At 39.0% G+C, this 144,179-nt stretch overlaps 2 protein-coding genes across 12 annotated transcripts; one reads left to right on the top strand and one right to left on the bottom strand.

Moving 5' to 3' along the window:
- Positions 1-33,919: 33,919 nt before the first annotated feature.
- Positions 33,920-34,451, bottom strand: LOC118711409 (prefoldin subunit 4). The gene has a single exon (XM_036424497.2). It carries the CDS (start codon positions 34,417-34,419, stop codon positions 34,063-34,065), a length of 357 nt encoding a protein of 118 aa, XP_036280390.1. The 5' UTR covers positions 34,420-34,451; the 3' UTR covers positions 33,920-34,062.
- A 3,061-nt stretch (positions 34,452-37,512) lies between these two features.
- On the top strand, positions 37,513-111,785 carry N4BP2 (NEDD4 binding protein 2). 11 transcript variants are annotated; one of them, XM_045573224.1, is made up of 18 exons: positions 37,522-37,647; positions 50,156-50,250; positions 59,136-59,474; positions 63,256-64,330; positions 66,174-66,298; positions 68,250-68,338; positions 69,703-69,779; positions 73,797-73,952; positions 76,859-79,221; positions 79,983-80,068; positions 81,535-81,580; positions 83,004-83,200; positions 87,173-87,291; positions 90,422-90,560; positions 98,044-98,232; positions 99,593-99,761; positions 107,804-107,927; positions 109,941-111,785. In XM_045573224.1, the coding sequence occupies exons 3-18, from the start codon at positions 59,249-59,251 to the stop codon at positions 109,984-109,986; spliced, it is 5,226 nt and encodes a 1,741-aa protein (XP_045429180.1). In that variant the 5' UTR covers positions 37,522-37,647; positions 50,156-50,250; positions 59,136-59,248; the 3' UTR covers positions 109,987-111,785. The 11 variants fall into 11 exon arrangements, with proteins under 11 accessions (XP_036273965.1, XP_045429180.1, XP_036273957.1 ...); XM_036418064.2 differs by having other exon boundaries at positions 63,229-64,330; XM_045573221.1 differs by lacking the exon at positions 37,522-37,647 and adding an exon at positions 48,461-48,539 and having other exon boundaries at positions 63,229-64,330.
- The last annotated feature ends 32,394 nt before the right edge of the window (positions 111,786-144,179 follow it).

Genomic DNA, 144,179 nt, shown 5'->3' with positions numbered 1-144,179 from the left:
GGGTGAGACCAGCGGAGGAAACCCTTGTTCAACCCACAAACCTGTGAGACATAAAAAATTTTTTTTTTTTAAATCATTGCTGCACAAAACCACTAAGTCTTGTGTTGTTTGTGATGCAATAAACAATAAATAACTGATACTCGGGAGCCAAAAGAGAAGGTAAAATCGGAGCAGGAAGCAAGTGAGCTTTCACTCAGGTACCCTTGGGTCAAGGTCAAATGGGGTTTTCCTATCTTGATAACCAGACTTGAATTTTTTAAAAGCCTTGATAACTCATAAGGTAGAGAGCTGGGATTAAGTCCCCTTAATAAAGTTGAGACTGCCAAAGGTTCAGAGACAGGTGGACTGAAAAACTGCTTCCTGGTATAAGGAAAGGACAAAAAGCCTGTCTGTCTTGGCCTGCATTCTAACTGGTAAAAATCAAGTAATTAAAAAAATTTTTTTTTCTAACTACTGCCCTGACTTGTTTGGCTCGGCCTGTGGACTCAAGAATCCCAGGTTCGGTTCCAGTCAAGGGCATGTAACTTGGTTACGGGCACATCCCCAGTCGGGAGTGTGCAGGAGGCAGCTGATTGATGTTTCTAACTCTCTGTCCCTCTCCCTTCTTCTCTGTAAAAAATCAATAAAATATATTAAAAAAAAATTTGTTTGAAACTACTAACCCTATCTGACCTCACTTAGATTTAGAGTTTGAAAGTTTATCACCAGTTTGTTAGTATCAGTCTTGGGAACTCCCAGTTAGAATTTAACATAAAAAGTGGCCTGTGAAAACCGAAACTGGTTTGGCTCAGTGTATAAAGTGTCGGCCTGTGGACTGAGGGTCCCAGATTTGATTCCGGTCAAGGGCAAGTACCTTGGTTACGGGCACATCCCCAGTAAGGGTGTGCAGGAGGCAGCTGATTGATGTTTCTCTCTCATCGATGTTTCTAACTCTCTATCCTTCTTCCTTCCTCTCTGTAAAAAAATCAATAAAATATATATTTTTTAAAAAGTGGCCTGTGAGTAACATGATCATCTGTTTAGAAAATCCTAAGAAATCTCTACAAAAAGTACTAATTCTACATGTGATTTCAGCAAGTTCTCAGGGTATAAGGTCAACATGCAAAAGTCAGATGTATTTCTTATTAGAAACAAACATTTGGAAATTAAAATTTAAAGATATTATTTACAATAGAATAAAAATCATACAATACTTAAGGATACATTTAACAACTATGTATAAGACCTGTACACTGAAAATTGTAAAACTGTTTTGAGAGAAATTTAAGAATACTTAGCGCCGAAACCGGTTTGGCTCAGTTGATAGAGCATTGGCCTGCGGACTGAAAAGTCCCAGGTTTGATTTTGGTCAAGGGCATGTACCTTGGTTGTGGGCACATCCCCAGTAGGGGGTGTGAAAGAGGCAGCTGATCGATGTTTCTCTCTCATCAATGTTTCTAACTCTCTATCCTCTCTCTTCCTCTCTGTAAAAAATCAATAAAATATATTTTTAAAAAAAGAATACCTAAGCAAATAGATATATTATGTTCATGCATCAGAAACTCAATATTGTTAAAATGTTAATTCTAGCTAAATTGATCCATAGATTCAATGTAATACTAAATACAAATTTGGCAGAGTTAAAAAAAATTTTTTTTAAATTATTATCTGTGTACATATACCATTGCCCCCCCCCCTCATATATGCCTCCCCCCCCCTGAGTTTTGTGTCCATTGGTTATGCTTATTTGCATGTATACCAGTCCTTCGGTTGATCTCTTATCTCCCCCAGATCTCCCTACCCTCCCCACTGTAATTTGACAGTCTGCTTATTGCTTTACTGGTTCTGTATCTATCTTTTGGTTTGTCAGTTTATAATGTTCTTTATTATCCACAAATGAGTGAGGTCATGTGGTGTTTCTCTTTCATTGATTGGCTTATTTCACTCAGCATGATATTCTCCAATTCCATCCAGGTTGCTTCAAATGATGAGAATTCCACCTTTTTTATGGCAGCATAATACCCTGTTTCCCCGAAAATAAGACAGTGATATATATATATATATATATATATATATATATATATATATATATATAAATATATTTTATTGATTTTGTACAGAGAGGAAGGGAGAGAGATAGAGAGTTAGAAACATCGATGAGAGAGAGTCATCGATCAACTGCCTCTTGCACACCCCCTACTGGGGATATGCCCGCAACCAAGGTACATGCCCTTGACCAGAATCGAACTCAGGACTCTTCAGTCCCCAAGCCGACGCTCTATCCATTGAGCCAAACCGGTTTCGGTGACAGTGTCTTATATTAATTTTTTCTCCCAAAGTTGCTCTAGGTCTTATTTTCAGGGGATGTCTTATCTTTCCATGCGCTAGGTCTTATTTTTGGAGGATGTCTTATTTTCAGGGAAACACGGGTATTCCATTATGTAGATGTACCATAGTTTTTTGATCCAATCATCTGCTGATGGGCACCTAGGCTGATTCCAAATCTTAGCTATTGTAAATTGTGCTGCTATAAACATAGGGATGCATATATCCTTTCTGATTGGTGTTTCTAGTTTCTTGGGATATATTCCTAGGAGTGGGATTACTGGGTCAAATGGGAGTTCCATTTTCAGTTTTTTGAGGAAGCTCCATACTGTTCTCCACAGTGGTTGCACCAGTCTGCATTCCCACCAGCAGTGCACGAGGGTTCCTTTTTCTCTGCAACCTCGCCAACACTTGTCGTTTGTTGATTTGTTGATGTTTGCCATTCTGACGGGTGTGAGATGGTACCACATTGTTGTTTTGATTTGCATCTCTCGTATAATTAGTGACTTTGAGCATGTTTTCATGTGCCTTTTGGCCTTCCTTCTGTCTTTTGAGAATATTCTATTTAGGTCCATTGCCCATTTTTTAATTAGGTCATTTATCTTCCTTTTATTTAGTTGTATAAGCTGTCTGTAGATGTTGGAGATTAAACCTTTATCAGTGTTAACATTTGCAAATATGTTTTCCCATACAGTGAGCTTTCTTGTTGTATTGTTGATGGTGTCTTTTGCTGTAAAAAAGCTTTTTATTTTGATGTAGTCCCATTTGTTTATTTTTTTCTTTTGGCAGAATTTTTTGGAGAAACAGATAAATCGGTTCTAAAATTTATATAGACATACAAAGGACCTAGAATAGCCAAAACAGTCTTGTAAAGGAAGAACAAAGTTGAAAGAACTTATGTGACTTGATTTTGAGATTTACTATAAAGCTATAGTAATCAAGAGATTATGATATTGGCATAAGGATAGATGTACAGATCAAAAGAACAGACTAAAGAGCCAAGAATAGAACCACAGATTTGTAGGCAATGTTTCACAGTAATTCAATGGAAAAAAGAATAGTCTTTTTAAAAAATGGTGTTGGAACAGTTGGGTATCCACAAGCTCATACCAAATAAAAAATTAATTTGAAATGGAGAATAGACCTAAACCTACATTTTTCCAAAAGAAAAGTTAGGTTGAGAAAAGATTTCTTTCTTTTAAAAAAATATATATATATTTTATTGATTTTTTACAGAGAGGAAGGGAGAGAGATAGAGAGCTAGAAATGTCGATGAGAGAGAAACATCGACCAGCTGCCTCATGCACACCCCCGACTGGGAATGTGCCTGCAACTCAGGTACATGCCCTTGACCGGAATCGAACCTGGGACCCTTCAGTCCGCAGACTGAAGCTCTACCACTGAGCCAAACCGGTTTCAGCGAGAAAAGATTTCTTACATAGAACACAAAAAGCACAACCCATAAGAGAAAAGTAATTATGAAATTAAAATTCATAAAAATTAAGTGATGCTTTTTGAAAAACACTAAGGAAATGAAAGATAAGCCACATACTAAGAGAAAAATATTTGAAAAATGTATATCTGCTAAAGAACTCATATGTACTGGGGAGGGAGGGCATGTATAGGAGGGAGGGATTGGTAAGATATGTACACATACAATACCTTAATAAAACAAATGAAAGGGGAAAAAAGGAATTCATATGTAGAATATATATAGTAACATATATATAGTAACGTATATATAGTAACATATATAGTAACATATATAGTAACACACACACATACACACACACACACACACACATACACACATACATATATATATATGGAATATATATATAGTAACACTCCACTCTTTAGATTTTATTTTTTGTTAATGCTCACTCAAGAATATTTTTTTACATTGCTTTCTTTTGCCGAAACTGGTTTGGCTCAATGGATAGAGCATCGCCCTGTGGATTGAAGGGTCCCGGGTTCGATTCTGGTCAAGGGCATGTACCTTGGTTGCAGACACAACCCCAGTGGAAGTGGGGGGTGGGAGTGCAGGAGTCAGCTGGTTGATGTTTCTCTCTCATCGATGTTTCTAATTCTCTATCCTTCTCCCTTCCTCTCTATGAAAAATCAATAAAATATATTTTTTTTAAAAAAAGAAGAATGGAAAGGAGGAAAGAAGGAGGAGAGACAGAGAGAGAGAAACTTCTATGTGAGACAGGCATCAATTGGTTGGCTTCCGCACACACCCTGACTGGATCAAACCTGCAACCAAGGTATGTGCACTTGGCCAGAATCGAACCCGGGATCCTTCAGTCTACAGGCCAACATTCTATCTACTTGGCCAAACCAGGGCTAGACTATATTTTTTAATAACCTCTTATTACTCAATTAAAAAAAGACAGAAAGTATAATAAAAAAGATAGGCAAAAGGTTTGAACTGACAGGATACAAAATAAATATAAGGGACAATCATGAAAATATGCTTAACATCATTAGTCATTAGGGAAAAGCAAATTAAAATTACAATGACATCATAAATAAATCAACAAATGACATGTGCTGGTGAGGATGAGGAGAAAAAGGAACCCTTGTGCACTGCTGGTGGGAATGCAGACTGGTGCAGCCATTATTGAAAACAGTATGTTTTCTCAAAAAGTTAAAAATGGAATTCCCATTTGACCCAGTGATCCCATTTTTAGAAATATATCCCAAAAAAACAGAAATACCAATCAGAAAGGATATACACACACTCCTGTGTTCATAGCAGCACAATTTATAAGAGCTAAGATTTGGAAACAGCCTAAGTGCCCATCAGCAGATGAGTGGATTAAAAATGGTGGTACATCTACACAATGGAGTACTTTGCTGCTATAAAAAAAGAAGGAACTTTTACCACTAGCAACAGCATGGACGGAAATGTAGAGCATTATGTTAAGAGAAATAAGCCAGTTGGAGAAATAAGCCAGTTGGAGAAATATCACATGATTTCACTCATATAATGAACAACATAAACTGATTAATAAAAATAGATCCAGAGACAAGGTAACACTGAACTGACTGTCCAACCTCAGAGAGAAGACAGGGATGGGGGGTGGTTAGAGATCAACCAAAGAACTTGTATGCATGCATATTGGTATAATCAATGGACACAGACACTGGGGCGGTGGGGGCTTGTTCTGAAGGGTAAGAAGGGTGAAAACGAGACATATGTAATATTTTAAACAATAAAAAAAATTATAATGACACACTATTACACTAGAATGGCTAAAATTAAAGACTGATAATATCAAGTGATAGTAAAAATGTTGACCACTGAACTCTCATATTGCTGGTGAGAGTGCAAAATGTTCATTTTGGAAAAGCTTGGCAAGTTTCCAAGTAGCCACTTCGGAAAAGTTTGGCAATTTCATACAAAGGTAAATATGTATCTATCATACAACCCAGAAATTTCACTTTTAGATATTTACCCAAGAGAAATGACAAATATTTACACAAAGACTTTCATATACATGTTCATATCAGCTCTATTCACAGTCTAGTAATAATTAATGTCGTTTTCTAATACTTTTTAAAATCGAATTTATTTAAACAATACAACAAAATTTAATCAACAATATAGTTGCCGTTGTTTTCTACTACTTCTGCCCAACGCTCAGGAAGCATTTTAATCCCTCTGTTGTAAAATTCTTGTGATTTTGATGCAAAAAATTCGGTCAATGCATTTTTGAGGCATTCTTCATTATTAAATTTTTTTCCAAGAAGAAAGTTTTGCAAAGAACGAAACAAATGGTAATCGGAAGGGGCAATATCAGGAGAATATGCAGGTTGAGGGAGAACTTCCCATTCCAACTGGCACAGTTTTTCAGCAGTGATTCTTGCAGTATGCGGTCGTGCGTTATTGTGGTGAAGAATTATGCCCTTCCGATTAATCAGCGCGGGTTCTTTTTCTCTTAAAGCTTGGGCTAACCTTTCCAATTGGGCACTATACACTGCACTTGTAATGGTTTGGTTAGATGGTAAAAGTTCATAATGAAGAATTCCTTTAAAATTCCACCAAACACACAACATCACTTTTTTCGCATGCAAGTCAGGTTTTGGCGTGGGCTGCGGAGCCTCATTTTTGTCCAACCATTGAGGCCACCTTTTCAAATTAACATACAGCACCCATTCTTCATCTCCGGTAACAATTTGCTCTAAAAACGGCAAACGGTTTTGACGAGAGAGGAGTGAACTGCAAATTGTGACTCTTTGATTACGGTTGTTGTCGCTCAACTCATGAGGATCCCATTTTCCAAACTTTTGGACTTTGCCAAGTGCACGCAATTGATTGGAAATTGTTTTTTGTGAACAATTTAAAGTTATCGCAAGCTCTTGTTGGGTAATTTGAGGATTTTTCACCAAAAGAGCTTGAAGAGCTTCTTGATCAAAATTGGACACACGGCCTCGACCACTCTTGTCATCTAACGAAAAATTTCCCTCGCGAAATTTCTCAAACCAACGCTGGCATTTTCTGGCGCTAACTGCATCTTGACCAAGAGCACTACAGATGTTTTTTGCAGCCTCACTTGCTTTTCTTCCTAATTGGAACTCGTAAAGCATGCAGTGCCGAATATGCTCTTCATCCGCCATCTTCTTAGCCCTAGTTTTGCAACAAAAACCAAACCAAACACAAACTTTTTCAAGCAGAACTTGTTAATTGCACTTCACACGTTCTGTAGATACCACGTGTTTGAAGGTTATGTCAATACAAGTCAACGCCAAGCAAGATTTTAAACGAATGTTTAAAAACGACATTAATTATTACTAGACCCGATAAAAAACTGGAAAGAGCCTAAATGTCTTATCAGTTGATGAATAGTCCAACTAATTGTGGAATATCAATAAAATGCATGCTACTGGTATACTTATCAATATAGAAGAATATAAAAAAGTTTATGCTTAAATAAAATTGTTAGAAACAAAGGACTATATATTATATTATTCCATTCATATAAAATTCTAGAAGAAGCAAAGTACAGTGACATAATGCAAATTAGTGGTTGCCTGGGACCAGGTGAGTAAAGATTGCAAGGAGGCACAAAGGAACTTTTGGAAGTGATGGAACATTTTATATGTCAATTATGGTGATGGTTACATGATTGCTTACATTTATCAAAACTCATTGAATTGTGCTCTTTAAGTTCGTGAATTTTATTATATGTAAATTATACCTCAATAAAACTGATTTTAAAAAAAATGGTCTGGCCCTAGCCAGTTTGGCTCAGTGGATAGAGCATCAGCCTGTGGATTGGAGGGTCCCAGGTTCCATTCTAGTCAAGGGCACATGCCTGGGTTGTGGGCTCTATCTCTAGTTGGGGGTGTGCAGGAGACAGCTGATCAATGATTCTCTCTCATCATTGATGTTTCTATCTCTCCTTCTGTCTTCCTCTCTGAAATAAATAAATAAATATATGTATTAAATATAAATATACATTCAAATATATATATATTTATTAAGTATAATATTCTATATAATAAAGTGGTAAAATGCAAGTATATATTTTAAAAAGTGGTCTGTTGTTAGTGTGTTCCTGGCAAACACAAAAACTTTCCTGGAGGGAGATGTCTTTAACTCAGGCTTCACAGGATTTCTAAAAATAAAGCCCAGCTGAACATGAGGTTATCACACAAAAATTCCAAAAACACAGAGGGAAATGATTAGTTTCCATCAATAAAAAGAGAAAGCCTGGCTAGTGTTGCCTGGTGGTTGACCATCGACCCATGAACCAGGAGAGCTCACTTTGATTCTCGGTTAGGGCATACGCCTGGAGTATAATGTGCCACTACACTGGTCACATTTTTTACTTCTAATATTCCAATTTAGTAACTGAAGCCTTCGTTTGTGATTAAGGACAGTTTATTTTCTTTCAAGAGTTTCTCTACTCTTGAAACATCCAATAGTCCCAAGAGTTTATTCAGACCTGAGAACAATGGCCTCAAAGAAACCAGAGAACCTGTTTCATTTGCTGTTTATGGGTTGTTGGGTCAGCCATAGAGAGACCTTGACCACTGAGTTTCCCAAGGAACCTTAGGGGCTAAAGCTCAAATATCCACCCTTGAAGCTGAGGGTCTGCTACCACTGTCATAGCTACCTCGCTAACCACTACCATGGGTCAGCAGAAAGACATTGGGGCTCACTGCAGTGTTTGTCTGGGCCTGTGCCCAAGGATGTATTGTATCCTGCCTACCCCTCCTCCCATAATCTCGATAGCTGTTTCCTACAGCCGCCCTGTGCATTTTCCCATATTACCCTATATGTAGGAGGATCAGCAACAAAATGAAAAGACTCTTTTGCTTCTCACTAGAGTTGGCCCACATCACCACAGACCCAGACTCCCAACCCTTGGTTCTTTACACACACACACACACACACACACACACACTACACACACACACACACACACACACACACACACACACACACACACCACACACACCACACACACTACACACACACACACTACACACACACACACACACACACACACACACACACACACACACACACACACCACAGAGCCAGCCTCCTCTCTATGGTGTTACCTGTAAAGAATTTTTGTGAGTTTATTTGAGCCAAACTGTCGACATATCCCAGGAAGCAGAATCTCAACGAATTGAGATAATGCCCCCTGAGAATGGTGGGTTACATCTGTGTTTATACATTGACATCAAAGAAAATAGACTTAGGTGGGTTCCATGAAATTCATTGGAGATAGACTAGAGAGGCAGGAGAAAGCAAAGCAGGGATTGGGGGAAGAACCCCTGTGATTGGATAAAAAGTAAAATGATGGACACATACTTAGGTGGGTTCAGGAACAATTATCATAACAATGAAGGAATCTGCGGTATCTGTCCTGGCCTCCCAGGCACATTAGGTTGTGCTCCAAGGGTTCCATAAAAAGAGAAGTTACAAGTTACTCAGACATTTCTAGGGTACCGGTATGTTATTATAGCTACAAAAAGACTCTTGAAACATCCAATAACCCCAGGAGCTATTTGATAGGCTCAGTTAAGGTAAAAAAGGTTGACCTTGTCAGTGAAGATACCGGCCTAGGATGTAACTACTGACCATAACTGCTTTTAGTTCAATTTTAATTTCAGACCATCCTTTATGGTTACTTTAGGTCTCTGAGTTTGTAGGACCGCCATGCAGGCTTTCCCTGAGCTTGTCAGGTGAGCATGTGGCCCCTTTAGTCCACACTAGCATGGCCGAGGGCCAGGATTTAGGTCACTAAATCCTCATAATTTCCCTTTTTTCCTTTTTCTAATTTAAAAAAATATATTTTATTGATTTTTTACAGAGAGGAAGAGAGAGGGATAGAGAGTTAGAAACATCGATAAGAGAGAATCATCGATCAGATGCCTCTTGCTGGGGATGTGCCTGCAACCAAGGTACATGCCCTTGACTGGAATTGAACCCAGGACCTTTCAGTCTGCAGGCCGGCACTCTATCCATTGAGCCAAACCAGTTTTGGCTCCTTTTTCTAATTTGCACTCCATTTTTCATCCCTTCTGCCCATACCCTGGCTCAGATCCTAAACATCTGTTACCCAAACTACCACTAGTCTCCTAATTAGCCTCCCTGCTTTCACTCTTCAATTATACTGCTCTGCTCACCTCATTGCCACAGCCATATTCTTATTCTCCTGAATTCCTTCCATGCTATATCACTAGAGGGATCTAAATTTAAAAAACAATTATGTTCTTCTCATAAAGTCACATCATAGTGAGTTAGAAAGAGCCCATGTTTTAGAGCTAGCAAACCATGATTCCATAGCTTACTAGCTACTTAACATTTCTTTTAATTTTCCTCATCCATAAAAGAGACAAATAACCTGGCTGGTGTGGCTCAGTGATTGAACGATGTCTGAACCAGAAGGTCAAGGTTCAATTCCAGTCAAGGCACATGCCCAAGTTGTGGGCTCAATCTCGAGTAGGGGGCATGCCAGAAGCAGCTGATCAATGATTCTCTCTCATCATTGATATTTCTATCTTTTTCTCCCTCTCCCTTTCTCTCTAAAATCAATCAATATATATATGAAAAAATAAAATAAAGAGATAAATAATGGTACCAATCCCATAAGATTGTTTCAAGCATTAAATTACACAATGTGTGTAAAGCTCCTAACATTGTGATAGGAACACAATAGCTAGTGAATACTCAAAATAATGGTGTCTCCATTTCCCCTGCTTCTTCCTAGTTACCTATGATTAAGTCTAAATGTTTCATGATATAAAAGATGTCTGCCACATCCTTACCTCTGAAATGGAGCTGACTCACTCATACATCTTAACAAACCTGTGAACATTAAACTCTTATCTCTGGTGCTCACCCAGAACGTTCTTGTTCTTATTGCCCGAGTATTTTGATTCTTTGACTTCTTAGTCACTAAATGTATATCAGACTTCTGGATCTTTCTGACCTATTTGGAATTATTTCACCACCCAACTAGTCTCAGGCCAACTTCACTTGATTTTAATTTTGGATTCGTATGAAGGCATTCTCATCAGTCAACACTATCTGAGTACAATTTAGACTGAGTTTCTTTCCTTTCTCCCGATCCCCAATCTCCACACCCCTCAGAATTCCCTTTCAGTTTTTGAGATTGGACATAAAGCCCTCCAGTATCTTTCTCTGCCTTTCTCACCACTTTCCCTTCCCCTATATGCCAGCTATCCTTTTCAACATTTTTTTTGTATACTTATCCATACTATTTTCTCCCCATTCCAACATAAAGACCTGCTTCCAGCATTTCTTCTGTAATAAAGGCTTGCTTGACTCTCCCCCTTTCCTTCCCCTGAAGGACAAGTTCGTGTTTGTATTGGGCCCAGGGTGGTACCAGACTTGCATTGGGAGCTCAGTGAGTATCTGTTGAGAGACAGCTCCTGAAAAGGTTGGTCATTAGTCCCAGTTCCTGGGTCTGTCTTTGCTGCTATCTTTTCAGATACCCATGTCTTCAATTTTTCCTTTGATTCTGTGAAAAATTGAAGACCTTTTGAAAAATTATTTTTTAAATTTTTGCTTAAGTTAGCCAAATTTATGCTATATTGCTTACAATTTTATAGACTCCTAATTGATGCAAAAATATATTGCTCTTATAATGAGAAAATATTTTTTTACAATGGAAATATAAAGACTTCAATTTAATCAATTGTTCTTTGGGCAGCTGTTTTTGAGGAAAGTAAGAGTTTTCATATTCCCCTACTATGGGAGAGGGTTTTCAATAATGAAGTGAGAACATGAGAGATGGGAGGCACACGACTTCTTTTTAGCAAGGACACTGTGGTGAAATTCCCACAAGAAATTGGGGGCCTCTCTGGAAAGAAAGGACATCCAACATAGGTGGAATTCAATCCCTCAATTGGCATCCATCGGGAGGTACCGCTCCCTGAATTAGTGGGAAGCAGGCGCATCATCTTTAAAAATAATTTGTGCTCTGCACAAAACAGCTTGTCAAAATGTTCGTTGAAAATTAGATTTTAAAAATGAAATTGTGTGCAGTGAGGTATCCTTCCCTTGACGACTTTAAAAAGAACATAAGAGAGGAGAACAAAGATAATAGATAATGAGAGATGTGGGAGGGAGACTAGGTGATTCAGTGAGGCACAGCTCTTTAATGTGTGAGACAGATATATATTCCTGGTTGTGCCTTCAGCAACACCCATTACTAAATTATAAACATCTTAGCTTTATTGCAGCTAGACCTAACTACCATTGATGCTTGATTTGGGGTCAAATACTGCTATTTCTGCTCTTGTAAAAATATATCAACTTCACCTTTACTATAACAAATATAGGGAGGTCTGGCTGGTGTAGATCAGTGGTTGAGCATGCACCAAGAGGTCGCTGGTTTGATTTCTGGTCATGGCACATGCCCAGATTGTGGGCTTGATCTCCAGAAGGGTAAGTGTAGGAGGCAGCCAATTGATGTTTCTATCTCTCTCCCTTCTTCCTCTCTAAAAATCAATAAAAACATTTGGGGGGAGGGGGGAAAGTATAGGGAGGACAGAGAATGTCATGAGTAGTTTTTTAGGTCTTTGATAGGTGACTTTTCTTCCTAATTCCTGACCCATTTTATATCATTCTAGGTCAGTTGTCCTCTTAGAATTATCTCTAGCCAAAACCAGTTTGGCTCAGTGGTGAATTGTGGGTCTGCGGACTGAAAGGTCCCAGGTTTGATTCCGGTCAGGGGCATGTACATTGGTTGCGGGCACATCCCCCTTGGGGGGTGTGCAGGAGGCGGCTGGTTGGTGTTTCTCTCATCGACGTTTCTAGCTCTCTATCTTTCTCCCTTCCTCTCTGTAAAAAATAAATAAAAATATATTTAAAAAAAAAAAAAAAGAATTATCTCTAGAACTTTGTAAAAAAAACAAAAACAAAACAAAAAATCCTGGTTCCCACCGCAGACCTACAGAATTAGAGTCTCTGAAACTAGAGGTCTTTTTTATTTTATTTTATTGTTTTTGCTTATTTTTAATAATTTCATGGAGATAAAGTCTGCTTACAATAAAATGCATAGATCTTAAGTGTTCAGTTCAATGAATTTTGACAATATACATTTAGTAACCACCATCCAAAGCAAGATATAGAACATTTCTATCATCCTCAAATTCCCTTGTGTCCAGTCCAATCTACTCCAGCCTATCAGAGGCATCTATTCTGATTTCTATCACTATATCTGAGTTTGGGGATGCTAGGATCTTTAATAATACAGGTAAAAAGCAGCCGGGTTGGGTGTGGCCAGGCCCGGAGCAGCAGCAGCCAACCCCGGAGCAACTAGGTCAGGAGCGGCAGTGGCCAGACCCCGAGCAGCTGGTTGTGGAACTGACCAGAGCAACAGAGGCCAGGCCTGGAGCAGCCAGGCCCGGAACAGCTCACTCCTCGCCTGCCCCCGCCCCAAGGCTGCCTCTCAGACATGGCTGGAAACTTTTGCGGGAACTTGAGGGTCTACTGAATCAAGTGATGAGGGCTTAGATCTGGATATGTTGAGTTAGTATAGCGCTGGGGTGTTGATCTGTGAGTGCCTTGTGCGGGGCCTGGATGAGGTTGGTTGACCTATTTGGAAATGTCTTTTGTGTGAAGTGTATCTTTGGGCATGTGGAGGTATTATTGATATGAGAAAATGCTAAGTAACTGATTTACTATCTGAAAAGGAATTTACTATCGGGGAAAGGGAGGGAGGAAGAGACTGAACATAAACTGTGCACCTATGGATGAGGACAAAGGGGGAGGGAGGGGAAGGGGAACGAGGGTGGGGTGGGAACCTGGTGGAGGGGGAAAGAAATGAGGAACCTTTGTAATAATATGAACAATAAAGATTGATTAAAAAAATAAATAAATAAAAATAAAAATACAGGTAAGTGGGATGAATCAACATGAACAAATCTCAAAAGAATAATTGCAAAAAAACAAGTTGCAGAAAAATACAAAAAAATTATTTCATTTCTATAAGCCATATACAACTTAAAACAATGGCAATTATTCTTTGGAGACATATATGCATGTAGTAAAAATACAAAGATGTACATGAAAATGATAATCATTAATTTCAGAATAGAGGCTGCCTTTGATAGAGTAGAAAGACTAAGAATAAGGAGGAGCATCAGAAAGTTTTAACATTGTAATATCTTATTTCTTAAGGTGAGTGGGGGTACGTGAGTGCTCTTTGTATATGTGCTTTTATTTTTTTAAAAAAATATATTTTATTGATTTTTTACAGAAAGGAAGGGAGAGGGATAGAAAGCCAGAAACATCGATGAGAGAGAAACATCGATCAGCTGCCTCCTGCACACCCTCCACCGGGGATGTGCCTGCAACCAAGGTACATGCCCTTGACCGGAATTGAACCCAAGAATCTTCAGTCCACAGGCCGACTCTCTATCCACTGAGCCAAACCGATTTCGGCTATATGTGTGCCTTTATTTATGTCTACAATAATAAAATAATTAAAACTATACAGGGGATTTTATAGCTTTAATAAATATATAATTAAATATATTTTAAAAATCAGAATTAATGTGCCATTATCTGTTGAAGGAGAACTTTAATATATATATATATATATATATATATATATATATATATATATATATTTTAAAGTTGTTATTTATTCAAAGATAAAAATTATGAACAACAAATATGTAACTATCAACAAGTGAATCTAATAACCAAGGAAATTAAAAAAATCTGATGAACAATATTAATTGTTGAATATAATAGAATCAGAGGTATGGAAGGGGAGTGAACTGATGATTCTTGGGGAAAAGGGGAGAGGGGGGCGTGGGAAGAGACTGAACATAAACTGTGCACCTATGAATGAGGACAATGGGGAGAGGGGAAAGGGCAGAGGGTGGGGTGGGAACCTGGTGGAGGAGAGCAATGGTGGGGGGGGGGGGAAAGGAACATTTGTAATAATATGAATAATAAAAACTTATTAAAAAAAGAGGATCACACTGGGGATCTAGCCTGCAACGCAGGCATGTCCCCTGACCGGGAATTGAACTGTGACCTCATGGTTCATAGGTTTGATGCTCAACCACTGAGCCACGCCGGCTGGGCTCAAGGGGCACTTTTAACCTCTATTTCGGCCTTTACCCTCTAGTCTACTATAATCTATTAAGTATATTTACTTCATGAAGGCACAGATAGTGTTCTATTTAATCTCTTAGTCCTCTGAGTACCTGATGTTATGTGCATTGCACACACAGACAAGAAGCAATTGAAAAAATAGAGGAATCTAAACACACTAATTGGCCTGCATTTTCACAACTCACATTTGCAACTTTTCTATCACCCTGCAGTATTTTAAGGCCTCTTGATGATACTTTCAAAGATCAGTTTCACACCTACCTTTTTTTTTTTCTACCTCCTTTTAAAGATCTTTGGATTCAGAAGGAAAAGAACATGTCTAGTAATATTCATTTCATGTTAGACAAAAGATTCTTGTTTGAAATATACAGACTTAGTTCCAGGAAAATTCTGGAGAATTAGTCAGTATGGTAATTACTAAGGAGTACAGAAAACTTAATCATGTCAGGGAAGGCTTTCAAGGAGTTTACATATGAGTTCTGAGTCTTGAAGATTTCTCCATGACTTTTGTACATGTCTCTTTATAGTATTTTTTTTTTGCATTGTATTGTACCTGCTACAGTCACCCCTTCATTAGATTATGAAAGCCTAAATAGTAGTGTTAGAATCTTTCACAATTTTGTTTCTCCTGAGTCTAGTACAGGCATACCTTTTTTTTTTTTATTATTGCACTTTGTTGTGTTTCACAGATGTTGCATTTTAAAATATATATATTTAGAGAGAGGAAGGGAGGGAGAAAAAGAGAGAGAGAGAGAGATGGATCAGTGGGGATCAAGCCCACAACCTGGGTATGTGCCACTGAACCAAATCAGCTAGGGCTTTTTTTTTTTTTTTTTTTTTTTTTTTTTAACTATAAAGCTTTACTGCTTGCCTTTGAGTCTTTGACAAAACCAAACAATGATGACTGACTCCTTTGCTATAGTAAGCTCTGAATAAATAGCCGCTCTTTTTTTTTCTCACTGGAGTAATCTTCATTTATTTCCATGGGTGAAAGATTGAATTTGTGATTATTATTATTATTTTTTGTGATTTTTGAAGGTAGACATCTGACCTTCTGAATGAGAAGCAGAGATAAAGTGAAGAAGTCTGTTGGAAGATGAGGATGTTAAAAAACTGCAAAAAACCCTACCCGGTTTGGCTCAGTGGACAGAGCATCAGCCTGTGGACTGATGGGTCCCAGGATCAATTCTGATCAAGAGCATGTACCTTGATTGTGGGCATATCTCCAGTAGGAAGTGTACAGGAGGCAGCTGATCAGTGTTTATCTCTCATCGATGTTTCTAAATTCTCTATCCCTCTTCCTTCCTCTCTGTAAAAAAAAAAAAAAAAAAAAAAAGAATAAAATATACTTTAAAAAAAAAAAACTGCAAATAAATTTTGTATGTGTTGTCTTTGTAGATGTTAAAACCCCAAAAGTTGGCTGGCTTTAGGAGAATGTGACTATGGTCAAAAGTGCTAAAGTCTTCAATAAATGAAGGCAAGTGAAAGGAAGTCATAGTAGCAAGAAATGGGCCAGGGTCGGATAGGGATCTAATGTCTCAGACAACCTTCATGGTGGTACTTAAAGTCTTCCCTTAAAGGAATGCCAGTAGACTGAGAGGATCAGCACTGAAAAAGAGTAATTATCTCTGTCCCAATAGTTAGTGGGGGAGGTAGGAGCGGAGTAGATGTGCTAAGGTCTGTATTGGGGAATAAAAGAGCTATGGAAGCACCACAAGGTGGAACCAACCTAGTCAAGATTCTAAGGGGGAGGGGGCAGGGAGGCGCGTGGTCCAATATTTCTTGGAGGCAGAGATAATCATGTTATGTCCTGGAGGATGAGTAGGAGAGCGCACGCACAGAGGGGATTTCATTGCTTTAATTTTGTTTCTGTACCAAGACCATACTGTCTTAATTACTATAGTTCTAGAAAGGTTCTGATAAGACAAGTTCCTCCATTTTCTTTCCCCTCACATTATTTTGGCTCTTCTTAACCTTATTCTTTTCCATATCAATTTCAAAATCAGCTTGTCAAGTTTCATGAGAGTTCTGATCAGATTTTGGTTGGGATGGCATAGAATTTATACCTCTTGCTTCTTATTAAATTCTTATACATGACTTAAGTGGCAGCTTTAAATTTTACCTTCCTTCTAAAGACCTTAATGACTTTCCAGATAATTTCCTTGGCCATGTATTTCCACAGCAACCTGCACTTCCCACTAAGTAACAGATCAGACTTGTAGTTCTTTACTCAAAGGCTGTCTTCTGGACTGGAAAGTTTACAGAAACCATGTCAGTCTGGTTTGCCACAATATTCTCCAGAACACAGTCTAAAACAGTTTTTGCTTAAGGCACACTTTTAAAAAGTTAAATTAAAAATTAAAAGGAGTGTTAGCTGGTAGGGGTTGAAAGGCTGCCGGTGTGAATCTTTATACAAGAGGAATAATCCTTGGGGTGAGATACCTGAGGCGATTGAAAGAGCCCTGCAAAGGGATTGGCCTCATGTAAAAAGAGTAATGCCTTGTCTATTAAACAGGAAAAAGGTCAAAGTAGGTGAGAGTTAATAGAGATTGTTTTGTTTTGTTTTGTTTTGTTTTGTTTTGTTTTTGTTTTGAGAGTTAAGAGTTCTATTATTATCTATTACTCCTGTTTTTTTTTATTTCTAGTAATCTTCCGTTCTTACTATTTTTTTTTTCTTCTAAAGTTAAAAGTGAGAGAATTTGGTACTAGTGAGAGAAGGCAGTAGGATTGGGGATGTCAGAAGAGTAAGGAAGATCTATGATCTATGAAGAACGGGTGTGTGAACAGAATAGGGGAACCACATGTTGAGGGCACTGTGGAGATTAGAGACCATAGAACTGGAATTCATGGTGGTCCCTATCACACTAGTATGGTTTTCTTCTAGTGTCCACAGCAGTACCGGCACACATACAGATATTAAAAACCATTGGATTGATCCAAGGCTGGGATTTTTGCCAGACTGGTTGGTATGCCAGAGAAGTTCAATTGAGTCAGTGAGTTCAAAATATTGGCCAAAAGTGGTCAAGATGATAAACCACAGAAAAGTTTATTCAGCAAAATTGGGGGAGGGAGTGTGGACAGAGTACAATTTTCTTAAGTAAAAGCATGCTGAGCAGGAAACAACCTCTCAGGGTTGCCAATGGGTGGGAGAAGGGAAAAAATGAGGCAGACCCAAGGAGAGAACGAAGGACGAGTCTAAGAGAGGGAGGGAGGCAGAGAGATGGAGGAAGGAAGGGAAGGATAAAAAAAAAAAAAAAAAAAAAAAAAAAAAAAAAAAAAAAAAAAAAAAAAGAAGGGAGAGAAGGAGGGAGGAGAGGAGAGAGGGAGAGAAAAAAGGAGACTTTAAGAGGGCATTTTAGGCTATAATTACAACCCATAGGTTCAAGAGAATCCTCTGTATCCTTAAAGTGAATTTTCTTTTTTTGGCTGAAGGGAGTTGGAGCAATTTTTGTTTCAAAGTAGTCTTAAGGCAAGAAAATGTAATATAGACTCTTGTACTCCTCACATATGCTTTTGTCTTGTTTTGGGGGTTGGAGAGTAATACAGAGCCACAGCTCATCAGATTCTCAGGCACTTAGGGCGCTTCTGTGGAAACCATTTATCGGCCTCTGGCATAAGGTCCAGAGTTCTGGCAGAGGACTTTGGGCCTCTGGGGCTTGGAGTCATCAGTAGGTTTTCCAAGGATCCCTGGCTCCTTGCCTCACTGACCTTGTTCAGAAGCAGCCAGGACTTCATGCCTGGAGCTGCTGGGGTAGAAAAGTAGCATCTTTGATTGGCTGAGGACCTTGTCTTGGGTAGAGGGGAATGTGAGCCATCTCCAAGATCTTTCCCCACTTGTTTCCTATTGCACAACGAATCAGGTCACTCTTGAGGTAGGTCAACATTGCCCCAGTTGCCGGTCTCTTCCCAGGCTGTGCAAGTTTGAGATCATGGAATTACCAACCCTTGTGTCCTTCTTCCCAAAGCCATCCAGACACAAGTTTACCAAAACATTTACCTTTGTTTCCTACTTCGTACTGACTCTACTAAATACTAACAACGTGGGGCTCCTAGGCTGCCTGTTTTTAAATTTATTTTATTGAATTCTGCAAGGAATTCAGCTTTAGTTTCCCACAACAAGCTTTCATTCTTTCCTCAATTCCTCCTTTCAAGGTAACAAACTGTTCTTAAAGCAGGTTCTGTAATGAGTCCTTAATGTGTGGAAAAAAACTGTAATGTTACTAGTATAAATTCCAAGTAATCAAGTGATGTGTCATAATTTATTTAGCTATGTCCCTGTTATTAGACATTTAGATTGTTTGCAAAATTTGAGTTTATAATTAATTACTGGGAAGGATATCTTTATGTATAAAAGTTTTTCTTATTAAGGAAAATATGGGATTCCTCCTTAATTTTCCAGAGTTTTCAATACCACTAACATGCAAATATTATTTGCTGCTGAGCCTAAAAATGTAAAATAATTATATGTATCTCTCTTATCTCCCTTTTTATCCCTCTGCTTAATTTTCTTTGAACCTTTGACCAGGTTAAAAAAAAAACCTCCTTTCTCATCTTCCCTCGGACATTTCTGTGATTTTTATTTTTCACACTATCATAGCCATTCCTCCCCATGTAGACTTCCTTCCTGGAGGTGACTGTCCTCCTACTCTGATCTGTACTGAATTCTTTCTAGAACTACTGCTCAGCAGTCATCCTTGGACTACCCAGTTTACTAGATCTGAAGACTTACTCTTACTTTGTTTACTCTCTTATTTTGCTGGAGTGCATCTCCAAAAAATCCCAACAAAGGGTATAAAGAAGATAAACATTTTGATAATATGCATTTCTAAAATTGTTTTTGAATTTTGAGGCTAATGATCCATTGTCTTCTAGCACCCAATGCTGTGAAGAAATTCAATACCAGTCTAACACCCAGTCTTATGTATGTGGTTTTTCTATTTTTCTTTAAAAACTTCTAGAGCCCTGCAGGTTTGGCTCAGTGGATAGAGGGTAAGCCTGCCGACTGAAGGGTCCCAGGTTCCATTCCAGTCAGGAGTACGTGGGGGCATGTAGGAGGCAGCTGATTAATGGTTCTCTCTCATCATTGATGTTCCTATCTCTCCCACTCTCTCTTTCTCTCTGAAATCAATAAACTTATATTAAAAAAAAAACACACAAAAAAAAAACACAAAAAAAACTTCTAGAGGGGATCCAGATGCTGCCTGGTCTGTCAACTCCAGGTGGGGCATCTCTGGGGGCCCATTGGCAACGATGAAAGGTTTCATTTCTTTCCCGCTCTCCCTTTCTTTCCTTCCTTCCTTTCTGGTAGAATTTTAGTCTTATTTTCATGGGTGTAAAAATCTTATCTCACTGAGAATATTAATTTACCTTTTGAAAAATTATTCTGTCTGTATTATCTGTTTCCTTTGAGTGTTTTTTTTTTTCTTCTCTCCTTCTACTTTATTTATTTTGCTGTCTTTACTCTTGGAATCTCCTAAAAAAAATCTGGTGATCCTTGAATGCTTGTTCAGATTTAAAATGAATCACTGCAAAGCTGATGGGAAACTGTGGGAGTGGCAGGTCTTATCAGTTTTGGGGCTTATTGTTAGATGGAGGCAGGAGTCAGCCAGTTCATGAGTGTGGCTGTGGCTGTGGCTGTGGCTGTGGCTGTGGCTGTGGTCCTCCAATGTAGATACCTGTAGGTAGTTTCTCTGCAGCAACTTTGTGTCTGGAGAGCAAAAGCCTCCAATCTGCTGCCTGGGAAGGGAGCCTGGCTGTTGGCGCCATAGCCCAGGGGACAGAAGCATTTCACAGCTAGGCAGGCTTTCTTCTGTCCTCACCCTGCCCTCTTCCTACCTGGGAGAGTTTCTCCCAAAAAAAAGTACTTCTGGGAGTGAGGAAGGCTTGCAGGGCTAACGGCTTCCTTTTCAGTGATTTCACACACCTGCCATTGCTTTCAGTGCCTATTCCTCCCCCTGTCTTCCAGGCTCCAGGCTCCAGGCTTCAATTCCTAGGCCTTCCTGGGATGGGTGTCTTGCCTTTTTTTTCCTTTTTTCCTTTTTCTTCATTTTAATATATATTTTTATTGACTTCAGAGAGGAAGGGCGAGGGAGAGATAGAAACATCAATAATGAGAGAGAATCATCTTCCTGCAAGCTGGACACTGGGATTAGCCCGAAATGGGGGCAGGTGCCCTGATGGGCATCAAACTATGACCTTCTGGGTCATAGGCCAATGGTTAGGCACTGAGCCACACTGGCCGGGCTGTCTTGCTTCTTGAAGGGTATTCTCCAACAAAATTTGGCTTCCTTTGCTCTGTCAACTTAGCTGCCATTCTTCCACCTGCTCTTTGTCTTTCTACGTTGTAGATTTCTGGGTGCAGCTATTTCCTGGTTTGTTGGAAGATGGGGTTTGTGTTTCTGTTTCTCATTCTGATTGTATTGGGAGGAGATTTTCAAAAGAAGAGGTTAGAAAGGTCAATGCTCAGCCATCTCAATCCTGGAAATTGTGGAGGTGACATCCTAGCAGTTGCTGTGATCCTGGCTATCCAAACTTACTTGGGGGAAAAAATTACAGAAGTAATCCGAAAGCCATTCTGTCCATAGGTTCTCTTTGGGCAGTGGCAGTGTCAAGCAGCGCTGTGCCTAGCTGTATGGAGCCTGAGGCAAAAATGTAAAATTGGTAGTACTGACTCTATCTTTATTTAAAATGTTGATATTTTGTTCATTATGGAGGGGAGGGGGTTTGCACAGATTTGATTTAAAAAAAAATCATCTGAGGATATTTTTCCATTGATTTTTAGAGAGAGTGGATGACAGAGGGAAAGACAGAGAGAAACATCGATATGAGAGAGACACTTCTATTTGTTGCCTCCTGCATGCACCCCGACCAGGGTCCTGGCTGGGGAGAAGCCTGCAGCCACTGCACGGGAATGGGTACATACGTGCCCTTGACCTAAATGGAATCTGGGACCCTTCAATTTGCAGGCCGATGCTCTATCCACAGAATCAAACTTGATGAGACAATTTAAATTTTTTAAATAAAAAATATTGCAGGTCCTTTCCCCACCTCTTCGCTTCCCACCCCGGCATGGCTAAGTGGTTGAGCATCGACCTATGAGCCAGGAGGTCACCGTTCAATTCTGGGTCAGGAAGCAGCCGGTCAATGATTCTTTCTCATCATTGATGTTTCTATCTCTCCCTCTCCCTTCCTTTCCAAAATCAATATATATATATATATATATATATATATATATATATATATATATATATATAGATTAAAACAATATTGCATCATCAAAATACAATTTGTCTTGATTACTGAGTTTTTTTTAACACCCCTTAAATTTTACATCCTAAAAAAGTTTTTTTTACACCCTAATTGAGTGACTTACTTGCTTCACCATAATCCTAGCCCTGGGGATGGTATTACATTTTGTATCCGCTACACCCCTTACCCCCATGAATGATGACAAACATACAATCTAAGTAAAAGCAGCTTGCTTGGTATGTAAGCTTTCAGCTTCAAGACAAATCCCACAGTCAGTTTGCCCTTGTAAGAGCTCCTGAGTTCTCTCCTCTGTTTGTGGCAAGAGTTGGTCTCTTCTAGGATAATATGGGCTTGGGTTCTATTGTTCCTCCCAATATAGTAGAGATGCCCAAGCTTTATTGATTTGTGTAAAACATAAAAGGAGAGGTGTGACACGGCCATAATCCTTAGTTCCAACTTTTCTTACTAAGAATATGTGGCATCTGCAGAATCAGAAGCCTGTCCTCTAAATTCTCTGGTGTTGATTTTTCTTCTAAAAACCTTGAGACAAAGTAAAAGAAGTAAAAATTCTTCAGGTGTTTTTACATCCACTCTTATACAGGGGAAGAATCAGAAAAGGATCCTCCCTGATTATAAGATATTTGTTGGCTGGGAAGGGGACAGAGGAGGAAGGTGTTTCTGGCTTCTTCAGGGCACTCTGATGAAATGAGAGTGAATTTCTTTTAAAAATATATATATTTTATTGATTTTTTTTACAGAGAGGAAGAGAGAGGAATAGCGAGTTAGAAATGTCAATGAGAGAGAAACATTGACCAGCTGCCTCTTGCACACCCCCCACTGGGGATGTGCCCGCAACCAAGGTACGTGCCCTTGACCGGAATTGAACTCGGGACCTTTCAGTCCGCAGGCCAATGCTCTACCCTCTGAGCCAAACCGGTTTCGGCGAGAATGAATATTTTTTAATAAATATATTTCTTTATTGATTTCAGAGAGGGAGAGAGATAGAAACATCAATGGTTAGAGAGAATCATTAATTAGTTGCCTCCTGCATGCCCCCTACTGGGGATTGAGCCCACAACCAGGGCATGTGCCCTTGGCCTGAATCGAACCTGGGACCCTTCAGTCTGCAGGACAATGCTCTATCCACCAAGCCAAATCAGCCAGGGCTAGAGAGTGAGTTATAAAAAAATATTTTGAGTTCTTGTTTTAACTAACTATGGTGATACAAAGGAGTCTTTCAGACCACTGGGCACTTCCACAGTGAAGAACAGTCACGTGAAGGCATTCTCAGTCTTGGTATGTTTACAGGAAGTCTTTTAACTATTTTGGAATGCTCTGCCTACAGGCGGCAGACACACCACTGAATAAGACACAGCGGTGACCTCACCTTACTTGCCATTACACACACTTGAGGAAGATCTAGACTAGAGGAGAGTGCTAGTCAAAGTATCCATGAGCACTGTGGATTAGATTAGAGTTAGTTATTAAACCAGTATTGCCTGTTTATATCCAGTTAATTACGGGAATTCAGAACAAGCATTTAGAAACAGTTATAGCATAATTATATATAGACAGAAAAAATTATGTCTGTCGAGTTTAATAATAAAAACAGCCCTACCTGTTTTGGCTCAGTGGATAAGGCATTGGCCTGCGGACCATGGATCCCAGGTTCGATTCCAGTAAAGGCACATACCTTTTGGTTGCAGGCTCCTCCTCAGCCCAGGCCCTGGGCAGGGCTCATGCAAGAGGCAAACAGTCGATGTATTTCTCTTTGTCTTTTCCTCTTTCATCCACTCTCCCTAAAAATCAATAGGAAAATATCCTCAAGTGAAGATTAACAACAACAAAAAGACATAGCCTGTAGCCCTGGTGGGGTAGCTCAGTTGGATAGAGCATCGTTCTGATATACCAAGGTTGTGGGTTCAGTCCCCAATCAGGGCCTACAAGAAGCAACTAATGAATACATAAATAAGTGGAATAACATATCAATGTCTCTCTCCTGGCCTGCGTTCCCCCCCCCCCCATCCCCGCCCCATAAAATCAGTAAATAAAAATGAATTAAAAAAATAACCTTAGCCAGTTTGGTTCATTGGATGGAGTGTTGGCCTATGGACTGAAAGGTCCTGGGCTTGATTCTGGTAAAGGGCACACACCTTGGTTTTAGGCTCAATCCTCAGCCCTGGGGGTGCATGCAGGAAGCAATCAATGATGCTTCTCTCTGTCTCTCCACCTCCCTTCCATTCTCTCTAAAAACAATGCAAAAATATTGTTGGATGAGGATTAACAACAAAAAGTTAAACACACACACACACACACACACACACACACAACAACAACAACAACAACAACAATAACACACGAGCTTAGCCCTAACCAGTTTGGCTCAGTGGATAGGGCGCTGTTGGTCTGTGGACTGATGGGTTGCAGGTTTGATTCCGGTCATCAAGGGCACAAGACTAGGGGCTCAAACCCTCATGGGGGGTGTGTAGGAGGTAGCCGATCAATGATTCTCTCTCATCATTGATGTTTCTATCTCTCTCCCTTCCTCTTTGAAATCAATAAAAATATATTTTAACAAAACATAAGTTTATATTTTTGATGTCTTGTTTATTTAAAATCATTTTGTTATGCCCAGATTTTGTGATCACCAAAGACCACCAGGGAGCTGAGTCCGATGCAATAGCAGAAAACTTGAATTCCATGCTAGCATGGGCTCTGTCCCACTCACACCGACAGCGGCGTGGCAGTCATCAGATCAAGGGGTTTTATAGGGGTGGTGATATCACTGCTTTGGCTGACCCTGATTGGTTGGGTGAGGGCTAGGGTCCAGTTACAAAATGGAGGATCAGGAGTTCTGCCCTGCTCTCTCATTCCGAGGAGGTAGCCCCTCCCTGCCCTTTCAATTTCTAGTAGTTAATTTTTATTATATTTTACAAAAGTTGTCACATCTTTGCCCTGGCTGGGTAGCTCAGTTGGTTGTGTTATATGAGAGAAGCTAGGAAAATTCAAAGACAAGAGGAATAGGGAAACTAAGATAGATAGTTAAACAGCAGTTTGTAGCCACCTAGTAAATCCTATCTTCCCTAAACCAAGGACACTTAGGAGAAATGGTTTGCACTTCTCTCAATCAGAGTGTAAATAGCTAAACTCACCCTACTCAGGGAGGCAGATAATAGAAATCCAATAAGTGCTCTTTGCCAACCACACTCAAGGACAGACAAATTTAGAGAATACTGGTAAATCTCATTTTGTCACATCAGCATAAACCTGATGAATATTCTATTGATCCTCCCCTAAGACTTCCTTTAAACACCCAGCCTTTAAAAACCTTGAAAGTGAAGGTCCCATCATGCCCCTCCCATTCCCCTCCCTCTCTCCTTCCCTCACAGGCAAGTATCTCCTATACTTCAAGGGACTCCATGAGACTTGCAACCAGGAGAGCAAAGAGCAACAGCAGCTTGTTCCAGGCCAACCTCCTGAACCTGTCTTCAAGGCCCCCTTTACTTTGACTTCCCATTAAGCTAAAGCAGCCCAGCCTAGGGCTCTCCTGTTGCTTTTTGTATGCCCTTCCTACTTTCACTGTCCTAAGGGTGTTTTTGCTGTGGTCAATAAAGTCTTCCTTCCTTTTCTCCTTTCTCCCTTTCTTTCTCCCTTTCTCTCCCTTTCTTTCTCCCTTTCTCTCTTTCTCTCTCTCTCTCTCTCTCTCTCTCTCTCTCTCTCTCTCTCTCTCTCTCTCTCTCTTTCATAAATTTCTATTGATTTCAGACAAGAAGCGAGAGGGAGAGAGATATAGAAACACCAGTGATGAGAGATAATCTTTGATCAGCTTCCTCTTGCACTCCCCCAACCAGGGATCGAGCCCACTACCTGGGCTTTTGCCCTTGACTGGAATCGAACCTGAGAACCTTCAGTCCACAAGCCGACTATCTACTGAGCCAAACTGGCTAGGGCTACACTTTGTTTCTTGATTGAAATCTTTCCTTCTGTCTCTTGATTGAAATATTTCCTTCAAGAAGATAAGAACTGAGGTTTCTTTGTCTCGCTGGTAACACTATGGCATTATGTCACATATATTTAAGAGAAACCTGAAAAAGAATAATAATAGAAATAACCATGCAACACAGTAGTCTATTGGAAAGAGTATTAGTTTTGTAAGGAAAAATATTTTTTGAGATATTAACATAACATAAAATTCACCCATTTCAAGTGTGCAGTGATTTTAGTATATTCACAGAATTGTGCAACCATCACCATAATCTAAGTTTGGAATCTTATCATGTTTTAAAAATGAAACTCTATACCCATTAGCACTCACTCTCTATTCCACCCTGCCCTAGCTCTAGGCAATTTACTAATCTATAGTCTGTCTCTACAGATTTGCCTATTATAGACTACATAAAAATGGAATAATATGTGGCCTTCTTTCACTTATGGTCAAATTTTGTGGTTCCCTTTTACAGCTATACCATATTTTATCTTCCTATTGGGTTGTTTCCACTTTTTGTCTATTATGAATAATGTTGCTATGAATGTTCGTGCACACATTTTTAAGAGGACAAATGATGTTTTCAATTCTCTAGGGTATGTATCTGGGAATGGAATTGCTGGCTTATATTGTAACTCTACTTTAAATTTTCGAAGAGCTGCCAGACTCTCTTTCCAAAGCAGCTGCATTATTTTACATCCCCAACAGCAATGTATGAGGGCTCTAATTTCTCTACATTCTTGCCAATATTCATTGTCCATCTTCTAAAAATTTTCCGACAACACATCATCTGTACACTGTTCACCACCCAAATCAAGTCTACATCCATCACCATTTATTCCCCCTGTACCCTCCTCCCACCATGCCCCAGCTATTACCACACTGTTGTCCTTGACCATGAGGTTTTTTCTATTTTTTGCTCAATTCCTCCACCTGCCAAGATGGATTCCCCTCAATAGCTTTGTTCATCTTTTTGACGACAGCCAACTTTGTGGATATGCAGATTATTGACTTTTATTTTAAAAAATATATAGATTTATTGATTTCAGAGAGGAAGGGAGAAGGAGAGGGAGGTAGAAACATCAATGATGAAGGAATCATTAATTGGCTGCCTGCTGCATGACCTCCACTGGGGATTGAGCCCAGTGCGGATCAAGCCCGCAGTCCAGGCATGTGCTCTTGGCCAGAATCAAACCTGGGACTTCTGAGTCAGCAGGCTGACATTCTATCCACTGAGCCAAGCCAGCTAGAGCATGATTATCAACTTTTAAGTAAATCAGAATATGTTCAAAATGCAAATATGACCAACTCACTTCCATTCATTGATTCCAATGTTTTTTTTTTTCAGAACCAATGCCAAAGGTGTAAGCCTTCCATGTAACCATCCTTACCTCCCAGTCTCTCTAGCTTCATGTTGGATCACTCCTCTTCTTTGCACTTTACACTTAGCCATACTAAACTGCATGAAGTTTCCTGCATGTACTTTGCTATCTGTATCCTCTGAACCTTTGATTCTGCTTTTCTCTCTGCCTAGATTTCTCCTCCCCATTTTTTTGTCTAATTTTTACTGATGCTTTGAGATTTTACCCAAGCATTCATTTCTCATAGAATTCTCTAAATTTCAAGTTTTATTTTCTTTTAACTAGGTATTAGCTTATTAACACAATCCTATGAGGGAGAAACTGTTACTATCCCAATTTTATGCATAAGGAAATTGTCCTTTAGAAAGAGCCAAAGACGGAGAGAGAAATTAAGTAACTTGCCAAAAGTCACACAGTAAGGGAGTAACACAGATTGAATTAAATGCCATTCCTCTGTGTGTTCACAGCAGCCTCTGCACACATGGGTTCTTTCTTTCTTTCTTTCTTCTTCTTCTTTTTTTTAACTTCTCTTTCCTTTTCTTTTTTTAAAATGCATTCTATTGATTTTTTACAGAGAGGAAGGAAAAGCGGTAGAGAGTTAGAAACATGATCAGCCATCTCTAGCACACCCCCCACTAGGGATGTGCCCACAACCATGGTATATTCCCTTGACAGAAACCCTTGACCAGAATCAAACCTGGGACCCTTCAGTCTGTAGACCGACCTTTTTTTTTTTTTTTTAATATATTTTTTATTGATTTTTTACAGAGAGGAAGGGAGAGAGATAGAGAGCTAGAAACGTCAATGAGAGAGAAACATTGACCAGCTGCCTCTTGCACACCCCCTACTGGGGATGTGCCCGCAACCAATGTACATGCCCTTGACTGGAATCGAACCTGGGACCTTTTAGTCTGCAGACTGATGCTCTACCACTGAGCCAAACCGGTTTCGGCCGTAGACCGACCTTCTATCCACTGAGCCAAACCAGTTAGGGCACAAGTGGGTTCTTTGTCCCATTACATTTATATCTCCCAATTCAATCATTCATTCATTTAACTATTCATTCCCCAAATATTTTTTAAAATATATTTTTATTGATTTCAGAGAGGAAGCGAGAGGGAGAGATAGAAACATCAATGATAAGAATTGCCTCCTGCATGCCCCTTGCTGGGGATTGAGCCTGCAACCCGGGCATGTACCTTTGACCAGAATTGAACCTGGGTCCCTTTAGTCTGCAGGCCAACATTCTATCCACTTAGTTAAACCAGCTAGGCTCCCCAAATATTTATTTTTAATTTACCATATGTCAGGCACTGTGGCAGAAGCTAGGGACACAGTATCAACAAGTCAGATGGGTCCCATATGAGATCCACTGAAATTAAAGTCTCGGGGATTATGCAAACGATTCAATTACATAAATATATGCTATAGTGGCAAGTAACAGGGAGGACATAACTAATAGTTAAGAAAGCCTGGAAAAGCCGAAACCGGTTTGGCTCAGTGGATAGAGTGTCGGCCTGAGGACTGAAAGGTCCCGGGTTCGATTCTGGTCAAGGGCATGTACCTTGGTTGCTGGCACATCCCCAGTGATTCTCTCTCATCAATGTTTCTAACTCTCTATCCCTCTCTCTTCCTCTCTGTGAAAAATCAATAAAATATATTAAAAAAAAAAGAAAGCCTGGAAAAAATGATTTTGAAACTGATAAGGATAAGGTAAGGATAAGGATAAGGATAACTAGGAATCAGTGAGCTAGATAAAATCTTATAATGTTTGCCTTGGAGATTATAGGTAGCATGTCATATTGTATTAGTTCTCTGTTGTTAAGTCCACAAATGTGATGACTTAAAAAACAAATTTTTATTATTTCACAGTTTCTGTGGTCAGGAATTTGGAAGTGACTTAACTGAGTAGCTGTGATTCAGGATCTCTCATGCAGTTGCCATCAAGTTACTGGCTGGGGCTGCAGGCTCCTGGAAGCTTGACAAATTTGACTGGAGGATCTGCTTTCAAGATGACTCACTCACATGGCTGTTGGCGGGAGGCCTCATTTCCTCACCACACGAGTCTCCCAGCGGGGTGAGGATCTATGAAAGGTGGCAGCTTCCCCTGGAGCACGTGATCCGAGATAGAGCAAGGAAGCCACAATGCCTTTTATGATCTAGTCTTAGAAGTCATGCATCCTCACTTTTACCACATTCTATTCATTAAAACTGAGTCACCACGTATACCCCATACTTAAGGGGAGGAGAATCAGGCTTTACATTTTTTAAAAGAAGTAGCAAAGACTTTGTTAACATGAAGTAAAACCACCACATATGCTCAGAAAAATGACAAAAAAAAAAAAAAAAGGTGAGCATGGGTAAAATTAGAGTGAGAGGAGGAGAGTGAGGACTGATTAAGAGAAGACTGGTGAGTGATGACACTGGAAAAATTAGCTGGAGCCAAATTCCTTAGTGTTCTGTTAATCTTAGTGACTTAGTTTTTATTTTAAGGGCGATGGGAAGCCATTGAAGAGTTGTTTTTAAAAAACTTTTAACTAGTTTATTGAAGAGACTCCATAAACTATACAGTGTACTCATTTAAAGCATTAAATTCAGTGGCTTTTAGTATATCCACAGAATTGTGTGACTATCATATTATATAATCAATTTATTTTTATATAGTATTTTATTGATTTTATTTTAGAGAGGAATGGAGAGGGATAGATAGAAACGTAGATGACATTGATCGTCTGCCTCTTGCACGCCCCCTACTGGTGATTGAGCCTGAAACTGGGCATGTGCCCTTACCAGAAAAGTTTATGGGCCGATGCTCAACCGCTGAGCACACCAGCTGGGCTCGCACAATCAATTTTAAAGCATTTTTATTACCTGCCACCCCAAACAAACAAACAAACAAACAAAACCCTATACCTCTTTTTAAAAATACATTTTATTGATTTTTTACAGAGAAGAAGGGAGAAGAATAGAGTTAGAAACATTGATGAGAGAGAAACATGGATCAGCTGCCTCCTGCACACCCCCTTACTGGAGATGTGCCTGCAACAAAGGTACATGTCTTTGACTGGAATCGAACCTGGGACCCTTCAGTCCGCAGGCCGATGTTCTATCCACTAAGACAAACCAGTTAGGGCAACCCTATACATCTTCATTATTATCCTAAATTGCACCTGTCCGTAGGCAACTACTAATCTACTTTTTGTTTCCATAGATTTGCCATTCTAGGCTTTTCATATAAATTAAATTATATAATTATGACTGGATTATTTCACTTATGATATTTTCAAATTTTATTCATGTTGCAGCATATAGCAATACTTCATTTTTTTTAATGGTCCATGACATTGGATATACCACATTTTATGTATCAGTTGATAGACATTTGGGTTGTTTCTACTTTTTGGCTATTATGAATATTATTTTTTATTGTTGACAGTATTACAGATACCTCCTATTTTCTCCCTTTTTACCCTGCTCTACCCAATCCCGCCCACCCCAGGCTTTCCCCATATTATTTTATGTGTCCATGGATTATACATATATGCATGCATGTTCTTTGGTTAATATCTTCCTGTCCTCTTTGTACCCCGCCCTCCCCATCCCCCACTGAAGCCTGTTATTTTATTCTACACATACATACTTTTTTGGTTCTATTTTGTATGTCAGTTTATTTTGTTCATTACACCCCACATATAAGTGAGATCATGCAATATTTGTCTTTCTCTAACTGGCTGATTTTACCCAGCATAATAGTCTCCAGGTCCGTCCATGCTGTCTCCAAGGGTAAGGGCCCCCCCCCCCCTTTTTTTTAAATATATATTTTATTGATTTTTTACAGAGAGGAAGAGAGAGGGATAGAGAGTTACAAACATCTATGAGAGAGAATCATCAATCAGCTGCCTCTTGCACACCCCTACTGGGGATGTGCCTGTGACCCTTGACCGGAATCGAACCTGGGACCTTTTAGTCTGCAAGCCAATGCTCTATCCACTGAGCCAAATCAGTTTTGGCTAAGGGCTCCTTTTAAAAATATATATATATATGTATATATATATATTTTTATTGATTTCAGGGAGGAAAGGGGAGTGAGAGAAATATCAATGATGAGAACCATTGATCAGCTGCCTCTTGCATACCCCACACTGGGGATGCTAAATCAGTGGTTGGCAAACATTAGTCAACTGAGCCAAATATCAATAGTATAACGATTGAAATTTCTTTTGAGAGTCAAATTTTTTAAACTCAAACTTTTTCTAATGCCACTTCTTCAAAATAGACTTGCCCAGGCCGTGGTATTTTGTAGAAGATCCACACTCAAGAGGCCAAAGAGCTGCATGTGACTCGTGAGCCTCAGTTTGCTGACCGCACTGTTTTATACATTAAAAAGTCATTTATGTTACCCAGTTGGCATGGCTTAATAGTTGAGCATGACCTATGAACTAGGAGGTCATAGTTCGAATCCTGGTCAGGGCACATGCCCTAGTGTGGGATGTGCAGGAGGCAGCTGATCAACGATTTTTCTCTCATCATTGATGTTTTTCTCTCTCTCTGCCTTTCTGTACCTTTCTGAAATCAATAAAATATATTTTAAAAAGGAAATTTATGATCAGATCACCCTGTGAGGTTATTTGCCATAGAACTCCTCTCTTTTCTTTTGTCCACAAAAATTTTTGCACAATGCTAGTGTAAGTTTAATTGGGAATGAAAACAAGTATTTAACAGCTATTACGTAGAAGAGGAAAAATTCCTGAGACAGACTTTCCTTGATTTGCCATATGCTGTGTCAGTGTCATAGATTAATGCTTAATTATTCTTTCACTCAGAAAATATCCAGTGTTTATTTTGTACAAGGCTCTGGGATTGGTAGTGAGGAATATAAGGCTAAATGGGAGACAGAACCTATCTTTAAGGAATTGATGATCTTATAAGAGATATTATAAATATATATTTAAAATTAAGCAGAATGGCCGAGACCGGTTTGGCTCAATGGATAGAGCATCGGCTTGGGGACTGAAGGGTCCCGGGTTCGATTCCGGTCAAGGGCATGTACCTTGGTTGTGGGCATATCCCCAGTAGGGGTTGTGCAAGAGGCAGCTGATCGATGACTCTCTCTCATCGATATTTCTAACTCTCTATCTCTCTCCCTTCCTCTCTGTATAAAATCAATAAAATATATTTTAAAAAAATAAAATTAAATAAAATTAAGCAGAATGCTTCAAATCAAAATAAAAGTATAGGTTATTTTTGGAGGAAATCATCCTTATGTTCTCAACATAAACATGCATGTTTAGAAGTTAGCCATTTAGTAGACCAAAGATGAGTTTGGGCAAAGATATATTTATTTATAATGCATTAACCATTTTATTTATAAAAATCCAAGATGTTTTCTAAAATATAACTTTATTATTTCCTTAAAGGCTCACTCTTTCACCTAAGGAAATGCCAGCATTCATCTTATTCAGAGTGTTAAGTAGTAAGCATTTTGCCATTCTTCAGATTTATCTGGTATTTTATTTTTTCATTTTTTTATTTTTTAAAATATATTTTATTGATTTTTGTACAGAGAGGAAGGGAGAGAGATAGAGAGTTAGAAACATTGAGCCAAACCGGTTTCGGCTTATCTGGTATTTTAGAGAATTATATATTTTAACAAAATCAACTGTAACATAACCACTTGGGTTACAGAGAGCAGAGTGGGATCAGTAGACCTTGGTATTCAAGTTCATAAAGATACTCAATAATTCAGATTCTTAAATTTCTTCTTTGAAATAGAAAGATATATGAACTTGAATAAGAATAAGCATGATAGCCCTAACTGGTTTGGTTCAATAGCTAGAGCATTAGCTTGCGGACTGAAAGGTCCCAGGTTCAATTTTGGTCAAGGGCATGTATCTTGGTTGCAGGCACATCCCCAGTAGGAGGTGTGCAGGAGGCAATTGATGGATGTTTCTCTCTCATCAATGTTTCTAACTATTCTTCTCTCTTCCTCTCTGTAAAAAAAATCAGTAAAATAAATTAAAAAATTTTTTTTGTACTTTTCCCATTGCCTTACAATTTAAACCAATAAGGAAGGAGGAAGTGTTGTTAAATATTCACAAAGGCAGGCTGGCATTGTGAATGTTGAGTAAAAAGATTGCTTTGTTCTTCATTGGAATTGGACTTTCAAGACTTTATAATATTGATGTTTTCCTTCTATTGATGTAGGAAGCACTACTTAAAAAATATTCAGCTTGGGTGATGTCTTGGTGGCTTGAAATACATTTTCCAGTGTTAAGTACACTTCAGTTCTTATTGGTCAGACTTAAGATGTAATAGTGAAATGTTCAAAGGAATATCAAGAATTTATTTATTTATTTATTTATTTATTTATTTACAGCCTAAATGTACTCTTTAAGAAAAAAGCCTTATTTTTAAATACATAGCTGCTTAACTTCTATATCATCATCAATATAAACCCCAATTAATTACAAAGCAGTAAAATAAAGTCTGAAAGATAATTTTTAAAACACACTAAACATTTCTATTGATACATCTCTTGGTTTCTAGAATATTCTTATGTGGTTCTGCTCTACTTTTGTACGAAGCTTCTCAGCATGAGCTGGCGCTTTTCCAAAGATCCATGATATCTTTGCTTCTTCTAACATTTCTTGTGTTTCTTCTTGAGAATGGCTAATGAAAACATCACCAATTTGATATGTTATCATTAAGCAATCGTCATCTGCGAGCATGATGTCCTCGCAAGCATCTTCTAAGTTTTGGAGTTGTTTCTTTTTTACATCTATTTCTTCCTTCAGCTCTGTGATTCTACTAGTAATCCGTGCAAATTTGTTTATCTTTTGTTGATCTTCAAAAGTAACATTGACGTCTTCTGCAGCGGCCTTCTTCATGGTGGCCGCCATCTTGGGACTGGACCACGGCCGAGGAGGGGGGGCTGAGCCCGCGGGCTCCTCCCCGGCCCCGCGCACTCCCTGGGGGCCCACAGACCCGGCAAAACACACCGCCGCCTCCGCCTCCCCTCCCTTTGGGTCTTGCACGGAGGATATCGGAATATCAAGAATTTAAATGCAAGTTTTATAGCCCTGGTGAACATATTTCTCATGAACAAAATTAATCTTAATTTGATAGACTTGTTTGAAGTTCATAATTACTAGGATTTGTTAAAATAAAACACAAATGGAGATTATCCTTAAAGGTTCCCTGAGCAGAGAGAACCAATTTAGTCATCGATATAAAGCTTAATTTAGCTTATTTTTAAGACTTACTTGACCTAGGCCATTTCTTGCTGATCAATTTCCCAACATTTCTTGCTGAACTGTTTCCCAAGTTTGATAGGTGGTAACCACTGAAAATTCTAATATTTTAACCAATCACAGTGAAGAATAAAGTCACCACTTTCTCACTACAAAGCTGATTTATCCTATATAATAAAATGGTAATATGCAAATTGACTGTCACACTCTTGCACAAGATGGTTGCCTCCATATGGTCAAAAGATGGCTGCCTTCATGTGGTCCAAGATGGCTGCCACAAGATGGCCGGCAGGGGAGGACAGTTGTGGGGGGACCAGGCCTGCAAGGGAGGGCAGATGGTGGCAACCAAGTCGGAAGGGAGGCAGTTAGGTGTCCATCAGGCTGGCAGGGGAGTGTTTAGGGGGTGATCATGATGGCAGGCAGGTGAGTGGTTGGGAGCCAGCAGTCCTGGATTGTGAGAGAGATGTCGGACTGCAGGTTTAGGCTCAGTCCCACAGGGATCGGCAGTTGGACATCCTCCAAGGGGTCCCAGATTGGAGAGGGTGCAGGCAGGGCTGAGGGACACTCCACATCCCTCCCCCCCCCCCAAGAATTTTGTGCACCGGCCTCTGCGCATGCGCCCTGTGGCCCTCAGGCTTCCGGGCACGTGCGGCCCCTCGGCTCCGAGCACACGGAGCCTGGCCGCCTCCGAACCGGAGGACAAAGGGGTCTGAGGAGGTCAGGTGAGTAATGATATACCCCTGAGCTGCATTCCAAGTTTTGGCTTGAGCACTCCCAGCTTGCAAACTGTCTTTCTGGTGTGTGCACCATAACTTTTTACTATTAATACTACTCCTCCAATTCATTGGTCTTACTTTGGCTATTTCTGAACCTTCGACAGGTTTCTTCATTTGTAAAATGTCATATGTAATTGTTATTAGTCTCATTTAGTGGCTGTCCAGAGGAAGAATTATTAGGTTCTCAGCAATAGCTATTTGCATCTTGCGATGTGGGGTACTTAAAAACGTTTGCTGTTTTAAAATTAACAAAAGCACTAGTAAAAGTGGTTGCATCATAATGTCTTAACATTGGGACTCAGGGGATCTTTAAAAAAAATCACACAAAAGAAAAAACAAAAACTCTTTTCCTTTAAATTTCTCTGTGTGGTTGGTTTCATGAGAAAAATTTACCATCTCGAGGTCTCTGCTTACATTTTCCCGTTTCCTAAATCAAAACGAAACACGCTAGAGACTTAAGACTGTTTCCGTTGTGTGTGAGTGGACGTTCCAATTAGACCTAAATGAAGATAAAAATCCACTCGCAATTTCCCCAAATTTCTACTCGAATTTAAAGCAATTACTATGACAACACTGAAAACTAGTCTTGTTTCTTAGATGCAAAGGAATCCTGTCAGGAGGGGCTATCCATTTCTCTAAGACAAACACTGAAAACAGAAGAAAAAGTAATTGCAGGGGAGTGGGGGGTGGGGGAGAAGAGAAAGAGAAAAAAAAAACGGTTAAGAAAACCACCACCCACCACCACCAGGAAGTCAGAGTGAATCATTCCTGAACCTGAAAACCCTGACTGTTTGACGTCAGAACCCAGATGAAGTAAACCAGGAAAGCCGAGCAGGCTCGGGGGCGGGGGAGAAACAGGGCACCAGCACGGTGACCTCCGCAGGAAGCGAACACCTTTGCTTTCCCTCGGCCCCTGGAAACCGAAGCTCCCAGTGGAGCAAAGGTCAGGGCCGGCGGCTCCGTAAACAAAGGCGCGCACATTCGGGTGCTTCCGCCGAGGGGGTTCGGGCTGCACTTCGGAGGAGCCGCCGCCGGGAGGAACCTGACCTCCTCAGACCCCATTATCCTCCTGTTCGGAGGCGGCCGCGCGGAGCCCGCCGCCCGAGCGCGCCGAGGGGCCGCGGGCCGCGCGCCCGGAAGCCCGCGGGCCACAGGGCGCACGCGCAGAGGCCGGTTCGCGCGCCCCGCGCCGCGGTCCCGCGAGGCCACGCCGAGGCCGAGGCTGAGGCAGCGCCAGTTCGGCCCGCGGTCACTCCCTACGTGTGGCCTGCGGGAGTCCGGCCGCGGCTCCCGCGTCCTCCCCGCCTCCACAGCGGGTACGACCTTGGGCCTCCGCGTTGCCTTTGGGGCTTGGGAGAGGGTGAAGGGCTGGAAACGAACGGCGCCGCCGATTTCCACACACACATTTTGGGCTCCTTTATTGTCGTTCATCGGCGCGAAGCCCGACACGTTGAAAAGGGCTTGCTCCTCCATGTGACACCCCCCACCCCCCCCCCCCAACCCCGGCCCCCTAAGGAAGAGGGGAAACGAGTCAGGCTTTCGGGCGAGGTTTTCGGAAGGAGGAGGAGGGACGGGTCTCACGAGGCAGGGGCCGCCGGGCCGGACTCGCTGTCCAGCGCGGGCGGAGGGGGCGGGAGTGCCCGGGGGCCCGGGTCCGCGAGGCCTGCCCCGGGGGCGGGCCCAGGCGTTTGGCGGAGCCCGGGACGAACCAGAGGTCGCGGCGGGGGGAACGGGAGGCCGAGAGGGAGGGAGGGAGGGGGAGGACGGCGATCCACCTGGGCGACGTGGCAGCCATTCCCTGCTCCCGGAGACCCCTCCCCACTCGGACGCCCACCAGCCCGCCCGCCCGCCCGCCCTCTCGCGGCGCCGCTACGGCGGCGAGGCTGCTCTTCCCCGGCCGGGCGGAGAGCGGCAGTGTGTCCCCGCCGGCGCCCGCCGCTCGGCTCCCCTCAGCGCCCGCCGCTCGCTCGGCAGCCCCGCGCCGCGCCGGAGAGCGCAGTGGCGGCGGGAAAAGGGGCTGCGGACCCGTTGGCCGCCGCCGCGTTGCGCACCCGACGACGCGGCCCCGGTCTCGACGCCGCTCCGCGGGCTCCCGGAGCAGGTAACGTGGCGGGTTGGGAGGTGGGGCGGCGGCGGCGGGTCCCAGGCGAGGGGTCCCGCCGGGAAGGCGTCCGCGGGGCGCCGGAGGGCGGGAGGCGGGGGCGTGCGGTGCCGCCGCGACCGGAGCCCAGAGAGTTGGCGATGCGGGAGTCCGGTGCCGGCCGCCTCCAGCCCGGCCCGCGCGGGCCCCGGGGCCGGCGGGCGGGCGGGCGAGCGCCCGGACGGAAGGGAAGTGCGGCGTCGGCGGGAGGCGGGCCCTGGCGCACCGCCCGAGGCCGGGCGCAGGCGGGGGCTGCGGCGCGTCCCCCTGGCGGGCCTCCAGGCCCCAGCGCGGCCCCGGACCGGCCGCCTCTGCGGGTGTCTCGGCCGTTTCGGGCGGAGAGCGTTCTTGAGAACTTGGGTCCACCCGAGTGCGTAGTCGTAGCAGAGGTGTTGGTGGACTCACTTCACACGTTTTGACTCTGAATACTGCGGGGAGACCTTCGCTTCCCTCACCGGGTCCCTTCCCCCCAACTTCCCACCGCGAGCTAGATCCTCGCCGGGACCCTGCTTGACCCCTCCGGTCTCCCCGGACCCTCTCTCCGAGGTGTCCGTGTGGAAATGGGTTGTCCATAGAAGAGTCAACTTATTCTCGTTAGGGTAACACACTTTCTTCCCCGCAGAAGTGACGCTAAAGTAAGGGGGGGAAAAAAGTGCTGGTGCCAGATCACGATCTGTACGGCCCGTAACGAACCTCCCCTTAGGCCGCGGCGTTTGGGGCCGGGACGGGGCGAGTGCGGCTGGCGGGTTTGTGTACATCCCCGCGGGCGGTGGTGGCGGGGCCTCCATAGCGCAGTTCGGGCCGGGAGGCGCGATTGGCTGGTTTTCCTCCTCGCCGCGGTTCAGCCAATCAGGGCGCGCCTCTGGCCTGGAGACGGGCGAACTCCGAGGAGGTGGGGATTGGTGGAGCCGGGAGCTCTACCTGGCCTTTCCCCAAACTGTGTGTGTGTGTGCGGTGCCTTTTTGTGTGTGTGTGTGTGTGTGTGTGTGTGTGTTTAGCCTTTTCGTTCTGCTTTTTATTCACTGCTTGTGTGTGTGTGTGTGTGTGTGTGTGTGTGTGTGTGTGTTTAGCCTTTTCGTTCTGCTTTTTATTCACTGCTTTTCCACCCGAACACCAGCCTTTTTGCAACTCGTTTTAAACCCTCATCCTTCACTTGTCAATGAAGTCTTACTCACTTGAAATGTAAACATCATGTGTTTTGTGTTTTGGTCATCCGTGTGGTTCGGTTTTTTTCTTACGTTCTTATTTTTATTTTATTTTTCATTTTTTAAATTAAGGTATTGTATGTGTACATATCTTACCATTGCCCCCACCCTCCCGCCCCACTCCCATACATGCCCTCACTCCCCAGTGTTTTGAGCCCACTGGTTATGTTTATATGCTTGCATACAAGTCCTTTGGTTGATCTCATCTCCCCCACCTCTCCCTAATCTTCCCGCTGTAATTGGACAGTCTGTGTGATGCTTTACTATCTCTGTATCTTTTTGTTCATCAGTTTATATTTTCTTAGGTTTTCAAAGATAAGAAATGACAACAGTTTTTATTTTTATGCCAGAACCTTTTGTTTTAAATGGTTGTGCTAGGATGAGGCCTGCAGGGGTGGAGATGGTTCGAATAGGAAAGGAATGGCTGCTTTTTTTTCTACGAGGAGGCTACAAATGAGTTCATGAAAAAATACTAACGTATGAAAACAGAAAAACCCAACCTCCAGTACAAGTTAGCATACTCATACTGTATGTGTACCTGTTGTTGCCATTAGTTGCTTTGAGAACAGTAAAAAGGATGGGAGGATTGTACTGTGTGGAAAAAGTTGATTTAAGTTACAGTACAGAATGCTTTTTCTTTATTAAGTAGGCATGGTATCTTGTATAAGATAGAGGCTAAGTAAATATTTTCAGTGTAGGTGCATTTTTAATACTGAGGAGTTTTCTTTGAAAAATCTCATGATTATTTGTAGTTATGTATGTCTTTTGATAAGCAAACAGTAAACACATCAGCTAGATAATATCTCTACCATCTTTGTTTTTCTTGCTTTCAGCCTTATATACGCAAATTCACATTGTAAGTCTTAGGGTAGAATCTCAATTTGTGAGGTTATGCATTAATCTTAGATTATTGTTAAATGCCTCTAGAAGTAGTTTGTTTGAATTAAAGAAGATATTGAACTTTTTTTTAATCATTGCAATGCATAAGCCAGATGTCATTACATGCTCATTACTCTGATCCTCATAATAATAAAAATGGCGACCATTTTATATATAACTATATATTTAGGAAACTACTAAATATATAGTTCTCTCCCCGCCGCCCCCATCCCAAGTTTTGCTTTTGTGATTTCAGTTACCCATGGTCAACCATGGTCCAAAAACATTAACTGGAAAATTCCAGAAAGAATTCATGTTTTAAATTGTGTGTGGTTCTGAGTACCTCATTTCATCACATCACATAGGCATTATGTCATCTTACATCACAAGATGTTTGACTACAGATATTTTGAGAGACCATATTCATATGACTTTTATTATAATCTAGAGTCCCGGTGCACGAGATTTGTGCACTGGGTGTGTGTGGGGGCACAGGTTGGCCTCTGCAGTCCAGGATCCCTGGGGTGATGTCTGCCTGTCCCACAGGGCCTAAGCTGGCAGTCAGTCAGACATCCTCCTCACAGTCCCAGCACTCATCGTCCAAGACCTCTCAGTCCTTACCACTTTGCTTCGCTTGCCAGCTGTGAGCCTGGGAGAGCTCCCACAGGGGGAGCGCATTGATCACCAGGGGCAGCGCCTGCGTAGAGCATCCGCTCCCCGGTGGTCCGTTCATGTCTTTGCATATTAGGCTTTTATTATATAGGATATCTTTATAATTCTTCTATGTTGTTATTGTTAATATCTTACTGTGTCTAACTTATAAATTAAACTTCATCATAGGCATGTATGTATAGAAAAAAACAGCATTATATAGGGTTCGGTACTATTTGCAATTTGAGGTATCCACTGGGATCTTGGAATGAATCCCCCCTCAGATAAGGGGGGACTGCTGTATTCTTTTGTGGCCTGAACATTTCCCCCTCTACTTTATAATGAGTAATTCAGTTTGCTTATGTAAAACCATATGTAGATTTTAACATTACTCTGAATTTACTTTTAAGTACCTTTTTATCCACTGTACTAATGTCCTTAAAATATGATTAGAAGGAAGGTTGGCAGGCTGTTGGAAGAATCTCAGCTTTGTCCTCCAGAAATTATTTTATTAGTACATCTAGATTGAGGTTAATCAGTTTGTGCTAACCAAATTCACGTAATTTCAAAATTGAATAGAGCATTTCATTAATTTCCATGGGAGAATAAACTGGCTAAGTTAGCTAGAATTTTATGGCTTTTAGTCACTGAAATTATTGGATTAAAGAGCCCACATGTTGCACTTGCCTGAGCAGTGGGTTTGGGTGTACCAATTTCACTAAACCTTACTGACTCATGGTGGACACTGTTTTTCTAAATATGAATTGTCTCTTCATATCCTTTGATCATCTTGGGTCTGTATCTCTTAAAGCTTTAAGCAACACCCAAACATATGGTTATGATTTTTTCTTGAAAACATTTTTCTCTAGTTTGCTCTTTTACTTTTTGGTTACTTTTAATTGTCAGAAATTTAAAATGTTCATACATGAATCTATTTTGCTTTGTCAATGCTACATACTTCCAAATTAAGAAATTCCATTGTTCTACAGATGTGGTAGTCAATTTTTCCTAATATTTAAACATTTATAATCAGAATTTATTTTAAAAATATATTTTATTGATTTTGTACAGAGAGGAAGGGAGAGAGATAGAGAGTCAGAACATGGATGAGAGAGTCATCGATCAGCTGCCTCTTGCACACCCCCTACTGGAGATATGCCCGAAACCAAGGTACATGCCCTTGACCGGAATCGAACCTGGGACCTTTCAGTCCCCAAGCCGATGCTCTATCCATTGAGCCAAACCAGTCCCGGCCAGAATTTATTTTAGTATAAAGTGTCACATTACCTTTAACTGTCTTACAAAGTGCTGTTAAATCATTTTGACACTATTAAAAATTTTCTCTTACTTTCCTGTTTTAGAAAGCCTATCTTATTATATATAAATCTTGAAATGTAATTAGGATTATTTCTGGACTCATAATAGTTTTTGATCTTTTATTTGATTTTTGTAATTGAACCACTTTTACTATGTTTTATAGTAGGCTCTAGTATTTATTAAGATGAATTTTCTGTCTTCTCTTTTTAAACATTTTTATATATCCTTTTTAGTCATTAAATTTAAGAATTAGTTTGGCCCTAATCAGTCTGGCTCAGTGGATAGAGCATTGCCCTGTGGACGGAAAGGTCCCGGGTTCGATTTCGCTTAAGGGCACATGTCTGTGTTGTGGGCTCAGACCTTAGTAGGGGCATGCAGGAGGCAGCGGATCAATGATTCTCATCATTGGTGTTTCTCTCCCTTCCTCTCTGAAATCAATGAAAACATACTTAAAAAAAGAATTAGTGTGGGAGAGTACATGAATAATATTTATTTTTTCTGTTCTGAAGCAGGGCATCTATTTTTCTTTTTAAAATTCATTTCTGCATTTGAATTTATTTTTTCTCCTGTCTGGAGTATATTTTCACCGTTCTTGTTTTCCTCCCCTTAAACTCTGTGCTAACCTACTTCAAGATTTAAGTGGTTAGTCTTCCTTTCTTTTCCAGGAAAGATAACAATGTATTTCCATTATGTACTTATTTCTATTATGGGGAAAGGGAAAAGTTCCCCCTTTCCTCCTCTGGTCTTTTGGCTGATTGAATAATCAAATTGACATTAGACAGATTGATGAGAAATTAAATTTTGTTTGCGTGGGAACTCCACCATGAGAAGTTCAGAACAGAAAGGGAAAATGAGGTATATTTGATATTTTGAGCTAAGGATGGAGTTTCTTCAGGAGTCATTTGCAGGATAAGAACAAGTGTTGGATAATTAGTTGTTTGCCCTCCCATAGATAGGTCAGAAGAGGTTATTTCTGACCTATTATTATGGACAGGGCCCCTACTTCAAATTCTTTTAGGTAGTTAAGGGGGCTGGGGCAGAAGTTTCTCTTGAGTCAAAGGGTTTTGGTTGCCTTTAGCTCAAAATAATCTGCTACCACAAAAGCACATCTTGGGGTGACTTGTTCTGAACTCTTACACTACATTTTGAGTTACCTCCTCTTTCTAGTAATTGTGAACTTCACTGAAACTTACTGTTGTTTTTTTTTTTTTCCTTAACACTTCCCAGCACTGTAGGTATGTAGATATTAAATATTGGCATAAAGGACATGTTTTACTTTCAAAAATATTTCTCTTTATGCTATTAATTCTCTAATCTCCAGCCCAAAGTTCTTCCCTGATAACTGCCTTATATATCATCTATGTTCATGATCTGTCCATTTGTATGCTCCTACACATACCTCAAACTTGGCATGTACCAAACTGTAGTCATCAACTTTTCCGCTCCCATCCTCAAATCAAAAATAGGAAACAAACTGACTGTTTTCTGTCTTTTTTCTAGGGGAAGATTAAATGAGACACTGCATGCATACTAAGAATTCAGTAAATAATAGACTTAGCTAATAACAACTTGGCAGAAATATGGGCTATTTATTGTCTTTTTTTTTCTTTTGTATTCTGATTGATCATAAGCCCTGTTGAATTTTTTTTCTTTTCTTTTTTAATAAATCTTTATTCAGATTATTACAAATATTCCTCTTCCGCCGCCCCCCCTCAGTTGCTCCCCTCTCCCAGGTTCTCGTCCCACCCTCTGCCCTTTCCCCACCCCCCATTGTCCTCATCCATAGGTGCACTGTTTTTGTTCAGTCTCTTCCCACATTCCCCTCTCCCTTTTCCCTGAGAATCATCAGTCCACTCCCCTTCCATACCTCTGATTCTATTATATTCACCAGTTAATATTGTTCATCAGGTTTTTTATTCCCTTGGCTTTTAGTTTCACTTCTTTTTTTAAAAAAAATATATTTTATTGATTTTGTACAGAGAGGAAGGGAGAGAGATAGACAGTTAGAAACATCGATGAGAGAGAGTCATCGATCAGCTGCCTCCTGCACACCCCGTACCGGGGATATGCCCGCAACCAAGGTACATGCCCTTGACCGGAATCGAACCCGGGACCCTTCAGTCCCCAAGCCGACGCTCTATCCATTGAGCCAAACCGGTTTCGGCTAGTTTCACTTCTTGATATTTACGTATTTCTTGTTCATAATTTTTATCTTTATTTTCTTCCTCTTCTTAAAGAACCCCCTTCAGCAATTCATATAATTCTGGTTTGGCGGTGATGAACTCCTTTAGCTTTTTTTTTTTATTGGTGAAGCTCTTTATCTGGCCTTCGATTCTGAGTGGTAGCTTTGCTGGGTAGAGTAATTTTGGCTGTAGGTTCTTGCTATTCATCACCTTGAATATTTTTTGCCATTCCCATCTGGCCAGCATGGTTTCTGTTGAGAAATCAGCTGACAATCGTATGGGTGCTCCTTTATAGGTAACTACCTGCTTTTCTCTTGCTGCTTTTAATATTCTCTCTTTGTCTTTTGCTCTTGGAATTTTAATTATGATGTGTCTTGGTGTGGTCCTCTTTGGATTGCTTTAGTTTGGGGTTCTGTGCACTTCCTGGACTTGTAAGTCTAATTCTTTCACCAGGTGGGGGAAGTTTTCTGTCACTATTTCTTCCAGTATTCTTTCAGTATCTTTCTCTCTCTCTCTTCTTCTGGGATCTCCATAATTCTGATGTTGGTTCGCTTGAAATTGTCCCAGAGGTTTCTTACACTGTCCTCAACTTTCTGGATTCTCTTATTTTCTTGCTTCTGCGGAGGAGTGTCCTCTGGCTCTTTGTGTTCCAAATCTTTGTCTTGATTCCTGCGATCTTCCAGACGGTTTTTAGGACTCTGTGTAATATTTTTTATTTCAGACAATGTTTTCTTTATTTCTAGTTGATCCCTTTTATTTCTTTTTTTAAAATATATATTTTATTGATTTTATACAGAGAGGAAGAGCGAGAGATAGATAATTAGAAACATCGAGAGAGAATCATCGAACAGCTGCCTCTTGCACACCTCCTACTGGGGATGTGCCCGCAACCAAGGTAATGCCCTTGACTGGAATCTAACCCGGGACCTTTCAGTCCCCAAGCCGATGCTCTATCCACTGAGCCAAACCGGTTTCGGCTGATCCCTTTTTATTCTAGTTGATCCCTTTTCATATCCTCATAGGTCTTGTTTATTTTATCGGCCTCTTTTAGGAAATTCTTGAAAAACCTTATAGCTAGTTTTGAACTCAATGTCCAGTCTTTTACTATCCTCCATCTCCTTCCTTTGTGTCCTGCCTCTTCTCTGCATTTTATCTTCTTCCCTGATTTGATAGAATAGGTTTGTGTGCCAGGTGTTCTGGTAGAGCCCAGTAGCACAGCCTTCCCAGTTACCTGAGGTGGACAGCCTTGGTGTAGCCCTTTGTGGGCTGTGTGTGCAGTCTTGTTGTTAAGCCTTGCTTGTTGTTGGTATCACTGGGAAGCGTTGATCTCCAAGCAAATTGGCTGTGAGGATCAGCAGTGTCTCAGCTAGGAGGGCTTCTGTACTCCACCTGGATGGGGCGGAGTCTCAGGGTGGCACAGACAAGCTTTGGTGAGTCCTGCAAGATTGATTGCAGGTGCGCATACTTCTTTGGTATAGGCACAGACAAGCTTTGGATTTGTCCCTCCTCAGGAGCGTCCTATTCGCGGTGAACAAGGGCTTCCGTGCTCTACTTGAATGGGGTGGAGTCTCGGGGTGGTGCAGACAAGCTTTGGTTTCTCATGGGCCCTTCCCTGAGTCCCGCAATAATGGCCTCTGTCTTCACACACCTCCGAGAGATCTCTGCCCACTGCCTGACAGTCTGGCCTCTCCCTGACTTGGGCGTCAATCAGAGCAATAGGGTGGTTCTGTTTTCCTCCCAAATAAGAAAACCAGCCGCGCATTAGCACATTAGCGCATTAGCTGTCAGCCCTCTCTGTGTGCCTGGAGTAAGCCAGCAGGGAACTCGGCCTGCCCTCCCTGTGCTCTGCAAGTAAGCCAGCAGCTAACTCAGGTGGCTGCCTTTTCGCGCGCACAGTTCTCCGCACCTTCATAGTTCCTGAGGCTCAGTGTGCCTTTTCTCTCCTTACCAGATGGTAGAGCCTCTTCTCAGCCAGCGCCTGGCACTTCAGGGCGATGTTTCCCCTGTTTTCCAGTTCTAAATTCAAATTTGTTGTGGTAGGCTGCATTTGGGTGTCTACTCTATGCCGCCATCTTGGTTTCTCTGAATTATTTTTTCTTAATGTCTCTTGAATCTGCCTTTTTTTTTTTTTTTTATCCCCAAGGCTACCATCTTACTTTATGGCTAGCATCATTTCTTATCTGGATTGCTGCAAAGTCTCCTGAGTGTTTACCCTCTTCCAGTCTTACTGTCCAAACTGGTTTTCCCACAGTAATTTGTCTAACATTTAAGCATGTAACTCCTCTGCTAAAAATCCTTATTTGTGGTTTTTTTTTATTGCCTTCAAGAAGAGTTTGAATTTCTGTTGGCTTTCAGGATTTTCATGATCTGGCTTATTTATCTTTTCATCCTTTTTCACTTTGCCCCCAATGCTTAGTCGTGTTCAATTACTTGCATTTCTCGCTTAAGATTCAAAGTTAGTTCAATTTGGCCTGAGTACTGAAGCTACCCCTGTCTGGAATGCCTTCCCTAGTTCCCTGTTTTTCTCCCTTTGGTTTTGTTAACTCATATTTGTCTAAGTCAGGTGGTATCTCTATGGGATATATTTGATACCCACGACTTTTGAGTTGTTTCTCTACAAATCTGTTTTCTGTTATTGCTTATCTGTCATCTTACCAGGTACTTGTTAGGGTGAAATGAAAGAAAGGAAGAGTGACTATCTTAAAAAAAATGATGTGAATTGCACAGAATATAAGGGAATTAAATAGTAACTTGGGGGTTTACCTAGTAGGAAAGGAAAGACATGCGGGGTAGACTCTTTTACAGCTTCAGTGAAATATTATCTTTTGACATATAATTTTTATTTAGTTTCTCTGTTTATTAGGACTTGTTGGATTGCAAGTAGCAGATACAGTTTGAAATAATCTATGGAGAAAAAAGTTACTTGTTCAGTAACCATACAGGGTGGGGTAAAAGTAGATTTACAGTTATGAGTACACAAAGTTTATTATTGTATTATTATTATTATTAATCAGTTGTATCATCTTCCATATGAACAACTATAAACCTACTTTTGCCCCACCCTGTATAACAAATTGTATTGGTAGATATGGGCAATAACTGATAAAGGTGGGAACTTGCTTATAATGAAATTTTCTATACTTACAGTATATACATATTTGTGTCATTTCTCCTACTGCTAATATGCTTTACGTGGTGGAACCGTGTTTCTGGCAGCACAAGCTTATTTACTTAAGAGTCCTATATCAGTGGCTCTATTGTAGATAGATTTGATCACATGCCCATTCCTTGACCAATTATTGCAGCTGAGGGCAGGATGTACTATGCTTAGTTCAGCCTAGGTCATGTGATGTGTCCACATATGTGACCTAGGGTCTGTTAGCAGAAAATAGACATCTAGGGAAGGGAAGGAGAGGAGTTCTGGGAAGATAAAAAATTTTCATTGTAACTCCCCCACCCCCATTATAATTTTTTAAATTTTTTATTTTTTTATTATTAAATTATTATCTTTGTACATATACCATTGCCTCCCCGCCCCCCCCCATACATGCCCTTTCTCCCCATTATAATTCTTAACCCAGTGAACTGCGTCCAGCACTGTCAGTGGTGAACTTGAGTGGGAGGGGGCAGTGAATGTTTAAAGAAAACAGACAATAGAATATAGCTGGGGCTAGGTGGGACACTGTTCTTGGATAGAGAAACATTGCCACAGCCTGTAAGCTGAGTCTTTATTTTACTAGTATGGTCAGATCCCTCGAGGCAAAGCAAAGGCATGGTCAAAATATGTACAATGTTCTCTTGAGTTTTGAACCTACTTAATTACAGGCACTTGAGAATTCTATTAAGCTTTGTTTTGGCAGCACTTGCTGCACCTTCCTCAGCCTATATCATTCAGCCACCTGGGACCACAGGTTTGGACCATAAGGTCAAGCTTACAACCATAGCCAGTGGCTATGATTGTGCTGGGAGGGCTTTGCCCTCCAAGCTGGGGCCTGCACGTGGCTTTGCAACAACAGGACTGTGCCCTCTCATTAGTCTGAGGCTTGAACCTGTCCAAACGCTGTAGCCCCTCTCCACAAACCAGCCTTCTGATTATAAATTTACTAGTGGCCTAGTGCATGAAATTCATGCACATTAAAAGGGAGTTAATATTTTAGAGGAAATATTTTAATATTGCTATTTGCCCTTTCTCTATAATAGAAGTGGCAGAGTTTAAAGAAAATAAGTAAAATGAAAATCTTCATGTCTGGGTGCCCCGAGGGACCTAGAGTCAAGTCCCTGCCCACTGCCTGCACATGCTTCAAAAATGCAGGAGACTCAGACTTGGCTGGCCCCACCCCCACTGGGTGAGACCCTGACCCAGTTGTCCCCACCCCATCAAGCCCCTCTGGGCAGGGAGTGCAGCCTCAGGTCCCCTGGCAGCGCTGGGTGGGGAGTGCAGCTTCAGGTTCCCTGTCAAGCACCGCAGGGCTCCATGCAGCCTCAGGTTCCTGCTTTTCAGTTCTGATGTTATGGCATTGCAGCTAATTTGCATATTCCTCTATTATATAGATAGATTTTTCTATATACTTTATTTGTGGGAAAGAGATGTCCTGTACTATGGATCTGAGTATTCCAGGTACTGAAATGATAAGTCCAATATTTTAAAGAACTAAATTGGTTTGTGCTGGATTATGACAAGTGCTTGTTGAGCTGTTTGCTAAACAAGACATCCGTGAGATGCTAATGCTTATAAGCTAATAATCTAAACAAATAAATGCAAAGGTGCTAATGTAGAGGGATATCTAGGGTGTAGTGGGAGCTGTGTCTAAATCAGACTTTGGGATAATGGGAAACTTTCCTGAAGGGAAGTTAATAGAGCGAAGAAATATGGGTTGGGTGGGATGGGGTAGAAGGGCTTAAGGCAGAACCTTTGTAAGGTACAGAGATGTGAAATAAGTAATATCTGTGGCATGGTATTTTGGCAATAGCTACATCACTTATCAACCTTTCACCTAATGACTGACTTTTTCCGATTAACTTTAGATTTCATTGCTAACTGTTGATTGTTTGTTTGTTTGTTAATCCTTACCTGAGGGTATTTTTCCATCGGTTTTTAGGGAGAGTAGAATATAGAGAAAAAGATGGAGAGAAACATGGATGTGAGAGTAACACATCAGTTGGTTGCCTCCTGTGATAGGTTGCCTCCTGCGTGAGCCCCACTAGGGCCCTGGGCTGGGGAGTAGCCTGCAACCAAGGTATGTGTAGGCTACTGGAATCGAACCTAGACCCTGTAGTCCACAGGCTGACACTCTATCCACTGAGCCAAACAGGCTAGGGCAGTAACTATTGATTCTTGATCAACTCTTTAGTTATGGGTTATAAAATGGTAATCAGTTTGGATTTCATTGTTCCTTTTAATTAGTCTTTTAAAAATATTTTTATTGATTTTTAGAGAGAGAGTAAGGGAGAACGGTAGAGAGATAGAAACATCGATGAAGCAGAAACATTATCCATAGGCTGCCTCCTGCACATCCTCTACTGGGAATTGAGCCAAGCCACCAACTGGTGCTTATGCGCTGACCAGGAATTGGATCTGTGATTTCTTGGGTCCATGCGACAACCACTAAGCCACCCCGGCCAGGCCATAGTCTTCTTTTATAGAGAGATTTCCCTCATTAAATAGGATTATTTTGTTACCTTGAAGTAACATTTTACTCAAAAGGCAGAATAAATGCTTAGTTTTCCCCCTTATATAATAATTTCCAGACTGTAATAGTCATCTCCACTGATGGCAAATGAAGTTGTCCTTTTTCTTTTTCTTTTGTGGCTATTGCTTTGGAATATCATATATATTTATATTATAAATACTAGAGGCCTGCTACACAAAATTTGTGCATGGTCGGGGTGGGGGAATCCCTTAGCCTGGCATGCACCCTCTCCATTTGGACATCACTCTCACAGTCTGGGACCTCTGGCTCCTAACCACTCACCGGGCCTGCTAGCTTGGCCACCTCCTAACTTCTCCCTTGCTAGTCTGATCACCCCTAACTTTCTCTGCCTTGGTCCCTGCCACCGTGGCTTTGTCCAGGAAGAAGTTGGACATCTGAAAGATGTCTGGTTGACCCGGTCTAATTAGCATCTTACTTTTTTATTAGTATAGATTATATACTTTTGGGCCTTTTTTCATTTAAGATTATAGTTTGACATAAACTTTCCTTTATTTATATATTATAATTTTTATGTTTTTTATAGTAAGAAGACTATTTTGGATAATAGGAAGAGCTGTAGAATTTGCAGATATCAACTGTGGCCTTAATGTGAACACATTGATAGCATCCGGACAGACAGTAAGTATTACTAAAGTCATAGGGTATGACTTTACACATAGGTTTCTAAGCTTTTAACAGATTTTAAGAGCTTGTGGTTACATAAAACATGTTGACCCAAAAAGCCTTCAGAACTACATTGTTTTCCTGGTTTTAATATGTGTTTTAGATTCTCTACTAGTAAAATGCCCCTTCTTCCTCTTTCATATTTTACATGTTGTTAGCCATTCACAAATATTATTATGCACCTGTATTTGTGCCTAAGTCCCAGGAGTCTATGTCATAATCCATGTCTTCAGGGAGCATGGCCAATTTGGGAAATATGCTCATACAGATGAAAATTTGTCAGTAAAACCAACACTTGTGAGGCTCTAAAATAACTAAGCAAAACTAATACTGGCAGTAAGTAATGAAGGATTATAGAAAATGTTGAAGAATAATAGAGAAATACACTTTCCTACCATTCTTTGGCCGAAAGCTGTATATTGTTCAGCAGTTGACTTTTTCCCCTTAATATTGTGTTTCACATCTTTCCGGTTTCTATATACATCTGTATTTGCATTCTACCTTAAACTTTTTAATAGCTGCATACTATTCCAGAAGGTATTTTTTCATAATTTATTTAATCATGCTCTTTGCCATCAATATTTAGGATGTTTTTAATGATATATAAAAATAGTTCTTATGATAGATTTACATTTTAGATTATTGGTTATCTTAATTTGGTTACATTGTCTATAAATTTTTTTTCAGTGATGTACTATTTAAGCCTTGATGAGATTTAATATCTACCTTTCCCTTTTCACAGCACACTTAAAATCATGTAGTAGGTAACTTAATTTCCAGGAAAGATTGTTTTGGTTCTTGGTAGCATTTGTTTCTGAGGGAGTTGCTTTTGATCTTGTTTGGGATCATGTTGTGTTTGGATCCTATAAGTTCCCTATGTATTCTTTATAGGGTGATTTTTTTTTAAATTCTTTATTGTGGAATGTTCTTATGGTTTTAAATAGGTAAAGTATTATATTTTATTGATGATAGTATCATTCTTCATAGCCCCATTCTTCCTAGATGGTTGATATTGAGTATTAAATAGAATCTTTCTTGGTCATTATAGAAATTTATTATTTTTTAGATTTTTTTCCCTATAAAGGAGAGTTATTTAAAATTACTATTCCTTACATACATATAACAGACTTATACATAAAATGTTACGCTAAATCATTTTAGTGTTGTGTTGATGATATGAAGGCTTTTTTTTAGTGGAAAGTTTTTTTTTTAAAGTGGTATTTATTGGTATATCTACTTTAATGACAGTACTAACCATTGCCGGACCACTGTTAGAGTTTGTGTTCACTCTACTGCTAATTATAGATTTAAAAAAAAATATATATATATATATGTATTTTATTGATATTTTTACAGAGTGAAGGGAGAGAGATAGAGAGCTAGAAACGTCGATGAGAGAGAAACATCGACCAGCTGCCTCTTGCACACCCCCTACTGGGATATGCCCGCAACCAATGTACATGCCCTGGACCGGAATCGAACCTGGGACCTTTCAGTCCGCAGACCAATGCTCTACCACTGAGCCAAACCAGTCCTTTTTTTTTTTTTTTTTTTTTTTTTTTTTTTGTTCACCATGAATTTCTCTTTTTATGGTTAAAAGAACATGTCCTTATCTGTTAAAAAACCCCAACAAACTAGGGATGATAAAAATCTCTGCTCAGTGGAGAAACCAAGGTAGCAGCATAAGGTAACACCGAAATGTAGCTTACCAAGACAATTTTAAAACTACGACTGGAAAACAGAGTGGACATTGTCCAGAACCACCAGAAAGCTGGCTGAGGGCAAGATTTACAACTAGAAAAAAAGAGAAAAGGTTGCTGAACCTCAGGAGCTGTGGAGGTACTGAGATCCATGAGCGTGAAAAGGGCAGGCGGCTGAATACACTGCTGGCTTACTCGTGGTGGGCAGCTAACGCACAGCTAGTTTCTCATTTGGGAGGAAAACAAAACCTCCTGATTGCACTGAAATCCAGCTCCAGTCAGGGAGAAACTAAACTATCAGGCAGCAGGTGAAATTTGAGAGCAGCCTTCTCTTAGAGGTGCTTGTGCGGTCAGCAGCCATTGCCGTGGGACTTGGAGAACAGGACCCTCTTAGGGTGGGGCTGATGGGAAACCAAAGCTTGTCTGCACCATCATGAGACCGCCCCATCCAAGCTGAGCACAGAAGCCCTCCTAGCAGAGACAGACACTGCTGATCCTCATAGCCAATGGCTTGGAGATCAACTCTCCCCAGTGATACCAACAACAAGCAAGGCTTAACTATCGGGTCTAGTAATAATTAATGTCATTTTTAAACATTCGTTTAAAATCTTGCTTGACATTGACTTGTATTGACATAACCTTCAAACACGTGGTATCTACAGAACGTGTGAAGTGCAATTAACAAGTTTTGCTTGAAAAAGTTTGTGTTTGGTTTGGTTTTTGTTGCAAAACTAGGGCTAAGAAGATGGCGGATGAAGAGCATATTCGGCACTGCATGCTTTACGAGTTCCAATTAGGAAGAAAAGCAAGTGAGGCTGCAAAAAACATCTGTAGTGCTCTTGGTCAAGATGCAGTTAGCGCCAGAAAATGCCAGCGTTGGTTTGAGAAATTTCACGAGGGAAATTTTTCGTTAGATGACAAGAGTGGTCGAGGCCGTGTGTCCAATTTTGATCAAGAAGCTCTTCAAGCTCTTTTGGTGCAAAATCCTCAAATTACCCAACAAGAGCTTGCGACAACTTTAAATTGTTCACAAAAAACAATTTCCAATCAATTGCGTGCACTTGGCAAAGTCCAAAAGTTTGGAAAATGAGTTCCTCATGAGTTGAGCGACAACAACCGTAATCAAAGCGTCACAATTTGCAGTTCACTCCTCTCTCGTCAAAACCGTTTGCTGTTTTTAGAGCAAATTGTTACCGGAGATGAAGAATGGGTGCTGTATGTTAATTTGAAAAGGCGGCCTCAATGGTTGGACAAAAATGAGGCTCCGCAGCCCACGCCAAAACCTGACTTGCATGCGAAAAAAGTGATGTTGTGTGTTTGGTGGAATTTTAAAGGAATTCTTCATTATGAACTTTTACCATCTAACCTAGGGGTGTCGAACTCAATCAGAGAAGGGGCCAAAATCTAAAATCCAGCCTAAATCGCGGGCCGAATGGTTTACTGAACAGTCATAAACTGTCATTGTGATGGAAACGCAGCGGAGTGCAGCGATGACAGCGCGGTGCGGGCCACATTGCAAGGCCTGGCGGGATAGATTTGGCCCGCGGGCCTTGTGTTTGACACATGTGAACCATTACAAATGCAGTGTATAGTGCCCAATTGGAAAGGTTAGCCCAAGCTTTAAGAGAAAAAGAACCTACGTTGATTAATCAGAAGGGCGTAATTCTTCACCACGATAACGCACGACCGCATACTGCAAGAATCACTGCTGAAAAACTGCGCAGTTGGAATGGGAAGTTCTCCCTCAACCTGCATATTCTCCTGATATTGCCCCTTCCGATTACCATTTGTTTCGTTCTTTGCAAAACTTTCTTCTTGGAAAAAAATTTAATAATGAAGAATGCCTCAAAAATGCATTGACCGAATTTTTTGCATCAAAATCACAAGAATTTTACAACAGAGGGATTAAAATGCTTCCTGAGCGTTGGGCAGAAGTAGTAGAAAACAACGGCAACTATATTGTTGATTAAATTTTGTTGTATTGTTTAAATAAATTTGATTTAAAAAAGTATTAGAAAACGACATTAATTATTACTAGACCTAATACAACAAGACTGCACATACAGCCCACAAAAGGCTGCATCAAGAGGGTCCACCATAGGTAACTGGGGAGGCTGAGGCCCTGCTAGGACATGTAACACCCAAAGTAACTCCATCAACTCAGGGAAGCAGCTAAAATGTGGAGGCAAAGACGCAGGCTTCAATTAAAGGAAATGGAGGAAAGCAAGACTGGATATAGAGTTCAAAACCACAGTTATAAGGTTTTTCAAGAATTTCCTAAAAAGGGCATTAGAAATTAAGTGTACACTGACTGAAATAAAAAATATTATACAGAGACTTAAAAGCAGAATAGAGAATTGCAAGAATCAAGTCAAAGATTTGGAATACCAAGAAGCAAAAAATACTTCTCTGAATAAACAAAAAGCAAACAGAATACAAAAAGTTGAAGATAGTGTAAGAAGCCTCTGGGACAACTTCAAGCAAACCAACATAAGAATTATGGGGATTCCAGAAGAAGATAGCACAATACTGAAAACCAAAAAATTGTGACAGAAAGTTTCCCCACCTGATATATGCATTTGTATGCATCTTTATCTATGCGCGACTTTTAATTGCATCCCACAAGTTTAGATATGTAACAATTTTTTTATTATGTTTTTTTTCTGCCTTGATTGATCTGATTGTGATTTTTCTTCTTAGGCTATTGACCTGGTGGATTATATTGATTTTAAAAAATAATGAACTAACCTTGCTTCCCTGAATAAATTGCAATAAATCCCTGGCAAAAATTATTGTTTACATGTTGATGATTTATGTTTGCTAATGTTTAAATATATTTTATTGATTTTTTTTTTTTTTTTTTTTCTTTTTTTTTTTACAGAAAAGAAGGGAGAGGGATAGAGTTAGAAACATTGATGAGAAATAAAGATTGATCAGCTGCCTCCTGCACACCTCCTACTGGGGATGTGCTGACAACCAAGATACCATATGTGTACTTGACTGGAATTGAACGTGGGACCTTTCAGTCCTCAGGCCGATGCTCTATCCACTGAGCCAAACCGGTCAGGGCTGCTAATATATATTTTTAAGGATTTTTACATCTATAGTTCCTCTCTTATTTCTGGAAGGATTGTATAGAGTTAGTGTTAATTTTCTTTAAATATCATTGAAGCCATTTGAGCCTGGTACTTTTATTTTGGGAGTTTTAAAATTGTGAATTACATTTCATTAAAAGTCATAGGGCCTTTATTTATTTAATAGAGTCCTGGTACCCCGTTGGGATACTTCAGCCTGGCCTGCACCCTCTTGCAATATGGGACCCCTTGGAGAATGTTGGAGAGCTGGTTTTGGCCTGATCCCCACAGACCAGGCCGAGGGATCCCACCGGTGCACAAATCCATGTACTGGGCCTCTGGTGTGCATATGAGATCTTTGGTTAATCTCTTCCCACCCTCCCTCTTCCCCCCTTCCCTCTGAGATTCATCAGTCTGTTTCATGTTGCCTCACCTGTAGTTTCCGCTTCTGTATTGAGCATCTGCCCCCTGGTGGTCTGTGTGTGTCATAGCTACTTGCAGGTCAGCCGGTTCCTTAGACTTTTATATATATATAAACTAGTACCCCTGTGCATGAATCTGTTTGTCAGTAGCTCTCTGTGGGCCCTGGCCACTCCATGCCCACTGCCTAGAGGCTCTCATTGGCCCAGAGGCCCATCCTCTGCCAGGCCTCATTGCTGGGTCAACAACACAAGTGTTTCGTGCCCCAGCCTGGCTAGAGGCCCATCTTCAGCCAGATGCAGAACGTTCTTGCTGTCTGCTCTCAGTGGCTTTCCTTCTCCCTCCGCCCCCCCTTCTCTGGGACTGGGGGACTCCAGCAGGGCCGAGAGGACTGGGCACTGCCATCTTGTGGCTATGGGCGCCACCATATTTGTGACAGTGATGGTTAATTTGCATATTACCCTTTTATTAGATGGGATTAGTTTTAATAATTTAGTGTCTGTAAAGGATTCCTTAGGTGTTTGTAGGGTCTGTAGTAATATCTGTTTTATTCCTGATATTCGTAATTTGTGTGTTACTTTTTTTTCTCAGTTTTGCCTAGAGATTTGTCAATTTTACTGATATTTTCAAAGAACCATCAATTTATTTCATTGATTTTTTTTCTTTACTTTGGTTTTCAACTTCATTTATTTCTGGTCTTATCTTTATTCCCTACTGGCTTTGGTTTATTTTGCTCTTCTTTTCAAGAGCTCTTAAAGAAGACAGCTCTTCTTTATTGATTTGAGACTTCCTCTTTTCTAATGTATGCATTTAGTGCTGTAAATTTCTGTCATTGCTGTTTTAGCTGTGTCTACAAATTTTGATATGATCTGTTTTTTATTTCCTTTTATTTCAATGCATTTTTAAATTTTTCTTGCGACTTCCTATTTGACTTATGGATTATTTAGTATATTGCTTAGGTTCCAGGTGTTTAGAGATTTTCTTGTTATCTTCTGTTGTTAATTTCTAATTTGATTTTGTTGTGATCAGAGAACATACTTTATATAATTTCAGTTCTCTTAAATTTTTTGAGTTTTTTTTATAGTCTAACTGTTAGACTAACATATGGTCTATATATTGTATGTTCTGTGGGCACTTGAAAAGAATGTATATTCTCCTGTTATTGGGTGGCTTGTTCTCCAAATGTTGATTAAATCATTATAATGGTATTGTTGACTTTTACATCCTTGCAGATCTTCTGTCTAGTTCTATAAATTGTTTAGAGAGGGTTATTGGAGTCTCTTAACTATAATTGTGAACTTGTCTATTTCTTTCAATTCTGTCAGTTTTTGCTTCACTTTATTTCTTTGTTGTACATTGAGGGTTGCTATGTCTTTTTGGTGGACAGATTTTTTTTAATGTACATTTTTTATGTAATGTACTCCTGTGGTAATTTTGCTTTAAATTCTACTTTACCTGGTATTAATATGTAAAAAATGTAATCTTAATTTAAATAGGCAAATGTTGGTGGCTGCCATAATAACAGTTCTGGAAGATGGAGAGAGTTATGACACAATACATTTAATTAAAAGCTAAATTTTGTTGTAAGAAAGTGTTAAGGGAAGAGGGAATATGAGGTATTATTTTATTTTCATTATTATTTTTTTAATCTTCACTTTAGAGCATGTTAAGAGAGAGCGAGAGAAGGGGGGAAGAGTTAGAGATTGAGAGAGAGAAGAAAAACATTAATGTGAGAGAAGCATTGATTAGTTACTTTCCTTACGTGCCCCAAATGGGGTTTGAAGCTGCAACCCAAGTATGTTCCCTGACCGGGAATCGAACTGGCAACCGTTTGGTGCATAGGACAACACTCAAGGAACTGAGCCACACTAGCTGGGCTATGATTTTATTTTATTTTATTTTATTTTATTTTATTTACTTAATTATTATTTTTAAAAAGATGCTTTTTTAAATTTATATTACTGAGAGGAAGGGAGAGGGAGAAAGGAATAGAAGCAGCAATGATGAGAAAGAATCATTGATGGCCTGTCTTCTGCATGCTCCCTACTGGGGATTGAGCTTGCAAAAACCCGGGCATGTGCCCTGACTGGGAATTGAACCATGACCACTTGGTTCATAGGTAGGTTGATACTCAACCAGTGAGTTAAACTGGCCAGGCTGGACTATGATTTTAAATTGCATAATCAAGAAGAAATAGTTGAATGTGACACTTCACCAAAGATTTGAAGGAGTGAGAAAGCAATGCAAATACCTTGGGGCAGAGAATATGAAAGGCCAGCAGGGAGGTAGGCCATGGTAAAAATGTTAGTTTTTACTCTGAGTGACATGAGGAACCAATTGAAGATTTAGAGCAGACCCTGATTAATTCTGATTTATGATGTATGAAGATCACTCTGGATGGTAAGTTGAAAATAAACTATAGGGATCAAGGGGTTGGAAGCAGGGAGACCATTTAAGAGTACAGGTGATGGTAGCCAACTAAATGGTTAGAGCAGATTTTCGGGATAACATTAGACATTTAGTTTTAGATTTGTTAAGTTTGAAATGTTTATTAGCCAGGCAGAGAAAGCAAGTAGTCTGCCTGGAGTTCTCCAGATATATGAGTCCCTGTCCTTACAGAGCTTACATTTTACTGGAATATGGGTAGTAAATACAATAAATAAGTAAAACAAAATAATATACTATGCTAGAAGATAATTAAGTCTTATAGGGAAGGATTAAGTAGTGTTAGGGGACTGGCTTCCTGAGAAGGTAACATTTAAGTAATGATAGGAAGGCAGTGAGGAACTACTACCTGTGAGAATAGTAATTCAGATAGAGGAATCAAGATGTAAAGAGGCTCCCAGGTGGACACATAGCTAGTGTGTTTGAAGAAGAGCAATGAGGGGAAGTGTGGCTGGAGTGACATGAGTGATGAAAAAGGATTAGGGACGACATCGTTGAAGTAATAAGTGCCTGGGATATAGGCCATTTTAAGGCTTCAGCAGAAGAGAGACATGATCCTACCCTACAGTTTAATCAATTCACTCTTGATTGCTGTGCTAAGTAGATTGAAGGGGCAAGGGTGGAAGCAGGAAGATCAATGAGACAGTAGTCTAGGCAAGAGGCTGTGGTAGCAGTGGAGATGGTGAGAAATGTTCATATTTCTGGATACATTTTGGGTTGTACTGACAAATTTGGCTTACTGATAGGATGTGGGCTGAGCGGAGTCAAGAGCTATTCCAGTAGTATTTTTGACCTGAGCAGTTGGAAGAATAGAATTGCATTGAGATGGGAAAGTCTGGGAAGAGCAGGTTGGAGGATTTGATCAGTAGCTCAGTTTTGGATATGTTAAGTTCGTGATCCTAGCAGACCTCCAAATATGGGTGTTCAGTATTGTTTTATGATTTTTCTTAATAGAAATAATGATATTAAAACAGTGTATTCATTGTTCAGAAAATGTTACATTTGTAAGATCCTAATTTTTAACATGTTTATTCCTGAGAAAACTTGAATATTTTGGAGAGGAAGAAATTGATTGGCTGCTTTTTGGCTTTGCTCCCAGAGATGATAGTACTTTCTTAGAGTTAAATAAGATATTGTTCCAATATTAGAAATGGAAATATAACTATATAGTCTGAGTGTTTCTGCTTGCTTTTTATTTTAGGTCCTATTACTGCTGGATTGTGCAAGATATTTAACCCTGTTTTCTTTGAGATATGACTTAACTATTAAACATCTTACATAATAAAGGGAAATATTTTAGTTTTGGAAGTCAGAATGCCAAGGAGAAGGAAAAATCTTGGGGGAAATCCTTTTCGGAAGACTGCAAACTTTAAGGAAGTTGTCGTATCCAGTGTTGCTAGTCATGAGGAGCCAACTACTCTTCCTTCCATGTGTGAAACAAAAGTTGATCAGGAAGAACTCTTCACCAAAATCTCAGAGATGTTTTCTGATCTGGATCCTGATGTAGTGTATTTGATGCTTTCTGAATGTGATTTCAAAGGTGAGAAAAAGTTTAGTTTGAATCCTTTGTAACTTATAAGAAGACTTCATGTACTATGCAATGACTGTAGTAATAAATAGAAAAATGACTGCCTTATTTCTGTTTTATCACGTATTGAGCATCTACTGGGGGAAAGGTTCTAAGTTTGGTATACTGAAGGATGTGAAGAATAAAGCATAGTTTCTGCTTTTAAGAAATGTACAGTTCTTAATGTAAGATGTATGTATAGATATCATAGTCTATGTTTATTTACTTTTTTTTTTTTTACCTCCCTGCTAGACCAGGTTGGCACTATTGACATTATGGACTGGATAATTCTTTCCTGTTAGTGGCTTTCTTTGCATTGTCGGATATTCAGCAGCATCCCTGGCCTGTATCCCCTCGGTGCCAGTAACACATTCTCCCCCATTCCAATTTGTGACAATTAAAAATGCCTCCATACATTGTCATTGTTCCTAAGTGTCAGAATCATCCCAATTGAGAATCACTGTCCTAGAATGTAAGCTCCATAAAGACAGATTTTAAAAACTGTTTTGTTTACTGCTGTATCCCCAACCCTTAAAATAGCAAATGACTCATGGTAGCACCTCAGTAAATATTTATTGAGGGAAAAGGTAACTATAATTGTGAAAATGAGAGCTGATAAGGGTTGAGCTAGTTTCAAAACATTGGCTTTGGAGTCGAGAAACCTGGGTTGTATTTCCAGCTCTGCCACTAAAACCTCTGCGGGTCTCAGTTTTCTTATCTGTTAATGAGAAAAATAATAGTATGCCCCCCAAAATTAGTTATTTGGTCAGGATCAAGGGATGTGTGTGTGTGTTGATAAAATCTTCAGTATAGTAAGTTATTAATGACTTACAATAAATTATTTAGAAGTATGTTTACTTCAGAGGGGAAAGTCTCAAAGTTGAGTGGATGAATAAATTACATGTTGATTCTTAGTATTGCAATTGACCATGATTAGTAGAAGAAAATTATTCTATATTTGGGAAGTTTTGGTAATGCGTGATAAACTTCCATTTTTATTCATTACATTGTCTGTTATGTGAGCGTATTTATCCTATTATGATATATATGCAGAAAACCAGTTTTTAGCAGTCCACATGATGCCCAGAAATGATGGTGTATAGAATTCTTAAGTGTAACTTTAGTATTTATTTCCTAATTTTGATGTCTTTAAAATTTATTTGTTGCACATAAACTAACAATGACGAATTCGAAGAAAAATATCTTACCCTCAATTCTAACAAAAACATATTTCTCTTTTCTACACTTTGTTCATAAATATTGATATTTTGAGTATGAATAGTAGTAGCATTGATGAAATTGTATATTATGCTTTTTAAATTTAAACTAACAAGCATTTTTCAGTGTTGCTGGAATCTAAATTTATGTAGATCAGCTTTCTAATAGTCCACTGAGTTTTGTGCTTTAAGTTACTTAATTATATCTTAAGTTTTTCATGAATAATAAATATTTAAGAGACCATTGTGGTACAAATTGCTTTTTCTTTCTTTTGGCTTTTTTTCTTAGTCTCAGAGTTTTATTTCTTAAGTCATGGGTAAGAACAGTCTTCAACTCTTGGAAACACTGTTACATTGTCTACCAAGGAGGTGTGCCAGTTTGAAATATCACAGGCACTGTATATAGTGATTTCACCACAGCCTTTTCAGAATTGCATATTTTAATAGAAATAAAATAACTTTTCTCAATTTGTGTTTTTTCTGTATTTTTTAAGTAAAGAGGGATGTTGCACATTTTGTATATAAATTGTTCATCAATTCTTGTGTCAATTGCTTATGTGTTTTTGTGTGTTATTTTTACCATTTAAATTTTTTTCAACAATCTGTGTGAGGACTTTTCATTTATTTGTGAGATCTATATCTTGACCTTTTATTTATTTTAATATTGCTTTTCCCTTTATACACATTACTTTTTTTTGGTTCATCTTTTCCTTTGTGGTTTTTCTATCATGTATATTTTCTTTCATAGAAATACCGCTTGTATTTTCTTTCATTTTCTTAAACTCCTTTTTTCTTTGTTTAGGGCTTCTAGCTTTGGTAGTAGTATTGTTGTAATCTCCTACCTGGTCTCTGTCAGGCTTGTCCCCTCCAATCCATCTTTGTTTTTCTTCTTAAGGGAACATTAATTGGGTGCTTACTAGGTGCCAGTCCTTGTGCACAGCAATTATTCATGGATTATCTCATTTAATCCTCACAGCAACCCTATGAGGTAGGTACTTTTATTATCCCCATGTTGCAAATGAGAAAACCAGGCTTAGGAAAGTTAAGCAACATACTCAAAGTGTCATAGCTGGCAAGTAGGAATTTAAATGCTGCTGTTCTGACTCCAGACGAGAGTTGTTACTATGCTGTGTTGTTTCCATGTTTAACTTCCTTAAAAGAACACAAGATAAAAATCTCACATTTCAAATGCTTAATTCTAATGGCTCCCTGTTTGTGTTATAACAGAAAGAGCTCACCATTGGAGTCAGATTTACCAGCCGTGAGTCTGTCACTTATTATCTGTGTGACTTGGGCCAACTTAATGTACTTTTTGAACTTGATTTTCTTTATCTATTTGCTAAGAATACGATACTGCATAGTTTTATTTGAGGATTCAGTGAGGTGATACATATACCGTAAACTTCTACCCCAAATGTTACATGATAGGTCATTTCCCTTCAAGTTCCCTTATAAATAAAATTGATATTTCTTACCATGACATATAGGACACCTGAGCTCCCTTTCCAGTTTCATCTCCTCCTCTTATCCACTATGCTATTGTGTGCCCACCGACTTCTCTTAATATCTTAAACATGCTTTATGTTCTCAGGACTGGCTTTGCCTTTCCCTTTTGTATCTGACAGTTTTCTTTTTATTCCTCAAACCCTAGTTCACCTATCACCTTATGTGATGTCTTTTCTTATCCTCCTATAAGGCTGCGATGGCATTTATATATTATTCAAAGTGTGCATTACTTAATCTGTAATGTAATTGTCTTCTAATATAATTATCTTTAGTTGCCTCCATTAAACTGTAAAAAGTCCTTAAATTTTCTGTTAAATTATTTTTCAATTTCAGTTGATATACAATATTATATTAGTTTCAGGTGTACAACATAGCGATTAGACATTTACATATGCTACAAAGTGATCACTCCCATAAGTCCAGTATCCATCTGGCATCATACAGAATTATTATGTTGATAGTATTATTGACTGTATTTCCTATGCTGTACTTTATATCCCAATTTGTTTTTCTTAATTTGCAAAGTTCCTTTAAGTGTAGTAAAACAATGTCTTACTCATCTTTGTACAAAGTATGTCTCATGTGTAGGTAGTGCCTGTTCTTACATATTTTTTTATTAAGTGAAATTCATGGCATGGATCACATATTCAAATTAGATTTACTAAAAGAGTACCTTAAATACTTACCTAAAGGCCACGCAGTAGGTAAGTATTTTTGAATAGATCAACTGGTTTTAGGATTTTTAGAAATAACCCTAGTACATACAATTATAGATCTTTTTACATTTACTCAGTAAATTCATCAGAAAATATCTACTTGATGGCAGTTTAAATAACCTAATTATTACTGTTTGTAAGTAACAACATTGCATATCTCCATCTTTCTTTATATTCCGTAATGCAAAATCCAGTATAATTATTTGTAAGTTTTAATAATTATATTTAATATTTTCAGTACATGTATGCATATATTTTATTGCTGTTATTGTTCTTATTGTTGTGCAGTTGATAATGCCATGGATTGTCTATTAGAATTATCTGCCACTGATACCAGGATAGAAGAGTCGTCTTCAAAAAGCATCATTGCTTCTGAGAACCAAGTAAGTGCAGCAGTAAATGAAATAATGGAAAAGTGTCCGCCGGAAGAAGAAAGTGAAGATTCAAAAATGGATTCATTCTTCGACATGCAGTTAACTGAAGACTTGGATTCCTTGATACAGAATGCTTTTGAGAAATTGAACTCTTCTCCTGATGGCCAAGAATGCTCATTTTTGCCTTTGCAAGATGTTAATAGTTTTAGTGACCCAAGTGCATTTATAAATTCAGATTCAAGTAGTATGGATTTGAACAATGAAAATTTAGAGACTTCTGCCTCTACTTTAAGTTCAAACACCTTAACTTCACAGTCAGTTTCAAATGAGCCCGGAAGTTTTATAAAGCATGACACATTGGAAGATTCTCTTCTCAGTAGTTCTTTAAATGTAGCAGATGACACTACAGTGGGTTGTAGCAATCAAAAAGAGAATGATCTTTTAGAATCTGAGTGTGTTGAGACTCAGTTCTCTCAAGCCCCTGTAGATTTGGATGCCAGTGAACCTCAGGCTCCTTTAAACTGTACTGTGCAAAATCCAGGGCTTGGTTTACTGGGTGCCGGAGGGAATCAGACATCTACTTCTACCCCTGATGTGTTTGTACCTTCTGAAGAATTCAATTTCAAGCCACACAAGCATAATGAATTGCCACCAAAGGGGAAGGATGTAAGTTACTGTCCAGTGCTTGCCCCTTATCCTTTGTTGCTGCCTCCTCCACCTCCACCAATGTGGAATCCAATGATTCCTGCTTTTGACCTCTTTCAAGCAAACCATGGCTTTGTAGCTCCTGTTGTTACCACGGCTGCACACTGGAGACCTGTCAACTATACGTTTCCATCCCCAATGATTTCTCACCCTTCTCCAACAAAGATATGGAGAAATCCAGAGGGAACAAGTGCTTATCAAGTGCAAGAAATTCCAGTTTCTCAGGTTGTAAGAAAGAAGACATCTTACGTTGGACTGGTTCTTGTTCTTCTCAGAGGGCTTCCGGGATCAGGAAAATCTTTTTTGGCAAGGTATGAGGTTTAATTGAATTTTAAGAACTCTAGTGCATGAACATGAAGATTGTAATTGAGTATGAACATGTGCTTTTGTTTAATAGAGATGTTTTGTAATCCCTTAAATGTTTATTTTCTACTGATTTTTTTTTTTCTTCTGACTTTGTGGCTGATTCTACTGTTTTCACCAGAATAGGAAAAAAAAAAAAAAAAAGATTCCAAGATTGTGTTTGTGAAATCAACAGAAATAACTTTATGTGAAAGAAAACTAATTTGTGTGGGAGAAGGATGAGTTCATTTTTGATTAGAGTGTTAAAGAGCCATAATTGATTTGAATTCAAGGAAGTATTAAGTATAAGAATTCTGGTAATTGGAAATTTGGAATTGTAGCATTTTGCTAAATAATACTTTTAGAAATGTGTGATTTGAAGGAAGAGAGCAAAGAATGAGTCACTGACTTAATGATAACAATAAAACACTTATATTAAGGATATTAAAATTAATTTTGATATTACATTTTGTGAAAGAGAATGGAATGATAAGAATGGTAACTTAAAAGGTAATAGAACTACCCTGGCCGGGTGGCTCAGTTGGAGTGTCGTCCCCATACACCAAAAAGATTAGATTCCTGCTCAGGGCACATACCCAGGTTATGGGTTCTATTCCTTGTCAGGACGCATTCAGGAGGCACCCTATCATTATTTCTTGCTTACATCTGTTTTTCTGACTTTCTCTTTCCTCTCTCCAAAATCAATAAAAACATATTCTTATGTGAATATTTTAAAAAAGTGTTTATAGAACTGTGACACAGGTTAGACTTCAGGGGCCTTGAAGCAAGAGGCAGCTGCAGTTAGGAAATGGAGAGAGAAAGAAGCACTTTTCACAAAGTAGGAACTTATTAATATTCTTTTGCCTTTTAAAAAAGTTTTTATTTATTGATTTTTAGAAAGATATATAGTTGATTCTTGTATGTTCCCTAAACTGGGGATCGAACCGCAACCTTGGTATATTGGGATGATGCCCTAACCAACTATGTGGCCAGGGCCTAATATTTTTTGAATGAGTAGAGAGTAATAACAAGGAAGTGCAGAGAGACAGAAGCTGAGTTTTCTCAGAGAAAATGGTATATAGTATTAAATTAGTGTGTAAGCCCAAGGAAATAAGGGATAAAAAAGGCTTTTGGATTTATTGGAAAGAAGCTCATGAATGGCTATCTTAAAAACAATTTTGTTTCATTGTGAAGGTAAAGGACAAAAGGTTTAAGAAAGCATTGATGATAAAGCAGTTAAGGAAAGGAAAGAAGCTGGGTAATAGTTGAATGGGGTCCTTAAAGTGTGGTGGAAATTTTTAAATATAGCTGAAATTTATGCATGTTTAAAGGGAAAGAAGTATTAGAGAAGGGAAGACTTAAGAGATAAAAGAGGATAAATGTAGAGTCTCAGAAGGTGGTGAGATCAAGTGAGCATTCACTAGCATGTAAGTTCCATGAATGCAAGAGTTTTTATCTTTTTTTGTTCATTGATGTATGCTTGGCACTTAGTAGATGCTAATTAAAATTAAATTCAAAAAACATTTTGGCTTTACATATACTGTATTTATACATATTTTAGAGGAGAGAATAGTGATATTTTCAGTGGATTTTATTTGTTTAGTTTTTGCATGTATTTCAATTATGTAGAGGATAAATTCCAAAATCTGGGAATAGAGATGTCAGAAACCCTTCTCAAATTATTTTAGCTTTGTACAATTTAACAGATTAAATTAGTTATCTATTAATGTTATATTTTTGAAGGTTTTGGCACACTAAACTTATAGAGATAATTTAGAAGAAAAATTACTGAAAATTCGTTTATATTTACAGGACTATGCAAGAGGATAATCCAAGTGGAGTCATTCTTAGTACTGATGATTATTTTTACATAAATGGACAGTACCAGTTTGATGTAAAGTACTTAGGAGAAGCACATGAATGGAACCAGAATCGTGGTAAGAAAATAGACATCAGAATCCAGATAATATTAAGAGTAGAAAAAAATTCTCTTAGTATTTATATTTTGAGAGACATCCAATTTGTAAAAAGTTGTTTGATTTATAACTAGATATATAACATATATGTCTAATTATTACTGTCACTATTTTTGTGTTCCATAAGAGGTAAAAGAGGTAGTCTTTCTCAAAACTGTTATGAAGATTAAATGAGTTAATTTTTGTAAAATGCATAGAACATTGCATGGTATGTTTGTTTCATTTATTCAATGGTAATCTTCTCAGAAGTCAGATTTTTCTCCTTGGGTCTCAGAATAGCTCAAGATGGTTACAGTTGTCTGTTATGCTCTGGTTCCTATTTCCTAAAATGGAATTTGCATTGTTAACCACCAGTCTTTCCTAGGTTAGTTTAATTTTTATGGAGGATAGTGTAAGAGAAAAATGGCTATCCTTAAACTGAAACTGTGGGAAGATTATAGGTAAAACTTTCATTTCTTTCTTAGTGCAGTGCAACTATCTATTCACTGAAGGTGGTTTATTATGAAATGGTTAGTTACATGACAGTTTAAATTTCATATAGGAAATTCATATTCAATAATATAAACAACCCTGTTGGGTGACTTGGTTGTTTGGAGCATTGTCCAATACACCAGAAAAGTTGTGGGTTTGATTCCTAATTGGGGCACACACCTAGGTTGTAGAATGTCTCGTGGATTTTTAATTATTTCTTTATTAGATTCAGTTAACTATTTCTGGACATAATACATAGATGATGCATATCACATCAGAGGGTACATGGTGTCAGCTTGTTTCATTACTAAAGATGTTAGTTGAAGTAATCACCAGATTTCTTCCGAAAGAACCCCCTTCAGCAATTCATATAATTCTGGTTTGGTGGTGATGAACTCCTTTAGCTTTTTTTTTATTTTTTTTATTAATGAAGCTCTTTATCTGGCCTTCGATTCTGAGTGATAACTTTGCTGCGTAGAATAATTTTGGCTGTAGGTTCTTGCTATTCATCACCTTGAATATTTCTTGCCATTCTCGTCTGGCCTGCTTCAGCTGACAATTGTATGAGTGCTCCTTTATAGGTATCTACCTGCTTTTCTCTTGCTGCTTTTAATATTCTCTCTTTGTCTTTTGCTCTTGGAATTTTAATTATGATGTGTCTTGGTGTGGTCCTCTTTGAATTCCTTTTGGGGTTCTGTGTGCTTCCTGAACTTGTAAGTCTATTTCTTTTACCAGGTGGGGGAAGTTTTCTGTTACTGTTTCTTCAAATAGGTTTTGAGTATCTTGCTCTCTCTCTTCTTCTGGGACCCCCATAATTCTGATAGACATCCAATTTGTAAAAAGTTGTTTAATTTATAACTAGATATATAACATATATGTTATATATCTTGAAGTTGTCCCAGAGGTTCCTTACACTATCTTCAACTTTTCAGATTCTTTTTTCTTTTTTCTTTTCCAGTTGCGTGTTTTTTGCTTCTTGGTATTTCATATCTTTGACTTGATTCTTGCTATCCCCTAGTCTGCTTTAAGTCTCTGTATAATATTTTTTTTATTTCAGTCAGTGTATGCTTAATTTCTGGTTAATCCCTTTTCATATCCTCGAGGGTGGTGTTAAATACTTTTAGTGTATTTTTAATGATAGGTTTTTAATTATGCTGCTAATACATGTGACACACATGTAAAACTTAGATCATATAGTTTTTATTTAATAATTTTTTCTGATTATAACAGTAGTGTTTATTATTCAATGTTTACCTGTATTTTAAATTTTTTTTGTATTTTAATTTTTTGTACATTCAAAAGTGATATTTAGAAGAAGAGTTATGAATAAAATTAGCACTATCTGTGACTTTCAAATTATAAAAGCAAGACCAGATTTTTAAAATACCAAGATCATACTTAATATTGTTATGAAAAATGACTTCATGTTTGTGTTTTTCAGCAAAAGAAGCATTTGAAAAGAAGGTATCTCCTGTAATAATAGATAATACAAACCTACAGGCATGGGAAATGAAGCCATATGTTGCTTTGGTTTGTACCTCATATTGTCATAAGTTTATAATAGTGGGTTTGAAATTATTGGGGATGTCAATTACATAAGTGAATCTTAAATAAAGCAGTTCATGGACTGTCTGTAACTAAAGTTTTCTCTGGTCTTCAGCAAAATGAGGAAAAGAGGAAATTAAAAAAATATATATTTTATTGATTATTTACAGAAAGGAAAAGAGAAGGATAGAGAGTTAGAAACATCGATGAGAGAAAATCATCGATCGGCTGCCTCTTGCACACCCCCAACTGGGGATGTGCCTGAAACCAAGGTATATGCCCTTGACTAGAATCGAACATGTGACCCTTCAGTCCACAGGCCGATGCTCTATCCACTGAGACAAACCGGTTTCGGCAGGAATTGTTTTTTTCATAAAGCTAAATTTTTTTCTGAGATTAAATTTTTATTAAATATATTTTTATTGATTTCAGAGAGGAAGGAAGAGGGTGAGAGAGATAGAAACATCAACGATGAGAGAATCATTGATTGGCTGGGCTGAAAATTCTGTATCTTTCTTAACATATTAAGGACCTCTTCTCAATACATATGGAATTTAAAAAATTGTATATTTTCATTGTATGGTTATACACTCAGTATTTAGCTAATTCCATAAGCTACTGATACATGTATTTCTTTTGCTATTACAAATAATGGTGAACGGGATATCCTGTTTGTATACATATCTTTACCCTCTTATATAACTGTCAATAGCATAAATTTCTGGAAGTTAATTGTTGGGTCAAAGAGATTGTTCATTTTACCAATTTAACATGCTCATCAAGTGGGTTTGGCTCAGATAGAACGTTGGCTCCAGGACTGGAGTCCCAGGTTTGATTCTGGTCAAGGGCACATTCTTTGGTTGTAGGCTTGTTCCCTGATCCTGGAGGCAACCGATTGATGTGTCTTTCTAACAGTGATGTTTCTCTCTTTGTCTCTTCCTCCTTCCTTCCACTCTCTAAAAATTAATGGAGCCCTGTCCAGTTTGGCTCAGTAGATAGAGCGTCGGCCTATGGACTGAAAAGTCCCCAGTTGATTCTGGTCCGGGGCTCATGCCTGGGTTGTGGGCTCAATTTCTAGTAGGGGGGCATGCAGGAGAGCCAATCAATGATTCTCTCTGATATTTCTATCTCTCTTTCCCTCTCCCTTTCTCTCTGAAATATATATATATATAAACACACAACAACAATGGAAAACTATCCTCAGGTGAGGATTAACAAAAGCCACCTCACAAGATTAGATAAACTTTTGGGTTCTTTCAGTTTTAACATGCTATGAATTGGATACACTGAATTTAATTTCATAAATATAATTATTTATAAAAGCTTTTTATTTTATTTTTTGTTTTCAGTCTCAAAAACATAAATATAAAGTCCTTTTTCGGGAACCAGACACATGGTGGAAGTTCAGACCAAAGGAACTTGCAAGGTAAAATTTGGAGACTACTTACTATATTTTTTATTTCATGACAGTGATAGAAAATCTATTGAAAATTTTCTCCCTTATGAATAATGAATGAAATAAAATGGATTAGATTGCAGGTTAGCCATTTAAAAATTGATAACAAATTTTACATAACAAAAAGCATATGGGCTTTTTATTCAATATGAAGAATTTGCATCTTTTTGTTACTACAATTGAGTTAATTAATAGAAAAATTCCAGTTGTCCATATATAGACAATTCTTTAATACTTACTAATAATATGACGTCATTATCTGAAACTAGAACAGATGCTAAAGTTTGGGAGGAACAAATTATTGTAGCTGCCTAGTGACTTAGAATACTGCAAGGAAGTGAGGAGACATAGATGAAAAGGTAGCAAATGCCCAGCTGTTCAGTTGTCCCGGTATTTCACCTCCCCCTTTCTTTCTTTGGTTGTTTGACTTGAATAAAAATGTTACTCGGACAAGGACAGACAACATATTTTTCTTTGTGCTCTATACTTCCTCTGATAGCCCTAATTTAGTTTAGTCAGGCTCTCTTGGCAATTCTAATTAATTCAATACTAACTAAAGGACAACCTAATTTTAGTGTATTCACAGTGTTGAGCAACTATTCAAAAAGAAACCCAGAACCTGCTATCAGTCACTTCCAATTCCCTTCTCCTTTTGGTAGCCACTAATTTGTTTTTCTTTCTCTGAGGATTTGTCTATTCTGGATTTTGCATATAAATGAAATCCTACAATATGTGGCCTTTTGTATCTGGCATCTTTCACTTAGTTTAATGGTTCAAGGTTCATCCATGTAGAATAGACCAGTACTTTATTCCTTTTTATTCTTTTAATATATTATCTGTATAAATGAGTGAGATTAACCTACAGATTTTTCTTCCTTGCCCTGCCTTGCCTGACTTTGGTATCATAACTAATTTCATAAAATTACTTGGGAAGTATTTCTTCTTTTTCTCTTTTATGAGTTTATGAAAGTTTGATTATTTGATAGAATTTACTTACGGAACTATCTGGATCTGGTGTTTTCTTTCTGAGAAGGTTCAGTTGAAATTTTTCCATTACACCAAAACTTTCTAATTTATTAAGACTTTATTAAAATAATTACCTTACCATTTAACCTCTGCTGTATCTATAGTTAAGTTCCCCTTTTCATCTTAATATGTTTATGTGTATCTTCCTTCTTTTTTCTTGATTATTCTCACCAGAGATCAGACTTTATTAGCCTTTTCAAATAACTCTGCTTGATTGATCTATTATGTTGTTTTATGTTTAATTTTTTATATTTCTGCTTCTCTTTTATTCTATCTTCGCTTTTCAAAAAGTTTATTTTGCTTTGTATATTCTTTTATTTAAAAAAAATCTTTAAAATTTAGGTCACTTTGTAATATAATTTGGTTCTATAAATTTCACTAGGTACTATGTTAGCTGCTCCCAGAATTTTAATCATTTGTTTTGTAATTTATATTATGACTAATTTTATTCTTTAGCCCCTGGGTTATTTAGAACTATGCTTTTAAATTTCTGAACAGATGGTTTTTAAATTTATCTTTAAAAAAATTGGTTTTTAACTTTAGTAGGTAAGGTTATGCAGTTTGTGTGATACCAATTACCTGATATTTTAAAAAATGTATTTATGGTCTAGTTCATTGTAAGTTTCTAAATAAATGTTTTTTATTTGCTTGATAATGTATACTGTTTATGGTGTGTTAATATATTATTATTCTGTTGTTCACATCTTCCATAGCTTTATTTATTTTAAAAATTTTGCTTGATGGATGAATATGAGGAAATCTCTGTGAGAGAGGTGTGTTGAAATCTCTCTGTATTGTGTTGAATATATTAGTTTCTCCCTATAACTTTGCCTATTTTTCACTCTATATATTTTGAGGATGTATTTTGAAGTGTATAGAAGCTTAAGATTTTTATATACCTCTGGTTCATTGAATATTTTATCTTTGTCTAGCCATTTTCTCTTTTTCTTAATTTTTGTTATAAAATCTAATTTGTCTACTACTAATAGAATTTGTTATATTTGAGAGTTATTTCTTTTTCTATACTTTCATTTTCAACCTTTCAGTATTTTTGTTTTTAGGTATATTTCTTGGAACCAGTATGGTTGGGTTTTTAATAAAATCACTCTATTTTTGGATTTTAATTGATTAAGCTTAGTTCTTTTATGGTTATTTATTTTTATATAATTGGTCTTGCTTCTTAGTGTCTCTGATTTATATTTATCTCACCTTTTCTGTGATTGTTTTATCTTCTATCACAAAAAATTATATATTTGAAAAAATTTTCCTATCATGCTTATTTTTTTATTGAATGCAAATTTTCTTATTCAGTTTTTTCTTGTGTGCTAATTTGGAAATTTTATGTACTTTTTTATTTTTCTAGTGTTACATTAAAAATTTTATCATGCAAATTTTAAAGTTGAAGCATTTCCTTAGCTTTACTCCTCTAAATATTTTAACTCTAATACACTTACATGCTGTGAATACCTCTCTTCCATCTTCCATCTTACATTATCCAGAATGTACAGATACTGTTTATTTTTACTCATGGAGTTATCACTTTGTGCTTAATTTTTCTTTCACTATAGATCTTTCATCTGGGAATTTCCTTTTGCCTGACATTGATCTTTAAGGATTTTCTTTACACTGTAGGACTGCTTTATGTCACACTTTTTTTTTTTTTTTTTTAAATAATCTAAAAATCCTATTATTGTCCTCATTCTTTTAAAGTACTTTTGCTATTGTGTAAATTCTAGCTGGACAGTTTCTGTTATTGAAGATTACATTTAACTCTCTTTGACTTCCATTTTTGTTGTAAAGTTAGTTGTAATTTTAATTTCTTTGTAGGTGACTTTTTGTTTTTAATTTCTGGTTGCTTTTGATATCATCTCTTTATCTTTGAATGACCATTTTGAAACTCTGTTTCTAGTTGTGGATTTCTTATTATTTATCTTTTATGGGATTTGTTGGACTTCTGAGATCACGGGCTTGATTTTTTTCATCAGTTCTGGAAAATTCAAAGCCATTTTTCTTTAAATCGCTTCTGTCCCATGTACTCTCATTTCTCTTTCTGGGACTTGGATTAAACATATACTAGACCTTTTTGCTCTGACCTCAATGTCTATGTCTCTTAACTTTCCTTTCATATTTTCTCTGTGCTTCTCTGTGATCTGAAACCAGACAGGATTGAGGTAGGTAAATATGAAAGCCAGATTTGCCAGGCGGCAAATGCTAATATTATTAGCTTGGGATCCGCCTAAGCCTTGGACCCAACCTTAGACAGGAGAGATGCAGTAAGATGCTTTCTTTAAGTAAGACTAAAGCATACGGTCCTGGAAGATGCCAATTCAGATGCTGTATGAATGAAAGCATTCCCAGGTTAAGCCTAAAGATCCCAATATGTTAGTTTCCATTAAATATAAACTCATAAACAAAAACACACAAAGAAATAAACCATCATGAGTTAAGTCACAACTATAACAAACTTCATATTTGGACATCTGAGATTTTAAGTATTAGGAATTTTTTTCTTTGAACTTAAGATGTATTAAAATGTATGTTTGCTTTAATTTTGTTAGGTTTCAGTTTTTTGCAGCAGGAGGGTCCTTTGGAACATCTAGTTTGGAATTTTTTTACTCACTATTTAATAGTAATTAAAATCTTGAAATGATGGTCATATTCCTATGAGATTTTTTTTAAGAGCTTGAGAATAACTTCTAAAGTTATTAGGATCTATGCATTTTTTCCAAGTTGATAAAGGATATTTGGAACAAGATTAAATGGAATGATTAATAAAATGAAAATTTAAGAAATCCTGAATAAAATGAAAATTAGATTTAAAGTAATATATATTATTTTCATAATCAGCTTTGTTATTTTTATACATTATAAATATTGTTTTTTTTATGACATTATTTGTTCTGATTGTTTTAAAAGCTTAATTTCCCTTATCTTTATCTTTTTCTCCTCTGGATTTTTAAGGCGTAATATTCATGGGGTAAGCAAAGAAAAAATAACAAGAATGTTGGAACACTACCAACGTTTTGTTTCAGTGCCAATAATCATGAGTTCTTCAATGCCAGAAAAAATTGAACGTGTTGAGTTATGTGCATATTCGCCTGAGGACCGAAGTTCTAGGTAGGTTCAAGTCCCTATGTACAAATTTTCTATTTAAAACATGATTAAAAAAATTATATTGTGAAATCACTGTCAGATAATTTGTATAGCTTATATATACTTTTACCTGAAGCAAGATCTATATTATTAGCAGGGAAAATAAAAGTTTGAGTGATGATGTGAGAGGTTTTTCATTGTCTGGGGGTTTTGTGGGGCCATGTAATTCATGCATGGTTAGGATCCCTAGGCCTGGTGGGCGGTAAGGATTGATTGAGGCCTTTTGGCTGTTGACCAGGGCCTGCCTTCCAGCTGCTGTCTGGGACCTCCCTTCCCTGGCTGCTGGCTGGGGTCTTCATTTGTTCCATGCTGCACCCTTGTGCTCAGCACACATCATAGTGAGTGATCGAACTCCCAGGCTCCTGGTCGAACTCCCGAGGAGACACTTTGTGTATTAGCCTTTTATATCCTATATAGTAAAAGGGTAATATGCAAATAGACCAAGCGGCAGAACAGCTGAACAACAAATCAAAACATAATATGGTAATGATATGCTAAGGATGCTCAACCACTGGGTATGACATGCACTGACCACCAGGGGCATACAGTTGACAAGTGGACCAGTTGCTATGACATGCACTGACCACCAGGAGGCACATGATCCAACAGGTAGGTTAGCTTGCTGCTGGGGTCTGGCTGATCGGGACTGAGTGAGATGGGCCAGATATGCTTCGGAGCTCTCCCGTGATTCCTCCCTAGCCCAATTTTGGGTCCTTCAGCCTGGCCTATGTCCTCTCACAATCCAGGACCCCACAGGGGATGTCAGAGAGCCGGTTTCAGCCCAATCCCACAGGCCACTCCCTTTGGGAGGGTGCCAGACTCAGGGCTCATGGCTGGCAAGCCCAGCAGTGCAAGCCTCTCGATTGGGACTGATTGGGCAAGAGCCTGTGACAGCACAGTGAGGCCGGGATGAGCTTGAGCGGCAGGTAGGAGCTGCAGGTGGCATTGGACTCCTGGTTTTGGCCAGTCTCTGCAGGCCACTGAGAGGGACCCCACTGGTGCATGAATTAGTGCTGTCATGCTAGTATAGTAAAAATTAAAAAAAAAAAAAACATGTTTTTATTGATTTCAGAGAGAAAGGGAGAGAGAGAGAGAAAAATGAAAGAGAATTATGAGAATCATTGATTGGCTGCCTAATGCACGCCCCCTACTGGGAATTGAGCCCACAACCTAGGCGTGTGCTCTTGACTGGAATTGAACCTTCAGTCCCGAGGCTGATGGTCTATCCACTGAGCGAAACTGGCTAGGGTGTAAAAATTAATTATTAGTGGTATAATTTTACTAAGTAATGCAAATCATAGACTTTTTAATTATTGATTTTTAGAGAGGAAAGAAGGGGGGAGAGAGACACACAGACATTGATGTAAGATACATCTATCACTTGCCTCTCATATGGACTCTGATTGGGTATCAAACTCACAACGTAGGTGTGTGTTCTGACTGGGAATCAGTCCTACAACCTGGTGCATGAGACTATGCTTCAACCAACTGAGCCTGGGCCAAGTCATAGCCTTTGGAAAATTTGTAATCCAGGATAGTACTGATTCTGTGAAAAATTTAAAACACATAAACAATTGATTATATGAGTAAAGAAGGACTATATATATATATATATATATATATATATATATATTTAAATATATTGATTTTTTTACAGAGAGGAAGAGAGAGGGATAGAGAGTTAGAAACATTGATGAGAGAGACTCATCGATCAGTTGCCTCTTGCACACCTCTTACTGGGGATGTGCCCGCAACCAAGGTACATGCCCTTGACCGGAATCGAACTCTGGGCCTTTCAGTCCACAGGCTGACACTCTATCCAATGAACCAAACCGGTTTCGGCAAGAAGAACTTTATATATAGAGGTCTGAATTGTCCATATTTTATGATTGTAATGGACAGAGAGATTCTATTAAAAAGAAGTTGGGAATTGGGAAGGGAAAATTCATAAATTCCTTTTCATTGAGGTGTTGCAAACTGGTGAAGAACATGGATTCTTGAGCCTTATTTCCTGGCTTCCACCCCATATTTTATAATATGTAACTATACAATCTTTCCATTCTTCATTTCTTCATTTCTAAAATGGTAAAACAACACTTTACTCGTAGGATTTCATAAGGATTATTAATTAACACTTGTAAAGGACTTAGATTAGAATAGCATTTGGCATATAGGAAACTCAATCTAGATGTGATTTTAGTAGGAAGGCTTTATGGGAAAGGTGAGACTTTGAGAGCTCCTGGAGTAAAGAAAGGAAGGTTGACAAATTGATAAGGAAAGTAATGATTAGGCAAAAGTGCTCTCTGGGTCTGAAGTTAACATTACGGATGGTTTTTTAAAAATCTCCACTGAAAGCTCTCTTCCCTATCTCTCATTTCTTTAACTGTGCAAATCATGTTGGTTGACTCTCTGTGATTTGTAAATGAAATTTAAACATTTTCCTCTGTAGCAAATGACAGGTAGGTGATATGGAGGCAGACCTAGTTTCACATTGTTAAGCTTAAAGAGGTAGGAAAAAGAAAACCAGGGAGGTTTGTCCTTTTTTGGAAACACATTTAGAAACATAACTTTAATATTTATGTATAATAAACAACTTAAAATCTCATATTACTCAATTAAAAAAAAAAGTTTTAGTGCTTCCTAGATGCCAAGCATTTTGCTAGGTTGGTTACAACAAAGGGATTTGTTCATAATGTCTTACAGAAAGACCAAGATTAGCTTTTATAATTTTAATGTATTATATTTCTAGAGCTTTTAGACTAAATAAATGTTACGTGTCTTTTCAGTTGAATGCTTTTTAAATTTAAAGTCACAATGTTAATAGTAGCATTAAGAGGCTTCCTTATAACCCTTTAAAAAAAATCTTACAGCCCAAAAGACAATGAAGACATTACCTCTGAAAAAGAAGAAAAAATCTTATCCTCACCTCTGAAGCATGTAGAGTTAATTGAAGAGAAGAAACTTGAAGTGACCAAAGAAGCTGTGTTACCTGAGACTGTCACATGTCTCCCTAGTGAAGATTTAAACAAAGGAAGTGATGTGAATCCTAACATTCAGAGTGCTTTGATTCAGGAAGTTCCAGACACATATTTTTCTAATTCTGAAAACAAAGTAGGAGTAACAGACAAAAGTGAAAATGAAAAGCAAGTAGAAATGGCTTCTGAAAAAGAATATAGTAAAACCGAAACAGATAGTTTTGCAGAGATATTGTCACCAAGTATTAGCTATGGTGAAAATAATCAAGAAGACTGTGATCTTTCAAATACTGTATCACTTCAGAATGAAAATTCTTCACCTGGTGAAATATTGGGAGAAAGTGCAGCAGTAAAGAAAAAAGCCGTTGGAAAACAAAAAAGCAAATCAACTTTAGAAAAGTCACCGAGTCATGAGCTATCAAACTTTGTTGGTGATTGGCCAGTTGATAAAACTATTGGTCAGAGGACAAAAAGGAACCGAAAAATGGAAAAGGCTTCATCTGTACAAAATGACAAAAACTATAATTGTCCTTCATCATGCAAAGTATTAGATAATGGTCTGTCTGGGAGTATGGGCAATACCCAGCAACCAGGATGTCCACATGAAAGTGTAGAGGATGACAAGTCACAATGTGATGATGCTTCCGAAGCTTTTAGTAGCTGTCACTATGATGCTTACAAAAATACTGAAACAAATTCATTTAACATCGCGGGCGACTGGCCTTCATCTGATTCTTTAGCTCAGAGAGAGCACAGATCAAAAACGCCAAAGGCTGCTTTAAATGAACCCAGCCTAGAATTTGCAACTAATGACATTATGAGTGAAATATCATACACAGCACATGAAGCCTATTGGGGCACAAGCCCTGAAGAACTAAAAACGTTAGGTAGTAGTATTCTAGGAAGTTCTGAAATGCTATCTAGTGAAATGACCTGTGAGAATAAGACTTGTCCAAATACAATGATTCATGGGCAACAATCATTGTCTCTTACTTTTACCAATAGTGTTCCAGCTACTCCTGGTGTAGTAGGAGCACAGACTTTAGCTGAATTTCCAGAGGGAGAGCCTAAAGAAGCCCCTGGAGTAGAAGTAGGCATGTGTACCCAGACAGAACCACGGGATTTTAATCTCTTATGGAAAATAGAAAAGAATAAAATTAGTGTTTCAGATTCTATGAGAGTATTAACAGGAAGATTAGATGGATTTAAACCAAAAGCTTTCAATATTAATACAAACTTAGATATTCAAGAAACAATTCCCTATCGGGTAATGCATGATAAAAGCACATTTGTTGAAGAAAGTGAGCTTACCAGCGCTGATGAATCTGAAAATCTTGATGTTCTTTGTAAACTATTTGGATCTTTTTCATTAGAAGCCCTAAAAGATTTATATGAGAGGTGTAACAAAGATATTATTTGGGCCACAAGCCTTTTGTTGGACTCTGAAACAAAATTATGTGAGGATACTGAATCTGAGAATATCCAAAATTCATATGATGAAACACAAATTGGGCCATTTTCTCAAGGACTTAATTTGAAGGAAATTATTGGCCAAAGAGGAACCTTGGAAGATTCTAATTCTATGCCAGAATTTAGCCATGAGATTGATATCACTGACATCAATGCACAGTCTATCTGTGATCCAGAAAAGGGAAACTCAGAGCAGGCAGAAATAAGAGCTACAACTACTGAAAAATCTGGATTAATAAGTCTATTTCCTAATGGCACCATGGATCTAAAGAATACTAATGAAGTACTTCCTAATAGTCAGGCAGAACTTCCAGTTGAACATAATATTAACCAGTCGTTTTCAGGAGCTGTAAAAGCTACTCCTGCTCAAGATTGGGGTGAAATGGAGAAGACTCTAGAATTTACAGAAATTGGAGACAGTATGCATTCTTCTTTGAATTTGTCTGATATTTTAAACTCTGTATCGAGCACTTCAAATCTTGAGTTAAATGAAGAAATTTATTTTCCTGACTCTTGTGAAATAAAAAAACATGGAAATCTTCCAAAGGACTATATAAAATTTCTAAACACAGAAGAATTTATGAGTGAAGATGAACAGGAAATGGAAAGAATTCTAATGACGGGGAGTACTTTGCCAGCTGGAGTTAGTGAGGAAGATAAGACGGAGATGTTGAATCCCACAGCAGCGATGACCAAATCTCTTACCATAGACTGTCTGGAACTGGCATTACCCCCTGAACTGGCTTTTCAGCTTAATGAATTATTCGGCCCTGTTGGTATTGATTCAGGTAAAGAAAAAGTAAATTAGCTTATGATTCTTTATATGAATAGAATATATAGAGCTTTATTTCAATTCAAAAATTATTTCATATGTTAATTGAAATATAAAAGTAATTTATGTTGTCTACCATATTTTCTTTTATTGTGAGAGGAAGAGAGAGAGGGGCAGACAGACAGACAGAAGACAGACATTGATGTGAGAGAAATATTGCTAGGTTGCCTCCTGTATGTGCCCTGACTGGAGATTGAACCTACAACCTGGGTATGTGCCTTGACCAGGAATCGAACCTGCTACCCTTTGATGCACAGGACAGTGCTCAACCAACTGAGCCACACTGGCCAGGGCATTCTACCTTCTTTTTGATACTGTATTTGTAGAGGATTTAAAAAATGTAATTTGAAGAAATAGTATTTATCCCGTGCATATATTTGAAAGTTTTCTCTGATACTTAATGCATACCTATTAACACAAATGAACCTTTATTAACCCTTAGGTGGTACTTTAGATACATATAAGGCAAGATTAATTTCTTAGAACACACTTATTGAAAAGTCTCAACTAATGGAAATGATTAAATAAATTTTAGATTAATGGACACGAATAACAAATATGAAAAAAATGACATTAAATAAACAAAAATATTCCAAGAGAACTAGAAACATAGGTTAATAATTGACACAAATTAGTATTATGATACATAAAGTGGTTGAGTGTGTGTTCTGCAAATACATGAGTAATGATTATAATTTTCTTTTTTTTCTTTACAAGGGTCGCTAACAGTTGAGGATTGTGTGGTTCACATAGATCTGAATCTGGCTAAAGTGATTCATGAGAAATGGAAAGAATCTGTAATGGTTGGTAGGCTTCTTTTTTTTTAATCCTCTAGTAGATTCTAGAGAGGTTGGGAGAGTGAGAGAAATAGTCATATGAGAGAGAAACATTGATCCATTATCTTTCCCCTCCACCTTACCCCTTATTCACCTCAAGCTGGGATCAAACCTGCAACCTAGTTATCTGCCCTGACCAGGATTTGAGCCTGCAACCTTTTGGTGTATGGAATGACACACCAACCAACTGAAACACCTGACCAGAGTTGTAGGCTTACTTTATTTTTATTTTTTAAAATATATTTTTATTGATGTCAGAGAGAGATAGAAACATCAGTGATGAGAGGGAATCATTGATTGTCTGCCTGCTGCATGCCTCCTTCTGGGAAGATTTCCATGTTGATTCTGGGAATCAAGCCTACTGTAACCCAGGCATGTGCCCTTGACCGGGATCAAACCTGGGACCCTTCAGTCTGTAGACAAATGCTCTACCCACTGAGCCAAACTGGCTAGGGCTGTAGTCTTATTTTTATAGAGCACTCCTTTTGTATTCATTTTGTCACCTTTGCTTTTCAATAAACTTTGTTATATGGAAGAGTTATGTTGAACTTCGACTTTAAGAGAGAATACATTTTTATAATTTAAAAGATTATTGATTCCTCCCACCCCAAGTAATTTAGATTATTTCTAGACTCACTATATTATGTAATTAATGATGAAGCTCAATATGTTGATTTTTTTTCTTTTTAATGGAAAAAGTCATAGTTTTTACTTCCTAAATTAAAGACTTGCAGTACTGACTGATTAAATACAGCATAAGAGCTCTATAAGTGGAAAAAAATATATAGCTGTAGTCATACTTTATAATTTTATTTACCTAATTTTATTGTATACTAGAGGCCCGGTGAATGAAAATTTTTGCACTTGGGGGGGGTCCCTTAACCCACCCTGCACCCTCTTGCAGTCCAGGACCCCTTGGGGGATGTCTACTGCCAGTTTAGGTTCGCTCTTGGGGGGGAATCGGGCCTAAGCTGGCAGTCAGACATCCCTCTGGCACCCTGGGAGCCCTCGGGGGATGTCCGACTGTGGCTTAGGCCTGCTCCCTGTGGGAAGTGGGTCTAAGCTGTTAGTCGGACATCCTTAGTGTTGCCATGAGGCGGGAGAGGCTCCCACCACCGCTGCTGCACTGGCCTGCCCTGAGCCGGCTTCTGGCTGAGCGGCACTCCTATGGAAGTGCACTGACCACCAGGGGCCAGTTTCTGCATTAAGCCTCTGCTTCCTGGTGGTCAGTATGTGTCATAGCCACCCGTTGTTCCCGGTCGTTCTGTCAATAGGGTCAATTGGTATATTACCCTTTTATTATATAAGATTTGGATTTTAGCAAGAACAATTAACAATTTTATAAGGAGAGATTATTTCTAGAGAAAAATGATATAATCTTTTTTTTCTAATGCACTTTCCTTTGCCAATCTTTGTTCTGTGTTTGTATTTAGGAGCGACAAAGACAAGAAGAGGTTTCCTGTGGCAAATTAATGGGAGGTAAAAGCACTTATCTTTTACTTCTAATGATCTTGTCTTGACATTGAACTTGGTGTGTGTATGTGTGTATGAATTGTAACTCATTTTAAGCATATTTTCATAAATTACCCAATAATTTGGATTTGCAAGTAAAAGTTCTTTAAAAATTGTCTTATTTTCATTATGAAGAAAACACACACCCTGTAATACAATTCAGCTGTGAGTGCTAAATTGTATTCATGAGTGCTGTGAAACATGTAAGGTTTTTCTCTAATATATATATAGTCAAGGTGTTTCCCGTTAAGATTTGCTCTGAATGAAAGAAAACTGTTCTGGTCTGAGAGCAATAAAAGTGTTCATGTGTTTGAGAGCATTGTTGAAATATTAGTTGCCTATTAAAAATTTTTTTTGATGTTACTACCGTGTTTCCCCGAAAATAAGACATCCTCCGAAAATAAGACCTAACGCATGGAAAGATAAGACATCCCCTGAAAATAAGACCTAGCGCAACTTTGGGAGAAAAAATTAATATAAGATACTGTCTTATTTTTGGGGAAACAGGGTATTACTTGAGCACAAAAGTCAGCCTGCTCTTTTAGGTACATCTGCCAAATTGAAAATATTTGATTCTAGACTTCTCTTTGATAGCATTGTCCTCAGTGATTAGTACAGGTTGGCAGACCTGATAATAAGGGTCTTCCTTTTGTGTATGAGTTCCTCATATACTTGTTTTGTTCACTCTACGCTGGGACTGCAAGTTAAAGATTCTTAGGATGTACTTGTGTTGTAGCTTCAAGAGCTAAAGCTGTTTGAGAACTAGAGGTGCCGAAAGGGTATCCAGAGTTGTATGAATGAAAGTATTGACTGTTTTTTTCACTTTCCAAGAAAGCAAAAGAAGGTATCAGAACGTGCTGCTATCCCTTAGAATAGTTACACATTGTTGTGAACTTCTTAGGGTGTTCAGTTCCTTTCTTTTGTTGAATGTTGAATATCATTTGCTCAATATTTATTGGATGCCTCCAGGGGATTGGTTACAGATTTGCCCAAATATTGATGTTTCAGTCCTTGGAGTGACTGGACAGAACTGACCAGAGCTGCTCTCGGTGATCATTTGAGTTGGCTGCAACTTCCTGTGTTTACTGTTGTATATGTCACTGTTTACTGTGTGTTGATATGGTATGGAAAAGAGTGGGAAGCGCTGAGTTGATTTTTAGTGATACCTAGTCATGCTCATTTGAAATATTCCTTTGTGTACACGTCATTTCTTGCTTGCTTCATAACTATATGAAGACGTATTTTGAAACTTCAGAATTGCTTTATATTTAAAAGCTAAAAGTGAAAAAAAGTTTCCCCTGGGTCTCTCTGAGGTAAATATAACAGAGTATAATGTTTAATTTGTATGTTTTTTGTTGAGGGACTGACAATATTTATACTGCTTTTGTAGATCCTTCCCTGGTTGGGCATATTGGTCTTGATAATACTGAACAAAAGTCATCTCAAAGAACAGGCAAAAAATTACCGAAGACTTTAGCAACATCTGAAATGCTACCCTTACTGGATCATTGGAATACTCAAACTAAAAAAGTATCACTCAGAGAAATAATGTCAGAAGAAATTGCCTTACAGGAAAAGCAGGATTTGGTATGAGTTAGTATAAATATTAAGCTTTTGTCTCTGACTCTATGTTGATCATGTATGTTTACTTTGTGATTTTCATTTGATTATATATTTCCTAGTCTGGAATTTGTATTTAACTTGACTGCCCTTAATGTTTAAATTGAAAAATGTTTTATTTTATTTTTTTAAATTAAATTATCTGTGTACATATCTTACCATTGCGCCTCTCCCAAATATACCCTCCCTCCCCAGAGTTTTGTGTCCATTGGTTGTATTTATATGCATGTATACAAGTCCTTTGGTTGATCTCTTATCTCCCCCATATCTCCCTACCCTCCCTGCTGTAATTTGATAAGTCTGTTTGTTGCTTTACTGTCTCTATATCTATCTTTTGGTTCATCAGTTTATAATGTTCTTTATTATCCATAAATGAGTGAGGTCATGTGGTGTTTCTCTTTCATTGACTGGCTTATTTCACTAAGCATGATATTCTCCAATTCCATCCAGGTTGCTGCAAATGATAAGAATTCCTTTTTTATGGCAGCATAGTATTCCATTGTATAGATATACCATAGTTTTTTTATCCAATCATCTGCTGACGGGCACCTAGGCTGTTTCCAAATCCTAGCTATTGTAGATTGTGCTGCTATGAAGGGGTGCATATATCCTTTCTGATTGGTGTTTCTAGTTTCTGGGATATATTCCTAGGAGTAGGATTACTGGGTCAAATGGGAGTCCCATTTTCAGGTTTTTGAGGAAACTCGATACTGTTCTCCACAGTTGTTGCACCAGTCTGCATTTCCACCAGCAGTGCACGAGAGTTCCTTTTTCTCTGCAACCTTGCCAACACTTGTCGTTTATTGATTTGTTGATGTTGGCCATGCTGACAGGTGTGAGTGATAAATGTTTTAAACATAGTTGAAAGCAGGAGTTTTTTACTTCTGGGAAATTAATTGATATTCTACATCAATAAACTAATCTGTATTAAATTATGTTGCTTTAGATTTAATTTTTCAGGTGCTTTAGCTGCATATTTCTTGGCTTTTAAATATTTATGCAATTTTTAAATTCTAGAAACATGAATGAGATCATATATATATATATATATATATAATCCTTTTCGACCATCTGACTAGTAGCTGTGTTGCGCACTGACCATTGGGGCAGATACTCAACTCAAGAGCTGCTGAGCTGCTGTGACTTGGCAGCCGTGTTTCTTGGGAGACCACCTGGTACCAGAGATGAGGGAGCCTGATTCTGGGTGTGTCACCCGAGAATCACCCTCTTGCAATCTGGGACCCCTTGGCAAATGTTGGAGAGCTTGTTTTGGCCAGATCCCTACAGGCCAAGCCGAGGGACCCTCCTGTATACTGGTCCTCTAGTTTAAAGATAATTTCATTCATATATTAGTAATAAGAAATGTGTGTCTGGCTTTTAAAGATGTTTACCTCTGGAACAAAATTTTTTACAGAATGTTTTAGAAATTTAACAATTTGAATTAAAAATTTAAGTACCCTTATCTAACTTTTCAATTAAACAAATTCAAACAGAAACTTCATATCATCTTGAACTTTGTTTTTGTTCCTTATTCAGTGTGTCTAATTATATGAAACTAGAAGTGAATTTTGTTTCCTTTTATTGTTCTTAGCCTTTTTTGGAATTCTGAAAATTAGTATTAGAGAATTTCTAGATCAGAAGAGGAAAGACCCTAAAAGCCATTTAGTCCTGTTTTCAAGGAAAAAAATAACTCCTAGCTGGTGAACTTAACACTTTTCTCTCTTATTCATTTTACTGTTCAAAGGAACACCTTTATATTTGGTTGAAATACATAGAATTGGGGCATAAGAAGAATGATGGGGTTCCTTTACCTTTATATTTACTTTCTCTAATTATGTTGTTAATTAAATTGGAAATGTGCAAGCATTTCCATCTTCACATGTTATATAATCCAAGAAACAGTCTCTTTAGTAGGATCTTATAATTTAGTGTTTTTTCATATATCCTAGCTTATTTATGTAATAAATTAGATAGACTATTTTAAAAAATAGGGAAGCCTAGAACTTAAGCCCAAATGGTGTTATACTTTTTGTTGAAATATAATTTTCCACTGCTAAAACTTGTTTCCACTGTTTTAACCTGCCTCTTAATCTCTCAATATAATAGCGACCAATTGAACATCTTTGACTTCCCAACTTAATGCACTGTTTTTCCTATCAGTATTTTTTGCTTGTCTTGTCTGGGTTGTGTAATAGAAACTATATGCTTTGGTCCCAAGGTAAAACATCCAATAAGAGAATTTTGTGATGCTTTATCCTCATTTTTTTTATCCCCAAAGGAGGAATATACTTTTTTTTTAAAGCAAAGACTATAAAATAAACTTAAGATGTAATGTATGGAAAGAATAATTAATTGTAAGATGATTAATAGTACAAGTTTTAATTTCTTTGAATTTGAAATTTTGAAACTCTATGGCCTGGTATATTGCTAATAAATCTGATCACTGAATATTTTATTGGCAATCTACCAGGCCCATAAAGTATAAGTTCAGATTATAATGCGTATTTTAAATAAAACATGAAATACTTTTAATTCTTGAGGTGTCTCTTTCTCAGGAGAAGTACTTCTTCTGAGCAACTCTGGGATATATGATGCTGTCAGCTTTACCAATCTGTTCTTTTACTGGTCAGATGGTCACCTCATGTGGTTCCTCTTTTATTATTTGATGTTATAAAAGGCCTAAATATGACTAGGTTTCAAAATCCAATTCTAGGATTGTTCTAGATTTACATAATTTTTATATTTGAGATTTTTCAGAATCACCTATGAAATTTGATAGGAGCATGTTTTTCAGACATTAGGATCTTTACAGCAAACAAAAATATTTAGTTATATCATAATGTCAACAAATTGTCCTAAAGTTAGAAATCACTTTAAGAATGTCTACTGTAATCCTAGGTTAGGATTAAAGTAGCACAATTTATAAAAATTCTTTTGGTTTAGCAATTTGAACAGGTCTAAATATGGCTGGTGAAAAGCAACAATTAGTAACAATTTTCATAGTTATTTTGAAGAAATAGATATGCTTGTGAAACTTTGAAAAATTGTGAAATTTAAGATATCCTGTCAACCTGAATTTGCAACTTATTTGTACATTGTCAGTTTCTGCCCATTGAGAATATGTTTTTGAGGACATTGTTGACAGCATCACACAGTGTTCCTTTTATGAGGATCCTTGGGAGAAATTTCTCTCAGGTCTCAGTACCAGAAAAAGCTGAACTTTTCCTGAGCAACTGGTTTGCTTTTATTTTATGGACACTGAGAATCTTTGTTTATAGGATTTTGTGGCATGCATTTACGAACTGATTTTACTTGCTAGCTTTATTTGTATTCTTACCTTTATTTTCTCTACTCTCTGATTTATTTATATCCTATTTATTTATATAGAAGATACCTTCATCCTCTTTTATATAATATGTTTGAATGTGTTGAGTGTGTATATGTGAGAGCATTTTTGTATATATTTATATATGCAAGCACACATATATATATGTGTGTGATTGTGTGTATATATACTTATGAGCAGCTTCAAATACTTTGTAAAACTGGGATATAGCCCTAAGCGGTTTGGCTCAATGGTTCAGCCTGCAGACTGAAAGGTCCCAGGTTCAATTCTGGTCAAGGGCATGTGCATTGGTTGCAAGCACATTCCCAGTAGGAGGTGTGCAGAAGGCAGATAATTGATGTTTCGTCAATACTTCTAATTCTATCCCTCTCCCTTACTCTATGTAAAAAATCAATAAAATATATTTTTAAAAAGGGATATAAATAGTGCAAGAATAGTTACATTACTAATTTTAGCCTTTAATCAGTGAAGAAAGTCTGTGGTTGCTTTTAAATTATTAGTCTTTTTGCAATAAAAGAACTATGCTTTTGGATCAGCATAATTAGTATTATAAATCCATTTTAAGGTTTTTTTTGTTTTGTTTTTGTTTTTAGAAAAGGGAGTCATTTATGTTTGAAAAAGATTGTGCCACTAAACTAAAGGAGAAGCAGCTCTTTAAGATATTTCCAGCCATTAACCAAAACTTTCTGGTGGACATTTTCAAAGACCACAAGTAAGTGCTAAAAGGATTATCTGTAGTTTCTACTGTGATGTCATTGAAAGCATATATTATACATTTTAATCTGATATTTTACTGATAATGAATGTAATATTGGTATATTATAAACCATTTAATGCAATGTACCTAATGTAGCAAGTGAGCAGTTTCTGGCAATTGTTTTATATACCTCCTCAATTTTTTTCACATGTAGCAATTATATGTACATGAGTACCTCTTTGCTTTTGTGTCTACAAACAAATATGTGCTTCACCAAAGAAGAGGTTGGCTTTATGTGCTATTTTGTAGTAGTTTTGCTGTATTTATTTTTCCTGTCTGTACTTAGTGATCTGCTCTTTTTTTTTTTTCTTTTTTTTTTAAGTCTACAGACTATTCCATAGTATTTATAAAGTGATTTCTTAAATTGTTATAATTTATGCATGCTCCTATTATGGACTTTTTGACTATGAGAAAATTGGAAACCATGTTGCTATACTGAGCATCCTTGAACAACATATATTTTTGTGTACATTGGTGAATGCTATTGTAGGCTGGTTCCTAAAAGTGAAATTTCTGGTTGAGAGTGTGTGCATTTAAAATTTTTACAGTTAATGCTAAATTTTTTTTGTTACAGGCTTTCTGCATTAGTTTACATGTTTCTGCCTGAAACATGTACTGATAGTGTAACCCACCTTAATAATAATAATCTTTACAATTTTTGCCATTTGGATGGGAAAAATACTGTTGTTTAAATATTTGTTTTTCTGATTATTAGTAAGGTTGAGTAATTTCACTCATTTCCTATCCTAATTGCTTGCTTTCTTTTTGTCTTTTTCTTTTTAATATATTTTATTGATTTTTTTACAGAGAGGAAGAGAGAGGGATAGAGAGTTAGAAACATCGATGAGAGAGAATCATTGACCAACTGCCTCTTGCACGCCCCCTACTGGGGATGTGCCCGCAACCAAGGTACATGCCCTTGACCTGAATCGAACCCAGGACCCTTCAGTCTGCAGGCCGACACTCTATCCACTGAGCCAAACCTGTTTCGGCTTGTCTGTTTTTCTTTTTGTTGTTTGCATTTCTATTTTTAAATTTTTTATTTATTGATTTGAGAGAGAGAAACATTGATTTGTTGTTTTATTTCTTTATGCCTTCATTGATTCTCGTATTTGCCCTGACCAAGGATTGAACCCGCAACTTTAGCATATTTGAACAACACTCTAACCAACGAAGTTACCTGGCCAGGGCCTGTAATTTTTTTTTCTAGATTTGCGAGAGCTCTTTCTATATTATTTATAGTAATTTTTGTCTGTTAACATAGATTATAATTGTTTTTTCTGCTATAATACTTATTAACCCAATAGCCACTTTGGTCATATACATATTTTATTTCTAATGTTTTATCAGAAAATATTTTTTTATTATTTCTGAGTTTTATGTCTTTTTTAGGAAGTCTGTTTTACATCCATTTAAAAAAATATATATTTTATTAATTTTTTACAGAGAGGAAGGGACAGAGATAGCTAGAAACGTCGATGAGAGAGTAACCAAGGTACATGCCCTTGACCGGAATCGAATCCGGGACCTTTCAGTCCGTAGACCGACACTCTACCGCTGAGCCAAACCAGCTTCATTCAGCTCTACACCCATTTTTATAAAAAATATTTTCTTGCTCTGGACAGGTGGCTCGGTTGGCTGGAGTGTTGTCCCATACATCAGAAAGTTGTGGGTTTGATTCCTGGTCAGGGCACATACTTAGGTTGCAGATTCGATTCCTAGTCAGATTATGGGTTCCATCCCTGGTTGAAGCTGATATGGGAGGCAACCAATCAATGTTTCTCATATTGATGTTTCTCTTCTTGTCTTCCTCTTTCTCTGAAGTCAATAAAAAGGGTCGGTTCAGTTACTGCAGTATATATTCCCGAGATGTAACTTTCTAGGGTTGTACCCTTCAAACAACATCAGTTAGTGGACACTGGCTTCCAGCTGCATAAATGGGTAAGCTGGGTGATTTTAAGGACTAGTTAGGATGTAGATAATTGCTGGTAGCTTCCAGGCCCTAAAAGCTCCTGTGTGTTGAGCATGTCTGAGACAACAAGATGAGAGAAATGTAAAGTGGAATTGGTGGTTCCAAATGATGCTCCTTCATGGGTTGTCTTTAATAAATTGAAGAATAGGAAAATAATCACATTATTTTAGATAACTAGTTATCACATTTCAAAAATATTTTTTCGTGCTTTAGTTCTTGACTATCTGGTCATTGGAAAAATCAGAGGTATTGTATAAATAATCTGAAATAATGAACAATATAAAAATCAGTTATAATTTGCTTTGGAGTGAGTTTCTTTAGATATTAGAACATGAGAATTTCAGATGTTTGTCAATTTCTAGAATTTCTTACTACAGATAATAAAATACCACCATGAAAATATGCCTGAATAATGTAGGGGTAAGAAGTAGGATAGTGTTTCACTTCTTCCTTTCTGTATCCCTGCTTAGATTTCTGTGACTAAAACCCTATTGTGTAAATAAAAAGTGAAATTCAACACAATAAAATATCACTTTAAAGATCTATTGTCTGTATTTGATATTTGAAGGATACTGAAACTATGTGTAAATCCAATAAGGGATTTAAGAAGTATTAAGTTATAAAATGAAAGATTTGTTATATATAACTAGAATAAAAGATCAGAAAATGAATTATCAATATATTCTTTTAATATTCATTTTTAAAAAATATATTTTTATTGATTTCAGAGAGTAAGAGAGAGGGAGAAGTAGACACATCAACAGTGAGAGAGAATCATTGATTGGCTACCTCCTGCATGGCTCCCACTAGGAATTGAGCCAACAACCTGAGCATGTACCTTGACCAGGAATCGAACCATGAACCATGACCTCCTGGTTCATAGGTTGATGCTCAACCACTGAGCTATGCTGGTTGGGCTATTATTCATTTTCTAAATCAGTTTTTGAGAACCTATACTTGGTAGATTCCCTCTGTCATCCTTGAGTCTTTGAGGTGCATGATGGGCATTTGCTATCTTTTTCTGAAATGTTTAAAGGATTGCTTATGTTAATGTTTTCACATAATGTTTATTTTTATCTATTGACATTATATTTGTACTTAAACTCTCTACAGCTATTCATTAGAACACACAGTGCAATTTTTAAACTGTGTTCTTGAAGGAGACCCTGTAAAAACAGTTGTAGCACAAGAGTTTGTTCACCAAAATGAGAATGCCACTTCTTATACTGGACAGAAGTCTAAGGAGAAAAAGGTATAGAATTGCTTATTTTTTACTATAATGATAAATGTATTTGAAAATATTATTGTTTTATAGAGATAATTTAATGATTATTACAATTTTGACTAGATTGGAAATTTAACCACCAATACCATATTTGGTTTAGAATGTTTTTTACTTAAAGTAATGAATTTATAGCTGATTATGATTTTTCCTTCAATGTCATTGTCATTGTGTACCACTAGCACACATGTGTCAAACACAGGGCCCGTGGGCCAAATCCGTCCCGCCAGGCCTTGCAATGTGGCCCGCACCGCGCTGTCATCACTGCACTCCGCTGCGTTTCCATCACAATGACATTTCGGCCCGCGATTTGGGCTGGATTTTAGATTTTGGCCCCTTCTCTGATTGAGTTCGACACCCCTACCTAGCACTTGAATTTCTGTAACTTTGTGTGTAGACTATACAATAGAGTATGGAGGCTTAATTGAATAGCAGTGGGATTGTAATATAGATGGGTCTTAGGCTGCAACTATGTGGGCAGAGATATTTAACCATTTGAGAAACTGCCAAACTTTCCCCCAAAGTGGCTATTTTACATTCCCACTGGCTGTGTATGAGGGTTACAATTTCTCCAAATTCTCTCTGATAACTTATTATTGTCAGTCTTTTTGATTATAGCCATCCTAGTGGGTGTAAAGTTGTTTTAAGGGTACCTGATAAGATACTAACACATGGAGATGGCATGAAGGAAGAAGTTTATTACATGCACAGTTCTCTACCAACAGGAGGTATGGCCCATCATCCAGGGCCATATGGGAAGCAGCAGGTTGGTCAGGAGCCAGAGGGAGTGTAGAAGGAAATATGGACAAGAGGCTTTTTTGTAGTTTCTGTGAGAAGGAATAGGCGAGGCAAGGTAAACAGACATAGGATTGGCTAGTTTGAATAATTTCTGTAGGCTTTGGGGCATAGGAACCATCCCTAGTTTTCTGGTACTTGGCCTGGGTGACTACAGTATGTTGGTGGTGGTCCAGAGGGTGAAGACTCCAAAATCCAAAAGGGAGTGATTGCAATGTGGACTCTAGATTGGTTGGTTTGCATATGTAAGTTGTACTAGCAGGTGAGTTATTTGTTAACCCCAGGGTTGGGGGTTGAGGGTTAGGGGGCTGTTTCTCCAAAGGTAGGCAGAACCCTAGTTGCCAAACAATCAGAATTCAGGAAATAAAAGATAGGGTTAACACAGAAGTGATTTCTCGTGATTTTGATTTTGATTTCCCTGATGACTGGTGACGTTGAACATCTCTTCATGTGCTTATTGGCCATTTGTGTATTTTCTTTAAAAAAATGTCTTATTCTTATCCTTTGTCCATTAAAAATTTAGATAAATTTATCTATCGATCTATCTATCTATCTATCTATCTATCTATCTATCTATATTATTGATATTTTACAGAGAGGAAGTGTGAGAGAGAGCTAGAAACATCGGTGAGAGAGAAACATCTACCAGCTGCCTCCTGCACACCTCCTACCAGGATGTGCCCGCAACCAATGTACATGCCCTTGACCGGAATCTAACCCGGGATCCTTCAGTCCGCAGACTGACGCTCCACCACTGAGCCCAACCAGTTTCGGCAATTAGAAAAAAATTTTTGAGGAGTTCTTCATATTAGATTCCAGTTCCTTATCAGCCAAGTAATTTGCAGAATTTTCTCCCATTCTGAGGGTTGTCTTCACTTTTTTGATGGTGTTCTTTAAATTTTGATGATTCATAATCTCTTTTCTTTTGTTGCTTGTACTTTTGGTGTTATGAAGATTTACACCTATGTTTTTTTAAGAGTCTTATAGTTTTAGTTTGCATTACTTTTAGGTCTTTGCTCTATTTTGAGTTAAATTTTGTACGTGGGTGAAGTAGGGGTCCATTTTCATTTTTTGCATGTTCATATCCATTTGTCATAGCATCACTTGTTGCAAAGATTGTTTTTTCCCAATGAATTTTCTCATCACTTTTTTTTCTTTTAATTTATATTTTATTGATTTTGTACAGAGAGGAAGGGAGAGATAGAGAGTTAGAAACATCGACGAGAGAGAGTCATCGATCAGCTGCCTCCTGCCCACCCCCTACTGGGGATATGCCCGCAACCAAGGTACTTGCCTTTGACCGGAATCGAACCCGGGACCTTTCAGTCCCTAAGCTGACGCTCTATCCATTGAGCCAAACCGGTTTCGGCTTCTCACCACTCTTGTTTGTTTTTTGCTAGACCCTCAATTTGATTCCGTTGATCTGAATATCATTGTGTCAGTGACATATTGCCTTGATATTGAAAATTAGGAAGTTAAGTTTCCAACTATATTCTTTTTTCAACATTGTTTTTGCTGTTCTGGTCTATTGCATTTCCATGTGAATTTTAGGATCAGCTTGCCAGTTTCTACAAAGAAGGTAGCTGGAATTTTTATGGGAATTGTGTTGAGTCTGTAGATCAGTTTGAGGTGTATTGCGATCCTAACAATATTGTGTTCCAATCTTTGAACATGAAATATCTTTCCATTTATTTAGGCCTTTTTTTTTAATATATTTTTTTTATTGATTTTTCACAGAGAGGAAGAGAGAGGGATAGAGAGTTAGAAACATCAATGAGAGAGAATCATCGATCAGCTGCCTCTTGCACACTCCCTACTGGGGATGTGCCTGCAACCAAGGTACATGCCCTTGCCCGGAATTGAACCCAGGATGTTTCAGTCCGCAGGCTGACGCTCTATCCACTGAGCCAAACCTGTCCCGGCTATTTAGGCCTTCTTAATACATTCAACAGGATATTGTAGTTTTGAGTATTAAGTTTTCATAACTTTTGTTAAATTTATTTTAAAATATTTTTTATTTTTTTACCTTCAAATATGAAAAGCTGTTTTTTTCTAATTTTTTTTATTTTATTCTCTTTGATGCTATTATAAATGTGATTTTTTTCTTAATTTTATTTTTGGATTGTATAAGTGCATGGAAATAGAATTGATTTTGTAAATTAATCTTGTACGTATTAGATTTAGGGTTTGTTTTTTTTTTTTTACAGACCTTTAGTATCCCACTATTCTGACTTATTGATAAGACCACTCAGGGATAACTTATGTGTTCCATTTTTTCTTTTAATATTTCATCATCACTTAGTTGATATATAGGATGTATCCAATAGCTAATTTTGATACCCATGTGATCTTGTTAATGCTGTACATGGGTAAGAACCAAGTGATACCCCTGGTGCCTGTGCTCATCATGGATAGACAGGTGCAGCGTATTATAAGGTGGAAGAGTGTATAAGATGACGATAAGGCCTTCTAGCCAAACTGGGAATAGAGGTAACCTTTCCTGGCAAGAGAGCAAGGCCCTGGGGACTATTATGGCACTATGGATCATTATGGTGATGGGAGGAAGGTGTATTGCTCAAAGCTGGAGATGATTGGGAAATGTTGGAATCAGAAAAGGAGATTTTGTGTTATGTGTAAATGTTGGCTAAAATGTAAACTTAAGTTACTTGGGAGATTATTCTTAGTCTTTCTCACAAAATGTAGTCAAGTGTCACAACACTAATAAAAACCTTCTTACATTTGTGAGAATAGACTGTCTTTGATATCCCAGGACCCTGAGGGACCACATATACTAAAGAGAAGTATCATGGTGCCAGCAATATTTTGGTTTATCTGTTTTCAAGAAACTAAAAATTTACAGCTGTGTTTTATTAATTCTACTGCTTTCCCCTTTAGCCTTTAATAAAATATATGGGCTTGTTACCATAGGAAATGGTTTTGGTATTATAGTATATCATGTTTTCAACAGAATAAATAAGTGACACTAATTAGGTGAATTCCTAGGAAGCATATATTTCAATTTCACTTGGCTCCTGCTAATGAAGTTATAGTAAACCACAGTAAAATCAAATGGGTATAAAAATAAATCTGTTTTATTTTAAAAGCGAGGCTATTTGAAAAAGCCTCTCTCATTATAGCAGTTTTTTTCCTTTAAAAAAATAAGAAATGAAGGGTCTCTTCCCAGAGAAGCAAATGTGATTTGCATTTTTTAGTATGAACACCAACTAATGCTATGAAATATTTGTGTTCATAGTGTTTGCCATTCCGGGCTTTGAAAAGTCATGTAAAGCGTTTTTATTATCCTCCTCTCTGCAAAATTTTTGATTTTATCAGAGATGCCAGCCATACCCTCATAAAATATTTAAACATTAATCTGTAACCAGCTTGTGATTAAGTATTGGCAAGAGTGACATTAGGATGTTGGTCCTATGAATATTCTATGCCAGAGAGAGCCTTGTGCTCTTTTGTAAAATAAATTGAAAATTTGTTAAAAAAATAAATTGACTGCATATTTATAGATTTTTGACCCTGGTAATGAATTAGAAATATGATGATGCCTTTATTTTATTTTTCTCTCTCTTTTTAACCCTTTGCACTCCGCTGTCCCCTCTCAGGGGGGACATTGCAGTTTATTAGTGATTACGGGGAATTGAGTTAATTCAATGCATGTGTCCGCTGCAAAGTAGCGTCGAGTAGCTGGTAGCCAATGTCCAGAATGGTTCGGAGTGCAAAGGGTTAAATTTATTTTCTATAACTCAAGCCTCTAGTATTCTAGGGGCCAAGTAAGCAAAATGTAATAAGTGAAAAATTATACAACCAACTATCAAAGGTTTTTTTCTCAACTTTTCTTGGCTTCTGAACTCCATTCACAGGCAAAAAGTTATTCTTTATAATAATATATATTAAATTTTATTACATAAAACCCTTAATTGGCATTTATTAAAGATCGTCTTATAGGGAACATTATAATTACAATCCTTCATAGTATTTCTAATTTAATGACAGTTTTTAGCTTTTGGAAATTTAACAAGTAAACTGATTTCTTTTGAATTATTATATCAGAAAAACATTTGTTTTTTAAAAAAATTGAAATTTATATTTTTTTTGGGGGGGGGATTTTGCTTTTTAGTGTTCATAAAATGTATGTCACCCGATACTTGTGATTCTTTTAAGGTTTTAAGAAAATCAACTCAATTATAGTGATTAAACCTCTCCCCCAAACCTCACTCCAATTACATACTAAGCTAAGGAACATCAGATTTCTGCTTGCAATTAATATTTTGGGGAGTGGGTAAATAAATGAAAGTCAAATTGGATATAGAAGTCACAATATTGTGCTGTTTTTAAATATTGACTTTGGTATTTTAGAGACATCTGGATGTGTACTGTATAAGAATTTTCTTCAGAAAAAATGGAATTTTCTATTTGGTGGCAAGCATTAAGGCACATTTGCGTAATTATTATTTCCATTACCTTGTGTTTTAACTTAGAGTTACTTTTCCTTCTTTAAATATAAGGTCTATTCTGCCGAGACCGGTTTGGCTCAGTGGATAGAGCGTTGGCCTGCGGACTGAAAGATCCCAGGTTCGATTCTGGTCAAGGGCATGTACCGTGGTTGTGGGCACATCCCTGGTGGGGGTTGTGCAAGAGGCAGCTGGTCGATGATTCTCTCTCATCGATGTTTCTAACTCTCTATCCCTCTCTCTTTCTCTCTGTAAAAAATCAATAAAATATATTTTAAAAAATATATAAGGTCTATTCTGGATAGCAATGACATGAAAGATGATTTTCCAAAAGCTCAGAAAATCAACACTACCATAGCATCTAGTTGGGGGTCAACTGATTAAAAATTGCTCCTAAAGCCAAAACTGGTTTGGCTCAGTGGATAGAGCGTTGGCCTGCGGACTGAAAGGTCTCGAGTTCAATTCTGGTCAAGGGCATATACCTTGGTTGCGGGCACATCTCCAGTAGGGGTTGTGTAGGAGGCAGCTGATCGATGCTTCTTTCTCATAGATGTTCCTTCTCTCTTCCTCTCTGTAGAAAATCAATAAAATATATTTTTAAAAATTGTTCCTATAAAACCACTTATGATTTTTACTACCTACTAGGCATGGTCACCCCACATGCCCTTCTCTTTTAAAAAGAATATAATTTAATTATTTTTTTAGTTTAAAAAAATTTATTGGGGTGATAATTGGTTACTAAAATTAGGAAGGTTTCAAGTTGCAATTCTATAATACATCACCTATATATTGCATTGTTGGTTTATCAGCCAAAGTCAAATCTCCTGTCATTATATATTTGAGACCCCTTTTACCCTTTACTACGCCCCAACCCTTTTCCTCTGGTATAGGGTGGGGAGTAGTAAAATAAACTGAACATTTGTTACACCCTATTGTCTGTATATGAGTTTTTGTTTGTTCATTTGTTGCTTTTAGTTTTATGTCCCATATGAGTGAAATCATGGTTCTTGATTTTTTTTTTTTTTTAAATCTGATGTGTCTTGCTTAGCACGATATTCTCAACTAGAGGCCCGGTGCACAAAATTTGTGCACAGGTATGGTCCCTAGCCTGGCCTGTGATCAGGGCCATCCTCCCCAGCTGCCCACAGCCGGCTCTGTCCCCCTGCTGCCACCCACCCCTGGTTCCCTGTTCGCCATCAGGTGATCAGTGCCTGATGGCCAGGGGAAGGGACTTAGAGGTCAGCTGTTCCCGCCCACTTGCTGGCCCTGCCCCCACCGCAGTTAGCCATCAGGCAGTCGGAGCCTGCTGGTCGGGGAAAGGGACCAAGAGATGGTCAATGTGCTTCATAGTGACTGATCCAGCAGTAGTTCTGGCCATTCTGCCATTAGGGTCAATTTTCATATTACCTTTTTATTATATAGAATATCCAACCATGTTGTCCCAAATTGGCAGTATTTCATCTTTTATGTACTACCTCTTTAGTCATCTGTCAAAGGACAGACACTTTGGTTGCTTCCATGTCTTGGCTACTGTGAATAATACTGAGTAAACATGGGAATACATATGTTTTTATGAATAAATATTTTTAAATTTTGGAGGGTAGATACCCAGAAGAGGGATTTCTGGGTTATATTCTTAATCATTTTTTTTTTTTTTGGGGGGGGGGGGAGATCCACCATAGTGTTTTCCATAGTGGTTGTACCCATTTTCATTCTCTTGTAAATTCCTTTTTCCCCAAAACCTCTGCAATGCTTGTTACTTATCTTGTTGATAATAGTCATCTAACAGGTGATATCTCATTGTGGTTTTGAGTTGAATTTTCCTAATAGCTAGTGAAGTTGAGCATCTTTTCATATAGTGTTGGCTGTTTGTATGGACAAGGGTTGTTTCAGGTCCTATGCTCATTTTTTGAAGATTATTTTGTTGAATTGAAATATGCCACTACAAAAAGTATGAGTTACCTGCCATTCCTACTTTCAATGACTGGACCCTTTGAATGGGTTCACAAATTAAAATTTGAAAAATTTTGCTTTAGTCAATAAGTACATGACTAACTAGACACTGGAGAGAATTCTTTGTGTGAGAAGAAAGGTGAAAAATAGTAGAGCCTAGTTTTCATATATATTTTTGTGAAAGTAAAGCCTATATTTTCAACTTTCTTTGTATTGTACTTATTGGATAACGCATCTTATAGGCAAAGAAATCGAAGGAGACTGAAGATACACTGAGTGAATCAACCTTCCAGGATTTTGAGTACCCTAAGTATGACGACTACAGGGCGGAGGCTTTCCTGCACCAGCAGAAGAGGATGGAATGCTACCGCAAGGCCAAAGAGGCTTATCGGATAGGGAAGAAAAATGTTGCCACATTTTATGCCCAGCAGGTAGAGAGGAAAACTAGTCTTTGTTTTTTTTCTTTGTCACTTATGATGTAGATAATACTTGTATTGTGATGAGATTAAGCTATTCTGGGAATGTAGATTATGTAAGAGACATAAAGGTTTCTTGATATATAAGAAATGTATGGTTCTGAGACTTTTCATTTCCTTTGAAATACTCAGTTTCTGTGGTTGCTATTGCATTCACAGCTTACACGAACTGCAGTTTATTCTGATAGTATTTTCTTTTAGGTTAATTCCCCGATTCAGTACTGCTTCTAAACAGATACAGATCTTCTGGAGCAATGACAGCAGAATGTTAACATTGGCCATCTCAAGGAGGGATCACAGGGGCCTTGTGCTTTAAGTCATGTTTGAATTTTTAATAATGTATCACTTTTATAATCAGAAAAATAAAGTTACATTACTATCTTTCAGAGAAGTAAAATTTCACTTGGCATAGCATTACAAAAAATCTGCCTGATTTACTTTTTTTTTTTTTTTTAATTATTGATTTCAGAGGGGAATGGAGAGGGAGAGATAGAAACACCCTATGTAATAAAAGGGTAATATGCAAATCAACCGAACAGTGGAATGATCAGCTGCTATGACATGCACTGAGCACCAGGGGGCAAGTGCTCAATCTAGAAGCTGCCCTCTGGTGGTCAGTGTGCTCAGCCAGAAGCCCAACGGCGGTGGCAGGAGCCTCGCCCACCTCTGTGGCAGTTGGACATCCTCTGAGTGCTCTCGGATTGCAAAAGGGCGCAGGCTGGGGCTGAGGGACCGACTCCTACCCCACTAAGCCCCCGAGTGCATGAATTTCGTATACCGAGCCTCTAGTCAGTGATAAGAGAGAATCATTGATTGGCTGCCTCCTGCACACCTCTATTGGGGATCGAACCTGCAACCTGGGCATGTGCCCTTGGCCAGAACCTCACCTGGGGACCCTTCAGTCCATAAGGCAGTGCTCTATCCACTGAGCCAAACAGCTGTGATTTACCTTTTATTTTTGTGGTTCCATATGGCTTACTTTTTTTGTGATTGAGCAGAGAAATGCATCAAGCTGGTATAATCCTGTGAGCCCTAATAGCAAACCTTGAGAGATGGCTTCAGGGTTAATTACAAGGTGATGAAAGGGATGAGACTTGGGATTATCAAAGGATAAATCAATGGATTCCTTCTTGAGATGGATGGTGTTTAAATTTTGGTGCATTCTTACATATTAGCTCATTGCATTAAAAACAATTTTCAGTGAGCTGTTTTCTTTTTTTGTTCTACCTTTTATATGGTCCACTATTTATTTCCTCATTGCCTACCAAGTAACAAGTATTACAAGTGTTGACTAGTCCTGTGTTTATAATTAAAGGGTAGCCTCCATGAGCAGAAGATGAAGGAAGCTAATCACCTTGCTGCTGTAGAGATCTTTGAGAAAGTCAACGCCTCCCTGCTGCCGCAGAATGTTTTGGACCTCCATGGACTGCATGTGGATGAAGCTATAGAACATCTGATGGCAGTTTTACAGCAGAAGATTGAAGGTAGGACTGTGAAAATGACAAATCTTCAATTCAAAACAAGTCTTTGCTCATATTGGTATAAATTACAAATTCAGGAGGATATATGTGCCACATTTATAGGCTCTTTCTTCAAGAGAACCTTCTTGGGGAAGAATTGTCATGGGCATGGCCACTAACAGTTTCTTTTTTACTTCTCTGTTTTACTTATATTTGTATTTCTTTGATGTGTTTGTTAAAGGAAGGGCACAGTGTAATCTGGGAATCCTGAGACTTATAAGTGGGACCTTTCAGAAATATTATACATCTTTGTTCAATAGACATTTATTAAAGCTAATAGGTATTTCTTACATGTCAGTTGTTCAATAGGTGTTTAATAAAATACAGAAGTAAATGAGGTGATAGAATTTTTACAGAATTCTCACAAAAGCCAGGATTTCTGAGAGTTTGCATGATGGTGGTGGTTTTCCCTTTTTGCTTGCACTTTGTCTCTGCAGGTCACTACCTGCCTCTTCTCTAAATTCTGCCTCTTCCCAGGGCTTCGGATGAGGATCTTTTTCATGTTCCCACTTAACATCATACAGTTCACATACATTAAAGTATGTTGTTGGTTTAGATTCTTGTTTCTTTTTCATAATCAGATGGTAGCACTTAAAAAAATTCCATCTGTTTTAGTTACCTTGGACTTCAATAGTAGATGCCATCTCCTTTCATTAATAGAATAGTATTTTTGCCGAAACCGGTTTGGCTCAGTGGATAGAGCATCGGTCTGCGGACTCAAGGGTCCCAGGTTCAATTCCTATCAAGGGCATGTACATTGGTTGCAGGCACATCCCTGGTGGGGGGTGTGCAGGAGGCAGCTGGTTGATGTATCTCTCTCATCAATGTTTCTGGCTCTCTATCCTTCTCCCTTCCTCTCTGTGAAAAATCAATAAAATATATTTTAAAAAAATAGAATAGTATTTTTGAATTCTTAACTTGGCTTTTTCTTTATCTTCCTTTTTATTGTGAAGTCTTAGCTCTTACTTTGTGGCTCTATAGCCCTGCTTTGTCATTTATAGCTTCATTGTTCTGCTTAATTGGTTTATATATATTTTAGAAACCTTTACCCCCTATACTTTATATAGGTATATCATTTCAACACATATCACTGGTAAATAAATACTCGATTAAATATGACTGAATGACTGATATAAAAGATTGATACTTACGACTTTGTACACTGTTCTACAATATTTTGCCTAATTTTAATATCTGTTTATAATCCTTAACTAAATCAGTTATATTAGTGATTGTTTACGGTGAGGAGGGAGAGAGGGAGGGAAGGAGGGAAAGAGAAACATTAAAATGTTGTTTTTCCTTGAGCAGGAAATGAGCCAAGCTGGCCAGGGCTGCTTATGGTGTTTTATAATTTGTGTCCATTCTGTGTTTACTAGAGGCCCGGTGCATGAAATTTATGCATTGTGGGGGGTGGGGGAGGGGTTTCCCTCATCCCAGCCTGCACCTTCTTGTAGTCTGGGACCACTGGCTCCTCACTGCTCACCCGTCTGCCCAGTCACCCCTAACTGCCTCTGCCTGCCTGCCTTATAGCCCCTAAATGCTCTCCCCTGCCGGCCTGATCTCATCCCCTAACTGCCCCCCCTGCAGGCCTGATCTCGCCCCCCAACTGCCCACCGCTGCTAGCCAATTTGGTTATGATTGGTCGGTTTCTATGCCAGTCAGCATCAGAAGTTCCGCCAGCTAGGCAGCCATTGGCTCCCCATAGCACCCAGATTTGGTTCTGATTGGTTGATTTCTATGCTAATCAGTATCAGAAGCTCCACCACCTAGGCAGCCATTGGCTCCCCACAGCACCAACATTTGGTTCTGATTGGTTGGTTTTTATGCCAGTCAGCATTTCTGGGCCTGTTTCTGGACCTGATGAGGGAGGCGGGGCTGATCAGCAGCCCCCAAAGAGGCCTGGAGAGAAAGAGAGAGGCAAGGGCTGATGAACAGCTGCCACTGAGGCTATGGATCAGACCCTACTTCTCTCTCTCTCGGCCTGATCCGCAGCCCTCTCAGCAGTCAGTGCTGGATTGCCAGGGCAACCCAGCACTGGCTGTAGAACTGACTTCTGGTGTTTGATTGAGTCTTCAGTCATTACTGACACTGCCTTTTTACATATATAGATATTCTGTCTAGAGCTGTGGTCAGCAAACTGGCTCGTGAGCCACATGCCACTCTTTGGCCTCTTGAATGTGGCTCTTCCACAAAATACCATGGCCTGGGCAAGTCTATTTTGAAGAAGTGGCATTAGAAGAAGTTTAAGTTTAAAAAATTTCAATCATTGGATTATGGATATTTAGCTCTATTGACTAATGAATTTGCCCACCACTGGTCTAGAAGATGAATAAATCATTTAATAAATTTGATTATTATCTATATTCTATGCATCAAGGATAAAGCAGTGAAAATGATAAAGACTGTTTCTATAGATTTTGCCTTCTATTAGGGCAGATGATAATGGACAAATCCTATCTAATAAAAGAGTAATATGCAGATTGATCATCACTCCAACACACAAGATGGCTGCCCCCATGTGGTCAAAGATCCTTCCCCCATGTCGACACAAGATGGTCAGCAGGAGAGGGCAGTTGGGAGGGACCAGGCTTGTAAGGGAGGCAGTTGTGGGTGATCACGCAAGCAGGGGAGGCAGTTGGGAGGCACTAGGCCTGCAGGGGAGGGCAGTTGAAAGGGACCAGGCCTGCAAGGGAGGGTAGTTGGGGGTGACCAGGCCGGCACAGGAGGGAAGTTGGGGGCAAAAAGGCTGGCAGGGGAGCAGTTAGACATCAATCAGGCTGGCATGGGAGTGATCAGGCTGTCAGGCAGAAGCGGTTAGGGGCAATCAGGAAGGCAGGCGGGCAGGAGAGCAGTTGGGAGCCAGCAGTCCTGGATTGTGAGAGGGATGTCCGACTGCCCGTTTAGGCCCGATCCTGGTAGGATCTGATTTAACCAGGCAGTTGGACATCCCTCAAGGGGTCCCAGATTGGAGAGGGTGAATGCTGGGCTGAGGGACATTCTTTCCCCCTTCCCTCCCCCCGCACGAATTTCGTGCATTGGGCCTCTAGTAGTTACATAAATAGTTAGGATTGTGATAAGAAAGTACAGGTTGCCATGTTTCATTTTACATACTTTCCCAAAACCCTATATAATCTGTTCCTTGCCTGCCTCTCCTTTTCTGTATGTTTATCTACACTTTCATTTCTTGGGCAAAGTTAGGCTCCCCATTAATAACCTCTCGTAGTATTCCTGTGTATTACAATATTTGTAAAAAAGCTTATTGTATAAATTATTAAATGCCTTTCTGGCCTAGAATTGAGACAGTGATATTATTGACCTAACATTTGTATATAGAGCCTTTTCAATATTCAAAAATACTTTTGAATAAATGACTGAATAAAGGGTAGGTATTCCTCATTTTGTAGATGAGGACACAGATTTTTAAAGTTTATAATAAGTGTTTGTAAGAACGTGGAGAATTGCAAAACTCATATATTGCTAGTGGGAATGTTAAATGGTGCAACCACTATGGAAAGGTTGGCATTCTTCCAAAGGTTAAACATAGAATTACCATATGTCCCAGCAGTTCTGCTCTTAGAGAATTGAAAACAATCCAGTCACACAAAAATTTGTACATGGGCTGAAATCGGTTTGGCTCAATGGATAGAGCATTGGCCTGCGGACTGGGGGGTCTCAGGTTCGATTCCCGTCAAGAGGATGTGCCTTAGTTGTGGGCACATCCCCAGTAGGGAGTGTGCAGGAGGCAGCTGATCGATGTCTCTCTCTCTCATCGATGTTTCTAACTCTCTATCACTCTCCCTTCCTCTTTGTAAAAAAAAAATAAATAAAATAAATAAAATAAATTATGTTAAAAAAAAGAAAAAGAAAAAAAAATTTGTACATGAATGTTCTTAATAGCCAAAAAGTGAAAACAACCGAAATGTCCATCAACTAATGATTGGGCAAACAAATGTGCAATATTCACGCAGAGGAATATTATTCAGCCATAAAAAGGAGTCAAGAACTGATGCATACTACAAAATGGACGAACCTTATAGACATTGTGCTAAATGAAAAAAGCTAGATATAAAAGGTCACATATTTATATGATTTCCATTTAGATGAAATTCCCAGAACAGGCAAATCCACAGAAGCAGAAAGTACATTAGTGATTGCTAGAAAGGAGAAAAAGGGTGGAATAGGGAATGACTGCTAACAGCTCTACAATTTCTTTTTGAGAAGATGGAATATTCTGGAATTAGATGGTGTTGATATTGCACATAATTAGAATATACTAAAATCACTGATTTGTACATTTTAAAATTGAAATTTTTATATTATGTGAATTTTATAGCAATACAAAAATTACAAGAAAAATAGGAGTTATATAACTTATATAAATACTTGATAGATACTTACTTGGTCAGACCCAAGATCCAAACTCTTTCTGGAAGCCAAGGCCCATTTTGCTGCCACCTGTGGTGACCTGTAGTTACTGCAGTTACCACCAGGTGGTGATATTGTTGAATAGAATCGTGTCCACGGGAAAATCTGTGGCTCTGCCCTGCATTGCTTTGTCATAAAAGATGATTGTCAGAATTAAGAGTAAAAAAAAAAAAGATATCTGACCCTTCTGTCTTCATGATTGAAATATACACCACCACCACCCATGAAGTATTTTTGTCCCCAAATAAACCAGAAACAAAGCCTTTAGATCTCACAACTACTTCACAGGGATTTATAGGGATCATAGAAACGTGTTAAATGGCACCATGGAGATACAGTCAGTAAAACCCAGACTGGAAATCTAGGATAAATGATCCAATTTTTCCAGCAAATTTCAAAGAAAAACACAATGGGAGGGAGAACCTTTTTTTTTTTTTAATTTCAGAGAGGAAGGGCGAGGGAGAGAGATAGGAACATCAATGATGAAATTCCCAGAACATCATTGATCAGCTGCTGCTTGCACACAATCCGGGCATGTGCCCTGACTGGGAGTGAACCATGACCTTCTGGCTCATAAGTTTACACTCAACCATTGAGCCAAGCCAGTCGGGTAAGGGGGGCAGAGAGAGGATCTTTAGATTAAAAGTTCCTTAAAAAATATATCAACCAAATACAATGTATAGACTTGTTTTAACCTTGATTCAAACAAATCCCTGTAAAAATAGTTTCTGTGACTGAGGATATTTTTAGAATAATGATATTAAGGAAGTATTTTTAATTTTGCAAGATATTGGTGACATATTGGTTATGTTTTTTAAGGTTTTTTTAAAATACTGAAATATTTGCAATTGAAGTGATAAGTAATTTAGCATATGCTTAAAAATGAGTTAGTTTTTTAAAAGGTGGTAAACATCAGGAATAACCTGAAATTTGTGAACATATACCAGTACATTAATTCATTCAACAAACATCTTCGAACACTTTATTTGAGGCATGTGATTCAAATAAACAGTGTTTTCAGAGCAGTAAGTAAACTACTGAAAGAGGGGATTGGTATAAATGACCGCCCTAACTGATGAGAGGAGCAGTAGTAAAGGAGTGATGAGTGAGTTACAGCTAGTTAAGTAGTGAAGGAATGGTGAAAGTAAATTATACTTAGTTAAGCAGTGAAAGAATGGTGAGAGTGAACAAGTGTTAAGTAGTGAAGGAAAATAAGACAGTGTCTTATATTAATTTTTTCTCCCAAAGTTGTGCTAGGTCTTATTTTCAGGTGATGTCTTATCTTTCTATGCGCTAGGTCTTATTTTCAGGTGATGTCTTATCTTTCCATGCGCTAGGTCTTATTTTCGGAGGATTTCTTATTTTTGGGGAAACACGGTAGTTAAGTAGTGAAGGAATGGTGAAAGTGAATTATAGTTAAGTAGTGAAGGAGTGGTGAATTATACTTAGTTAAGCAGTGAAGGAGTGGTGAGAGTGAATTAGTTAAGAGATTCAAGTTTTGTTTTTTAAAATTCTTTCACCCAAGGATATTTTTCCATTGATTTTAAGACAAAGTGGAAGGGAAAAAGGGAGTGGGGAGGAGAGAGATGAAAGAGACATGTCGATTGGTTGCCTCCCTCATGTGACCTGAAGGAGGCCAAGGATTGATCCTGCAATTGAGGTGTGAGTCCTTGACCAGGAATTGAACCTATGATCCTTTGGTCTGCTGGCCAGAGCTCTAATCACTGAGAAAACCAGCCAGGATGAGACTCAAGTTCTCTTAAAAGCAAACTTTTATTTGTAATATCACACCCATAAGTAAAAATGCACAAATAATAATTGTATGGTACATAAACTTTTTACAAAGTAAATACCCTTGTATAGCCAGAACGCAGCTCAGTTGAATTTTGAATAAAATATTGCTTGAAGTATTAGATATAGCTTAAAGTAGAAATGGAGATCTTAAGCAAAGAAGGAATTAAAACTGCAAGAGAAACATGTCCTCTTAAAATTCCAGGCCAATTATTGCCCTGGAGACATGGAACTTGAAAAACCATCTGCTGTGGATCTGCTGGAGTCTTAGGGCAACTGTTTAAAGTAGGGGTGTCGAACTCAATCAGAGAAGGGGCCAAAATCTAAAATCCAGCCTAAATCGCGGGCCGAATGGTTTACTGAACAGTCATAAACTGTCATTGTGATGGAAACGCAGCGGAGTGCAGTGATGACAGCGCGGTGCGGGCCACATTGCAAGGCCTGGCGGGACGGATTTGGCCCGCGGGCCTTGTGTTTGACACATGTGGTTTAAAGCATTACAAATAGTAGTAATATATCTCCTTTTTCCCTCCCTTGATCTCCCCACAGCCTCCCCTACCCCCCTGTTTATGCCTCCCCCCCCCCCCCCCCCAATGTCTTGTATCCATTGGTTATGTTTATAATCTTAGGGCAACTTGACAAGCAGAATATGGAATGTTTTTATTGTATGTATATGTATTTTATGCTAAAAGTAAAAACTTGTGCTATTTATAACTGAGGAACAAGTATTTATTAAATTCATTACCGTAAGTCAACTCTTATTAACATGCTTTTAGAATTTTATTGTAGCTATTATTGACTTTCAGGATTTACATATCTGATTTTCTCAAGATCATTGCCAGAGTAGGAGCGGCGTCTTCTAAGAATCGCAGGTTCACTCAATATTTAAAAGTCACCTATTTGGAAGAAATTCTGAAGTTAATAATTATCTTTTAACAGACTGCAGTCTATGTTATATATTTAGTGGGTTTGTTGTAGCCATTTCTGAGGGGGATACTTTTTAAAGTACTTGCTTTATGTCCCTCTTTACTGATGAGGAAACAAGCACAGATAGGCTAAGTAACTTGTCTGAGGTCATAACACTCAGTCACTAATGGCAGAGCAGCTAATTAGGCCAAAGCTGACTGGCTTCTGAGCATTTACCGTAACTTATGGGGTTGTTGTGAAGATTCTTAGTAATTGTAAATCACTTCAAGCAATGTCTGATTCCAGGGGTGTAATAATTTTTAGGTATCATATTGTAATTATTGTTATTTCAGAGAGATATTTTGATAGCACAAGGAAATCTCCTTTGCCACAGGGGAAAACGTTTCACTTTAGTTTTTAGGCACATGAATGGCTTATAAGGCTTCCATACTTCAACGGTGTAGATAAAACTTATATTTAAAAATATCAGTTCTAAACTGATGAACAAAAAGATAGATACAGAGACAGTAAAGCAACAAACAGACTGTCAAATTACAGTGGGGAGGGGAGGGAGATATGGGGGAGATAAGAGATCAACCAAAAGACTAGTATGCATGCATATAAGCATAACCAATGGACGCAAAACTCTGGGGAGGGAGGGCATGTATGGGAGTGGGGGGGAATTGTTAAGATATGTACACATGTAATACCTTAATTAAAAAAACAAAAACAAAAAAATATATATAATTTCTGGGTTTTTTAAAGTAATGACTCTGTGAATCCTCATGAAAATAATTTCGCATGTGTTTTGAATAGTTCACACTTGTTTTCTGTTGAGAATGTAATTTAAATTATTTGAACTATTCCAATTCCTTTTGTAACAGAATTTAAGCAGAATGGTGGCAAACCCTATCTGTCTGTGATTACGGGGAGAGGCAATCACAGTCAGGGAGGAGTAGCTCGTATCAAGCCAGCTGTCATTAAATACCTCACAAGCCATAGCTTCAGGTGAGTATAAATTGCTGTTACTGGTAATTGACAATTACCCATAGCTATAAATAGTAAACACTTAAGAGTGTGCCCAGAACGGTATGTTAAAGTAGTTAACTAAATTTGATCATCTGGTTTTAGCTACAGTCATGCTTAAATTATAATTCCCTGCTGGATTTATGATGTCCAGTAAACCAGAAAAGAAAGAAAAATGTATTTGTTATTGAAGTAATCAGTCATCTGACAAAATTATTTTTGTTATAAATTTAAAATCTTGCTGAAACTGGTTTGGCTCAGTGGATAGAGCGTCGGCCTGCGGGCTGAAAGGTCCCAGGTTCAGTTCCGGTCAAGGACATGTACGTTGGTTGCTGGCACATCCCCAGTAGGGGGCGTGCAGGAGGCAGCTGATTGATGTTTCTCTCTATTGATGTTTCTAACTCTATCTCTCTCCCTTCCTCTCCGTAAAAAAAAAAATCAAAAAAAAATCAATAAAATATATTAAAAAAATAAATTTAAAATCTAAAAGAAAGTAATAATATTTGTATTTCTTTGATAATGTATTATCCAAGATAATTAGGTTACACATATAATAGTTTAAGATTGCTGTTTAATTATCCTTTTGAAAGTAGATGTATTTTGGAAAGAATTAGAAGTTTCTCCTGAAATGTGGTTATAATTTAGATGTGTTTAAGTATTAGCAGAAACACTATAGTCATTGTGAATTTATACATCTTTATAAGTTAAATGGTATTAATGATCTTAGCTGACAAATATGAACTGTTCTTCTTTATTAAGTGATTATCATTCTGCAACAGAAAGCAACAATAAAAAAAAGTCTAAGAATAAAGATCTGTTGATAGATTCCCTGAGGATATATCTCATTAAGTAGCCTTCTCTCCCTACTACTAATTTCAGTTAGTAAAGCATATTTTTTATGCCATGTAACAAATGTTGTTTAGTTACATTTTAGAAAATGGTAGTGTTTTGAGCATAAAAAGATGACGTTATAGTTACTTTTATAAAACCAGAACATTATCACATTGGGATTAATGAACTATTTTAGAGACAAGATTTTTTGTTTGTTTGTTTGTTTTTAAATTTCACACCGAGGGAGTTAGAACCATTTAATGACCTGATGAATCAAACTTACCTATTAGATTTCTTCTTGTTACACAAAGCATAGAAATAATAAAATGTAGACATTATCTTATACTTGATATAGTATGCTCTTCTTCATGAAAGTCAAATTCAGACTTGAGAGTTTTGATAAATCTTAAATTGTTATAACTATTAAGTTAGGAGTAAACCCTAGCCTTAGGATTGTATTTATTTTGACAACAGATTAAAAGGAACATAAGCATAGATACTGATCCTGGTTATTGAGGATACTTTGATAGTAAATATATTTGATGCTAGAAGCTCAATGCACAAAATTCATGAACTGGGTGTTGAGGGAAGTGTCCCTTAGCTGGTCTGCACCCTCGCAGTCCAGGAGCCTTTGAGGGATGTCTCACTGATGGCTTAGGCCTGTTCCCTGTCTCCACCACTGCCACTGTGCTTGCTAGCCATGAGCCCGGCTTCTGGCTGAGCTGTGCACCCTTGTGGAAGTGCAATGACCACCAGGGGCAGCTCCTGCATTGAGTGTCTGCTCCCTGGTGGTCAGTGCATACCATAGTGACTGGTGGTTCTGCCATTGGGTCAAAATTGGCTCTCTGACGTCCCCTGAGAGATCCCGGATTACAAGAGGGTGTAGGCCAGGGCACGGGACCCCACCAGTGCATGATTGACTGGTCGACCAGTCAACTGCCTTCCCCCTGGTGGTCAGTGTACATCATAACAAGCAGTTGAGCAGCCTTAGCACATCATTATTAGCATATATGTTTTCATTGGCTGAATGGCCAACTGGACGACTGGACACTTAGCACATTAGGCTTTTATTACATGGGATAGGCCTTTGGAATTGATTATAATATACATTTCTTACCTAGTTAGAAATTTTTATCTTTAAAATTACTCTTCTCATTTTTGCAGGTTCTCTGAAATTAAACCAGGGTGCTTGAAGGTCATGCTAAAGTAAAATAAACATCCTTGACTTTGAAGTGTGAAGGTTTGTAGGTTAAAATTAATTTTATTTGCAGTAATTTAGTCAATTTTACTATCAACATGTGTTTTATTAGAAATAATGTCCAGTTATAAAACAAAATGTGATGATGTTTTTTAAAATACAAGAGTTTAATTTTTTATTGAATTATATGCCAAATATGTTAAAATATTAAAGATAATTTTCTTAGATAAAATTATTAGATCCAGTTTTAAAGTTTGAAAGTGCACAGATTCTTTCTAAAAGAGAATTTATCTTTCTATTAATTGTTTGATGTTTAGTGAAGGTCTAATATCTATGAGAGGCATTTAAGTGCTTTGAGACTTGGTTCATGCCTCAAAGCCTAGTGTTAAAAAAACACACAGTAATAGTAATGAAAGAAAGGAGAGCTAATAAAAACACTTGAATGCTTTTTTATTTCAGAACAAAATTTAAAAAAACTTGTTATTTTGCTATATCCTATTGGAAGGAAGACATGTTGTTGTGCTTTCTTCTGCTTTGTATTTGTATATGGTTTTGATCTCTTAACCTTCTGTTTCTTTTTTCTGCGTGTGGGCATTTCCAGGAGGAAAGTTGGGGTCTGAGATTTTATTGCGGTTTTATACCTTCCAAAGGCAGGACATTTTCAGAGGAGAAGTGGTTAGATATCTACCAAATGTTGCCGTCATATAGAACTGCTTCTAGAACCGTGTAAGTGGTATTTAAGATAGTTCTGAAGAGCCGTCTTTTATATTTGAGGTGTGTATTTTCTAGGCTGCAGTAAGGTCAAAATTCAGTTAACTTAAAAACAAATATAGAAAACATTTTTGATATAAGTATAAAAAGAATCACTACAATTTAAAAGTTTTTAACTTTTTAAAAAGAGCCAACTTCCTGGAAGAAAACCTTCACTGGTTTCTGTGTTTTGGTCAGCTAAAAAGTCCGGTTAGTGTGTTAAAGTATGTCAATACAAGTTTAATGTGGTAAAGTTTAATTTCCCAGTATGAGAGTGTGGTTTAAATAAATTTGACTTTGGATATGGAGAATACTTTTCAACATAAAATTTTAACAATTGTGTTGCTCTTTGACAAGCTTAAAAAATCATTTGGATCAGGAATTAGAGGATTGAACTGTTACTGAAAGAACCCTCTATTACAGAAGGGTTTCCTAAAATAACACATATTAATGAAAATAGAACTCAAAAACACACTTTTATATACCATGAAAGCATGCTTTTAAAAGAAGAGCTGTGTTGTTGAATTTATTTCCACAAAAATAAAAATATGTTTATTATTTAGAAATGGTTAGTAACTAATAATTGTATTATTCATATTCTATGTTTGTAATAACTTGTTAAAAAAAGAAAAAATGCCAGCAGTTTAGCAAATGTTTTTAGTAATATCTAGAAGAGTTATATACATTAAAAATAAAACAGTTCATTTCAATTGTTAATGATATAAAGTATTTTTAAGTATAAATTAATATGATGTAAGAAATGTGATTAACAATACTAAAACCTAGAGTTATTCAAGTGTGTAGCTGCATATTCTGTGTTTTTATATTTCCACACCCAGTTTAAAAATTGCTTTTGAGCACTTCAGCTAAACTTATTTTAATAATATTATAATTATCCTTAATGTGGGAGCAGTCAAAAAGGACAAGAGGTGAGGTGTTTTGTGGCAAAAACCAAATGAAAGAAGTTTTGTTTTATGTTGTCAACTTTAATGTACTTTATTTTGCTAAACCTAGGGTATTTCTCCTTAATCATCATTCATAAATATATAGTCACATTTTAAGCATCATATGTATTTTTGTAAAGCTGTTTAATGCTATACTGCTGCCTACCCCACTGTCTAGCATAGTTTAAGCAACGCATAATTATGAAAAAATTTTTATAATCGTTCCTTGTTTTGCCCATTTTTAAATCCTATGTATCAAAAGTAAAGATAGTGTAGGGATTTTCAAAGTTTTTATGTGTTGGTATATTTGTGCTAGTACATTATTCATTAGGTTGGCTCTTTGCAGAAGTACTAATATATTAAAAGTGCAACACTTGTGTAGTTTGGAAGGTTTTAGTAACAGTTCTATCTTTCAGTAGTCTCTTATCCCAGTACCTACCAGGGGGAAAAGAGAACAATGTGGAAACCACAGTGAACATGCAGCTGGACTGAGGAGACCCTTAACAGTATTTTAATCCATCCACTTCTTGCTTGCACCTGAGAAATGGAAGCATGTTATTTTTTATTTTTTATTTATTAGCTGTTCATATATGCCTATGTTATTTTCAGATTGAGTTATGTTTCCAATTTATTAGTGTTTTCTTTTATGTTATTTGCAATTCTATGGCCTTTGAATATAGGATATATTATATAGTAGAATTCCTGGCATATTTTAAAATGTCTTGTGTAATATAACACATTTTGAGAAGAAAAGCCAAACATTTCTTTTGGATTGTTTCCAGTCCTTTATTTTTGTTCGGTTTCTTTTAAATTTCAAGTGTTTTGTATGCATAGAAAAAGGACACACAAGTTTGGTCTGAACTGGAAATTGGAAAGTTTGAAACTCAGGAAATTGCTCTGACAATGTCTTAACTGCTCTCAATTTAAGAAAATGACAGAATGTGTAAAAAAGATACAAAAATAATGTTTGCTGTTTTTTTCCAAGTGCTTTTCCCAAGTGCTTTTCCATTGTGCAATGAGATAAAGTTTGATAATTTTTCCTGCAATGGTTAAATAGTGTTTATTTTTAATTACATGTAAAAGAAACAAATTTAAATGTTTGTGTGGCCAAAAAAAAAGTTAAGTTTATGTAGAATGTTTGTTAATGGTGCTTATTTTTGAAACGTAATTCAAGTTTACAGTGTTAATGCTTCTTTTGGGAATTTAATAGAAAAACAAGGCTAGACTACATGTACATCTCGAAGAGCCTTTTAGAACTTCGCATTGTATGATGAGAAATTTTATGATTTTCCATAAAGTTGAGCAATTGACTTTTATGGTCCAAGTAATGAACATGTTATTAACTCATGACTGAATTAACCATGAAACTTCTCATTAAAGTACATCATTGCAGCTATCTGTTGGAGAATATATAGTAATAAAAATTTCAGACAGTATATCAGAAATTAAATGTTTTTATTTGTTCTATAAAGAAAATGTAATTTTGCTGTTAACTCTACTTTTTTATTGAAAATGTTTTGTAACTTTGCTTTAAAAATTTCTTATGAAGCCATTTGCAAATTACATATTTAATTTAATAAAATACTTTTAGACATAGTCTGGTGTGAGGAAATCTTTTATTTGATATGGTAAGGTTAGTAGTTTAAATATTAAAAACATGTATTTATTTAAAGAAACATTTGGCCTTCGCCGGTTTGGTTCAGTGTGGACTGAAGGGTTCCAGGTTCAATTCAGGTCAAGGGCACATGCCAGAGTTCTGGGCTCCATCCCCAGTGGAGGGCATGCAGGAGGCAGCCAATCAATGATTTTCTGTATCATTGATGTTTCTATCTCCCTCTCCCTTCTGCTCTGAAATCAATAAAGATATATTGAAAAAAATTTTTTGCTTTATTTTTAAAAAATTCTTGACACTATTACAGATGTCTCCCACTCCTTCTTCCCCTCTTAGCCACTTCTGGCCAACCCATCTCCCCCTGCCAGCATGCATACCTGTGTAATCTCAAGGAAAAGGTGTCATAAAATTTTATTACTATACCACAACTTTTATTCCAGTTTAAATTATTTTGATATAGCAATAAGGGATCCACTTTTGAACCAGATAAATGGATTATCTCTTCATACCTTTGACAGATGTCAAGATTTTTTTTTTTAAAGGAATCAAGTAATAACTTTAGTTAATATTAAAGACCTTTGAACTTCCTAAATAGAATAACTCACTCATTTAGCAACTTAAAAGTATTTCTTTTTGAGTGTTTATTGAATACTTGTTACTGGGGATATAATGTGAGACAAGACAGAAAATCTGTCCCCCAGTATCTAATAATTATTTCATCAACTCTCAACTGTTGTGTTGTGGAACACTTTCACATACATTACATTTTAAGACTCAAAAAAATTTTTTTTAATATAGATGTCTTAAAAAGGCTTAGAGATGGATTTGCTAGTTAGTGGCAAGGGTAAGACTTGAACCTAATATTGAGTAATTTCCATCATAAGAGTAAGAATTTATATTTAGAGACTAGAGGCCGGGGGCATGAAATTCTTGCACTGGGTTGGGGAGTGTTCCACAGCCCAGCCTGCACCCTCTCCAATCTGGGACTCCTCTCTCAACCCAGGACTGCCAACCGCTCACCTGCCTACCTGCCTGATTGTCCCTAACTGCTTCTGCTTGCCAGCCTGATCACCCCCTAACTACTCCCCTGCCAGCCTGATTGATGCCTAACTGCTTCCCTGCTGGCCCAATTGCCCCTAACTGCCCTCCCCTGCTGGCCCGATTGCCCTTAACTGCCCTCCCCTGCCAGCCCACTCCTAACTGCCCTCCCCTGCTGGCCCAGTCGCCCCTAACTGCCCTCCCCTGCTGGCCTGATCGCCCTCAACTGCCCTCCCCTGCTGGCCATCTTGTGGTGGCCATCTTGTGTCCACATGGGGGGAGCCATCTTATGTGTTGGAGTGATGTCAATTTGCATATTCTGTCTTATAAGGATTATATAGGATAACATCCTATTATACTCAACTAAAAGATGTGGCTCCAGCCGAAACTGGTTTAGCTTGATGGATAGAGCGTCGGCTTGAGGACTGAAGGGTCCTGGGTTCGATTCCGGTCAAGGGCATGTACCTTGGTTGTGGGCATATCCCCAGTAGAGGGTGTGCAAGAGGCAGCTGATGGATGATTCTCATCGATGTTTCTAACTATCTCTCTCCCTTCCTCTCTGTACAAAATCAATAAAATATATTAAAAGATGTGGCTCCACAGTATATGTCTGAAAATCTGTCATTTACAATATATATCTGCCTTCCTTTATCCCAGGGAAACTGGTATTACAGTTTTTTCCAATGCAAAAATAAAAGTTTATTTCTCAATATAAAATTTGAGATGTATAGAGTCTAGGACTGATTAGTGTGCTCTTGTACATGAAGTTTTTTTTTTGGGGAAATCTAAGATCATTTTAGGACCTTGTAAGTTCAGCTTGTGCTGGCCTTTTAGGAAGAACAGGTGGGTCTCCAGCAGCCTCTGTGTCACTGAGGTCCAACCTGCACTGGTTTTTACAGGTAGGGACTTCTTTTCCCAGATCTGGAACCCTGGGCTGGGGCTGGGACCCCTTGCTCTTCTGGGTGGCCCCACAGAGACAATCTCCCTCCTGATTACAAAAGCAGCACATGTGGCTGCTGTTCGGGGCCTCCGCACCTCCCACCAGTCTCAGTGTGCTTGCTTCCTAACTTCTCTAGTTGTAGGAATTCCATTCAGCCAGCCTTCCAGTGGTTCTGGGTGGTGGTGGTTCTATATTTTAGTTGTAATTTTGATGTGGTTGTGGGAGGCGGGGCTTACAGGCGATTACATACACTGACATCTTAGTTCCCTCTTCAGAATGTTACAATCTTTAAATAGAATATAGCCCTGCTAGTGTGCCTCAGTGGTTGAGCATTGACCTATGAACCATGGCTGAAAAGCAACGATTGCCACAACGTGTCTCTGATGCTGAAAGAATGTGGTGGCGGTGTGGACGGGATATGTCTGAAGAACAGACATGGACGAGTATTACCAATAGTGGTGGGAACTGCCTTCCCTGCAAAAAGGGAGGAAATGAGGATGCAATTATCGCACACAGTTGTGGTGGAATGTAACACGTGTGGTGGTACATGTCAGTTTTGCCTATCCCTAAATTTCTCCAATGAAATGGAGTTGGATGTTGCTTTCTCTTGAGTTCAAAGAGAGTGTGAGGTTAAAGTTGTAAATACTTCATCCCAAGGAAAGTTAGTCAAGCACTCAAAGTGTTTTTGCTCTTAATGTGGTATACAGGGAGGAGATATTAGAATAAGTTTAATCAATATATCAGTCATTGTTTTTACCAAATTGTTGTTATATCATCTCTGTTGTTTTCATGACTTTGTTGTTATTGTTCGTTTATTTATTATTTATACTAAGGTGACCAGATGTCCTGCTTTTGGCGGGACAGTCCCAATTTGTCCCACGTCCCGCGGCGTTTTAAAAATATTACAATACTATTTTTGCATTCTATGAAAATTTTTGTTGCTCCATATAGACCAAATTTTTAATCAAGAACACCCCTTCTTCTTCCCTCCCCCCAACCCCCTGGGTCAATGGTGTCCCGCTTTACCAATGCTAAAAAAATCTGGTCACCTTAATTTATACTAATTTTTTTTCTATCTAACTTTATTGATCATTGTTAAATAAAATATTACTTTTCATTTGCTTAAAGAGAAATGAATTAAAAAATAAAAAGGTAACAAGAATTGGGAAGTAAAATCAAAAGCTGCTCTTCAAAATATATCAATGTAATAGAGAGAACACTGGCAAGACTCGCCAAGGAAAGAAGAACACATTCAGCGTTAGGCACAAAAGCATACCCACAGACATGGAAGGAGATGAAAGAACTCTTAGCAGAGCTCAGGGCTGCGTGTGCCTGTCGGGTAGATTCCAGCGATTATTAACAAAACACGGGCACACGTTGTCTTTGTGAAAACAGTCCGCAGTCTTGGTCTTCCAGCTGCAGTGCTTCAGAAGGACAATGATCAAGCTCTGGACAATGACACGAAGTTGCCCAGGACTAACAGAGTTTTGGGAAGGTTTGGACACGAGGTTGCCCAGTGAGCCTTGCTAAATGTATTGGCTAAATGTGTGGGGACTGAGCTGCCTTTGAGCAGAATGGCATGCTTGTCTTGGGTGGGATAAGACAGGTTTCTGCTGCTGCTGCTTGAGAGCCCTATAGACACAAGACTCACAGCTGTAACACATTGTCCTCAGGTGCTCTGGTTTGCTTATGACTTGTTGAGTTTTTGTAGCTGGTACATTTTAAAACTATATTTTATTGATTTTTTTTTTTTTTTTTTTTTTTTTAGAGAGGAAGGGAGAGAGAGGAGAGTTAGAAACATTGATGAGAGAAACATCAATCAGCTGCCTCCTGCACACCCGCTACTAAGGATGTGCCCACAGCCAAGGTACATGCCCTTGACCGGAATTGAACCTGGGACCTTTCAGTCTGCAGGCTGGTGCTCTATCCACTGAGCCAAACCAGTTTCAGCTGTAGCTGGTACTTCTATTTGATTTGCTGTGTGGCAACCTACCCTTCTCATTTGCGGTCTTCAGTTTTTCTGTCTGTCTTCAGTTGCAAGAGTTTCATTTTTATTGGTGGCAGAAAGGCTAAGACCATTTTTAAGGATGAGATGCATTTCTGGAGTGTTCATTTATGGGTCATATCATATATGAAAACACTTTGGAAAACTGTCATAATAATAACTGATGTTTACTGAAACTGTGTTGCAAGGAGGGTTGCAAGCATCTGGTATATACCAACTCATTTAATTCTCACAATAGTTCTCTGAGATGTAGGTGTTGTTATTATCCCCATTTAACAGTTCATTTGAGAAAGTCAAGGCACATATAACTTTCTTGAGGTTATACAGCATAGTCAAGATTTGAACTCGGGCAGGTTGGTGCTAGAAGATTGCACCCTTAACTATTAGCAATTTTGAAAGAACGATAGATCACAAAATTTAGGGAAATACTATCTACAGTTTGAATGGTAAAATCTTTCTAAGGAATCTCTAAAATTAAAATGTGGGCATGGCAATAGTCACCATAAACAAAGACAAATGACAGATCTTGAGATATTTTTGTAAAATATATATAGACAAAGTATTGATAGCTTTAATATAGGAACAATTTTTATTTTATTTTTTAAAAATAAATCTTTATTATTCAGACTATTACAAATGTGTTCCTCTTCCCCCTCCTCAATTGCTCCCCTCCCCCAGGTTCCCACCCCACCTTCTGTCCTTCCCCCTTCCCCCATTGTCCTCATCCATAGGTGAACAGTTTTTGTTCAGTCTCTTCCTGCACCCCCACTCCTCTTTTCCTTGAGAATCATCAGTCACTCCCCTTCCATACCTCTGATTCTATTATATTCACCAGTTAATATTGTTCATCAGATTTTTTTAAATTCCCTTGGTTTTTAGATTCACTTGTTGATAGTTACATATTTGTTGTTCATTATTTTTATCTTCTTCCTCTTCCTAAATAACCTCCTTCAGCAATTCATATAATTCTGGTTTGGTGGTGATGAACTCTTTTAGCTTTTTTTTATTTGTGAAGATCTTTATCTGGCCTTCAATTCTGAGTGATAGCTTTGCTGGGTAGAGTATTTTTGGCTGTAGGTTCTTACTATTCATCACCTTGAATATTTCTTGCCATTCCCGTCTGGCCTGCTTGGTTTCTGTTGAGAAATCAGCTGACAATCATATGGGTGCTCCTTTATAGGTAACTACCTGCTTTGCTCTTGCTGCTTTTAATATTCTCTCTCTGTCTTTTGCTCTTGGAATTTTAATTATGATGTGTCTTGGTGTGGTCCTCCTTGGATACCTTTTGTTTGGGGTTCTGCGGGCTTCCTGGACTTGTAAGTCTAATTCTTTCACCAGGTGGGGGAAGTTTTCTGTCACTATTTCTTCCAGTATGTTTTCGGGTTCTTGCTCTCTCTCTTCTTCTGGAATCCCCATAATTCTGATGTTGGTTCACTTGAAATTGTCCCAGAGGTTTCTTACACTATCTTCAACTTTCTGGATTCTCTTATCTTCTCCCTTCTGCAGAGGAGTGTCCTCTGGCTCTTTGTGTTCTAAATCTTTGTCTTGATTCTTATGATCTTCCAGTCTGTTTTTAGGACTTTATATAATATTTTTTATTTCAGACAATGTTTTCTTCATTTCTAGTTGATACCTTATTATTTATAGTTGCTCCCTTTTCATATCCTCATAGGTCTCATTTATTTTATCAGCCTTTTTTGGAGGGGGATATTGTTGAGTAACCTTATAACTGTAGTTTTGAACTCAATGTCCAATCTTTAATTTTCCTCCATCTCCTTCCTTTGTGTCCTTCCTCTTGTCTGCATTTTAGTTGTTTTCCTGATTTGATGGAATAGTTTTGTGTGCTAGGTGTTCTGGTAGAGCCCAGTAGCACAGCCTTCCCAGTTACCTGTGGTGGACAGTCTTGGTGTAGCCCTTTGTGGGCCCTGTGTGCAGTCTTGTTGTTAAGCCTTGCTTATTGTTGGTATCACTGGGAAGCATTGATCTCCAAGCCAATTGGCTGTGAGAATCAGCAGTGTCTCAACTAGGAGGGCTTCTGTATTCCGCTTGGATTGGGCGGGGTCTCAGGGTGGCGCAGACAATCTTTGGTTCCCTGTCAGTCTCGCCTTAGAAAAGTCTTGTTCCCGGTGAGTTTTGGAATATTGGTTGCAGACGCACGCACCTCTTTGGTAAAGGCGCAGACAAGCTTTAGATTCTGGACAGTCCCTCCTTAGAGAAAGCCAGCTTCTGGGAGAGCTTCTGTGCTCAGCTTGGATGGGGTGGAGTCTCGGGTTGGGGCAGACAAGCTTTGTTTTCCCTTTGGCTCCTCCCCAAGTCCCTCAGTAATGGCCTTTGGCTTCACACACCTCCGAGAGATCTCTGCCTGCTGCCTGACAGTTTGACCTCTCCCTGACTGGGGCTGTTTATCAGAGCAATAGGGTGATTCTGTTTTCCTCTTGAACAAGAAAGCCAGCCGAGCTTTAGCTGTCCGCCCTCTCCGCTACTGAGTAAGCCAGTAGCAAACTCAGCCGGGCCCGCCCTCTCCAAGCACTGGGAGTAAGCCAGCGCCTTTTCGCGCGCACAGTTCTCTGCACCTTCACAGTTCCTGAGGTTTAGCGTGTCTTCTCTTTCCTTCCCAGATGGCAGAGCCTCCTCTCAGCTAGCCGTCCGGTTCAGGGCAATGCCTCCCCTCTTTTCCAGTTCTAAATTCAAATTTGTTGTGGTAGGCTGCATTCGGGTGTCTACCCTATGCCACCATCTTGGTTTCTCCTAATACAGGAATAATTTTTAAAAGTAAATATGAAAATAACTCAATAGAAAAATGAGCACAGGTAAAAATATGCATTTCAGAGAAAAAATACGTTAAAAGATGTAGAATCTCACTAATAACTAATTAGCATGATACCACTTTTCAGCTGACAAAAACTAAAAAGATTTATAATGTTTAGTATGTTGGGAGTACAAGCCAAAAGACACTCTTATGCATCCTTGATGGGCTTCTCTGGGAAGTCATTTGGTAATATCTGCTATAATAAATATATTCCTACTCTGACCCACAGACGCAGATGTTCTTCCTGTCATGTAGTCCACAGAAATACGTAATAGCTCATCCACAATTGCATTCAAGTGTTACATTGTTTTGTACAATATAGCACCATTAGCAATAGCAAAAGAGTGAATTTCCATCACTATGGACTGGTTCTATAATGGTGCTTGTGTATGATAGAATCCGTGCACCAGGCCTCTAGTCCTTTAATGTTATAAATAACAGTGCTATAAATAACATTAAAGGACTGGAGGCCTGGAGCATGGATTTGTGCACCCGTGAGGGTCCCTTGGTGTGGCCTGCAGAGATCTGGGGAAGAGCTGCTCCTGCTCGTCCTGGCCCTGCTCATCCTGGTCAGCTGAGTGGCACTCCCCCTGTGGAAGCACACTGACTACTAGGGGGGCAGCTCCTGTGTTGAGCGCCTGCCCTCTGGTGGTCAGTGCGCATCATAGTGACCAAACGGTCATTCGGTCATTCTGTAATCTGGTTGCTTAGGTTTTTATATATATATAGACTAGAGGCCTGGTGCATGAAATTCATGCATGGGGATGTGTGCCCCTCAGCCCAGCCTGCACCCTCTCCAATCTGGGACCCTTTGAGGGATGTCTGGCTACCTGTTTAGGCCTGATCCCAGGCAGCCAGGCATCCCTCTCAATCCAGGACTGCTGGCTCCCAACTGCTCATCTGCCTGCCTTCCTGATAACCTCCTAACCACTCCCCTGCCAGCCTGATTGATACCTAAATGCTCCCTGCAAGCTTGATTGCCCCTAATAGCCCTCCCCTGCAGGCCTGGTCCCCCTCAACTGCTGTCCCCTGCAGGCCTGGGTCCCCCCCTAACTGCCCTTCCTTGCAGGCCTGGTGACTCCCAACTTCCTTTCATTACTGGCTTGTCACCCCTAACTGCCCTCCCCTGCAGGCTTGATTGCCCCCAATTGCCTTCCCTTGCAAGCCTGGTCCCTCCTAACTGCCCTCCTCTGCTGGCCATCTTGTTGGTGGCCATCTTGTGTCCATATGGGGGCATTTATCTTTGACCATATGGGGGCAGCCATCTTGTGTATTGGAGTGATAGTCAATTTGCATATTACTCTTTTATTAGATAGGATGAGTTTAATCTATTTGGAAAGATATCCATGGCATATTGATTGGTCAAAAGAAATAAATACGTTGCAAAACTGTCTAGAATGACTCTATTTCTGGTACAAAGAAAAAAATATGCAGATATATGTAAATACAGCACTACACATGCTAATATATGCACAATTTTGGCTCTAAAAATCATTCCAAATTGAGTGAGAAATACAGCCTTTCTATCCATTTCCCTAAGGATTTGGGGAAACTGATATTTATAAGGTCTGATTTCCAGCTTTCACTGAATGTACAGCCTTTTGGTGTTTCATTTTTACTGTTGTTTTACTCTGACCCTTTTCCCTTGATTTTTCCAAAAAATCTGCTCACTCCAGGCCATTGTGTATATTAGATTTTTAACGAGAATTTGGTGGTAACATTAGTAATTATATTGTAGCAGAGTACAATAGATGACTTAATAGTTGATATTAGTCGTCTTTATTTCTAAAACTTCTTTGGCCAAATCTTTACCCCACCTGTCTCCCAGATGATCATTGGTGGCCCTGGCTTCTCACTGTATTGCAAACCCCCTCTCTGTTCTTCAAGCTTCTGTTTTCATTCGCGTGCCAGCCCCAGACTTCTAACTTTCTGTTCATTTCTTCTGATTAGCAATTCAGATAGATTGTTGTCATCTCTCTTTTACAAGCATTTTTGTGACTGATTCATCTTGTGTGTTAATATCTCAGTTAGGATTAAGTTAGATTGTGTGTGACAGAAAACCAAAAACAATAGGCGGGGCATGCAAGATAGGGTTCTATTTCTCTCTGCTATGCAGACGCAATGCAGAGGGAGGTGCTCTAGGGCTGGTGTGGCAGCAACTGATCAGGGACCCAGCCCCTTCTGCCACCTTGTTCCTCCAAACCTATGGCTTTTATTTCATGGTCCAAGTTGGCTGCTCAAACATAAGCATCTAAGAAGGAAAAGACAAAAGAGCATCTCTTCCTATTAAGAACATTCCTGGAGGTCATCCATACCTTTGGCAGCCAGAACAAAGTCACAAGACTACATCAGCTGAAAGGAAGACTGGACATATGGCCTCTAACATGGGCTTCAATGTAGTCAGTTGGAGATTATTTTCTATTACCGAGGAGAGAGATTTTGGGGAATAACCAGCAGTCTCTGCCACAACCGGCAATGTTTACCTTGCACACAAGGAAAAGCATGAGCACACACAGAGGTACAAAAGACTGTTAACTGTGGCTGGAACAGGATGTGTGGTGGGTACCAGGGTAGGCATGTTGATGTTCAAGTGTTTTGAAAGTCAAGCGAAGGAGTATGATTTTGGCAATAGGAAAGCCAAACATATTCTTATATTTGATATAAAATCTTCCAGGGATTTATATTGTCTCTTTATATGCTACTTTATTTTATATTTTTAATGCAAAAATTGTAACCCATGAGGCCCAATATTTAGAAAAGAGAAGAGTGGGTAAAAATAGTCTACTGTGAATACTATCTCTAGTCTAAGGCAACTTATGTTAGTGGTTTGAATTTGTTTCCTCATAGTCTGTGAAAAAATTGCTATAATCAACAGTGCATATACAATCCCAAGTCATTTTATTCTTTTTTCTTTTTCACATAATCCTGCATCATGAACATCTCCTTATTTGGCCACATGGTCTTCCTATTTTTAAAAAAAATATTTTTATTGATTTCAGAGAGGAAGGGAGAGAGAGAGAAACATCAATGATGAGGGGGGATCATTGATTGGCTGCCTCCTGTATGTCCCCTGGGGATTGTGCCCACAACCCAGGTATGTGCCCTGACCAGGAATCAAACCATGACCACATGGTTCATAGGTCAACAATCAACCACTGAGCCATACCGGCTGGGCCTAAATAATATTTTTACAAAACTGCATAATATCCTAGTAAAATAATCTATCTAACCACTTTTTTATATTTCCATCTTTATTGAGCTATACATACAATTTGTATACTTTACCAATTCTATATGACCTTCTATACTATTGGCTATTTAGGTTGGGTATTGGCTAAGTTTTTTTAAATTACATTTTGTAAGATGTTGATACCTTCATCATCAGATTTTTTTGTTATTTTTTACTACTCTGTTGAAAGAAATTTAGTTTCACGTATTAGTTGAGCCCTAACCAGTTTGGCTCAGTGGATAGAGCGTCGGCCTGCAGACTCAAGGGTCCCAGGTTCGATTCCGGTCAAGGGCATGTACCTTGGTTGCTGGTACATCCCCAGTGGGGCTGTGGAAGAGGCTGCTGATCACTGTTTCTCTCTCATTGATGTTTCTAACTCTCTCTCTCCCTTCCTCTCTGTAAAACATCAATAAAATATATTAAAAAAAGAAAAAATATTAGTTGAATAACTAACTGTGGCTTAGATAATACAGGTATTTAATGATCTCACATAATAAAAATTAAGAGGTGGTGAGTGGGTCAACAATGTGAGGCTTCTGTCTGTTCATCCCTGTGGTTTTCATGGCTTTCCCTCTTGTCCTAGGGCGGCTGCTGAGGCTCTCGGGGCATCGCTGTCTCCTATGATAACACCCAAAGCATGAAACGAAGGCAGGTGCTTTATGACCGTGTCTCTCTGATCTAACTGGTGAGGCACACCTTTCCTAGGAACACCCAAAAGACATTCTTGAACATTTCATTGAATAGAAATGGGTCACATGAGTACCCATAGCTGCAAGGGATGCTGGGAAGCCAGAAACTAGAAGATTCTTTTTCACTGTTTTAGACTGGAGTTCATCCCCTCATTTAGGACACTGTGCCCATTTCAAAAGAAAGGTTCTTTTTAGCAAGAAATAATTATTGGGCAGGTAGTCAACCATGTTGACAGTTAAACATTGGGGCTTATTGTAGAGACAAAGAAAACCATAGAGATGGTTTTTCAGGTTAAGGTCTCAAACCTGCTGCACATAGCTACCTGGACTAGAATAGAGAACCAAACCCTCAAAATACAGAGCTGTGATTTCACATTACTTTTTTTTTTTTTTACATTGAAACCACATTTGCCTTTTTTAAAATGAAAAATTCCTAGCAAACCAAAAAACTGAAGCGAAACAGAATGCATTAGAGAATCACTGAAGAGAATAAAACTGTTATGTTTATCGTACTTTATTAAAAATAACTTGTTTACTTTTTCGATTTTAGAGTTAATACCTACTGATGGTTGAAAAAATTCAGAGTGCGAAAATATTAAAGAGAAGTAAGTGAAAAAATGATTTCTAATTTTACCATTCAGAGATGATCATTTTTATTATTTGGAATAATTATTTTTAGTCTTTCAAATATGTGAATGTTTTTTTTTCATATAAAATTAGAATTTTATTGTACAGATACTTTAGTTTTATATCTTACTCTTTATATTAATAAATCAATGAACCTTTTAAAATAACAGTTTTTCTCAAATTTTTACATGTCTTTCTTCAATTCAATGTGTACCTCTTATTGTGTCTTAAGGAATCATTTGGGGAAAGTAGTTTGTTTTCTGGTAGGGAAAATGCTGTAGAAATAAATTGAGCTAGAGAGCTCTCTCATTCTCTGGCTGCATGGCCTTATATAACTTTCTTAGCCTTTTTTGAGTTTCTGTTTTCTCATTTTAAAAGAGATTTCTGAGAATGATAATACTGTTTTTTGCTATTTTATAGTGATCTTGTGAGGATCAAATATGGTAACATACATAAAAGAACTTTTTAAGTTGTAAATTGATTTCAAAAAAGTTTGAAGTTAAGAGAAAACTTAGTAATTTAATATTTTACTTCCAAAGCATTAAAAAAAATCTCATTATTTTAATTTAAAAGACAGGAATTATGAAGAGCAAAAACAATATTATTTTATATTTTGAATACTAAACATCATAGAGCTAGGTTTGTTCAAAATTATAAAAATCATTTTGTTTTTGATAAAAATTTGAAAACTTAAAAATTTTATTTGGAAAAAAAGCTTTAATAGAAATTTTGCTTTTTAAAGGCTTATGAGATTAAAAAGGTAAAAAGAATAGGTATTTGTTTATGTCTAATCTTGAAATTTTATGTATAATTTTCAATGTCATTTAAACAGCAAGCATTCATAAAGGAGAATTTACAAAAATACTCCAATTTCTCCTAAATGATTAAAAGATACAGAGGGCCACAATACTTTATGTAATAATACCAAGAACATAGCAAGTTTAGTTTGAAACCAGGTCTTGCAATCGTTGACTGCACTTGGCACAAACATGTTTTCCTCTAATAAGCATTAAGCATTTCCCACTACCTCTTTCTTTTTGAGTTCAGACACTGAATAAGTTTCCCGGAAACCTCGCTTTTATTTCTGAGTGCCCCTTTACCTTTCCCATGAGAAGACAAAGCTACTAGACAGACTAGGAGATATTCCTCCAGCTATGATTTTCATCTCAAAGGAAATTTAAGAGAGGACAGGAGGCTTAATGCAAAACCTCTGGAATCCCTTGTTCTGGAGTCCATATGGAGGCGGAATTTGCATCTGGTTGGAATCATCTAAATGTGACCCTGTAGGAGGAAGCTGACTTTGCAAGGTTCAGCTACGGTTCAGTGATTCTCCTCAGAATCAACTGCTATGAAATCACTGGTTATTACGTAAAACATATTGCAACTGAAGCAGTGACGAGTTGCAATATATTTTATTGCATAATGCCATATAATATGTTTGTGGAAAAAACTTAGGTAAACTTGCTCAATGCAGTTAGACATATAATATGTTTGTGGAGAAAACTTAGGTAAACTTGCTCAATGCAGTTAGACATATAATATGTTTGTGGAGAAAACTTAGGTAAACTTGCTCAATGCAGTTAACAAACCAGTGAAAAATTTTCCATCTAGCCTAAAAAAAAAATAGGTGCTCATTACAGGAAACTTGGTTTTCAGTTGGAGGTAGTCCCATTGGTTTATTTTTGCTATTGTTTCCCTTGCCCTTGGAGTCAAATTGACAAAAACACATCCCAGACCAAGTCCAGAAGCTCAGTGCCTTTGTTTTCTTCTATGCATTTTATTGTTTCAGGTTTTACAATCAAGTCTTCAATCCATTTTGAGTTAATTTTTGTGCCTGGTGTCAGATAGGGGTCTAGTTTCACCCTTTTGCGTGTGGCTGCCCAGTTTTCCCAGCACCCTTTATGGAAGAGGTTTTCCTTTCTTCAGTGTATGTTTTTGGCTCCTTTGTTGTAAATGAGTTGCCCAGTTATGTGTGGGTTTAATTGTAGACTCTCACTTGTGTTCCACTGGTCTGTGTGTCTGTTCTTCTGACAATACCATCCTGTTTTGATTATTACATTTTTGTAGTTTGAAATCAAGGAGTGGTATACTGCCAGCTTTGTTCTTCTCAGAATTGCTTTGACTATTTAAGTTTTTTAAAAAAATAATTTTTATTTATTTATTTATTTATTTATTTATTTATTTATTTTGTGGTGCAATAGAAATTTGAGTATTTTTTTTTTAATTTCTATGAAAAATGCCATTAGGATTTTTGATAGGGATTGCATTGAATCTGTAGATTGCTTTAGGTTATATGAACATTTTAGCAATGTAAATTTTTCTAACAGATGAACATGGAATATTTTCCCATTTTTTTGTATATCTTGAAATTCTTTCAATGTCATAATTTTTAGTGTATAGGTCCTCTACCTCTTTTGTTAGGTTGATTACTAGGTATTTTATTCTTTTTGACAACATGAATAGATCTTGAGGATATTATGTTACGTGAAATAAGTCAGAAGGAAAAAGGACAAAGACCGAATGATTTTACTCATGTGGAATATGAAACAAAAAAGTAACTAGCAAACTAACAAAACAAACTCAGAGATACTGACAATAGAATGGTGGTTACCAGAGGGAATGTGGGTAGAGGGAGGGCGAATTGGGTAAAGGGCGGGGGTTGGGGGGATACATTATAACAGAAGGAAACCAGACTTTGGGTGGTGAGCATGCAATAGAATACATAGCATGAATGATAATTTATACACACACAAAATGAAATTTATAAATTGTTACCTAAATAAATTTAATTAAAAGAAAGGAAATTTGGGAAGTATAGAACAAGAAAAAGGAAAACATAAAAAATCACTAGTATCCTGTCAACCAGAGGTTAACCTACGTATATTTATATGCTAAGTCGAGTTCAAGTTTTGAATCCTGCTTCTTTTTCACTTAACAGTAGTGTATCGTGAGCATATTTTCATGTCATTAAATATTTTTTATTTATAGTTAGGCTGAAATTGTCAGCTTCCGAGGACTAAGCCACCGGCAGCAAAGAAGCGAAGTTAGTACCTTCTAGAAGAAAGTGATTTCCTCCACTGTAGAACCTGTCTCCCTCTCATGAGCACACAGCTATCTTTCCTGATATGCAATGCCAGCTGGCGTCAAGTCTCGGCTGGATGCCATGCTGTGGCTCTTTTTTCTAACCCGTGGGCCTCATTGCAATGGATAAGTAAGTGCAAAGTTCAAGCCGGTTCCTTCCATGAAGGCTGCCTCAGTATTAAAGTGAATGGAGTTCACAATGTTACTTAGTTGACTCAACATTTATCATTTGAGCGAGCGGGTATTTCCAAGACACAAAGATACCGGAAAGGAAGAAGGGATCTGGTCATCTGAATTTGGCTTCCTGAAGCTGAGGCCAAATTATCTCAGACTTACCAACAAGCCAAATACTCATTTTCCTCTGAGGTGAACAGCAGCACGTGGAGAATGCTATTTTCTGGTAAGCGTAAAGAGGTCCCCATTTTTCTTAACCATTTTCAGTATTGTGAATGGAATCTCAAGCAAACAAACAAACAAACAAACACAACTAAATTCGCCAGAGCAAAAAATCTACACATATTCTGGGCATTTGTGCCAAAGTATTTGAAACTGCTCTGTGTAATAAAAACACCCCTGGCCATCTTATTTTCTTGTGTTAGTGATATGTTCCTACAAAATGTATTTTATTCATTTAAGAGGCCTACCTGGTTAGATTGTGAACTGACCAGCTCTCTCACTTCTAGTGTTGTGTGATTTTCAGAAGACGGTGCCACATCTTTTCTGTACATCAGCACGTCTGTAATAGCTCCAGAACTCTCCTCGGGAGTGCCCATGAAAGTCATTTTTACACGCCCGTCACACGCATGCCCAGCACAACTACTCAGCAGCAGGTGAAATTTCTGTTGCTTATTCGTATAGTGGCAATCGCTAATAAAAACAGAACCTGAAAACGAATGTGTCTGAAATTTATGTCTATATACCAAAGCAGGAAATGGGAGGCATCTTAGGGGGGGAAAAAAAGATGAAAAGGAACAAAGAACTATTCTTTATTTTTTATTTTATTTATCTTTATTGTTGAGAGAACTATTTTTTTAAAGTGCAAAGGAAAATATTTCTGTTTTTTTATTTATTTTTTATTGAGATCAAGGCAGCTGTTGAAGTTTAAAATGAATCTTTGTCAATGAACTGTGTGGAATTCAGGATCAGGCAAACAGGCTGGGGGTGCTGGAGTGCCCACCTGGAGTGAGAGACCTAACAAATGATATTTATTTATTATTTAAAAATATATATTTTATTGATTAATTACAGAGTGGAAGGTAGAGGGATAGAGAATTAGAAACATCGATCAGCTGCCTCCTACACACTCCCTACTGGGGATGTGCCCGCAACCAAGGTACATGCCCTTGACCGAAATTGAACCCAGGACCTTCCAGTCCGCAGGCCGATGCTCTGTCCACTGAGCCAAACCGGTTTTGGCACAAATGATATTTAAATGATATAGTTGTATTCTGTAGTTAAGATAGTGAACATATTGGCAACATTCAACTGGGCCCCATCGTAAAGAAATGTAAAGATGGACCGTGGAATCAAGTTGTACCATTTATTGCCCATGTGATCTGGAGCAAGATACATAAGCTCTCTGTGTCTCAATTTCCTCCTCTGCAAAAAGAGATAACAGTGGTATCTCCCTCATAATTGTTGGGGTGGTTAAGTGAGGAAATGCATATGAAGTGCTTAACTGGCACAGGTGACGTGCTCAATAAATGGCAGGCCAGTGTGCCTATTATGGAGTTACTAGAGGCCTGTGCATGAAATTCGTGCAAGAGTAGGTCCTTGTAGCTGCTGTGGCCCTCTGCCCTCGAAGCCCTGGCTCTGTCTGGAAGGTCGTCCGGAAGTTCATCCGGAAGGACGTCTGGACAGTCATTCCACTGTTTGGCTGTTCGGTCAATTTGCATATTATGCTTTTATTACTATAGATTATTATGACTTGGTAAGATGAAGGCATCTGAGACCAGCTGGAGGACAGAACAGCATTGTGACCCTGTGTCTTAAAAAACTCCAATGACCCTGGAATTTTCCACCAGGTTCTTAGCTCTGGTCAGATATTTTTCTCTCGATGTCAGCAGTCCATCATGAAAATGACTTACAAGGACTCAGGGAAGAGGCTTACGAAGGTCAGAAAGGTGGAGAAGTGAGCAGTTGGCGGAGGGCTGGGGCTGGGGCTGGGGAGTGAGCATCACGGAGCTGGCTGGTCAGCGCCTCTCTCCCTGGCACAGCCAGAAGAGAAAACAGCTCTCAATGTGGAGAAGCCAGGGGACTGTTAGGGATACATTGCTGATGTTAAGGACCATTAAACATTGAAATGTCTATTGTATGTTTTTATAAAGACCTACCACTCTCATCTCACTGAGGACCTCTCTGACCACCCTGTTTATTTATTTAAAAAATATATTTTATTGATTTTTTAAAATATATTTTATTGATTTTGTAGAGAGGAAGGGAGAGAGATAGAGAGTTAGAAACATCGATGAGAGAGAGTCATCTATCAGCTGCCTCCTGCACACCCCGCACTGGGGATATGCCCGCAACCAAGGCACATGCCCTTGACCGGAATCGAACCCGGGACCCCTCAGTCCCCAAGCCGACGCTCTATCCATTGAGCCAAACCGGTCCCGGCTTATTGATTTTTTTACAGAGAGGAAGGGAGAGAGATAGAGTTAGAAACATGGATGAGAGAGAAACATCAATCAGCTGCCTCTTGCATGCCCCCTACTGGGGATGTGCCTGCAACCAAGGTATATGCCCTTGATTTGAATCGAACTTGGGACCCTTTAGTCTGCAGACCGATGCTCTATCCACTGAGCCAAACCGGTTTTGACGTGACCACCCTGTTTAAATAGGCACCCCTCCTAAGCTTCCTATCCTTCTCCCTTGCTTTATTTCCCTTTCAGTAATTAGCATACCAGAACATACTATATTACTAAATTATCATGTTCTCTGCTTATCCCTCCAATGGATGTGAACTCATGAGAGCAGATTACTTTACTTTTGTGGTTACTGTTCACTGTTGTCTCCCCTAGAGCCTAGCACAGAGCTCAATAAATATTATAGCATTCAACAAATACTTGTGGAATGAGAAAAGAAAGGGTAAATTCTCCTCTGAAGGCATTGGTGGTGTGGTAAGCAGATGACTTCAGAAGGCATTTCTGAAGTGTCTGATTGTTCAGTGTATGCACAAGGAATAAAGTACCATTAACAGTTCGATTTGAGAATTCTGAAACTCAACATCTGTGATGCAAAGAGGAGGAAGGGTTGAAGGGAAAAAACTCCAGAAGGCAAAAGTCCAAATAGCCACGTTGTACTGAGCATCTACTACTGCAATATATTTCAAGGACTATACAGCCTTTTTTTTCTTTATAAAACCTCTCTAAAATAGGTATCATTTATACCCATTTTCCAGATGGGAAGGTCAGAGCCTCCTCCTTGCTTCTAAGGGGAGCTTGGATTTGAATCTTGCTTTGCCTGAGTCCAAACGTGTGCTTTCTCTGAAATTTCAGATTGTCTCTGGGGACAAGGTTCCCTGCTCCCTCTGAGCGGGGATCTGTTATTTTGAAAGATGACAAGCGAGCACTCGCTGGGCTTTCCCTTATAACTGAAACCTCCGCAGCCCCCGCCAGGAGCAGGTGTGCTGAGCTGCAGTTACCCTGTGATGTTTGTGCCCAAACCGAAGATCCCTATCAAGGCAACGGGTGAGACATGACTGCGAGAGGCAGCGGGCATGGCCTTCTCCCTCTTCTTTTTTAAACAGCCCAGAATTCCTGCCTCCGAGCACACGGGGGCTGCTTTGCCGGGGTCCCCCAGGGGAGTTGGTGTGCTTGACCCAATGATGCTGCTCTTCCCTCACGTTTCAAACTCCCCTTCTGGATTTGCTCTCGGAGCCCGAGGCACGTTCTTCTGAATTTCTTCAGTGAGAGCAAACCTCTGCCCTTCCCCGCTGGATCTGATCTGGGGAGACAGCTCCTTGGAGCGACATCCAGTGACTAAGGTGGGTGACCGCGACTGGGTTCGATTAGATTTGGAGCCAGGACCAAGTTGTGCATAGAACGCAGGGACACTGATTTTCTTGTGCAGCTTGTTAAGTTATGTCGGAAGGATCTTGTCAGAAAGTTCTAGAAATGCTCTGACTAGAGTCTGTCACGTTGGAAAAGTGCATCAAGGGGGCTGGCCATTTGGCTTCGTGAGCTGTGCTTAGAGGAAAAGGAAGAGCCGGGCCTTCACTGCAGAGCCGCGGCCTGAACGACGCCTTTGGGCGCTGCCGTCCTCTGCAGAAAGAGCTGCCTCGTGATGAATGACAGCTCTGCCATCACACGGGCCAGGCCGGGTAAGCCCAGGGACACGGGCAAGTAAAACGGCAGTTGGGAGTCCTGAGAACCTAACGGTCACTGAAACAAAAGGCGGTATGTGATGTTATGTTAAAACAGCTACAGAGAAAAGAGAGGGTGAGAACGGCAGAGAGGGAAATGATGTTTTTACGGTTATGGCCAGAAGAGGAAGCTAAAAGATGTTCGAAGCATCTTCTAGCTTCCTCTGGTTGGGGGAGGCCACTGCTCGCAATGAATTGAAATGAAACGTATCAGGAGGACATGAGCCATGCGGTTTCTGGCCTGTGGCATTTCTAAGATATCTGGACATTTAGAATTTTAAAGGCTACTTTATGTGAACGTATTTTTTTTTATACACCGACGTATTATCTATCAGGATTAAGCGCTTCCTTGCGTGAAGAGCTAACGTTTTTACAACGCCTGTCATGCAATCCCTCAACCCGAAGGCATGCACATTGGGTTTAATACGGCTGCTCATCACTTACTCGGGAGGGGTGGGGGGTAAACACCATTACAGTCTGGCCAAATGCTCTGGGTTTGAAGCTCAAAGCCCTCAGACGAGGCTTTAGTACGTATTTTCCATCTTCAGAACCCACTGATACATTTTATTTCATTAGCGAGCATGGCACAGATGAGGGTCTGTGTAAACATGAAAAACTACCCACTAAATCTAAACCAGTTCAGCTGCTGAGCTAATAGTCAGAAGGGAGGCACTGACTAACCCAGGGCAGAACGAGCTTCGTGAAGGACTGATACGGGGAGGTTTGCAAGAGTCACTGTTCATTACAGTTCCCGTGGTCATTAAGAGTTCCCTCCCGTCTAAAGGGCAGGGCATCTGTGTAATGAGCAAGAGTACCACTTAAGCATAAGTGCAGGTACACAGACAGTTGTCCTACGATTTCAAAACCCTCAGTAAAGAAGGTCCTTGTTTTTAGGAGGCTGTTAAAGAGAAATGAGCTGTTCTTCTGCTGTCTCAGAGGACATGTCACACAAAGGTGTTTTGAGAAATCAAGTCTCTACCTCGAGGGGATTGTGTTTGCCTGGGAATCTCAGAGGAGGGGCCCTGGGCAGAGAGAAACAGACCCAGGGCCTCGGGGCTCCGGCTGCCTCTCCCTCCCCACAGTGAGCTCTCTCCCTGAGAAGAGTCAGGACAGATGGACAGGGGGCATGTTTGTTTTGCTTTCCATAGGCTATAGAGTTTTATTTAACCAGTTAAGGTCTCTTTGGTTGTAAAATAGACTTTAAAATGTTTTCATTCTGGACAGGTGGCTCAATTGGTTGGAGCGTCAAGGTGGTGGGTTTGATTTCCAGTCAGGGCACATACCGAGGTTGTGGGTTTGATTCCTGATCGGGGCTAATGGGAGGCAACTGATTAATGTTTCTCTCACACAGGTGTCTCTCTCTCTCCGTCTCTCTCTCTCTCTCTCTCTCTCTCTCTCTCTCTCTCTATCTATCTGTCTCTCTCTCTCTCTCTCAAAATCAATAAAAAACACATCCTCGGGAAAGGATGAATGAAAAACAATGTTTACCCCATAGGGCTATTGTGGCTATTGTGGAGATCAGCTGAGAGAGTCCATCTATCATTTAGCAAATGGTTGATGAGTGACTATTTAGGGTCTGAGACGCACCAGTGAGCAAGGCCAGGCCCTGGGCCTTGAGGGTCTCCCAGTTGGCCTGTTGGGCGAGCACTCACAGGGGCAGTGGGAGCCCTGGGGAGGGTGTGGCCAAGGAAGGCTTCTGGGAATGTGGCTTACAGCCAGGTCTGGTTCCTGCTGTGACTCCACACCTGAAGTTTCCCTCCTCCCTTCCCGGCACCCTGAATTCCTCAGGCTTCTCCCACTTTGTCCCAGGCTGGACTGTGCAGCATCAGAACGGGCACAATGAGACGTTTGGGTGCGTGTGCGTGTGTGTGTGTGTGTGTGTGTGTGTGTGTGTGTGTGTGCAAGCCTGTAGTGTGTGCACTTACTTAAAGTCATTGGCTTCTTCCCCTCACCATTACTCCTGTCTGTTAAATGGGCAAGGGGGAGGGAGTGAGGGAGAGAGAGAAAGAGGCAAAAAGAGAGATTGCCACAAAAGGGAGAAGGTGGAGAGCTAGCTGCCCACCTCCACCAAGAAAAGACTCCCTGAGCTCAGATTACATGTGAAGAGAACTTCCTCACCGTCAGGAGCAGGAGGAGGCACACAGCCTGACTCTGAGAACACCTAAAAGTACAGTTATGCCGAGACCGGTTTGGCTCAATGGACAGAGCATCCGCCTGCGGAATGAAAGGTTCCCGGGTTCGATTCCGGTCAAGGGCATGTGCCTTGGTTGCGGGCACATCCCCAGTGGGGACTGTACAGGAGGCAGCTGATGGGTGTTTCTCTCTCATCGATGTTTCTAGCTCTCTATCCCTCTCCCTTCCTCTCTGTAAAAAAAAAAAAAAAAAAAAAAAAAAAAAAAATCAATAAAATATACAGTATTAAAAAAATAAAAATACAATTATGTGCTCAGAGAGCAAGTCCATCGGGAGAGGACGGGTGGTCCTCGGGGAGCCAAGGGGGGACTTGCAGGCAGAAGGGGCGCTGCCCTTCTCACTGCCATCCGGATGGTGGGAGTGCTTGGGCCTGCGATCACACTCTACCTGTCCTGACAACCCCCTCTCAGTCCTGCCCCGCATATGCAGGACCTCCTGTGGGGGAAACGTGTAAGGCCCCAGGCCCTGAACTTGTGAGCAGTGCTGGGGGGGCCTCTCCCTTTGATTCTGCCAAGGAGGAGGGGCTGTGGGCGCAGGCAAGGCCCTGGCCCCACTCCTCTGTGCCCTCACGGGACCGGACCGGGGCGGGAGGGGGAGATGGGGGGCATCAGAAAGCCCCGGATCTCTTGCTGGAAGTACAATCAACTTTGAACCCTTTGAAGCCCCACATCTTTCAGAAGCTTCAGTGAGAAAACTCTTCTATCCTGGAATTTCTGGGCAGGTGGCTCAGTTGGTGTGCAATCACTCTTCGTCTCTGCATTAATTCGTCTCTGCATTAAATTGAAAGGGTTAGGATGCTGCCTTAATCCCCAGGCACACCCTCCCCTGCCTCCTCCAAGGAATTCCTCTAAGTCGACTCCTTTGTGAGATGAAACCGGCCTACCCTGAGGGAGAATGTAAGGGACCACCCCCAAGACTGGGCACCGGCTGTGTTTGGTCTAAGGATGGTGTCCCCTCAGCGGTGATGTCCTCTCTGAGAATTCCGGTGCCAAGTTTCTCTCTAGTCTCAGCACCGGGAAGCCAGGAAGAGCCCACCGTCCTGAGCATTACACTCGCCCTACCCGTGGGCACTCAGTGTTTGCCGCTTCATGCCATTGCTTAAAAGCTCAGGAACCGCAAGGCATGTGTTTTCGCCCTTGGTTTTAGCTTAAAATTTTTTTTGGTCTTTATTTCCTTGGGCTTTATCTTTTCAAAAATTTTGTTTTATGTTACCAACATGTATGTTATTTGTAGTAGCAACCTTCAGTCCCTTGATGATCAAAACTGGAGGTAAATCAAGTATCTGCCAGCACTATGTTCTGCTTGCCTTAAATATCAGGATGGTGAGCTGGCTTTTCAAGGAGAATTTTCTAGAAGAAGATAAGGTGCTCATCAGAGGGCTCCCAAGATCTCACCTGGCAGATTTGAGTTCTTCCTGCACAGGAACAAATTGAGATGGGCTCATGTCAGAGTCTCTTATGGGCCTAGTGATTGTGTCCATCTCTGAGAATGCTCAGCCTGGGCTGTTTATTCTGCCACCGCTGCATGCCAGACGCATTCATCCCCTTCACTCCTTTGAACAACCCAAGCTCTTTCCTACCTCAGGGCCTTTGCACATGCTGCTGGCTCTGCTTGGACTCTTTCCTTCTACTCTCCCTAGCCTCCTCTTCCTCATCATCAGAGGGTAGCAACATTTTAGAATAATTGAAGGAGTTTGTATTGATGCCTAGGCACCAACCCAGACAAACTGAAATCTCAAGGGTAAGGGTTGGGGGGTGGGTAGGTTAGGTATTGGTATTTTAAAGCTTCTCAGGAGATTTTAATTTTTAGCTGGTAGCTGTAGGTCTCAGCTTAATTGTCAGTTGCTCCAAGAGGCCCTCCTTGGCCATTTCTAGGATGTAGATTTAGTCTTGCTCTCTAGCTCATCTTCCTCCGATTCCTTTGTACTAGTTACTACAATGTCTGGTTACCGTGTTTATTAGAATGCTTTCATTTATCTTCCCCGCTCTAGGACATAGGTACCGTGAGGACAGGGAGTATGTCTGTCTTGGTCTTGGTGCTTCTCTTCAGTGCCCAGCGGCAGGCACAGAAAAGGGTGAATGCATGGAGGGCTGCTTAAGCTCTTGCTATGGCTGAGTCCGTCCACTCTGCCTGCCCCAAATTATTATTTGGTAATTATTCATAAAGCAAAGCAAAGCATCCGCCTACTGCTCTCCCTCCACAGCATGCTCATCAAGCTGACTGCGAGTTCCAAGGTGCTTTCTGCTAAGCCTGAATTAACCACGGCCCGTCAGAAGAGTGGACTTTTTAATTTCTTTTTTCTGCCTTATTTCACTTCCTTAAGGGATCATCTTGGTTTTTCACTCTTCCTTTCTTGCTTTATGTGGGTGATTTTGCTGGTGGGAAATGGGGGGACAGGGCAGAAAAAATGGTCCCGGGAGAGTTGATGTATGAAACACAAACCCAGCCATGCGGCACGGTCTCATTCTGCCTCTTTCTTATCTGGGGAAGTTTTCAGATTGTCATGGAGAGAAACGCACGTGCACACCCCCCGTAACCCACACGAATGAAACCCCTTCTTCGGAGAAGCGGGTAACAGGAAACTGACTTCGGCACAGGAACTTGCTAACCTCTTTTGTCACATTCAGACGGTTCCTGCTGCCCCAGTCACCACACACCCTCCACCCAACCGTCTTGGGTTGGGATTTTTACCAGCCCAGCGCTTACTTTGTTAGCCCTTCCACGGTGAATCAGTCGCAGTCTTGGGGAGGAAGGAAAAGGTTGATCGCAGAAGGAAATCCTCACAGTGAAAGGGCCTGCCTGCTTTTGTTTTTCCTTACCTGCCCCGAACAACGCTGACTTCCGGAGTCAGTCATTTTGGTATCAAGAAATGTCTTTGGCTTCTACAACAGGTAAGACTCCTGCTTCTTTAAAAATATTCCTTCAGTGTCAAAAGAAATCTTTCTAATTTTATTTAGCTTTTACTCTACGCTAAACACAGTGATTATCCTGTTCTCCCTGATGTAAAATATGGAATGACTATGGGAGAAAGGCGTGTTGCTTTGATGTACAATTACCACCCCCCACCCTGAAGTCCTAACAAGATGCATGTAGCTTTTGAAACATTAAATATTGTAATCGTTGGCTTTTGGTAATTGGGTAGTTGAGTATAGTTTCTGAAGGGTACTAGCCTTATTGGGATGATGACTTCATTAGCTATATGATGTCTATATTGTATCCCTGAAACAAATATAATATTGTATGTCAACCGTAATTGAAAAATGAAAAAGGGTAGTTGAAATACCAGCCTATATCTGATGAAATAAATCTAAAGATTTCCTAAATGGTTCAAATATGAGTTTTAAAATTTTCTAATTCAGAAAAGAAACAGAACCAAAATCCCAGTGATGTAGGTTTGGATCTGGAATTCCAGGCTTTTTCGTGTACTGCCAATGCTGAAGTCCTCTTTCTAAAAATTGTATATGATGTATACATATATATTTTTAAATTAAATTAATTTTTGAGGTGGTTTCATTAGGAGACATGCTGTGAAGTGCCCATCAGTAGCCTGGGTTATAAATAAATAAAGTTTGGAAAATCACTAGTTTTAGATGCTTTATTAAATGAAAACTGCCATCAAAGTAAACAACAAGTAGTTGATAATCCATTGCAAATTCTAAGCAGGTGTTGTGGAGGATGTACGTGAAATATAAAGAATATAGAAATTCTGGAAGGACCTTATTACTGTATTCACCAGCAGTGTAAGAAGTAAAATTTAGGAGATGGGAATTAAGTGATGAATGGGATGGCACAGGCTGTACCAATTATAGGAGTTCTGAGAAGGGAGTTTGAACTGGACTAGTCTGGAAGATACGGGCCTTGGGAAGACATAAGATTTGAGTGGAAGGAGAAGGTTAGTGCACCCTGGGAGGACTGTGGAGGCAAAGGCTCAAAAGTGAGGCTGACGAGCAGATGACCAGAGGAGCTGAGGAGACTGGCCCGAGAAAGGCAGAGAGTCTGTTTTACACCTTGGCCGGAAGTGAGCCTGGGAAGTTAATGTGAGGGCAGATTACGGAGGACCTTACAGGCTGTTGAGAAGAACAGACTCCATTCAGTCGTTGTCTTCTCATGTCCTTAGGCGTTTCGTTCTGGGCTTTCTCAGTTCTAACAATTCCGAGCAAGAGGAAGCCTGGAGGTGCTTGCTGCTTCACCCTTGGGACTGATTTATGCCCCGGGTCCCCCACTGGTCCTCTGCTGTCTTCCTTTAGTTTGCCATTGATGTGGAGAAACGGTGGTGTGGCTTGGGGTGCTTGTGAGACCTCCATTTCTGGTTACTACTTCTTAAGAGACCCTTCACTCAGCTGGTAACTAAAATAGCCTTCCTCTGGGGAGGACAAGCTGGCTGGCTGATGACAAGCAAATCTCTATTCTTCAAAAGCCAGTTCAAAAATCCCAGGAGATATGCTATTTCCTTTACATCGCTGAGTGAGAGTTCCTGCTGCTCTTTCCTTCATGATTTGGAGCACTTTCCTCCCGGTCTATGAAATGCCTGTGAACACACAGCAACAAAAATACAGGGTAGCGAATAAGAACTCAGACTTCGGAGCCAGATTGCGTTGTGCTGAAGGCCGGTGCTGTTGCTTCTGAGCGATGGGACACTCGGACTCATTAGGACTGGACTTCTCCAGTCCTCAGATGAAAAAAATCTGTAAAGTGGTTGTAATAATAACTGAAAATACCTGCTTCGGAGGGTTGTTTTAGGGATAAAATAAAAAATATGCAAAGCATCTAGCCTAGCGCCTGGCATAAAATTAACTCTCAATAAATGTAGCTAGTGTGGTTCTTATTAAGGACCTGACTGGGGACATTCGAATGATGTGGTCCCTAGTCTGGGAATAAGATATCTGTAAAGTACATGGGGTGGATGGGCAGAGGCTGGGAACTACCATTTTTTGAGTACCAGGTATGAAGTAGGCACAGCCACCGGGGTGGGGAACCTTTTTTTCTGCCAAGGGCCATTTGGGTATTTATGACATCATTTGTGGGCCATACAAAATTATCAACTTAACAAGTAGCTTGCTATATTTGGTCAAACATTTGATTAACTCACCCCTAATGCTCTGACAGGGCCAGATCAAATGATTTTGAGAGCCGTATTTAGCCCTCGGGCCGGACGGACAGTCCCCACCCTTGGTTGATAGGGGTATGAAAAAGAGAAAGGATTAGAAACTGGCATGTTAAGCCTTTCCATATCAGACCTTCAGACATTCAGACGACCCTCTGAGTGACTGTGTGCTCTTTCGGGCCTCTGCGGTGGCCAGTCTCTCCGAATACAATGGGTGGAATCCCACAGAATCCCACAGAGGACTCTTCCACCTTGCTCAGCTTAGGTTAAATTATTTAATCTTATTATATTTTAATTTTAATGCAAGGCATAGCTAAAAATCCATTCCTATTCAAGAGTTGGGACCATTTTGCAATAAGTGCCCAACATGCTCATTTAGGTTCTAGATGCTTGGGGTCTGGGTGAAAGCCAAGACTAAGAAGCACCCTGCTTTCCCCGTCTCACTCTCCAGATGAGAGGTTGTTTTGGGTTAGTAAGCCCCCTTTAAAAGTGCAAATATGGCCTGTCTGTTCATTATGCAGGAGATTCTCAATTATACGTTACTTTAGTCAAATAGTAATATCGTTTTTCCTTCCAGAGCCCCACTGATAACATAAGAGAGGGAACTTGGGGGCTTTGTGCATGGGACAAGGTGGACCCAAGTCAGGATGGTGCCCAAGTGGAGCATGCTGGAAGGCTGTAAGGCAGTATTGGGTGCTGGGGTTGTCAGTGAGAGATGGATGGAGAATAGATGGGGAGGTGGGGAGGGGGGAAATGACAGAAAAAAGGCTCCTCCGGGTTCTTTAATCATTTGACTCTCATAGCTGCTTAAATACCCTGAACAACTTCTTGATGCTTTGTATAAGTAGATATCATTCTGTCCCCCTGATGTAGACAGCTGTTCAGAGACGATTTACTTTGTCTGGTTCTGGCCCAGAAAAGTCATTCCTAAAACCACTTGGGGGGGCTTTTAAAAAACAGCAATTCTCACCGAAACTGGTTTGACTCAGTGGATAGAGCGTCAGCCTGCAGCCTGAAGGGTCCTAGGTTCAATTCCGGTCAAGGGCATGCACCTTGGTTGCGGGCACATCCCCAGTAGGGAGTGTGTAGGAGGCAACTGATCGATGATTCTCTCTCATTGATGTTTCTAACTCTCTATCCCTCTCTCTTCCTCTCTGTAAAAAATCAATAAGATATATTTAAAAAAAATAAAAAATAGCAATTCTCATGTATCCAACCGGCCCTGGAGTGGGGCCCTGGAATCCGAGTGATAACAAACACAAACCCTGTCTCCCAGGTGACTAGGAGGCGGCTGTGCCACACACAGAGGAACGGTTGGCAGCCATTAACCCTGACCGGGCCTCACGCTCCTGACCGGGCCTCACGCTCCAAGATGGTAAGTCCAGTAAAGGCTGAGACGCGGCAAAGTGATCTTCCCTCTATTGTGATTTATTCAAAAGTATTTCCCTTTGTTTTGAATTGGTTTCTTAGGAAAGTCCCTGGGAGTGGGGCGAGTGAGCCAAGGGTATGGGCATGGGTAAAGGTTTTGTCAGCCATATTTACATTTTAGCACACATAGGTAGAGAGCACTAACGGAATTCTAAAGTGTTCACTAGTTTCACATATAAATGAAATCATACGGTACTTGTCTTTCTCTGACTGGCTTCTTTCACTTAGCATAATACTCTCCAGGGCCATCCATGCTGTCCCAAAAGGTAAGATGTCCTTCTTTTTTATGGCCAAGTAGTGCTCCATTGTGTAAATGTACCACAGGTGTTTTTTATCCATTCATCTACCGATGGGCACTGAGGCTGCTTCCAGTACCCCTGAAATGGACATAATTTTATTAACCAATGTCACCCCAACACATTTAATGAAAAGATTCTAAGGTGTTTTATGCATATAGAGGCTCTTTGTTATTACCCAGAGAGGGCCCAAAGAAAGGAATTCACTTTAAAAAATGGTGAAAGTGTCCAGTCACCCTCCCAGTTTCCCTTTTCCAGTGAAACAGAATACAAGTGCATCACTTTTGGGAGAGAACTGCAGCGTTACGGAGTGCTCCGTTGTTTCTTGGAGCGTTAGTGGCAGGCTTCTTATCTCTTACACTTAGCTTCTGGTAAACTGAAGTCAGCAGTGACCTCTTCCCCATTTCACAGAAAAGAATACCCAGGAAGAGGGTGGTTAGGTAATATGTAACACGGCTCTCATCACTTTTGCCATGAGAACTACGTATCGTATGTTATCCATTCAGCCATTGTTCGGGTTAATACATGACTGAGTCATCGTTATAGGTGACCCCGTGGAAGAATGCTAGTGAGAGGAATGCATGAGGGGAGTACTGTCCAAACTGGGGGAGGGTGGCCCAGGCAGGCCTTCTTCTCTATCTTTTATTTGCATTATGTTTTATTCGTTTTGTATTTACATAGTCTGCTACCCTAAAAGCATGGTTATTGTTTGCGACACAGAGGGAATAAGGTGACTATTCAGTGGCTTCAATAGAAAAAGAGAAAGGAAAGACATGCTCTTGCAAAATATCAAAGTGAAATATCGGTAGTGATGTACAGGAGCCTGCCTGTACTTGTTTATAATAATTGATTGTAAAATTTTCAGAAAATTTGCAAGCTGGTTGTTCAATACATCCACCATGTAAGTTAAATTATATAACTTTGTTAAATAAGTTATGTTAAAAATAAACGTGGTAGCCCTGGTTGGTGTGGCTCAGTTGATTACACCGAAAGAACGGTTATGGGTTCGGTTCCTGGTCAGGGTATATACCTAGGTTGCAGGTTTGATCTCTGGTGGGAGAAAGTATGGGAAGGCAACCAATTGATGTTTCTCTTTCTCTCTCTCTCCTTTCCCTTCTTTCTAAAATCAATAAGCACATCTTTGAATGAGGATTAAAAAATAAAAAAGATAAAGGTAATAAGGACTCAAAACTCACTACTTCCTAATTCTTTACTACCTTTTGCTGTTACTATGTTCTTAATTTGCTCCAATTTAGTTGTAGGGTAGAAATATTATATAATGGCGTTAAGAGCATCTCTTTCCAATTTTGCATTCAGTGATGTAATGTTAGTAGCTTGAAATTGGTCATGGTAGAAGTGTCTACACTATGAAAATTGGTAAACACTTTTTTTTTTTTTTTTGGAGTGCCTATTAAACATTTATCAGCATACCACCAAGGAATCTGATAAAATGCAAATACAGTATGGCAACTTGGCAGTATGTGTCAAGACCCATTAAAATACTCATATGCTTTGATCCATTAATTCTATCTCTGGGAATTTACTCTAAATAAATAATTCAAAGAAGGAGAAAATAACATGTGAACACATTCAGTGTATTATCATTTTTAACAGCGGAATATGAGAGTAACCTAAAGTGTTGAGATTCTGGGAGTATTAATTTCATGGAATACTTTGTAGTAATGAAAGGTCATCATTACAGTAGTCAGGAAAATATATTTGATATGGTGTTGCATTAGAAAATTAGGGTTAAAATTTCACTTACATTCTGGTTTCGTTGTGAATGAGGATTAAATGCGAGGATAAAAAATGAAAGTGTTTGGTGTGTTAGAATGGTAAAATAGTAGAATTTTGTTTTACTTCATTTATAATAGTAGTAGTTATTTATTGTGTGCTTGTGTATAAGTGATCTGAATTAGTTTTAATAATTAGGAGGAAAGCTACGAGTTTTGTGGACCAGATGGGGGCCTGCCTTTGACAAGCGAATCTGTTCTGTGTGTGAATCCCTGGGCAAGGCGGAGTGGAGGGAGTCTGAGTCCAGGCGCCTGGGGTGACAGATGCTAAGGGGGCTTCTTGAGGGTAGCTCAGAAAAGAGGAGGAGGAGACTAGTTGGATGCTGAGGATTTGCCCTGGTGGACTGCAGAGGCTGAGAAATAGCTCACAGAGCTACTGGCCAGGAGACAGAGAGAGAGAGAGAGAGAGAGAGAGAGAGAGAGAGAGAGAGAGAGAGAAAGAGAGAGAGGAGAAGGGGAGGTGGAGGGAAGGGGGAAGAGAGAAACATTTCTTAGGAAAAGACAGGGGGATGCTGATCTTAGAGACGAGCAAGATGAATATGAAAATAGTTTCACGTAGATCCGAAAACAATAGGGCTCAGACCAGAGAGGAAATGGTTGCTTTAAATCATGAGCTCTCAGACTGGAGTGTGTTTTAAACTCTGGATGGAAGGGCAGGGGGTTGGAAGATGAGGGCGGGCATGTTAACAAATGCAGCTCCCTGGGTTCCATCTCCAGGGATTCTGGTCCCATTGGTGTGGGAGTTGTCAGGAATTAACGTTGTTAACAAGTCCTCCCATCCCATAACGATTCTGATACAGATGGTCAGCAGGTCACACTGTGAGAAGCACCGAAGGTAGTAGTTTCATGTCATTCAAGCCACCAAATTCTCTTACACAGGTAAACCGGCCTTGGGACCAACCGAACAGGGTACTAAAGCGGGTAGCACAGAGAGATGGGGGAGAGTCTAGGGCCCACAGACATTCTAGTGCAGACCCCGGGGAGGTGGTAATTAAGAATGAGGAACTTGAGAGGCATATGTAGTGCTTTGGAGAGGAAAGGAAGTCTAATTGCTGAGGAAATATAGTTTATTATAGGGAACGTTAGCCCTGAAGGTAGTCAGAGCGATTGGAAAACTGCCATGACAACAACGCATCACAAAATAAACATAATGAAAGTAAAGGACGCGGCCGTGGCAGAGGGCATGGTGCTGAGACACCGGCTTCAGGAGAACCTTAGATAGTAACGAGCTCTCCAACAGCCTTCTGTATTGGGAATTGTTCAACTGTACACTGAAGATGATTCTTTTACTTTAAAAAGATTTC

This window comes from Pipistrellus kuhlii, unplaced genomic scaffold (assembly GCF_014108245.1).
Source record: "Pipistrellus kuhlii isolate mPipKuh1 unplaced genomic scaffold, mPipKuh1.p scaffold_m20_p_1, whole genome shotgun sequence".
In the NCBI taxonomy this organism is placed as follows: domain Eukaryota; kingdom Metazoa; phylum Chordata; class Mammalia; order Chiroptera; family Vespertilionidae; genus Pipistrellus; species Pipistrellus kuhlii.
Note: the sequence above shows the minus strand (reverse complement) of the source record. Positions and strands in the feature narration are given on the sequence as shown.

Excerpts from the sequence above, each read along its gene's own strand:
- LOC118711409 (XM_036424497.2), bottom strand. The coding sequence starts at position 34,419 with ATGGCGGCCACCATGAAGAAGGCCGCTGCAGAAGACGTCAATGTTACT.
- N4BP2 (XM_036418072.2), top strand. The coding sequence starts at position 59,249 with ATGCCAAGGAGAAGGAAAAATCTTGGGGGAAATCCTTTTCGGAAGACT. Across the intron at positions 83,201-87,172 it reads TACAGGAAAAGCAGGATTTG|AAAAGGGAGTCATTTATGTT; the intron begins GTATGAGTTAGT and ends TTTTGTTTTTAG. Across the intron at positions 90,561-98,043 it reads AGAAGTCTAAGGAGAAAAAG|GCAAAGAAATCGAAGGAGAC; the intron begins GTATAGAATTGC and ends CGCATCTTATAG.